At 44.4% G+C, this 144179-nt stretch overlaps 1 long non-coding RNA gene across 1 annotated transcript; it reads right to left on the bottom strand.

Moving 5' to 3' along the window:
* Positions 1 to 109014: 109014 nt before the first annotated feature.
* LOC105480299 (uncharacterized) lies at positions 109015 to 110482 on the bottom strand. Its single transcript, XR_986401.2, has 3 exons — positions 110345 to 110482; positions 109979 to 110238; positions 109015 to 109204 (listed from the first exon to the last, which is right to left on the bottom strand). It is a non-coding gene; the product is annotated as an uncharacterized lncRNA (long non-coding RNA).
* Between the last annotated feature and the right edge of the window lie 33697 nt (positions 110483 to 144179).

Raw genomic sequence — 144179 nt, 5'->3', positions numbered from 1 at the left:
ACTAATCCAGGAGCGCATCACCCCAGGTTAGGTAGGAGAAATAATTCTCCCTGAAGATCCCCATGGCGATACTTATGAAGGGATCATTTGCAGATCTCTGGGACAGGGAAAATGGGGGCCCTAAAGAATGCTGAGGTCCCCAGAGAGTAACCTCAGGGGGATGCCAGGCCACCTTTAGCCTGAAGAGTCAAAGCGGGGAATCAGAGTCCACTGACAGCCACAGCCACAAAAGGGGCACAGCCACGGACACAGTCAGGGCACCAGAGCGAGGAGAAGCAGGGAGAGATTCTCCAGTCTCCCTCCTCCCGCTGCCTCAGCCCTGCTAGCACCTGCCATGGGCCAAACCCAACCGGAGACGAGTGGGCTAGGAGCCCAGTGAAGTCCACAGGGTCCACCTTCCCAAGATTACAGATCTGGGCAGAGACTGGATCTAGGTTGGGGCAGGGTGGGAGCAGACAGTAGCCAGCAGGAGGTGGGCTGTGGGCATGGCAGGAATGGTGGAGATGGTGTGTGAGGCTGGGTCTGGCTTCTTACGATGGTCCAGTGAGGTCGGTATGGTTTAGCTCACTTTTCAGATGATAAGCTCAACCTTAGAAAGGTTGAGAACTTGCTCAAGCTTACATTACTGATGACAGAGCTGGTTCTCAAATCAGGTCTATCTGATCAGAGAGCCTGGGCTCTTAACCATTACACACACACATACACCCGGCTCATACAAAACACAGCAAACTGATATTGGAACTATGTTCGTAATGAATACAAATAGCAAATCGAATTTTAAAAGCGTTCTTGAAGTGCTGATGTTTTATTTCCATTAGCTCTGTGGTCGGGGGTGCACAGGTGAGCCTCTTGTGTACACAGGTTCTGCGCTAGACCGCCGGACTGCATCCTGGTTCACCCGAGGCCTTGTGATTCCAGCCAGAGAAACACCCTATTTGTCCAAGTGCCAGAGTCTGGTTGGCTCTCTTCAGGGTTCACACTCAAGGACAGGGCTCCTGGCCAAATTAAAGTGGGGCCTGCGAGAGTCCAACTGCACTTAAAAATAATAATAATTGCATGTACTTTCTTTAATGAGCTCTCATTCCCACTTGGCAGCAGGAACACTAAATTCAGTCCACTCCAGCAAAGCCCAGTCTAATCCAATAAAAATGTTAGTCTAATCCAGGAATTCAATCACTGTCCAGTTCAAAGGTCTCTCTCCACAAGGTGCTTCCCCTCCTCCACCTAAGGGGAATATCCCAGGGACTTAATGCCAGCCCATGGCCCAGCAAGCAGGGGCAGGGAGAGCCAGCACCCAGCGGGGGTGAGGCTGCACAGCCTCATGGCTGCTGTTCTCACCCTGTTCACTCAGGTCCACCTGCCATCTCTGCGCGTTTGATGATGTGGCCTGCCTCTCTGGATGCCCCACCCGAATGCTGAGGGGCCTACAGAGGTACAGTGGCTGCTATGGCACCCTCTACTCAAGCAGGCTCCACCTCCCAGCCCCTGCCTGCAGGTCACTTTACTCCTCTGGAAGTCCTGTGAAGTGAGAGAGTAGCCCACTGCACTTCTGAAGTTGGCTTTTAAAATTGCTATGGATGAGACTGGGGGCGGGGGGATGGAAACCTTGAATAGAGAGCATGAGGCGCTGTGTAAGGGGAAGGTATGATCCCAGGGCAGCAAGAGTGAGAGTGAAGGCAGGCACACAGGGAAAGGGTGGGGGGAATGCAAGATGCTGCCTTGCCGAGCCGGCCCTGCTTTGGAAGAGGCCCAGCTGGTCATTCTGCCGTGTGGGATGTCTCTGAACAGATTTACAGAAATGCCATGCCTCGAAACAGCCCATCATGGAGGAATGGAGTGGGGATTTATCCCTGGTTCTCTCCTACCTCTTGTCCCCCACTGGACAGGGGTGAGGGAGTCAACTCTCTTGTGTTTCTGGGCTGCATCACCTGTCTTCTGGGAAGCCAGACCCCGTGTCCGGTGGCATGGCTCATCATGTGAGTCTGGGAGCTGGGAAAGCAGCCAGAGCCTTCCACAGGGTCTCTGCTTCTCAGAGCCCATCATGGCACAGGCTGGGCATGGGGGCGACTGTGGAAAGAGCCCGAGGTTCCACACGAAGGGTCACATGCTATGGGGATGTTTTGTTCTTGTTTTAAATTTTCTAGAAGATATTGGGCTGAACCAACATCTAAAATACTTCAGTAAAAAAATACAATGGGTGACTGTGTATCTTCAGAATACCCAGGACCAAAACTGGTGGAGGCCTCAGCAGCACAGAGACCTGGGACTTCCTTCCTTCGTGTGAATTGGAGGTGCAGCGTATCGTGGTGGTTAGACTCGGGGCTGTAAGGCAGGGATGCAGCTTCCTTAGCTGCACTGCTTCCTGGTAGTTAAGAAGGTTACTCCACACCCCAAGCCTTGAAACCCTGATACACAGATGGGAATGACAGCTATATCTAACTCACCAAGTTGTTGTGAAAAGTAAATGGAATAAGCCAGCGTTTCTCACGTTTTGGGTATTTGCATACCACCTTCACACTTTCCTCCTTACCTGTGTACCATGTCTTATTATTTAGTTGATATTTTTCTTTAAGTTGGCCTTATTTTAAACCTTAGCCTCATTCTAAGCAATAATATCTATGAGTTCTCCAGGTAAACATGCAGATTGCATATATGTGTGTGTGTGTGTGTGTGTATGTGTGTGTGTGTATATATATATATATTTTTTTTTTTTTTTTTTGAGATGGAATCTTGCTCTGTTGCCCAGGCTGGAGTGCAATGGTGTGATCTCGGCTCACTGCAACCTCCGCCTCCTAGGTTCAAGTGATTCTCCTGCCTCAGCCTTCTGAGTAGCTGGGATTGCAGGCACCCTCCACAATGGCTGGCTAATTTTTGTATTTTTAGGAGAGATGGGATTTTGCCATGTTAGCCAGCAAGGCTGGTCTCGAACTCCTGACCTTAAGTTATCCACCTGCCTCAGCCTCCCAAAGTGGCATATATTTTTTCTAATACACAGTAGAATAAGATGTTAGTCTTAGATTGTTAGTCTTAAACTGAGAAAATGACCATCTCACTCATGAAAAGCGATGCAATGCTACACTTCGATGAACACTGAACTGATCTTTACATTCAGGCAGAATCTGGTGTTCGGTAAATATTTGCTATGCTGGCACCTTCACTGCTGGCCGATGCTGTGTCACATGCTTCCTGAGTGTGGGCTGCTCATTTATCTCCAGCTCTTCTGTCTTGCTTAGGAGCATCTTGCCAGTGGAACAATGGCCGTCTCCCACCGACTCTGCAGCTGCTCACAGACCTGGCTCTTCCATGCCCCATGCAAAGGCCTCCTTCTTGAAGCTCTTGTCATCCATCTCTACCTCCTTCTCCCCTCCCAATGGCCATCTTTCATAGCCTCCTGGTCATTTCCTCTCTTCCCTGAAGACTTTGGCACCTGCCTCTTGGCTTTGCTCTCCACTCTAGGCTTATCCATAAACCTCGATGACCTCAATGACATCCAACGTCTTGTCTCAAAGGTCCTTGACCTCTTCACCTCCAATAACTATCTTCCCCATGACCTCTTCAGCAAACCACTGGCACGGCCACGTCCTGTGGAGCATGCCACCTGCTAGAACTACACAATCTCAGAAATCTTTCCATCTCAGACTTCACCCTCTTTCCCTCCAACTCCTTGTGCCCTTATACCCATGTTTGGTTCTTAAACCTCATTAGAACTCCAATTTCTTAATGTTCCCTTTTCTCACAGGTCCGCACCCACCTTCCCTGCCCAGTCTAGGCCCCATGAGGCATTGCTTAGCAACTTGGAAGTTCCTGGCCATTTTCAGATTCCACCACACCCACCTGCAAAGCCTCAATCTTGGAGCAATTAACCTACCTGCAGGCCAGTCCTATTCCTGGGACTGCAGTGGGGCGTGCGTGGGCTGAGCACTGTTGAAGAAAATCTACTTATCTTTTTCTCAGAAGTTTGTTTTGTTCTTATTTCCCTATTTGTGGTAATGTTTCTGTTAGATAAGTGTTCTGAAAATGATAAAGTGCTAAAAAAAAATAATAAAGTATTTGTATCTTTATCATAAAGACCTGACCTCTCCCATGGAGAGATTTACAGTCAATTGATTAATTGTGAGAGCAATGCCCCGTCCTCATTTGGATTTTACACTTCTGTTTGAAAGGCCCTTCCCCTTCTAACTCAACTTTCAAGACTATCCCAAATCAGTTCTTACAGGAGACCTTGCCTGGGACTCAGACTTGTTTAGGTGGTTCCTCTCCCACTATGCTTTCAGAGCACTTATCACAGGACACTGAAACGAGCTGCTTATGTATCTGTCTCCCCTATTTGACTGTGATGTGGGTTTTCGAAAGGAAAGACCTTGTCCTACTCATCTTGGTTCCTCCACCTCTCACCCCAGAGCAGATTCACAATAGTTGCTTGTTAAACAAAACTAAAATGACCTAAAGCCAGAAGGAGAACTTCAGCATCTTTTGGAGAAGAAAAAAATATTTCTTGCATTAAAATTATGCTGAACTGCAATAGACAATTAATATTTTGTGTACTTAGCCCTCCAACCATGTGGAATGGAAGTTAATCACAGGATCACTTCCTCTTGGCCACTGTTGATTGGCTTCAGTTGGCTAATCAGAATGCTCCCTGGGATCTTTTGAACTGGAATTAGAGTACGAGACATAGTTACTCTTTGTTGTTGAAGCTGTGAAATGTGAGGCTGGGGGGCTGCTGAGAGCCATGTTCACCTCCATTTAGAAGAAGTCAGTGTGCAGTGAGAGTGATGTACACAGGACCAGAAATGGATTCCTGCTTCCCGCTGTCCCAGGTGCCTAGGCTGCCAGTCTGTGAGAGACACAGACAGTCCTCTCATCAAATTACTCTTGGCCCTAAGCTAGACAGAGTTGAGTTACTGTCTTTTACAGTTAAAAGGAGCCTGACCGATTCATGTGCTCATCCTTTGCTATTGATTTCTACTTCTCTTAGGACAACTAAACCAACTTAAAATAAAAAATGGTCAAACCAACTTAAAATAAAAAATGGTCAAGAGAGACTAATGGTTGATCTGATAATTTCATGACCCTCATTTTTTTCCAATTATTTTCTTAGGGTATAATTTACCCAGAGTAAAATTCTCCCTTTTTAGTATATGGTTCTGCAAGTCTTGAGAAAAGCATAGTCTTGGAATCATTATCACCGTCAAGATAAAGAACAATTCTTTCACCCCAGGATTTCTCTGTTCTCCTTTGGAGTTTAATCTTTGCCCCACTCCCAGCTTCTGGCAACCAGTGATCTGTTTTCTGTCCTTATAGTTCTGCCTTTGCAAGAATGTCATGTATGTGGAATCCTACAGTATGTAGGATTTAGCACAGCACATGTACGATTCATCTGTGTCATTGAGTGTATCAGTAGTTCAGTCCATCATCTTGCTGTTTTGTATTCTGTTGTTCAATAGACCACAGTTTCTTAATCTATTTCCCAGTTGTAGGACATGCAAATTGTTTCCAGAGGGTTTTTCTCTGTGTCTGCTTCAACCTTAGCTTCAGGTATTATTGCACCTGCACTTCCAAGAGGCTGTCTCTCCTAGCAATGCTCCTGTCCCTGTTCTAGCAATAGATGGTGTCCCTTGTTACCCGACACTTGTTGACCCAGTCACAGTGTGTGAGTGAGAGAAGGAGCATTCTTTGTTCTGATTCAACCTGTCAGGCAGGCACCATGCCGGTGTCTCAGGAATGAGGCCTTCTAAATGACTCTGCACTGCCCCCAGCTGTAGGAGACCTTTATTAGTTTGGGCCTAGGATGTATTTCTGCCTCTTTCTCAGGGGTGGAGTTTTTTTTCTGTTCTTTTCCTCCAGCTGCAACGGGTGCTCTAAAGGCAGTGGAGTCCGCTGCCCTTCTCCCAGCAGCTCACCATCATTCCACAGGGAGGAAGGACCTCTTACTGTTCCTGCAGCGGCTGCTGCTGTTCCCCTGCCCAAGGGCTGCACCATGAGAGACACTTTCTCAGGACTCTTCCTCGGCTCCAAATCTTTCTTATGAGTGCTTGGCGAGATCAGGGAAGAAAAGCCTGCTAGGATGTGCAAATTCCCTCGTGTCTCAGTCTCTTTGGGTCACTATAACAAAATACCATAAACTGTGTGACTTATAAACAACAGAAATTTATTTCTCATGGTTCTGAGGGCTGGAAAGTCCAAAATCAAGGTGCTGGCAGATTCACTGTCTGGTGAAGGCTGTCTTTCCTTGGAGACCGCTGCCTTCTCACTATGTATTTATGCTGCAGAAGGGGAAGCCAGGTCTCTCTGGGTTTCTTTTAATAAGGGCACTAGTCACATTTATGGAGGCTCTGCCCTCATGACCTAAGTACCTCCCCAAAATCCCACCTCCAAATATCATCACCTTAGGGATTAGAGTTTCAACACAGCACCTGTGTCTGTGGCACCCAGGGGCTCCATATTTTCACACTAACCCCACTTAGCCTTTAGCAAGTCATTAAACATTTTAGGTGAACTCCTCTCACTGACTAGTATGGCATCTGGTGACATCTGTTCTAGGTAAGCAAGTGCTGACATCCCCTCTTTCCTTGCAGGTACTTGTGTTTCTTTAGATTTTGAGTGAGTTGTTTACCCTGTGGCCTCAGCTCTCCTATAGGTTCAAGAAAAGTTGTGAATTTGCACAATGGTCAGTTTTTTCCCATCATAAGGGGAGTAATGTTCCCCAGCTTTCTACATCCTAAGCAGAAGCCAGAGCCCATCCTCACTTCTAAACAGAAGGTGGGAGGACAGAGCCCCAGTGGTGAAGGGAGAGTCATTGGCTTAAAGTTGGGGGAAGGGGCTCCCAAGGGCCAGCTCCACCCCTGGCTATATTCCAGTTGAGCCACAGGTGTTTGAACAAAAACTTGAGTTGACTTCAAACATTTTAAAATCTGAAATTTTCTCATTTAAAAAGCCTGGATTTTTGCTTTCTCTTGGAAAATCTTCCTGCTGTGATCATCACCAGAATACTTTTTTGGTGTGGGGCACATCCTCCTTTCCCTGTCATCCCTGCCCCCAGTGGAACACTCACCTGCTTCATGCATTTTCCTAACCTGCCTGGTCCCTGTGGGCAGGGATGAGGCTGAAGCAGTGTGTTCTGGTAAAGTTTTACCAGTGGTGGAGATGTCCCGTGCCTGCGAGTAAACAGCCAGCTCCCTGAACCCCGTGAGAACCCATCCATCAGCCAGACTGGCACCTTCCCTAGGACCTTCATTCCCAAAGGGGTAAAGTTAGCAAACCCAGTGACTGTGGTGCAGAACTGTGACCAGCACTCATGCTGACTACTGTCCTGGTGCAGGCTGGCATAGGATGCCTACTGCCAGGATGACACTCAAAACACTGAAGTTTGCAACTCCCGACTGAAAGTACCACACACAAGCTCCTTGCTCTCAGAAGGTGGAATTAGGTAGAGTGATGCTGTTTAAGGTGATATTTTCAAACAAAAAGGCTTTGAAGGGCTTAGGAGTAAAAATCAGTGTAAGCAACGAAAATGTGCTTTGTATATTTCTAGGAGAATAAAGAAGAGACCCAAGACAAATAGGAAGTGAGAAATTAAAAAGTACATCAGAGAGAAGCTTAAAGCTACAGGAAAATCAAGAAACAGGGCTGATACATGTCAGAGATAAACGAAAAATGGCTATGCCTCAGGGTAGCCCATTATCAGGGATTTTTTGGCCTCTTTCTACTTTAAAAAGATACATAATTACAATAAAGTAATTAACTGTTTTGTAATGAAATACCAAAATAATTAAATTTGAAATTAAATGTGATAACATCAAGTTGTTCCGACAGGATTAATTTGTGTCTTAATCTGATAAATCACTTTCATTATTATTAGGATTAAGTTTTAGAGGGAAGAAATTGCAACAGGAACAGTTCTTGCATTCCATAGAGAAAGACTGCCTGGGCTTTTGGCTCCTCACATACACAGCTCTCTCAAAGGTCAAGTGCTGGAGGCTGATTTTTAAGGCACAAGTTGGAAGAACAAGAGAAAATATTCTTGAAAGGACTGTTTTTCTGATATTCGTACCTCAACTATTTTGTACTTGGATTTTGAAAAGTAAGCAAAGTTTTCTCACAAGTTTCTATGAGTTTCTGATCGAATAAACAAATAATTCAGAAGCCAAAAAAAGTAGCCAAATTAATAGTTTCCCATCAAACAACAAACATTTAGTGTCTGTTTTGTGCTAAGTACTATGCTAGAAAACACAAGCGCATGGGAAGACATGTAAAATACAGTCTCTTCTTTCCAAATCCAGGGCTTTCTTCTCTTGCTGTAAAAAAAAAAAATAATGTATGCATATGGAAAATAAGATGGCAATCCGAAATTCAATAATAATAGAAGGTGCCTATTTGGTAAGACCACAGTACCCAGATATTTTGTTAAACTATATTTGTTATCGATATGTTCTGTGAAGGTATTTTTTTTTAGACGAGATTAACATTTAAATCAGTAGACTTTGAGTGAAGCAGGTTATCCTCCATAATGTGAGTGGGCCTCATCCAATCAGTTGAAGACCTTAATAGAAAAAGACTGGCCTCCCATCAGAAGGGGAATTCTGCCAGCACACCAGACCGCCTTTGGACTTGAACTGCAACTCTTCCCTGGGTCTCCAGCCTGCTGGCCTACCCTGCAGATTTTGGACTTGCCAATCCTCCACTATCACACGAGCCAATTCCTTAAAATAAATCTCTCTCTCTATATATATATACACATCCTGTTGGTTCTGTTTCTCTGGAGAACCCTGACTAATTCAGCACCAAAGTAAGAGATGTCTCAGGGAAGCTCACTCTGTCTTTGGCAGACTCTATTGTTATAGCAGCAAAGTGCTGCAGGATGGATGAGCCCACGGTGCCCTGATAAAACTGCATTTATAGAAACAGACAGTCCGCCCATGGGCCACAGTTGGCCAATATGTTTTTTTTTAACTATTGCATGAAAATGTTATTTATCTTGACTACTGAGTTTCTTGGTGTCCACTTCCATTTTTCACTCCAGGTGATGCCTTTCTTGCCCCAACACAGTCCCCACCTGGGTCCTTAAGCTACATGATCTGAATGATGTCCATGGGGATAGAGCTCAACTAGCAGTACCAGAAAGCAGCATGGACATGCTGGAAATATGGCCCTACCATTCTGTACAACCTTGAATAGCTCTTAAACTTCATTGGGCCTTGTTTCTTCTTCTAAAACTAAGTGTTGTCAAAAAAAAAAATACGAATATAGCAAGTCTTCACACAGGTGGCATCCTGGGTGGGGTGATCTCCATGAAAAGGCCCAGTGAATCCCTGAGATGCTGGGTCACTGCGCAGTTTCCCAAGGTTCTAGCCATGCTCCCTGCTCCAGCCAGGCCAAGGAGAAAGCCTGGGTGGCCTAAGAGGAAGTGCCATCCCTGGTGGGGTAGGCTGAGGGGCCCTGGGAGTGCCTACTTCTTGGGCTGGATGAGAGTGGACACCTGCCTTCAGGCATGTGTCTCAGTCCACAAGTTATAGGAGAAAGAAGGAGAGGAGAAAGCAGAGGTAGAAAACAAAAGAATCACTCACTCTACAGACTGCCTGCCAAGTTCCTCTCCTGCTTGGAAAGCCCAAGGAGAACTCAGAGATTCCATTAGTTTGAGCACAGGGCAGGCCTGCTTAGGGCGAGATGCTGGTCTGGCTCTCTGAGTTCCCAGGCTCTCAATTTAGGGTTTGTTTACTACCCTGCTGGCCTCTCTTTGTATTGGCCACTGCAGCCTTTGAATAAAAAGCATGATGGAGTTGCCAGCCGGAAGTCATCATGGCCTTTTCTCACAATCTCAGAGGGCACCCTTTGTCCGACAAGGTGGCTGCATAAGAATGATACTTGAAGGGTGTGGCAAGATTTACAGGGACTACAGGAGACTGGCACTGACTCATTGGTTTAGAAAGGACAGGCTGGCCGGGTGCAGTGGCTCACACCTATAGTTCCAGCACTTCGGAAGTCCAAGGCGGGTGGATCACTAGATCAGGAGATCGAGACCACCTTGCTAACATGGTGAAACCCCGTCTCTACTAAAAATACAAAAAATTAGCCGGGCGTGGTGGCAGGCGCCTGTAGTCCCAGCTACTCAGGAGGCTGAGGCAGGAGAGTAGCGTGAACCTGGGAGGCGGAGCTTGCAGTGAGCCGAGATCGCGCCACTGCACTCCAGCCTGGGCGACAGAGCTAGACTCTGTCTCCAAACAAAACAAACAAAAACAACAACAACAACAACAACAACAAAAAGAAAGGACAGGTTAGGCTGGGCAGGCCAAGGTGGGAGGATCGCTTGAGTCCAGGAGTTCAAGACCAGCCTGGGAAATGTGGTGAACTCCATCTCTACTAAAAATACAAAAAAATTACAGATGTGGTGGTAAGTGCCTATAGTCCCAGCTACTCAGGACACTGAGGTGAGAGGATCACTTGAGCCTGGGAGGTTGAACCGTGATTGCACCACTGCTCTCCAGTCTGGGTGAGACAGAAGGAGACCCTGTCTCAAAACAAACAAACAAACAAACAAAAAACAGGACCTGCTAGCTGCCCTCATTGGTCACCCCACATTGGACTCAGGGATATTGCTCACAGTGTGTGCCCTGGGACAAGTTCCCTGACTACTTCATGACTCAGCTTCCTCATCTGTAAAGGAGTAATCATAATGATAATAATTCCACATGTTTAGCAAATTATTTAGTAGAATGAATGGAGTGCTTAGCACAGAGTAGTTGCTGAACAAATTAGCTGCTGTGTCTATTATTGGTCTTGGGCTGGGCAATGACTTAGGCCAGCCAATTAAAATCCTTCTTTAAGATTTTGTAAACTAGTAGTGGGACAAAAGGCCATTCCCTCCTAGGTGATGAAGCTGTAAGCTGCAAATTGGGGAGCCATTCCCTGCCATGTACAGGAAGCTGGTTCTGGGAGGACAAAGTCAGAGAGAAGCAGAGATGGAAGATAGAGGTGAGCTCCTAGTGGCTTTCAAATCCCTGATTCCAGTTGTTCCATGTGGCCCAACTGCACACCAGTTGTTCCTGCAGTGTATGATCCATCAAACAAATTCCCCTTTGGGCTGTGGCTAGTTTGAGGAGTATATTAGCATGCTAGGCCTGTCATGACAAAGTACCACAGACTGGGGGACTTAAACAACAGAAATTTACTGTCTCACAGTTCTGGAGGCTGGAAGTCCAAGCTCAAGGTGTCAGCAGGGTTGATGTCCTGTGAGGCCTCTCTCTTTGTCTTGTAGACAGCCACCTTTTCCTTCTTTCTTCACATAATCTTCCCTCTTCTAAATCTATGTCCTAGTCTCTTCTTATAAGGACACCAGTCACACGGGATTAGGGCCCGCCCTGATGACTTCATTTTAATTTAATTACCTCTTTACAGACCCCCATCTCCAGACACAGTCACATTCTGAGGCACTGGGAGGTAGGACTTCAACATATGAATTGGAGGGGAGGTGGGAAGGGACAATTCAGCCTGTACTGAGGGATCTGAGTTGAGTTTCCGTCACCTGTAACCAAGAGAGTCTTGACTGATATGCATGCATACTCATGGAAAATAAAATCTGGAAGAATGTTTATTAAAATATTAAAAGATACTATTTCTACATGGTAGATTAAGACTGACATTTGTATTTGCTTACCCACATTTTCAATTTTTCTTCTGCAATAAACATGCATTCTCATTGTAATAAAAATGTTTTAAAATATTTCAAAGAATTCCAGAGCCTTGCAGGTGATGGATGGGGTAAAACCTAAGGGTGACATCTGAAGGCAGCCAGGCAGTGGGAGAGGGCGTAGGTGCTGATTGCTGTGGACAAGGTCTGAGGGCACCCATGTTGTGCCACGGGGTGTGGGCAGAGACTGCCTGAGACAGCCCAGAGATCAGGAAATAAGACATCCCTCTGCCAGTTAAACCATAAAGCATGCAAAAATGGATCCATACAGAGAAATGCCAAGTCACCTTAAAGAGGCAGGAGGGCTGCAGCCCGGACTTGCTGTGATTGGAGGAATTCGAGAGCAAGAGGCAGTGTGTGTTGGGGGCGGGGAACGCAGGGGGAACAAGAGAAGAGGGAACCAGAGGCTTGTGGGGTTGCGAGCAACAATAAGCGTCTGGAAGGGACGCTGTTGTGAAAACCAAGCTGCCGTTTGATCCAGACGTCTTGGAAAAATACAAAGTCCCTCTTAGCCTCTTAGGCTCTGCTGCATATTTGTTTAAAAAAAAAAAAAAAAGAAAGAAAAGAAAAGAAAAAGAAAGAAAAAGAAAAGCAAAACAAAAAATTGGGGAAGCCTTCTGTTTTTCTTTTCTTTTGTTTCTTTATGGTTGAGAAAAATGAGGTTCCTGTGCCTGGACCAGAGGGAAAGGGGGTAAAGACCATGAATAGCTGTGCTGGCCACCTGATGGGGTCACAGGCACTGAGACCTGCCCTTGGGCAGCCAGCATTGGGGGAGGTTTGGGGAGGGTGTGCTGGAGAGAGGGCCATCATGCAAGAGGGGTCCAGCAGCATTGAGGGAGGGGAGGCCTGGGGAGACGAAGGAAGAGTAGATGCTCCCTAGGGGTGGGGAGAGCCCGGCAGCCTTCCAGTACAGTCATCTCCAGGACTGCAGAGAAAGCTGCTTCCTGTTCTGGGCTTTGTCATACCCCCCTTCATTACTCCCCAGCCTCAATCAGATTCCATGACACACAGCAGCATCCTGTTAGCAGTGCTTGGGGGAATGAAGACAGAGGGTAGTGGCTACATGAAGGGAAGGACAAAAACAGGGGGTAGCAGTCCAGGTGGGGAGAAACAGGGGGCAGGATTCAGGGAAGTTTGAGACAAACTCCCTTTTCTCAAAAAGAAAGGGAAAGAGGAGCAGCAAAATACAGGGAGGCTAGCCAAGGGGAAGACATAGGCAATAATAATTGTCATGTACTCTTTTCTGAGCAACAGCTCTCTCAAATAGAGCAGGAATCCTGTGGCTCTTTAAGGAGGAGGTATAAGACACTGATTCTGAATCGACCCTACCAGGGCTGGGGTGACAGGCATTCCAGACAGATCTTAGAGGATGAGACTTAGAGAGGCCCAAGGTTACGCAGCTCAAACATGAAAGAGATGGGGTTGGAACGTGGCTCCCCCTGACTTCCAAGTGCAGCATGTCTTTTATTACACCACATGACTGCCCGTGATGCTGTTGCTTCCAGCTCTGGCAGGGCAACATGGAATCCTGACTCACAAATAGTGCTGTCCTTCTCTTATCACCACTGAAGCTCCAGGACTCAGCCATTATGAAATCCAACCAAGCTTCTGGTGGTGAGTGCCTCATTACCCTGTAATCCCCATTTATAACAGAAGTTTTCTCTCCTGGAGAACATGGGCTGAGGATCCTTGGACATGGGAACCAGAAGTGCTGGCTAGTTCTGTCTCTCCCTGGAAATGTGGCCATCTGTTGGGAGTCTGCTTCCTGCAAGTCAGTCCCGGCACCTATCACCTTTGGTGTTGTACCAGTTGCTGCTATGCTCTGCCCAAGCTCCCTGGATCCCCTTCACCATTTTTGTGCCCATAGACACGTCTTGTGCTTTCTCCTTAACAGCCAGTATCTGAGGACAGCTCTCAGGCTGCTGAAACCCACTTTGAGTGCATAGAGAGCTGGAAATGCCTGGGATGTGCCTCTTCCTGGGGCCACCTGTGACCAATGACTGATCAATCCCCAGCTTCTCCCACCCCCAGACACTCTGAGGTGCCACCTGCCCTATCTCCAGAGCTCACCTTGGGGAAACAGCCAAAGTTACCCTCCAGGTGGGATGCCACACTCCTCCTTCTTGGTCCTGCTTCCCCCCTTGTCTACCAGTTTTTCCAGGGAACACTTGCTAATAAATCATTTTCAAATGAATTGCTTCCAGATGAATCCTCATCTCAGGGTTGGCTTTGGGGAACTCAAACTAAGACAGTTATGTTAACAAATCTAATTGCCGAACCTCCAAAGCTGAGGACCAGCAGACTAGTTCCACGGGCTGAATTTGGCCAGCAGTTGTATTTTGTTCAGCTTGCCTCCCTCAGCCCTGATCTCTTCTCAAAGCAAACACTCTGTTTGTCATGTGGAAATAAAATTCTTGACCTTGGCTAATGGAGTGCTTATCAACTGTGTTGATGATTCACAAAGAAAAGCAATGCATGTGGCCACCACATAGCAAGTGCTTCAAGAGCCACTAGTATCTCCTGCATACTTTGCAATTACTTGTGAGAAAGAAGCTAACATCATCTGATTTTAACTGATGAGGCTTCTGATTCATAAGGGCTTGTTTACCCAGTCACATATCTGGGGGCCAGCAGAGATGGGGTTTGAACTGAGGCAATCTGACTCCAAAAGACATGTTCTAATCACTGTGTCTCACAGAGACCCGGGAAACCCATGCCTGCCCTCCTAGCCCCCGGTCAAGGCCATCTGATAACTGGTGGGATTTTCACCTGGTTTTTGGGACTCTAATCTGGTTTTTGCTTGTCTCTTTCCCTATTATTTACTTTCTCTCTTTCAACAGCTTAGGGCTTGATTTGGGTAGGCACAAGAATAAAAAATGATTGAGGACGATGTATTTTTGGAGGAATTTGTATCTTTCTGTAAAAGAAAAGACTAAGCATCTACATATATTTAAATTCTCAAATTGCAAAGTGGCAGTTCCTGGGACCCAGAAATTCCACAAAATTTCTAAGGCTGCTTCCAGAAACTGGACCTTTGTGTGCATGGGGCTGTGGGTGAACCAGAGCAAGTCGTTGGGAGAGGAAATCTGCCCCCCTCCCCACCTTGTGCCACTCCTCCTCCAACAAGCTGTCAACTCTGCAGTGGAGAACAGTGCCAGCCTGCAGGCTTTCTGTTCCCAGAGCTCAGGGGATGACTCAGTTACTGAGGTATTTCCTTTTTTCATAAGCCTACCATGCAGAGATTTTCAAATTATTTCCCTGAAATGTTTCTCCCCTCACCTTTGCTGCATGCCTTGTCCCCAGAAGGCACAATTTTCAATAGATTCTTCCTAACAACGCACCAGCCAGCGTCTATTAGGCTCTTCCTAGATGCCAGACACCCAACTCAGCATTTCATATCTGTCAGCCCAGCGCTGCCTCACAGCCACACTGGAAGGTCTGCATACTAGGCTTTCCATTTTCTGGATGAGGAAAAGGAGGCCCAGAGAGTTTGCCCGAGGCCATTTTGTCCAGAAGTAGCAGAGCCAGAGCTCAAACCCTTGCCAGTTTGCTCAAACCCTTTAACCACTCTGCTATACTGCCACATTACTGTTAAAAGATTCTTTTTATGCATGGTAGATTGTATTGCTTGTCTGAAATTGTTGCTACCTTCCTATCCCTTGGTATGATTTTCCCGTGGGCAGATCCTCCACCCTTAACTTTGGTTTTGGCTGTATGGCTTGCTTTGGCCAGTAGAAAGAGGATGGAAATTAGAGTGTGTCATTCTGAGCTGAGGTCTTAGGCAGCATAGCACGTTCCTGCCAGTCCTCTTGGCATTTCCACTCTCTGCCACAAGAAAAGCACATTCCTGAAACCATTGGCTCTCAGCTTGAGCCCCAGCGGAAAGCTGGGACAGCTCACTCCACCCGTGGGTCAGCCTTCGTCCCAACCTGATGCCACGGGTCAGCCCCTCTCATCCAAACTCGGATGAGTCCAGCCAAGACCAGCCAAACCACAGCCAACCAGCACATGGTGGGTACAAAATCAGTGGTTGCTGTAAGCTACTGAGCTATCAGGGCTGTTTGTTATGAGTCATTTTTGCAGCAAACCTCTCATCAAAATATGTGTTAGCATTCTAGTCTAGCCAGTGCCATATGAACCGACTCTCAGCATCATGGTGGTGGAGTGCAGGATCACAATCTCAGGGAATGGATAGGTCTGTGAGATCATCTGACCTGGCTCCCCATCCCAGCCTTCATCTCTCCCTGCCTCCTAAGGCAGCCCTCTTCTTCTCTGGACACTCTGAAAGGACGTCTTCCGTAGGTTGAACTTCGAAGGTCTGTGTTCAGCCAACAATTCATGATTCCTGCCTCTTCTTTATACGATTGGTACCTAAGTCCCTCACAACTTTTGTCACTCTCTTACGAGCACACTTCCGCTTGTCGATGTCCCTCCTAAGCTATGGGCAGTTTGCTGTCATATTCCTGCCGTGTCCTTTTTCCTCATTCTTCTCTGCATCACAGAGGGGTGAGCCCGGCGAATGAGTGTCCTGGAAGCTCCTGCTCACTGGCTTGCAGATAGATGTGACTATCAAAAGGCTCTGGGGAGAGATCGGGAGAGGAGAGAGGGAGGAGCCAGGGTACTTCTCCCCACTACCCCTGCTCCAGGTAGTGTTTCTGGCCATGGCTGTATGTTCTCCATGGGTCCAGCTCCTTCCCTCAACAGGCCCTCCCACTGTGTCCTCCCCTTCCAAGTCCTATCTGGTGGCCCCTACAACCCAAGTTTGGGAGTATCCCCTCCTCCTTTGACCCTTCCAGCCCGAGGGGTGGTGGCAGCTTCCAGATAGCAAACTCTCAGTTGCCTCACCTTTTCCTGTTTCCTTTGCAGCTAGCTCCTCTGACCCTTTGCCCTTCCCATATTAATTAAATCCCCTCATCTCAACTACTTGGCCTGGACCATTCTGTTTTCCTCAATGGACATTGACTAATACAGCCTCCTGACTTTTCAGGGACTCATCTCACATTATATACAATATACCCACCCTTTATGCAAATAGAATTTTGAGTTAAATTACAGTTGACTAGCTAACAAAATGTTACATTTTGTAGCTGTTTATCAATATATTAATTTCAAAAAAAGTTTTATTTTAGCATTGTGTTGCCAACATGCTTTTCCCTAGCCCTTGGGACATTTTTGTAGCCCTTAAAAAGCTCATGGGCCTTGTGGAGAAAATCACTCTGATGGTGGTGACTGAAGTAAACAAACAGCAGTTGCAAGAGACTGTCTACACCAGATAGTTGCTCTCTCAGTGAAAAGCCAAGAGGACAAGGAACCCAAATCTTCATTGTTGGGTACCATTTTGCCCAGAAATTCTCTACTTTCCCATCCAATAAGACAGTGTTTTTATCCTTTAAGAGGACCAGAGCTAAGAAAGACTTTGTGTCTATAAGATGGATTTTCTTCATGATCTGAGAGGCAAGAGGATTGTAAATGTGTCAGTGGAATTCAGATTTCCCAAGTTGCCCAACCACTACAATACAGTTAAAAGCAAAACTCCCCTGGAAGGCTGCCGAGACTCTAATGCAGGATGCTGCACAGCCTTGAGAAGACAAACAGCAGCTCTGAGAGCCTCTCCTTTGCAAATGGATTTGGCTCTGTGAGCTGGGCCCCACAGTATGGTGAGACTCAGCCCTGCTGCTGAACCATGTGGCTCACCCTGGTAGGAAGATGGCCACACCTGGGAAAAGGAAATGCTGCTGAGGCCTGAGGCCAGCACCCAGACACTGAGTACTGAGTCTTCTCATCAGGCCAATGGGAAGAGTTCATCTCATCAGCCAGATGAGGAGCTGGGCCATGGCAAACATATGGGGCCATGGCCAACTCAGTGGGCACAGCAGGGCTTGGTATGAAACACCTACCAGTCTGACAAGTCACCCACCCACCCTCCTTTAGTCCCAGCTGGTGGCACTAGGGAATTTGATCCTGTGACACCCTCACTGCCCCCGCCCACCCGCCCATTGTGGACAGCAGTGGGAGTGGAGATGAAAGCCTCTTGGCTGGAGATAGACCCATTGAGAATAGTGCTGAAGAGAGAGCTAAGCTAATACAGCACATGACATAAAGAAGAAGGAATGGAGAGGGCTTGGCTCAAAGGGGACATAAGTCTAGTCTTTAGCCATTTGAAGGACATTGAGCAAGAAGCTTTATTGAGCACCTCTTCAGTGGCTCCCCCTTTCACTGGCATGCCCCTGGGCTGCTGACCTCACTGTATTTTCCAGAACACCCCTGAGTTGAGAAAAGTTGGACCAGTGAATGTGCTGTTGTATCATATGCCCTTGTTTATGTGATGGGGAGCTGTCGTCCAGGGGTTAAGGCAAGAAAAGCGCCAGATCATGGCAGCCAGGCGATAAGAGGTGCTTGAGATGGAATAGAATGGAGCAAATTATATTTACCAGAATTTTTAGGAGCAAAGATTCCAAGCAGCATGTGTTTGAAATGAATCTTCTGATACATTGCCTGTGGGAGGAAAGTTATGTTCCCCAGGGACATGCTCTACTGCCTAGTGGCTGACACAGGTGGTCACTCAGTAAGAATTTGCTGAAGAAATGCTTGGGAAACACCAGAGGTTCTCTAAACTGCCTCTCAGGGTGTAGGTCCCCCCAAGTGAGGGCTTTGGTTTAGCTGAGTAAGAGGTGAACGCCAGTACTGTTAATGATCTTCTTCATTCCTACCACAGAGCTCAGCCTCACCCTTAAATCCACCTTGAACAAATATTTGCAGAATATCCTATGCATGGGGACCTCACTCTTTGCCATTCCAGATCACTTAGGTCAGGCATGGTCAGAAGTCAGAGTTCAGGGATGGGAAGACTAAACTCTGCCTCTAGCCAGCTGGGTGACTTTCAGACTTGATCTCTGTGGGCTTCAATTTCCTTATCTGCAAAATCATGGTCTAAGACTCAGACTTGAAGCCTTTGCTCTGGGCTTTTCTTGAAACCAGGCAGGCAGCACTTGCTGAAGACAATGCATTTGGGATCCCAAGGGGCTAAAAGGTGAGAGTGAATGGAAATGATAATAACTAATGCATGACCAGCATCTACATGAGCATGGAACACTTGTTAAGCTGCTGCATTCTTACAATGGCACCCACTTTGATCAAGTGCCTCCTGTCCTCAGCTCCACTAAGGTGTGGGACTAATGTCATATTTTCACAGATGAGAGGGAAAATTGCAGACATTAACCTAGGGCCAGAGAGAGTAAGCAGGTGTGTGGACGAGGCACTGCCTGGTCTTTTGTAGCACCAGCCTACAAGGCTGGTTCTCCCTAGAAGGCCTGATCATGTACCTGGCTACCTGGCCACAGGACCTCTGGGCCAGCTGCTTCCTTCTTAGGCGTTGACACCCCCTCAGATCTTCACTCTGCCGGGAAAGGCCTTGAGACAAAAAAGAGCCTGTGCTCACGGAGCCGGCCTAAGTCCTGTTTACCACTTAGTCACAGCCAAATGGAATAAGTGCAGTATTGATTAATTGCAATTTTTTTTTGGAATACATATTCACTCTGATGTTTTATCATTAATGCATTAAGAAGCTGAACAAGCAATAAGACCAAATGGACTTCAAAACACAGCAGAATTTCCATCCAGTGCGGTCTGATTTACAGCCATTACCTCCTGGCACAAGACAGCCCCCATTACAGCCCACACCTTGGCTGAAACTTGAGAGGTCTTTGTTCTTAACCTTACTTATTTATTTCCTCCGAGAGCAGGTATACTTCGGCTTTGTGCCACAGGGCAGGCCCTTCTTGGCGATGGGGTACATGTGCTGGAAGGCTGGACAGAGGGGCAGGAGTCAGCTTCCTGCTACATGCAGATGGGGGGACTGCAGACCCTGACCTGGTTATGGGGGAACATGGCGACCTCACTTCCCATCCTCCCCAGCAGCAAGCTTCAGAGGGAGGGGTGGACTCGAGGGCTGAGTGACTCCAGCTCACTCTATCAACGCACCCTGCGCATCTGTCGGCTGCTGCAGTGCCCTGTGCATCATGGCTGGGTTGGGCACTGGCTCTGTCATCAGCTGATGGCAAGAAAAACTGGCTGTTTTTCTCCCATTTTGGGGCCTCAGTTTCTTCATTTGCCAAATGAGGAAACTAGACTGGACAATATCTGAGAGCCTTAAAGATGCAGCAGCTCATGACTCTTGCCTCTCTCCCTCCTTCTCTCCCTTCTCTCTTCCCTCTCTTTCCTCTTCCTCCTCCTCCTCTTCCACCTTTTTCTTTGCAAAACAATTTTATTCTTGCAGAGTCTTGTCAAAAGCTCTCTAGGTGCACTGACTGGGGCAAAAATTACCTAAAATAATAACAGCAGCAGAAAAAAAAAAAAAAGAAGAAGAAGAAAGAAAACACCACAACTATTTAAAAAGCACTTTTGCAAAGCTCAGATGTCAACAACGAAAACTTTGGGAAGGTATCATTAAAGGAGTTGGTGGAGTCTGGGTCAGCGATGTGGCCCCTAGAACTGGCCATCCCAGAATGGAGCATTCTCTCCATTTCAGGGTCGCTTGTGGGGACTTGCTGTGTGTTGGTCACTCCCTGATGGCAGGCCCTGTATGGGTTCCAAGGATGGCACCTAGAGAGGGATAAAGGGCAGCTACAGCTTCAAGAAGCTTTGGGAAAGCTGGACAAGTGGACTGTGACTGGCCAGTGTACTGTGGAGGTGGCAGAGGTGAGCCCAGGATGCTGAGGGAACTCCCCAGAGCCACAGGCTGGGATGGGCTGGATGGTGAAGGCTCAGTGGAACTGAAGCTGAATGTCAACTGGGAGTTAGTTAAGCAAGGATTGGGGCATTCCAAGGGGAAGCAAAAGACTGGAGGTCTGAGAGACCACCTCTGGGTCTAGAGAATAGAGAGTGAGGGCAGGGATGTCAAGAGATCACGCTAGACAGATAGGTAGGAGCCAGCATCCGTGGGTGCTAATTTTATGTAGTCATAGTTGCAGGTTTTGTAGCAAGAGAGTGATCTAAGGTGCCCAGGTGGCATTGGAAGGGGAGAGATAAGAAACCAGGCCCCTATTTCATGCCATGCCCTCTCTGGGTCAAGTCTTCTCATCTGCAGTGTAGTGCATGTGGATTCCATGAGGATTCATGTTAAGGGCTTGGGCCGTGACAAGCACTCAACAAAGGGTCCCTCTGTCCTTTAGACTCAGTCTGTAAATGAGGAAAGCACCGTGTCCAAGGGCACAATCAGCCCTGGAGTCCCAGCCCTTCCAACTCCAAAATCCAAGCTCTTTCCTCTAGGCTGCATCATCTCCCTGATCAGCCTGATACTCTGCCAGAATCTGGTGAGACAGGCTGATATGGGGACTGAGGGAGTAGAGGTGGCAGGGAGTAGGGTGGGAAGATCTTGCTGATTCTTTTGCAGGTGGAGTATGCTGACTTCGGGCCCAAGCATCTGCAATTACAAGGTAACCTTGAGCCAGAGGCCACACAACAGAGGTGCAGGGTAATGCCCTCTGAGGTCCCCATGTGCCCTTTCAGCCTTTATGGAATAGAGCAGCATGAGGGCAGGCAGTCCTCCATCCCACCAGGGCAGGCAGGGGCCCCAAGTCACCCAGAAATACATCTGATGGGCATGTTCTTCCAGCCTGCATCAGACCTCAGTGCTCTCAGGAGGTCAGACACCTCCCCTGACTTCTCTCCTTATGTGGCTGCGCTCACCACTTCCAACTGCCCCAATCTGGGAAGAGGGTTTCTCTGTTCATCTGGAATGCTGATGGGCCTCAGGAGCTCAGCCCCCTGCTGACTGGCAGATCAGGCCAGCATTATTGCCTCCTGAGGGATCCAGAGCAGGAGGTCCACAGGGGGACCCTGGATATGAAGGCAGATGGTGAAGGCTTCCCAAGTTTAGCCCAGATCCCCTTGTTTGCAGGCCCCTGCACCCTAGCTGCAGTGAGTGTGGCTGCTGCCACAGCTGTGTGGAGACATGAACCATCTAACCCAGGAGTCTCGCTCACCCTAGTCCCTGCAGCCACAGGCCCCAAACCCTGACCCCCAGCACACACACAGACCCTTTTTTTTTTTTTAGATAGGGTCTTACTCTGTCTCCCAAGCTGGAGTGCAGTGGCTCGATCATGGCTCACTGCAGCCTCGACCTCTCGGGCTCAATCAATGCTCTTGCCTCAGCCTCCTGAGTAGACAGGACTACAGACATGCACCACCATGCCCAGCTAGTTTTTTCATTTTATTTTTGTAGAGACAGGGTCTCACCATGTTGCCAAGGCTGATCTTGAACTCCTGGACTCAAGTGACCCTCCCTTCTCCTCAGCCTGCCAAAGTGCTGGGATTACAGGTGTGAGCTACCATGCCCAGCCTGCAGCACTTTGTCTTAAGCCCAGATTAATGCCTGCTCCAGAGCTCCTGCAGTGGGGATGGGGCTGTAGATAGACCCTGCCCAAGAGCATATCTTAGTTCTGTTCATTCCCCTGCCCCAGCCTCCTCCCTCGCTGCCTTCTCCAGTGAGCACTCCCTCAACCAGGCATCTGCACAAGAATCCCTGTCTCAGGTTCACTTCTGGGGAACCTGACCTGAGAGACCCTGCAATGGCCACATTGTTTCTCCTGTCTACCCTGACCCCCACCAGACTGTCTGGCGCCAACACTTCAGATGCTCTGAATGGCCTGCCTTCGTCTACTCTACTGTGCTGCTTCATCCCAGCTGGGCTTTGCAAATGCAGTTCTCTCTGCCTGAAATGTCCTCACCAACTTCTCATCCCATGAAAAACCCATCTTGAATGTAACCCCTTTGAAGCACTTCCGCTGAGACACCCAACCATTTTGCATCTGCACTGAGCACTGAGCACATGGATCATGCATCGTGACTCTTATTTGTTTGGGAGGTGGGGTACGGCACTGCTCCCTGTGACTCAACTATGAGCCCTCAGGACCCTTCACCCCTGCAAACATGCCCAGCATCCACCAGGTGCTCCATTGTGCTGGCTGGCTGCTGTGAATAAGTTGCCGGCCTCCAGGTCTGCCCATCAGTTTGTTCCCACCCCTCTGTAGGCCTGCAGTCCTTCTCTTTAGCACCTGGACCTGTCTCCTTCAAGCCCACCAGGTCATATCTCCTGCCTGCTGCATACTTGGGAGAGCCTTGGAAGAAAACAGAGACTCACGGGGGTGGTGGAACTGGCCCCAAGCCACACAGCCCAGCAGGATGGAGAAGCAGAACTCTTGACCCCAGGACACCTTTATCCAAGATTGCCTAGGTTGATCTTGAACTCCTGGACTCAAGTGACCCTCCCTTCTCCTCAGCCTGCCAAAGTGCTGGGATTACAGGTGTGAGCTACCATGCCCAGCCTACAGCACTTTGTCTTAAGACCAGATTAAGCTCTGGATCACTGCAAGTGAGGAAAAAGGGGTGGCTGTACCGGAGCTCAAGAGAGGCCCAGTGTAATCATGGGTCTTGTGGAGAGAAGTGGACCCTCTCGCTCCTTGTGCACCTGTTGCCAGCAGCCCAGGCCCTCACAGACGTTGCCTGCTTCCTCTTCGGAGGACGGAGGCACCTCATATTGTACCAGTCAGGCTGGACATGGATTCACCCTGGATGTTTCAAATAAAGGAACTTTAATGAAGGGGATACTTCCAGAGGGGTGGGCAGGGTTAAGGGAACAGATGGGGATGTTGAAGCACCTGGAGACCAGCACCATCAGGAAGCTAGTTCCACCCCTAGGGCTGAAAGGACAAAGGGGAGGAAAGAGGGTGATCCGAGCCTGATGAGAAGAGGGCCTGCATTGGAGCAGAGCAGGTAGGAGGCAACCAAGGAGACTACCCCAGTCTCCTGCCCGCATCTCCCATGGGTCAAACCCAGCTAGAAGTCCAGCAAGAGAGTCTGGAGTCAGCCTCTAGGACAAAGAACAGGGCCACGAAGGGCAAGGAATGGGTCTGGGGGCAAGTTGAGAATGACCTACTCCAGAAAGAGATGATGCCTCCCTTTAATGATCCAGCAGTTGGTGGCATTGGGGACCATGGAGAAAGGGGTCCCCTGGAGAAATGCAAGGCATGTTCATGGCCCTCTGACCTTCTCAGTTTATTCCCCTTCCTCTTACTGTGTTCCCAGAGGTTACTGAAGGGTAAGCCAGTGGGACCGCCATCACTTCTTTGTCACAGGGCCCAGGAGGCAATGGAGACCGAGACTGGTTGGCCAGCCATTGGGTCAAGGTGCAGACCTCTGCTAGAAGCTGCATTGTTTTCAGAACACTAGGGAAGGGGGATGCTGAGGTTGAATTGAGATAGCCTGGTAATCTTTTCTTCTCCCCAGTCCAATGGACGCCATGAAGCAGTTCCACTGCAACTCTTCCCCCACACCTGAATCTACTTGGTCCAGCCCATTAATGATGGCACAGTGAGGGAACTTATGGAGATGCTCCCTGACTTTGTGGCATTTGGCTAACTTTCTGGGTAGGAATGGAAGACTCTAGAAGGGTTAACACCCTCGTGATTGGTGGAAGCTTGAGGTCATTTGTAAACGAGAGCCAGCTTATAAACAAGGGGCATGTATCTGCTAGACAATTCTCCAGTGAACAGCAGGAAGTAAGATAGACCTACAAGTCAGGTGATGTGTTTATTCTTACCCACCCTTCCTCCAGGTCATTGGGAAATGATATGAAAGGCCACTAGCATGGCATTGAGGGGCATATGCTCTTGTCCTTCCCGATATTAATATCTGCCCTCCCCCATGATATCCTAATGAATGCCTCCACATCAGGAAGAATATTACAACCAATACACCATGACAGTTGAGAGTATCTAAAACTAGATGTGCAAATTCCATTGATTTTTAGTTCCTATTTTGAAAAACTTTTACAAAGGAAGAGAGAAAGCCCACAGTCTGCAAAGGGATCAGAGGATGGTGGACATTGCCCCAAGGAAACCGCACAGCCTCAGAGGGGAAAGATTGTGGGGTACACTTATAACCCCCAAGGTCCAGTCTATAAGGTCCAGAGGCCCTACCACCAGGTCAGGTTCCAGTGGTCTCAGCAGGCTTGTTTGCTAGGCATCACAGAGGGAGCTGATGATGGAAGGCTCCTCAAAGAATGCTGTGTTCTCACCAGACACCAGGACCATGGCATGGCTTCGGGGAGAAGGGAATAGAATTCTCCTTCAACTCCATAAGAGCTCAGAGTCCAGTTTCATTTATTTCTTAGAGAATAAATGAGATGTTGCTTGCGTATCTGTGGTGGCTAATTTAAAACCACCGTGTAGCCTCCATGCCCCAGGCCCTGTGCTCATGCAGGAACACAGCAGTGAGTGATGGGTTCAGAACCCTGGCTGCGGAATCTGACTGCCTGGGCTCCGTTTTCCAAGATTCCACTTAGTAGCTGGGTGCCCTTCGTAGCTTGGTTCACTCATGCTAGGTAACCCAGCAGTTTTGAAACTGGAGAGCAGAAAACTCTTCCAAGGGGTACGCTGGCATGGGTAGTGTGGCAGACTCTAAAAATGGCCCTAAGTTGGCACCACTCCCTGGAGTCTTTGTTCCTATCCCTTGAATCTGGACAGGCCTGTGACTGTCTTGGGCCAGTAGAATGTGGCAGAAGTGAACTAACGCCAGTTCTGAGCTGAGGACCCAGCCAACCGGAGGCACAGGCAGGAGACCAGTGTACAGAAGAGTGGTTGGAGTACTTCCTCCCTTCTCCCTCGCTGCCCTGGGCTGCCCCCTGGACAGTGGCTGCCTTTCCACCAAGCTGCAGCTCCCACTGGACCCTCATGATGCTGTTTCCTCTCTGGTCTATTAGCCCTGAGTGTGGTGTCTTATGCAGGGTTCTCCAGGAGAGAGCGAGAGATGAGGATTTGTGTGAATATGCCTTATTAGCAAGTGTTCCCTGGAAAATCCAGGAGGGGCATGGAAAAGCAGGTCAGGTGAGGGTGTGAGGGCATGGAGGGCTGGTGTGTAGGCCACACCTTAGCATGTTCCCATCAGGGACAAGGGACTCCTTCATCAGTCCTTGATCAAATGTTGCTCAGGGGACACTTCTAGCTATCAGTATGCACTGGCACCATGGGGTTCCAAGGGCAGCCCCCTGGTAAAGAGACCAAGTGCTAGCTGCAGGGCGGAACTCACTGCAGTCCCCACACTTAAGGACATGCCCATCTCCGGCTTTTGTTTCCAAGTTTTAGCATTTGCCAAGGTAGGCAGTAAGGAAGCATGGGTTTCATATCTCCAGAATAGTGCAGCCTTCCACAAAAAGCAGAATAAATGGTGATCTTGGAGCAGTTTCTCCTTTCTGTCTGGAAATCTCTCAGGAGAGGAAATATAAAGTACTCTGTTACCTTCTTGAAGGGAGGAGGGAGGAAAAAATTAATACCACTAAGTTATTCTGCTGCAAATGTGTGTTGAATGGAACTGATCTATTTGAGCATGGGCCCTGGGTTCAAATTCTGGCTCTTCCATGTTCTAGCTGTGTGATCTTGAGCTGGTTGTTTAACCTCTCTGGGGTCTCTAAAACAGAGAACAAAATGTAATCTGTAAAATGGGGACAACAGTAATAATAATAACCACTTCAGATGGTGTATTAAGTGAGTTAATCTATGCAGAGAGCTTAAAACATTGTTCTGCAAGGAATAAGCAGTGAGCACTGTGCAGGTTTTAGCTGTGGCTGTTATTAATCATTAAAATAGCCTTTTATAATTTGAATTTGCATGTTGTAAAGTTTCCTTCTTTAAAATTGCTTTGGATAAGCAGACAATACTTCCTACCTTTAGCAAATCAGAGTTTATACCCTTTGCCTTGACTTGGTGAGGGCAAGATGTTACATGGATGGAATCTGGGGTGGGTCTTTTAAGGTGATGTCTACATCTGGCTGAGGGTTAGAAGGTGAGTTCAAGCACACAGCAGGACTCATGCTTTCTTGCTGCTTACCTCTGTGAAGACTGAAACTTGAAGACAGAGGTGGAGGAGGGGTGCCTCCTAATCGTGGGCACCCAGGCGCGTGTGGCTGCCCCTTCCTTCCCAGCCTGTGGGTTGTGCCCACTAAGCACATTCGCTTTCCTCCTATTAAAGCAAGATGCTGCAGGGCTGAGGGGCTCTCTGCAGAGAAGCAGTGAATCAAGAGGTTAGCAGTGTTTATTGATTTAGTAATTCGCACGCACTTTTCCGGATAGATTATCTTCCCAGAGACTCTGACAGCAGCAGCCAGCCGATAATGCAATGCCCGGCTGTAGAGCGTGGGGCTGCGGAGGCGGCAGGGGGGTGAGTGGGGGAGGAGAGGAGTAGAGAGGCCAGGGGAGGACGACTGAGGCTGGATAAGAAGAAGAAGCATGGGCCGCATCCTCCAGGATTCAATGAACATTTCTTCAAGGTGCCCCCAGAATCCCTGTAGAGATGAAGGCTTATTCCACCCGCTGTCCTGCTGGGAGTGCTGCCTGGAGCTGCCTTGAGACACCAGCCCTCCTGGAGACACCTCAGGTGAAGAACACAGCCTCATCCAAGGCCACACTGCTCCTCAGGAACAGTCGCATCCAATGACTAATCAACACCAGGATATACAAGTCCTGCAGACCCCGCAAGTTAGAACGTTGCGCAAGCCCACCCAGCTTCAGAACCCCCTCGCCAACCCCAGAAACTTCCTCCCTCTACCCAGCCCTGCTTCCTTCTCCTCCTCTCCACAGGTATTGATTCCAAGAGCATGCAGGCCCTAGCAAAAGTTCCGCAGGCTAACTCTGGCCTCTGTCTGTTCCTTGTGACTCATGGCCCCTGTCTGAGTGTAGCTTCAAAGCAAAGCCACCAGACTGTACAGCTTTTTTACTTTTGTTGCTACAGAGTGGTTTCTATACAAAGTGGTGGTGTGAGATTAGGGAGATCTGTCCCAGTGGACTCTCTTTCTCTTCCACCTTACTTCTTCCTCTGGGCCTGTCTCATAGACCCAGGACTTCTGTGGTTCAAGGTTCCTCCCATTAGGAAAGAAAGCTCTGGATCAGCTGCTTGGTCCAGGACCCACTTGGATGTTACAGCTCCTGGTGAAGCTGGGCCAGAAGAGGACTGGCCAAGTGTGCAATGTTGAACCAAGGGAAACATCTGCAGGGTAAATTTCTGATACCAGGAGCAGGCAGCAGGAGGCGGGAAAGTTCATTGGCTCCAGATCATTTATACGTTCTAGCTTTTCCTTCCTCTACACCTTTGCTCATTGTCCCACTCCAGACATGAACTCATCCAAGGATAGACATGTCAGACAGTATGCTGGTATCAAGAACTCGAGGACGACTTAGTGACAGATGACTGTGCCCCAGACTACCTGCCTCTCCATCTTAGGGGAGATATGTGTCTGTCTATCCATCCATTCATCCATCCATTCATTACTATGCATCTATTCGTTCATCCATTATTTACTTAATAATTACCTATCGAACACCTACTAGGTACCATTAGTTTAGATAGATAGATAGATAGGTGATAGATAGATAGAAAGTCACTGCTGGGTTTTTATCTTTCTTTCCTACTGACACCCCACTGAGGGTAGGAAAAGTGTCTATCCCTCTGGGAACAGTTCCTCTGGCCCAGTGAGTGGTACTGATAGTCACTACTATCAATGCGGTGCGAGGAGAGATGGTTGTGGGGAGAGGGTTATCCTACATGCAGCAGCATCTAAACTTGACCTTGAAGGAGGCATGGGCTTGGGGCTGGTCACAGGGGATCGCCTAGACTGTCTGTCCTGCCAAACCTTAGGACAGGCGGCAGGCAGGAGAGTGTCTGGGTTGTGGGGAAGACAAGTCCAGCCAGGACCCCCTTAGAGAAAGCATCTCTTCCTCTCTCCATTTACCATCTGGAGTGATGGGCACACCCATCCAGTTGCCCCCTCACTTGCTCAGACACAGGCTGCAGTGTGAAGGGCTTCCTGGCTACTAAGCCTCTTTAGCCAAGTATCCCCAGCCCTCTGAGCTCAGAGCTCCCAAACTCATGCTGTGCTTTCAAGAGCCTGATTCACCATCCCTGCAGGTGCTTCTGGCAGTCCCTGGAAGGTGTCTCAGTTGTGGCTCACACACAGCCCAGGTGGCCATCGAAACCCATAGGTCTACAGTACGCTCCTCTTCTCACACTCAATCCTGCGTCCTCTGTGTCCCCAGGCTCTGCCAGCTGCCATCACTTCCTGCTGTCTTCCATCCCTGCCTCTGCTCCAAGCTCTTATTTCCCAATCAGTTAGGAACCTGGGAGGAGTCAGAAACTACTAGTCATTTGAACAGAGAGAAATTAATGCAAAGAATTGTTAGCTGTGAAATTGAAAAGATTTAAAAGAGTACTTGAAGTTAGAACAAAGGCAGCAGCTGTAGGCAGCAGCCAGCATCTCTGGGGCTGGAGACACCAAGGGAAGAGGTTAGAATTGTTAAAAGATTTGGAAGTTTTGAGGAGGGACCCGGAAGATAACTGGGGGTGAGGTTGGAGAGGCAGTCAGCTGGTGTTCGTGTTTCCCAGCTCATGAGACCCAGAGCTCTGAGGAGGGGATGCTGGGCGGCTTGTGCGATGTCTCTGGCCAGGGAGTGGGTGATGCATCTCATTCTGCAAAATGAAAAATGGAAAAACTGCAATGTGGATTCACCAGCTGCTTTTGGAATGAGCTACTGCTGCCAGAGAGAAGAAGCCTTGCTGGGTGCTGCTCACAGAAGCAAAAAGCAAACAGGGTGGAGCTGGTCCCTGCTTCCTCCTCCAGCTTCCATTCTCTCCAGCACCCCCTAACGGCAGAGCCTGTCTGGGAGCCACTGGCAAAGGAGAGCCCTGGTTTGCAGAGTCCTGCCCAGCATGGCAGAACCCAGAGAAGAAGGACTGAGTTATGGCCCAGAGATATAGCTTAATACCAGCACTCCAGATGCCGAGGTGGCACCCCAGAGCCCCAAAGCAACAAAGCCAGAGAGACCTATGATAGTAGGGAGGATGCTCTCTCTTATTTTACCCAAAGAGCTGCTGTGGAGCTCTTTCATCTTTCAGTGCTCCAAGCAGGACACAGACATGGGTCCTTGAGGATGCGTTTGAGGACAGACGTAGATGAGCGACACCAGGAGGAATACAGAAATCGATCCTCCCTTCTAGAGACGGAAGTTGTGTAACAGGGACAAGCTTGTAACAAAACTGAAACACCCTCTAGAGAGAAATCATCCTTAGAGGCAAATCGGTTTCTAGAGGCACATTTGACCAATTTGCTTAGATTTTTGGAACTCCAGCAGTGGACAGAGCTGAGAGTCAAGGTGGGCCTATACAGCCACAATGGTGCTGTGAGGCAGGCAGTCAAGGGCTGTCCTTCCCTTTCTAGAGCTAAGGAAACTGAGGCCCAGTGGAATCAGCTTGTCAGCTAAGAGGGTGGTATTAGCTAAAGTCCTGAGCTGTTAGCGTGATGGTTACTCGATTAGCTGATCCTGGCAAAGGAAGATGAGGATCCTGCTGGGCTCCCCATCAATTAATGGGGCTAGGAGCTCAGGCCAGCCTACACACATCAGACTCCATGGTAGGGCTGGCTCTCCATCAGCACAGCCCCAGGTCGGGAACCTGAGGGCATGGACAGGCGCATCCCGTAATGGGCTGCTAATTGCTCTGATTGCAACTCCAGGGCAGAGTGTTTCTGGAACAGCAGAACTCTGACAGAGGAGGAAATACCAGCAGAATGTTTTTGATGAATAATTCAGTGAGCTGAAATGGGAAATGAGAAAGTTTTCTTTCCACTAAAGTTGAATATGAAAAAAAGAAAAAGAAAAGGGAAAATAATAATAGCAGCAAAGCTGAGCATTCTGGTCTCCCCACAGGAAAACTTCTTTGCATAACCATGAAGGACTGCTCTCTATGATCCACTCAGCCCATCCACAGGACAGAAGCGGTGGGAGGAGCATACTCGGGTCACCTGAGACTGATGGTAAATTTGATTTCATCCCTGCCACCTTCCCTTTCAAGCATTTCTTCTATAAATATTAATTGGGCAACAACCCAAAGCCAAGCACTGTGCTGGGTGTTAGAGATTCTGTCGTGAAGAAAATAGATATTGTTCTTGTTCTCATGGAATGTGTGTGTGGGCAGGGGCGGTTATTCAGACATTAGATTGAAAGGAACAGTGGCCGATGATCTACAATTTGATACTGTGTCAGTCAGGATTCAACCAGAAAGGGAGAAACTGAGTAAGTAGAGCAGAGGGAATTGAATGCAGGGAATTTGTTACTTATCTGGGTGATGAAAATGCCAAGAAGTCTGGGATAGTGGAGGAACCCAGAGGTTCACAGCAGGAAGTCCTTCAACAAAGGGACAAAGAGAAGAGGTGATGTTATCAGAGTGCAGGCCCCCGTACCATCTGAGGGGATCCGGAACCAAGACAGGAGCTGCCCAAGGGAGACTGGGATCATGGAAAAGGGGGTGCCTGGTGTGAGTGGAAGACACAAGGGGATCTTCAGCCTTTGGGCAAGTAAAATCAAAACTACAAGAGAAGGGAGAAAAACTTCACTTTTTCTCCTCTTTCTGCCTTTTTTCTGTCCATCAGTACTTCCCAAAGGTTTAGCCGCTGCAGAAGTCAGAAAGCAAGGTAGTCTGGGAAAGCAAGTCTGATCACAGCGGTCACTCCCCAGAGGTATAGAGCTGGCCAGGGAAAAGGTGAGGCCATAGATCTGAGGGCAAACAGGCCAGGAAGAACCAGCATTCATTATCTGAAGGAAAATAATAGTCTTTTGGGGGAGAATTAAAGGAACAATATTATTAAATCGGGTGATCCTGGGAGGCCTCTTTGAGGCAGTTAAGTTGAAACATAAAAAATTACAAGGAGCTATCAGGGTAAGAAAGGGAGGGGAGGATGGGAGAGGAAGAGCTTCCCAAGCATGTGCAAAAGCCCTGAGGCAAGTAAGGGGTGAGAGGGAGAGTGAGGAGAGTTGAGGGTGAAGATACGGTTAGGCCCAGGTGACATTAAGGAGTTGTTTAGAGTTTCAGAGAAAGAAAAATTTACAACTGATTGCCTTCAATAGAAAAGAGTTTTTGGAAAAGGTTTTCTTTTGTCTTTTAGAGACAGGGTCTCACTCTGTCCCCAAGACTGGAGTGCAGTGGCATGATCATAGCTCACTGCATCCTCAAACTCCTGGGCTCCAGTAGTCCTCCACCTCACCCTCCTGAGTATCTGGGACTGCAGGCATGTGCCACCACACCCAGCTAGGTTTTGAAAAGGTTTTTTAAAAATTCACATAGTGTCTGTTTACTCTTACAAAGCAAAAAGTAAAAAACTTCCAAATGTTCCAAGAATATGTAAGCAAATTTCCTTTTGAATGGTGTGATGCTGTATTTACATTAGTTCCCTCAGAACAGACAAAGCTATTCCCTCACAGAATCTGTGAAGAAATACTTAATACTTGATTCTTCTGGAGCAGTTTTTTGTTGTTGTTTGTTTTGTTTTGTTTTGTTTTTTCCAGATCCAATAAGTGACCATCTATGGAAATGAGTAACAATTCTTGACTCCATTTCACGTCTGCCAGTGACATGGCTGGCTTATATTCCCTACCCTCACCTCCTATGAGACCCCATCAGGCTGATTTAAATGGCTGTGAAAGTGTGACTTGTCTTAAGTGCATTTAAAACCACACTTGTATGCACAGTTAATCTTATTTTATGCTACTTGTGAATACATTTTAATCTATCTTACATTTTAATCAGATGAAATTTTTAGGAAGAGATTGTTCCATAAAATGCAAACTTCCACGGTGCTTAGTACAATGTCCTGAAAACACAAATGCATGAATATTTTGTGAGTAATAATTCAGCAAAGAAATGTTTAATATTTTATTCAAAAATATTTTAACTGTATGACTAGAATTATGCTAGTGATATGGATATTAAAAGATTATTTGGTGATTTTATTTCTAGCCATGATGGAGTAACTGGGACTAGACTTATTTTCTCACTGTTAACTAAAAAAACAAACCAAATATGTGAGGTAAGAGTTGTCAGACATTGGGCAACACCGAAAAAGATAGAACAAAATGAGCTTGTTACCACCCTGTCTTTCTGTCTGGAGGCACTTTCTGCAGGAAAGGTGATCTCAAGTAGGGCATAGCTCTTTCTGAGTTGATGAAATGAAATTGCAGTTCAGAAATGCTGAAGGGGCTAGAATTTGCAAGGCAGAGTACTGGAGAGGAAGAAGCTGCTTAAAGAAATAGCTCCAGAAAATTGCACGAGATCCTCTGAATCTGTTACTGAACACTAAATCATATAAGCATAGAGTGAAGATCCACAGAGCTGAGAAAAGAGCGACCAGGGAGCTATAAGCTGGACAGTTTGCAGAGCATGCACGTGACTGAGAGATGACCAAATTCTGACCAGCTAGAGTAAAAGAGCTCTCAGACTCTCAGGCCTTCAGTGGAGACCTCAGGTGAATCACATATTAGCAATGGGCTAAACTAACTTAGAATTAAAGCTATTCATGACCCACCCTAAGAAAGTTTAAAAGATTAAAAACAAACCTCAGAAGGATCAAGCTGATCTGCAAATAACTGCATGCCATAAAAAGTTCAACACCCCTTAAAGGTGCACAAGAAAATCCAGCACTCAAGAATGTAAAATTCACAATATACATCATCCAGTCAAAACTTACTAGATATATGAAAAAACATAGCAATTTAGCCCAAAACCTGGAGAAAATTCAGACAGTGGAAACAGGCAGGAGGAGATAGAGACTGTGGGATTAGCAGACAAGATCTTTAATAGGATTTTCAAAGATTCAAAAGAAGGCAGAAACACAATAAGGATTGAAATGGAAGATACAAAAAATCAAATAAAATTTCTAGAGATAAACAATAAAATATCTGAAATAAAAAATTTACTGGCGAGATTAGTGGCAGATTAGACTGAAGAAAAAAATGTTTACTGACCTTGAAGACATAGTGATATAAGATATTCAAAATGAAGCACAGAAGGAGAAAGAGCCAAAATAAATAAAGAGTAAAATAGCAACTCATGGAACAATATCAAGCAATCTAACATATGTATACAGTAATCCCAGAAGGAGATTGCATAGACAGAAGAAAATTGAAGAAATAGCCAAATTTTTCCATATTTAATGAAAATTGTAAACCCATAGGTCCAAGAAATTGAATGAATGCAAAGCAGAATAAACACAAATCAAAACCACACCAAGACACATTACAATCAAGCTTTTGAAAACCCATGATTGAAAGAAAACCTTAAAACAACCAGAATAGAAAAATACATTATGTCAAGAGGAACAAAGCTATGAACTTCACAGACTTCTGTTTCGAAGCTATGCAAACCAAAAGAAAATAGAGTAATATGGTTAAAATACCGAAAGGGAAAAAAACTCCATCAACCTTGAATTCTATACCTCATGCCCCAATCTTTCAATAATGAAAGCAAAATAAAGCATTTTTTCTTAGAGAACAAAGAAGTTAAACTGTCACCCGCAAACTTGCATTACAAAAGTATGTTGGGGTAGCTCTTTAGGCAGAAATACAAGATACGAGATGGAAACTCATATCATCCCTCTACCCAAAGGAATAAAGAATGTTAGAAATAGTAAATACATGGATAAATATGAGTAGTTTTTTTTCTCATTTTTATTGACCATATAGAGTAAAACGCTAATAATATATTGTGTGGTTTATAGCATATGTGTAAACAAGATGTATGACAATAATATCACAAAAGATATATGGGGAAAATGGAGGTATGCTGTGGTAAGCTTCTTGCACACTATGCATAGAGTGATTTATAGGATTTCAATATACACTGGAATAAATTAAAAGTATATTTTGTGAACTCAAACAAATTTTTTAAAAACACAAAAACCAATAGGTATAACTAATAAGCCAATAGTGACTGCATAATAGAACATTAAAAAAATACTTAGTCCATAAGAAGTCAGAAAAAGAGAAAAAAATAGAAGGAAGAACAGATGGGACAAATAGAAAACCAACAGCAGGATGGTAGCTTAAATCTAACTATATGGATAATTACATTGAATGTAAATTGGCTAAGTGCTCCAGTTAAAAGGTAGAAATTGTTAGACCAGAATTTAAAAAGCAAAGCTTATCTATGTACTACCTATAAGAATTTAAAAACACATGCACAAATGGGTTAAAAGTCAAAGGATGGAAAATGTGATATCATACAAACTCTAATAATGATAAGAAAGCTAGATAGCCATGTTAATATCAGACGGAGTAGGATTCAGTACTAGCAATTAAAGTAATACCAGAGATAAACTCGGAAAATTTGAAATTAGAAAAGGTTCAAATCAAGAAATCATGATGAATCATCAAGAAATCATGAAAGTCCCACATATATATCCATCTAATAACAGAGTTTCAAAATATGTAAATCAAGATAAGACAGAAATGAGAAAAGAAATAGACAAGTCCACAATTGGGAGACTGCACTTCAGAATCCCACAATTATGCTGGGAAACACTTTTCTCTCAGAATCCATGAGGCCAGGGAAGACTTGAAATATACTACCAAACAACATGACTTAATTGATATTGGTAGATCACACCATCCTACAACAGTAGAATATGCCTTTCAAGTGCACATAGAACATTCTCCAAGATAGGCCATATTTTGGACTATTAAAAAATCTCAATGGATATAAAAGGATTTACTTAATACAGAGAAATTTTTCTGACCAGTTTGAATTAAACTGAAAATTAACAATAGAAAGATATCTGGGAAATCCCCAAGTATGTGGAAATTAAACAACACAATTCTAAATTGTCCACTGGTCAAAGAAAAAAATGACAAGATACATTAGAAATGAAAATTTCACTACAAAGGGTCAATAACAGGTTTGAGATAGCAGAAGAAAGGACCAGTGAACTTGAAGCAAGATCAGCAGTCACACAGGAAGAGATTGTCTTTCTTCTCCATCGAAATGCCATAATGGAATGATGGCTAGGATGACTGCAGCCATCTTTCTTTTTCTTTACTTCTTCTTAAAAAAAATGGATACAGGTGTAGAACATGCAGGTTTGTTATATAGGTATATGTGTGCCATGGTGGTTTGCTGCACCTATAAACCCATCCTCTAAGTCCCTCTCCTTACCCCCAACCCCACAACAGGTCCTTGTGTATGTTGTTCCCCTGTGTCCATGTGTTCACAATGTTCAACTTCCGCTTATGAGTGAGAACATGTGGTGTTTGGTTTTCTGTTTCTGTGTTAGTTTGCTGAGGATAATGGCTTCCAGTTTCATCCATGTCCCTGCAAAGGACATGATCTCATTCCTTTTTATGGCTGCATAGATTTCCATGGTGTGTATGTACCACATTTTCTTTATCCAGTCTATCATTGATGGGCATTTGGGTTGGTTCCATGTCTTTGCTATTGTAAATAGTCCTGGAATAAATATACCTGTGCATGTGTCTTTATAATAGAATGATTTATATCCCTTTTGGTATATACTCAGCAATGGGAATACTGGGGAACATGGTATTTCGGGTTTAGGATCCTTGAGGAATTGCCATACTGTTTTCCACAATGGTTGAACTAATTTACATTCCCACCAATGGTGTAAAAGCGTTCCTATTTCTTCACAACTTCACCAGTATCTATCATTTCCCGACTTTTTAATAATCACTGTTCTGACTGGTGTGAGATGGTATCTCATTGTGGTTTTGATTTGCATTTCCCTGATGATCGATGATGTTGAGTTTTTTTCATGTTTATTGGCCATGTAAATGTCTTCTTTTGAGAAGTGTCTGTTCATATCCTTTGCCCACTTTTGGATGGAGTTGTTTGGTTTTTTTTCTTGCAAATATGTTTAAATTCCTTGTAAATTCTTGATATTAGACCTTTGTCAGATGGGCAGATTGCAAAAATTTTTCTCCCATTCTGTAAGTTGCCTGTTCACTCTGATGATAGTTTCTTTGGCTGTGCAGAAGCTTTTTAGTTTAATTAGATCCCATTTGTCAATTTTGGCTTTTGTTGCAATTGCTTTTGGCACTTTTGTCGTGAAGTCTTTGCCCATGTGTATGTCCTGAATGGTATTGCCCAGGTTTTCTTCTAGAGTTTTTATGGTTTTGGGTTTTACATGTAAGTCTTCAATGCATCTGAGTTAATTTTTGTGTAAGGTGTAAAGAAGAGGTCTAGTTTCAGGTTTTTGCATATGGCTAGCCAGTTTTCCCAACACCATTTACTGAATAGGAGATCCTTTCCCCATTGCTTGTTTTTGTCGGGTTTGTCAAATATCAGATGGCTGTAGATGTGTGGTGTTATTTCTGAGGTCTCTCTTCTGCTCCATTGGTCTATATGACTTTTGGTACCAGTACCATGCTGTTTTGGTTACTGTAGCCTTGTAGTATAGTTTCAAGTCAGGTAGCATGATGCCACCAGCTTTGTTCTCTTTGCTTAGGATTGTGCTGTCTATATGGGGTCTTTTTTGATTCCATATGAAATTTAAAACAGTTTTCTCTAATTCTGTGAAGAATGTTAATTGGAGTTTGATGGGAATAGCATTGAATCTATAAATTACTTTGGGCAGCATGGCCATTTTCACGATATTAAGCCTTCCTATCCATGAGGATGGAATGTTTTTCCATTTGTTTGTGTCCTCTCTTATTTCCTTGAGCAGTGGTTTGTAGTGCTCCTTGAAGAGGCCCTTCACATCCCTTGTTAGCAGTATTCCTAGATATTTTATTCTCTTTGTAGCAGTTGTGAATGAGAGTTCATTCATGATCTGGCTCTGCTTGCCTATTGTCAGTGTAAAGGAATTCTTGTGATTTTCGCATGTTGATTTTGCATCCTGAGACTTTGCTGAAGTTACTTACCAGTTCAAGAAGTTTTGCGGCTGACATGATGGGGTTTTCTAAATATAAAATCATGTCATCTGCAAACAGAGACAACTTGACTTCCTCGCTTCCCATTTGAATACTTTATTTCTTTCTCTTGCCTGATTGCCGTGGCCAGAAATTCCAATACTACATTGAATAGGAGTGGTAAGAGAGGGCATCCTTGTCTTGTACTGCTTTTCAGAGGGAATTCTTCTAGCTTTTGCCCATTCAATATGATATTGACTGTGCATTTGTCATAAATAGCTCTTATTATTTTGAGATATGTTCCATCAATACCTAGTTTATTGAGAGCTTTTAACATGAAGGGATGTTGAATTTTATCAAAGGCCCTCTCTGCATCTACTAAGATAATCATGTGGTTTTTGTCTTTGGTTCTGTTTATGTGATGGGTTACATTTACTGATTTGTATATGTTGAACCAGCTTTGCATCCTAGGGATGAAGCCAGCTTATTTGTGATGGATAAGTTTTTTGATGTCCTCCTGGATTCGGTTTGCCAGTATTTTATTGAGGATTTTCACATCAATGTTCATCAGGGATATTGGCCTGAAGTTTTCTTTTTTTCTTGTATCTCTTCCTGGTTTTAGTATCAGGATGATGCTGGCTTCATAAAATGGGTTAGGGAGGAGTTCCTCCTTTTCAATTGTTTGGAATCGTTTCAGAAGGAATGGTACCAGCTCCTCTTTGTATTTCTGGTAGAATTCAGCTGTGAATCTGTCTGGTCCTGGGCTTTTTTTTTGTTTGGTAGGCTACTACTTACTGTCTCAATTTTAGAGCTTGTTATTGGTCTATTCAGGAATTCAACTTATTGCTGGTTTAGTCTTGGTAGGGTGTATGTGTCCAGGAATTTATCCATTTATTCTAGATTTTCTAGTGTATTTGCATAGAGGTGCTTATAGTATTCTCTGATGGTAGTTTGTATTTCTGTGAGGTCCATGCTGATATCCCTTTTTTATTGTGTCTATTTGATTTGATTCTACTCTCTTTTCTTCATTAGTCTAGCTAGCAGTCTGTCTATTTTGCTAATTTTTTTTTCAAAAAAAAAATAGCTCCTGGATTCATTGATTTTTTTGGAAGGTTTTTTGTGTCTCTATCTCCTTCAATTTTTCTCTGATCTTAGTTATTGTCTTCTGCTAGCTTTTGGATTAGTTTGCTTTTGCCTCTCTGGCTCTTTTAATTGTGATGTTAGGGTATCAATATGAGATCTTTCTAGCTTTCTGATGTGAGAAATTAGTGCTATAAATTTCCCTCTTAACACTGAGTTAGCTGTGTCCTGGAGATTCTGGGACATTCTCTTTGTTCTTATTGGTTTCAAAGAACTTCTTGATTTCCATCTTAATTTTATTATTTACCCAGTAGTCATTCAGGAGCAGGTTGTTCAATTTCCATGAAATTGTGTGGTTTTGAGTGAGTTTCTTAATCTCGAGTTTTAATTTGGTTGCACTGTAGTCTGAGAGGCTGTTTGTTATGGTTTCAGTTCTTTTGCATTTGCTGAGGAGTGTTTTACTTCGAATTACGTGGCTGACTTTAGAATAAGTGCCATGTGGCACTGAGAAGAATGTATATTCTGTTGATCTGGAGTAGAGAGTTCTGTGTATGTCTACTAAGTATGCTTGATCCAGAGCTGCGTTCAAGTCCTGAATATCCTTGTTAATTTTCTGTCTCGTTGATCTGTCTAATACTGGGTGGGGTGTTAAAGTCTCCCTCTATTATTGTGTGAGAGTCTAAGTCTCTTTGTAGGTCTCTAAGAACTTGTTTTATGAATCTGGGTGCTCCTGTATAGGGTGCATATATATTTAGAATAGTTAGCTCTTCTTGTTGAATTCTTCCCTTTATCATTTTGTAATGCCCTTCTTTTCCTTTTTTGGTCTTTGTTGGTTTAAAGTCTGTTTTGTCCGAAACTGGGATTGCAACCCCTGTTTTTTTGTTTTTTATTTTTTTATTTTTTTCCTGCTTTCCACTTAAGGTGGGTCTCCTGAATACAGCACACGGATGGGTCTTGACTGCTTATCCAATTTGCCAGTCTATGTCTTTTAATTTAGGAATTTAGCCCATTTACATTTAAGGTTAGTATTGTTAAGTGTGAACTTGATCCTGTCATCATGCTTATGGTGCTGGTACAAAAACAGACACATATACCAGTGGAACAGAATAGAGAACCCAGAAATAAAGCCACAGACCTACAGCTATCTGATCTTTGACAACGCTGACAAAAATAAGCAACGGAGAAAAGACTCAATTAATGGTGCTGGGGTAACTGACTGGCCATATGCAGAAGAATGAAACTGGAACCCTACCATTCACCATATATAAAATTTAACTCAATTGATATGAAACCAGCTGAACTATAAAAAATAAAAGTAAGAATTTAAAAAAACAAAATTTAACTCAAAATGGATTAAAGATTTAAGTGTAAAACCTCAAACTATAAAAATCCTAGAAGAAAACCTAAAAAGCACCATTCTGGACATTGGCCTTGGGAAAGAATTTATGACTAAGTCCTCAAATGCAATTGCAACAAAAACAGTAATTGACAAGTGGGACCTAATTAAACTAAATAGCTTCTGCACAGCAAAATAAACTATCAACAGAGTAAACAGACGACCCACAGAAAGGGAGAAAATATTCGCAAGCTATGCATCTGACAAAGGTCTAATATTCAGAATCTATAAGGAACTTAATTCAACAAGCAAAGAACAAATAACTCCATTAAAAAGTGGGCGAAGGATGTGAATTTATGAAAAGAAGATGTAGAAGTGGCCAAAAACATATGAAAAAATGCCCTACATCACTAATCATCAGAGAAATGCAAATCAAAACCACAATGAGATACTACCCCACACCAGTCAGCATGGCTATTATTTGAAAGTCAAAAAACAACAGATGTTGGTGACGCTGTGGAGAAAAGAGAATGCTTATACACTGTTGGTAGAAATGTAATCAGTTCAGCCATGGTAGAAAGCAGTTTGGAGATGTTTCAAAGAACTCAGAACTACCGTTTGAATCAGCAATCCCATTACTGGGTATATCTCCAAAAGAAAATAAATAGTTCTACCAAAAAGACACATGCACTAATACATTCATCACAGCACTATTCACAATGGCAAAGACATGGAATCAACTAGGTGACCATCAACGGTGGATTAGATAAAGAAAATATGGTGCATATGCAACGTGGAACGCTATGTAGCCATAAAAAAGAATGCAATCATGTCCTTTGCAGCAACTGAATGCAGTTGGAGGCCGTTATCCTTAAGTGAATTAATGCAGGAATGAAAAACCAAATACCACAAGTTTTCATTTATAAGGGAGCTAAACATTGGGTACTCATGGACATAAAGAGGGCAACAATAGACACTGGGGAATACTAGATCGGGGAGGGAAAACGGGGCCAAGGATTCAAAAACTAACTGTTGGGTACTATGCTTGCTTCCTGGGTGACAGGTTCAATTGTACCCCAAACTTTAGCATCACACCATATAACCATGTAACAAACCTGCACATATACCCCCAGAATCTAAAATAAACGTTGAAATTATGTTTTTTAAAAAAGAACATCATACTATAGAAATAAAAGATGCCTGGGTCCCTGGTGGCTGTGGAGTCACATACCAGCTCTGATCTGCAGGTCTCCGGACTTGCTGTATGTGACAAAAATAAATAAATCACTACCTTGTTTAAGACACTCTTCCTTGGGGTTTCTGTTCTATTGAGCCAAATCTAATATTTATTGATAACCTTTGTTCTCTTCATAGGTGTATCTCCAGGATCTTAGAATAGCAACTGGCTCATGATGGGTATTCAGGTAATACTTGTTGAGTAAAAGAATGGGGCCCATGCTCCCCAGCTAACAGATGAGAGCACTGGACCCAGAGAAAGGAAAAAAATATTGCCCCTTGTCATATAGCTCATAAGGGGCAGAGGCAGAATCATGTTCATTGCCTGCATTACCCTGAATCCCTGGGGATGTGGCAGAAGGAAGCCACCTGCCCATCACCTCCACCCCAGTTCACATGGCTTTACCCTCTATCCACACATGCCACACCAACCTGGTTGAGGAGCATGGTCTTCTATGGATACAGCAGCAGCCCAGTCTGTCCTGCCTAGCTACTGGCCAGGACCCACCTAACTCTACCATACTAGGAAGGGAGCTCATCCCTGGTCTTTGTTCCTTACCTTCTTCTGGATGACACATTTCCAGCAGGATTTGCCACAGGCACAGGGTGTCCCCACCACTTGAAAACATGGGTGAAGCCCAGCCAGGGGCTCAGAAATGTCATCCTGCCCACCCACACCTGGCGCACGATGAGGACCATCACCCTGTCTTCACATCTACTCCAGAGATGGATAGTCTCTAACCAAGCTGCCCCAAGAGACCCATGCTGTTGCCCCCTGCAGGTTAGTACCAGGAGTTGGGGCAGAGGGTGTGCCCATGATGTCCTTAGACACCTCTTCCCTGGCTGCCCACCCCTCCATACCCAGAAATGGGACAGAGAGAATCTAGGCCCTTGCACATCATCCATTATTACACATATTCTTCTTCCCTTCCCACAATTCCTAGGTCCAGATTGTTAAAGAGCCAATTAAGACTCTTGTCAAACCTGAGTTAGGTTGGAACTGTTAATGCCCAGACCAGCAGCTCCTCCATTTAATTGACAGTATCTGAGTTTATTTTTTCCCTTCACTGGCAGAACACAAGATAGTAGCAGCAATAATAATAATAGCTAATATTTACAAGTGCTTATGAAATTCCAGACATGGAGCTAAGTGTTTTACATAGAGGTCTCATTTAATTTTCACAATAACCTGATAAAACAAGTATTATTCCCATGAAGCTCAAATAGCTTGGCAAAGCCATAGTCACTAGAGGAGGAATGGGAATCCACTCTTTATACTAAGCTCTTATTTTCATTTAATACCATCTCTCTGTGAGAGGATTCTGTGAGCTACCACATCCTTATTACCTGTGGCAAAAAGAACACAACTCTTGCTTGTCTTCATTCATTCATTCACTAATTCATTCATTATTTACTAAATACCTACCACGTGGCAGGCTTCATGTGAAATACTAGGGCTTCCAAAATACACACTCCATGGCCCCTGTGAGGGGTTGGATTTTGTTCAGCTCATCCTCATTCCCCTCCCCTCTATCTTGGGTATAAGGTACTTCACTAACTCCCTGATTTGGGGCATGGACATGAGACCTGCTTGGTCAAAAGGATGTGAGTGGATGTGACGTGAGCAGAGGCTTCAGGAGTGCCTGCATGGGTGGGCTCCTCTTTAGCTCCTGCCATTCACTATGAGAAGAACATGCTCCAGGTAGCCACTGGTCTGAGGAGGATGGGAGACATGTGGAGCAGACCTGCATTTGACCTACAGTTTGAAGCCAAGCCTAGCTGACCTGCAAAACTGAGACCAAAAAAAAAAAAAAAAGAATGATTGTTTTAAGCACTGAACTTCAAGGGGGTGATTTGTTATGCAGCATTATTGCAGTGCAGTTTCTGCTTTCAAAGGGACTTGGATGAGTGGGGAGCATGGACAGGCAGTTATAGAGTGACAAAAAGCTGGAATGGAAGGACATGCAATGTGCCCTGGGTGCACAAGGAGAGCACTTGCCCTGGCCTGGGACAGACTGAGAAATGAGAAGAGGGGATTAGAAGACTTAGGAAGAAGCAGCCCCCATTTGCAGTGACATGAGAAATGCACACCTTTCCTCCTAACTGGAACCCATGTGATAAGCGCAGGTGTCATGTGTGCATCACAGATTCTCATTCTCACAGGTGAAAACAGGTGCTCATCTGAGACTGCCAAAGAGAGACTCACACCTCCAGGATACAAGAAGAGGAGTTTGATATACAAAGTACAAATTTTTTTGGAAGCCTTGTCTTTCCCTTTCCCCACTCCCTCTGCTCCTCCTGAATATTTCCACTGGCTCCCTCCTTCTTGCTACCTTCTGGCTGGGCTGCTTAGGAACCCATCTGGCCAGCATGTTGTGGGCCATCTCTCATCCCCAACACTTCAGCAAGGGACTCTCTGGGTACCAGAAGGAGCCTCTGATGGAGTGGGGCAGGAGGCTGATCCCACCAAAGATAAATGAAGTAAATTTTGTGGTGTGTATTTGTGTTCTCCTCCCTCCACAATAGGATGCCCTAAGAAGCCTGTGCCACTGACTTTTCACTTCAGAATGCCGAAGGCCTCAAGAATCTACAATGACTTCTGGCCTGGCAGAGTTTTTGCCATGAGTAAGTTGCTGGCATCAGTCTAGACTGTGGGATCATGAACGCTTAGAGACAAGGATTTATACCCTGAGCCCCAGTGCAGGGCTTATGGCATGGAATAAATGCCAGATGGACTAATTTTCTCTGAACAGGAAAGGAAGGCAGAGAGAGAGGGATTCTGGGGCCTTCCCAGCAACACCTCACATGTATTTCTTGGTTTGGAACTGGAACCCACTCTGTTGTTGTCTTATTGTACTTCCTCATGAAATAAATACTTGGAGTTTACTTTTCATGGTTTTCTTGAGACAAAGAGGACAGTCAACAGGAGACCATCTGTTGGGACAAATCCAAACCATTCTATACAAGCAGGTCTTTCCGCCCCTCCTATAAACACCATCAGGCAAATTGTTTCCAAATGTACATTCATTGTCTTAATTTGGGTTCCCCCAAAGCAGACTGAAGACAAGCATTTGGATGCAAGCTGTTCATTTGAGAGATGATTCCAGGAAGTGAGTAAAGAAGTGGGGAAGGGAGATGGGGAAGGGAGAGAAGCCAATAGGAGTGGTAAAGAGTAGGTAACAACTGTAGGCAATGAGGTCTCCATTCTGTTGGGGACCCCAGAGAGACACTGAGATGTGCCTCAAAATGGTCCCTCCAATGGGGTGAGGAAGCTGGGGTGTTTATCACCAAACCCCATCACTCGCTAGTTGAGAATCATGTGTGGGTATTAGCTCTCTGGCACATCTGTGGGCCAGCACACTCCTGCAACCAGAAAACTTTGAAGTCCAGTAGGACAAGGAGATATGGACAAGGCACCAGCAGCGTCTGCTCTTCATCTTTTCCTCACTAAGGAACCTGCTATTGCTTGTTGTGTAGCCCTTGCAGAGGGCTTGCACTCTGCTGCCTGGTTTTCAGACCTCTGCATAAGCCAGCCCCATGCTTGCCATCTAATCCTGTCTCTCTCTTAGCCCTTCTCCTCAGCCAGAGAGGTCTGTTCATGGCCCCGAGCAGCCATTCCTGCTTCCACACGTTTGCACACAATGTTTCTGCTGCCTGGAATACCCCCTCTTCTTTTTCCTACTCCTTGAAATTCTGCTAGTGTATCCGGATCTAGTAAAAGTCTCACCCCATTACTTTCTGAACCCCTATTTTACTTATCATCAGTGCATCTGGATTCAGAACTTAAATTTTCTCAGTCATAGTTGGAGGAAAAGGTAAATCCATGTGGTTTGATTCATAGAGACTGATTGCTGTAAATATTGGCTAAAATGGTACGAAGTCCGATTTTGGGAATCCTAATAATGAATCATACAAAGTACTGAGCATTTTACACACTAACTCTTTTAACCCTTACAACAACACTAATGTTTGCTTTCAAAGTCAGGAGGAACTGACAGTTAGAGAAGTTAAATATCTTACTCATAGCTGTACACCTCACAGGGAAGGGGCCAGGATTTCTGACTTCAAAGCCTGAACTCTGAATGGGTTCAGGAGCATTTACTCCCCATGCTGCCATCCTCTGCTCCCCCCCTCTAGGATGCTGGATCTGACACACAAATGGGAAGTAGCATCACTTTAATAAGGGCCGGAATCTGCTACTGGCTTCATTAGCACAGGGCTCCCTGGTAAACTTGAGTTCAGCCACAGGGCTTAAAGAAACCTCCTGCCTCCTCCTCATCAAATCTGTAATGGCTGGCTCCAAGGAGCAAATCCAACCCAACCTACTGACATCAATGCCCAACAGAGAAAAGGAAAAATAGAAAGAAAATGATGGCCATGCTAGCTTATCACAGAGACAAGAAGTGGAACAAAATATCTGGCCTGCTTGGAGGGACCAAGCTCCTTTACTCCCTCCAAGAACAGAGAGCCCACCTGGAAGTAAAATGTGTCCCCCTGGGGAGTGTGGCAATGGGAATGTTGAACAAAGGCAACTGTGGCTTGAAGAATGACCATCTATCCCTCAAGGAGTCTCACACTGGGTAGCAGCCAAGAGACTCCTTCCAGCAGCAATCAGGACAGTGGATGTGCACAGAGGGAGCAGATCATGAGAAGGAGAATGTAGTGACAGCAGCACCATGGCCAGGAAAATGGCCTTTGAGTCCAGGAGAGGCCCCTTTGGTGGGAAGAGGAACAGGAATAGGGCCCAGCAATCAAGCCAGTGAGTGTTTGAAAGTGAGTATGAGCTCACTGGCTACTTCACAAACCAGGTGCTATTGGTTATACAAACATAGGAAAGGAAGTGGCCCATTCTCTGGAACCTCCTTGATATACTCTTTCTAACCATGCAAAGTTCATTCCTGACCTGCCTTGAAGTTTGACATGCATAGTTTCCTGTAGGGTATAAGAATTCTATCCTCACAGTTACCAAGCAAAGAGAACCAACAGCTTTCTGTTCTCAGGAATGGTATTTTGAGCAGACTCTGAGGAGAAACTATCAAGGCATGAGGTCATGAAACTAAGTCAGTAGCATCTGTTGCTGAGGAGACCAGGTGAGGAGTGAGGGCAGCCTGGGAAATGGAGGAGTTGGGCTTCTGTGCCACCTAGAGACAGTAGCAGGTGCAGCTGAGAACCTGAAATATCAGGTTTGAGATGCCTCATCTTTCAAGCAATTTAAAAATGATTTAACTATCATCCATAGATGACCTCTTCTTCCCATCTCAATTCTGCTACTGTCCAATATTTTAGTTATATCTTGTTTTATTTTTTAACTCAATAAATTAGATATTATTATTATTGCATACACCAATGATTACTTACATTTACCTACACATTTATTAATTTATTTACTCATCATTCTGTCTCATACCTCAGACCTACCTTCTGGAATCAATTCTAATCTTCCATAAGAATATCTCTTCAAACTTCTTTCAATAAGAGATAGAATATATTCTCTTAGTTTATGCTTGTCTAGAAATGTCTGCTTATCTCTCATTATTGAAAGGCAGTTTTTTTTCTGAGTATATAGTTCTAGGTTGACAGTTATTTTCTTTCTGAATACATGGAGCTTTCCACTTTCTTCTGGTTTCCATTGTTGCTGCTGAGAAGTTAGTGGTCAGTCTAATTGTTGTTCCTTTATTTTGTAGAACACCTAAAAAAGGAAAAAGAAAAAAAAATCTTAAAAGAGAGAAAGCAGATTATCTACGCTTTCATGTGTTTTGATGATGAATTCTTCTGATTTATGGTTGGGATTCATTGGATTTCCTGAAATTAAGGGTTAGTCTGAAGTGTTCTCTCAAGGAGTGTTACCTCTCTCCAGTTCACTCCATTATCTCCTTCTGGAACCCCTGTTAGATATTCATTACAACTTTTTACTTGACCCTCATGTGATGTATACAATTTTTTACTTCTTTAACCAGGATTTACAGATATAATTTCTTCAAATATGTTTTCAAATTAACTTACTCTAGCTTCAACTATGTTTAATATTTCATATAACACATCCATGGATTTTTAAAAATTTTTAAGTTTAGTAATTTTATTTTTTATTTTCAGAATAAGTGAGGGTTAAGTTGGTGTGGTAGGCAAAATAATAGTCACCCAAAAATGTCCACGTACTGATCCCTGAAACCTATGGATATGTTATGTTATATGGCAAAGGGGAATTGGAGTTGCAAATGGAATTCAGATTGCCAATTAATTTACCTTAAAATAAGGAAATTATCTTTGGTTATCTGGCTGGTCCCAGTGTAATCACAAGTTTCCTTTAAATGTGGAAGAGGGAGGCAGAAAAGCCAGTGTCATCGTGATGTAGCATGAGAAAGATTTGATTGACCATTGCTGGCTTTGAAAATAGAAGAGCACCATGAGTCAAAGAGTGTGAGCAGCATCCAGAAACTGCAAAAGGCAAGAAAACAGATTCTCTCCTAGAGCCTCTGGAAGGAGCACAGCCTTTCTGATATCTTGATTTTGGCTCAGTGAAACTGATTTTGAACTTTTTGGTTTTTAGAGCTACAAGATAATAAATATCTGTTGCTTTGAGCCATCAGGTTTGTGGTAAATTGTTACAGCAGCAGTAGGAAATTAATACAACTGGGGAATTAATGAGGAAAGACTATGAGTATGATTGAGGAAGAGAATGAAGACAGAAACACCGACTGGGAGGCTACAGTACATACATCTTTTCCTGTGTTTCTGGAATTTGCAGGATGGCTAAGAAAGTCTGGAAAACACTAAATTCCAGCCTCAGGAGTATTTTTCATCTGTATGCTCCCTGTTGTGGCTAATAAAAACCGTGTGTTTTCATGGTTCCTTTTTGCATCATTGTGACTTCATTTAACCATCATTCCTAGGAAGTTTTAGGCAGAATTTTAAAGCATAATGAGTGAGCTGGTTGATGGGTGTATTGCTGATATGGTCTATCAGTCTGATATTTAATTAGATTCAATTAATACCAATTGGTGATTTAAGTAGTTAAAACCACCCCTCCATGCTTGTCTTACAGGTATATGAAAGCAGTGCACGTGTGTTCCTAAAACTGCAACTCCTGGATGAGACAGGAGGATTGCTTGAGCCCAGGAGTTCAAGACCAACCTGAGCAACATAGTGAGACCCTCATATCTCATATCAAAACCCGGCTTTGGGGGATAATCCCAAAAGGGTTCTTTCAGTTGTTTACTGAACATGTATTCATTGAGCAGGTGTTATGAACCAGGCACTGTATTTAGGTCTTCAGGACACCTCAGGGGTCAACACAGTCCCTACCCTCATGGCACTTATGTCTTTATGGAGTAATCAGACTATGCATGAGGCAAATAATTGATTAATTACAATTGTGATAAATGCCATGAAAGAGAATGCAGAGTGATAAGAGAATGTATACCAAAGAAGCATCCAGTAGTCTGGGGGGCAGAGGGAGTTTTAATTAGAAAGGTTATTTGGCTGGGATCCAATAAGTGAGTGAGACTTGATTAAGAGAAAATGTAGGAGGTGGATAATAATCCAAGGAGAAGTCCATTGGCCTCAGTGTTGGATGTTAGTCAGGTGGGGGCAGCCACACCTCTGTGGCAATCTATTGAGGACACCTAACACCCAGCAGTCACAGTGAGGGTAGAAGTTTGTCCCCCAAAACCCAGCAAGGCAGCACCTTACACAGAGGACAGTGGCAGGGACAAGTGCCCTGGACAAGGGAAGTGAAGATGATCAAGGTGGAGACCAATATTGGATACTTCAGACTCAATACCAGCCCAACTTCCTCCACGATGGTGCAATCCCTTTCTCCACCTTTTTACTGCTCTCCTCAGGAAAAGTTTCCTGCTTGAAAGTGAGGCCAAACATGGTGACTCATGCCTGTAATCCTAGCACTTTGGGAAGCTGAGACAGGAGGATTGCTTGAGCCCAGGAGTTCAAGACCAGCCTGGGCAACATAGTGAGACCCTTATCTCTGCAAAAAATTAACCAAATTAGCCAGGTGTAGTGGTGCACACCTGTAATCTCAGCTACTCAGTAGGCTGAGGTGGGAGGATTGCTTGGAGCTGGGAGGTCGAGGCTGCAGTAAGAAATGATCACAACAGAGCAAGACCCTGTCAAAAAGGAAGGAAGGAAGGAAGAAAGGAAGGAAGGAAGGAAGGAAGGAAGGAAGGAAGGAAGGAAGGAAGGAAGGAAAGAAGGAAGGAAGGAAGGAAGGAAAAAAGAAAACAGAGAGAGAGAAAGAAAGAAAAAGAAGAAAGAAAGAAAAAGAAAAAAGAAGGAAAGAAAGAAAGAGAAAAAGAAAGAAGGAAAGAAAGAAAGAAAGAAAGAAAGAAAGAAAGAAAGAAAGAAAGAAAGAAAGAAAGAAAGAAAGAAAGAAAGAAAGAAAGAAAGAAAGAAAATTACACAAGTGACTACCGCATTGCCATTTGAGATGTTGAGGAGATATCTGCAACAGACTGAGACCAATACCCTCAATCTGCTCCTGCTGGGGAGATGGAATGAATGAAGTCTATGATGTTTCCAGTTTATAACTGGTCACAAAACCAAAGTCCAAGTACAAATTGCCTCCACCCCACTCCCCATTATTGTTGTCCTTTTGTTCTCTGTCCACCAGCCTTGGGGAGAGTCTCTGTTGGAGATTTGATAGAGTTGTTCACAACCATCCGTTCACTGCTTCCAGTCCCACTCCTCAAAGGTGTGCACACACATGCATGCACACACACAGCTCTCAGACTGCAAAGGCAGGTGTGTAGAGCAGGTAGGGGAGACAGCAGTGAAAACAAAGACTTCATTTTCCTTACAAATCATAGAAACAGGTGGGCAATGTTGAAGTTTTTGGCAACATATGGGTCTGAGTGTGCATCTCTCTGATTCTCCAACATTTCCTAACATCTCAAGCCTCATTTCTCTACAAAAGCCTCCATTGGCCTCTATCCTGCCTCAACAAGGTGCCTTGAAATGCCGCCTTAGCCCCCGTGTTGAGTTGCAAATAATCAGTTTTTCTCTCTCTCGCTCTCTCTCTCTCTCTCTCTCTCTCATACACACACACACACACACACACACACACAATTACTCTGCACTCAGATAATCACGATGATTGATAACAATAATAAAAACAACTAAAATTTATGGAACACTTACTATATGCCAGTCATTGTGCTTTATGCATAGATTCTCATTTAACTTACAACTATCCTATGAGATGGTATTATTAATGTTATTCTCACCTTACTGAAAAGGAAACAGACATGGGAGGAAGTAATTTACACACTGCACAGGAAGTAAGTGGTGGAGCCAAGATTCTAACCCAGGCAGTCCAACCCAGACTCCCACCCCTAATCACCATGCCCACCAGCCCCAAAGATGTTGAGTGTGCATTTCACCACCATAGAGGCAGTGACACCCAAATACATATCCCTGACCCTTGTAGAGAATCTCAGGTGTGCTGGAGAACTAAGGAATATATTCCCACACAGGGCAAAATCTAAGTATTGATACAGGCCTCAATCTACATGCAGGAAGGGGCTACAGGGCTGCAGAAAAGGTTCCAGCTGTAGCTTCTTATCCACCCTGCTTTCCATGAGGTGCAGAAGAGGCAAGGACAGGCACAAAGTTGATGAGATGTAGGTGGAGAATCATCTCTTCTAAGAGTTTTCTGTGCACTGTGTGACAAGAGCAACCACTGCTCATGACGACAGGCCTCCTTAGTCTTCCCCACTTTTTGAAGCATAAAACAAAAGACCCAAACAGTTGTCTCTTTGTATCCTGGGATCTCTAAACTGAGATCTGGGTTCACTGGTTTCCAAGCTGGGTGGCTGAAGAGCTCATGATCACGCCTCGCCTAAGAAGTCCCAAACTAAGCCATTTCCTACTCACTGAGGCAAAGATTTTTCCCTTCACCCCATGGTAGTGGATGTTCACAGAGTCCCAACCCTTGCTTTCTACCCTTAGAGGGGCTGAAACCTAGGCCAGGAGTTGGTTCACAAATGCTATGGTGAGGGTAGGTACCAGAGTTAGGTGCAACTGGCCAGAAAATATGCTTCCCAGAGACAGGTCCTTTTGACAGGTCCCAGAGTATGACTAGGGCCAAGTCTGCTCTGGACCATAGAAAAGCCATTTATGCCTCCCAATGCAAATGCCTACATGAAAATAATTCAAGTGTTTTGAAAGGTCAAAACCTGATTTAATTAAAAAAAAAAAAAAAACCTTCAAGACAGCTATGTCTTTGACCTTGAGCGATACTCAAGGGGAGGCTACAAACGAAAATGGGTGACTGCGTTTCCATTTGCTGTTAGTGTGCTAATGTGCACTCTATTTTCATTTGTGTATGAGAAAGACAGATACAGAGAAAGGAATACATGACTCCTAAATGTGGTGATTTAGCAATGACCTGAATTGCTTAGGAATGTTGCCTTTGTATGCTCAGGGACTTCATAAAGACACCACAGAAGAGGAAGAAAACATTGCAGGCTGGTTTAAGGCATGTCAATCTAAAAAGCGCAGGACTTGATTTGCTTCCTTACAGATAGAGAATTCAGAGAGGTTCAAGTTGGCCAAGATTTTTAAAGCAATAATAATTAAAACATGGAGGCATCAGCATGTCTGCTTCTCCCTCTTACACCAAATACAAACAACAGAGAAAATGAGGACAGAAAAGAAAATGACACTTTTGATGAAAGAAAACAAAAACCAGCCAAAACCTCAAACCACACTCTTAAAGAAGAGCTGCTGTCTGGAAAAAGAAAAAAAAAAAAAGGAAATCTAAGAGAAAAGTTTGTATTCAGGTGGCTTAATTTGGGAAGTTACTCCAGGGGACAGGCATAGGACACAGGGGAGGAAGAAATGGATAGGAAGGGAAACTAGTACAAAGATATATTCCTGAATTGGTCATTGTTGTGGGCAACTGGGGCCTGTTCAGACTTTCTCAGGAGTCACATAGAATGTGCTTTGGAATCGGTGTGCCTGAGGAATGGAAGAGGGTAGCTTTTATCCATCAGTTTCTGTTTCTATTAGTCAGATATTGCTCCATGAGGTGTTAACTCACACACACGCTACTTCTGCAAAAAGCAGGCTCTTAGTGGGATAGGGTAGAGGATGAAAAGTAAAAAGCAGCCCTGAATTTGATTATGCCAGTCAAGCAAAGATAAGAACTGTTGATCATTGCAAGAAATGTGTGGACCTTCAACCTGAGATAGGAGGACTTCTGGCTAACCTGAAGCAAATCCATTCCCTCTGGGCAGAGTGTTGGTGAGGAAGTATTTAGAAACCATCCATCCAAATCCAAGATGGCTTCTGACCCAGCTTATTTCTCTGATCCCTCTCCACACACTATCTAACACCTACAACAATGGGCCGATGGGTAAATGAAAGCCTAAGAGAAAATTTTGCATTCAGGTGGCTTCATTTGGGAAGTCAGTCCAGGGGACAGGCATAAGGAACAGAGGAGGAGGAAATAGGTAGTAAGGGAAACTAGTACAAAGATGTATTCCTGAATTGGTCATTGTTGTGGGCAACTGGGGCCTGTTGAGACATCATTAAGCAGCTAGCCTTCATTAACAAAAGAGTAATAATATAAAAAGAAATAGCACAGGACCCATTTAAAGGTGCCACAAGAATAAAATATGAAACAAACATGACAAACAAAAAAGCAGATAAATAATTCATGCCTGAAAACATGCAACAAAGCATTAAAAAATTATGAATCAATACTTCTCTATGCAAAGCAAAATAAACATATATAAAGCTATAGTTTTTTAAAAAGCTGAAAGAAGAAAAATAAGCATAGAAAGAAGGAGTGATTTGGCAACATTAAAAGATGAAAAGTCATCTAGCATATCTCAGAAAAAACAAGTGTTACAAAAATAAAATTAGAAATGAAAAAGATGGACTATTGTGAAACATAGGGATAAGTGAGTGTAGCAAAGGTTTTTAATCTCCACATGCAAATGTTCCTTCAATGCAGTCAAGTTTTCTCCTATTATAACTTTGAATATTTTGTTATATTTTTCTAGTCTCTTTTTAAAAGCACATTACTGGCTGGGCACAGTGGCTCACACCTGTAATCCCAGCACTTTGGGAGGCCAAGATGGGCAGATCATGAGGTCAGGAGTTTGAGATCAGCCTGACCAACATGGTGAAACCCTGTCTCTACTAAAGATACAAAAATTAACCTGGCGTGGTGGAGTATGCCTGTAATTCCAGCTACTTGGGAGACTGAGACAGGAGAATCACTTGAACCCAGGAGGTGGAGGTTGCAGTGAGCCAAGATTGTGCCACTGCACTCCAGCCTAGGCAACAGAGTGAGAATCCATTTCAAAATAAATAAATAAATAAATGCACATTAATTATGTATGTGTTGGTCCTTCTTTGTTGTCTATATCTTTCATTTATTTTGAGTCTTTTCACAACTCTATTCTATTTCATTTTGCTGATTTAATTTCACTTTTTTGATTGTATCTAAATGGAAAATGGTAAAGTGTGATCAGTCCTAATACATATTCTAATAATCTTACTAGACTTAAAAGGTAAAGAAAGGTCCTATTAGTTCGTAGAATGCACACACACACACACACACACACACACACACACACACACACATAAAATATTATAGGAGATATTTATGTGTGTGTGTATACTTATATATTCATGGAGTCAGCGGGTAGAAGGAGAATCAGGTTTGCCTTACACTTGTCCACATGATATTCAATATTAGAAGAGAGTGGACAAATGTTCACAAAGTCATTAAGGAAAGAACATATAATCACGAATTTATTCCAGCAAAGATGTCACTGAAGAGTAAATGTCACATAAAAGTATGGTCAAACATACAAGAATAATACCTTGCTTAATAAATCAGCCTTTTAAGAGACAAATGAAAAAGTCATGGTAAAAGGATGACTTGTAAGCATTGAATCCATTTACATATAGAACTAAGGCTAAACTAGGGAAATGATCATTATGTAACAGAATATAAATATTAGAAACCATGATACTATGAAATAATATTACTGAGAAAATTGAGAGGTGGAGGTTAAGATTCAGTAGTGCGCAATAGTGTAAGCACCTCAATTTCTTCAAATTTCACAGAGCACAGTCCATCAACACATTATATGTAACAAGCTAACTAATAAAGGTGTCTGTGTGATATTTAAATTGTACAAAATAAACAAGTAAGACCACCAAAAATAATAATATAATTAATGCAACTCTAGTGGTGGACAGACTCCACATAAGGAAGGTAGAGAAAAGTATAAGTGTGACAATTACTCATATGTCATATTGGGAAATAAGTAAACCCTACCTAGAAGGGATCTCTTAAAAATAAACTTATCATATAAAACTACAAGGTAGTTTTCATAGCACCATTGGAAAATTTTAAAAAGTAGATTAAATCCAAACTTCCCAAATTATTAGAAGGAAAACACACATGCACATGAGCAAAATGAAGAGACTATGGACCACTTAGTGAATGACAAAAACAGAGAGTGTGACACACAGTGATATGTCCAAACTCCTCTGTCATATAAAGAAAATGTAATAAGATATAATTACGTATCAAAAGATAAAAGACCTCCAATGAGATTTAAAAAAAAAAAAACAAGATATATATGTGTTCTATATAAGAGATAAAACAATAGAGAAAAGTCAGTAAAACTAATAGGTGGTTCTTTGAAAAAACATCTAGCAAGATTGGCAAAATAAAAAGAAGACACAGATTACTAACACCAGGAAAAAAGCAAGAGTTATCACTACAGATCCTGCAGAAATGAAAAATAAGTGATATGTTTTGGCTCTGTGTACCCACCCAAATCTCATCTCAAATTGTAATTCCCATGTGTTGAGGGAGGAACATGGTGGGAGGTGATTTGGTCATAGGGATGGTTTCCCCCATGCTGTTCTCATGATAGAGAGGGAGTTCTCACAAAATCTGATGATTTAAAAGTGTGTGGTATTTCCCCACTTCCTCCTTTCACCATGTAAGTCACGTTTTGCTTCCCCTTTGCCTTCCACCATGATTGTAAGTTTCCTGAGGCCTCCCCAGCCGTTTGAAACTATGAGTCAATTAAACTACTTTTCTTTATAAATTATCCAGTCTCAAGTAGTTTTTTATAGCAGTGTGAAAACAGATGAATACAATAAGGGAATATTACAAATATTACATTGTAATATTTGTATTTGTAATACAAATATTATAAATAGACTTATGCTAATAAATGTGACAACTTGGAAGAAACTGACTTTTTTGAAAACCACAATAACCTGTGTGAAATCATTAGAATTTTGAATTCATAATTTTTTTTGAGACAGGGTCTCACTCTGTCACCCAAGATTGGAGTGCAATGGCATTCTCACAGCTCACTGCAGCCTTGACCTCCAAGGCTCGAACAAATTTCTCACCTCAGCCTCCCTAGTGGCTGAGACTACAGGTATGTGCCACCATGCTCGGCTAATTTTTTTGTATTTTTTTATAGAGACGGGGTTTCATCATGTTGCCCAGGTTGGTCTGAAACTCCTGGGCTCAAGTGATCCTCCTGCCTTGGCCTCCCAAAGTGGTGGGATTACAGGCATGAGCCATTGTAACTGGCCTTGAATGCACAACTTAAATGCTCTCCCAAAATAATCATCATGCCCATTATCTCCAGTGGTTTTAGCGGAGAATTTTACCAAACTTTTAAAGAAGAATTAACACCAACTCAACACAATCTCTTTTGGAAAATAAAGGAAGAGGATATTGAGCATGAGAGAAAAACAGGAGTCAGGGATGATTCCAAGGTCTTTGGCCTAAAAAAATGTGGCAAGATGGAGCTGCCATCAAACAAGATGAGTAAGACTGGGGAGGCAGTAAATGAAGGGTGAGTCTCATGATACTGCAATATCTAGAGGATTGACTTTACTAATATTTTGCTTAGGATTTTTACATTGGAGTTTATAAGTGAATTTGATATATAATTTTATTTCTTTGTATTATCTTTGACTATTTTTCATACCAGGGTTATACTGCTAGTAAAATAAATGTTATACTCTTTGAATCAATGTCATTTACAATCTCGAAACCCGCCCCCCGCTGACTTCCAAAGGTATCATATGCATTTTCGAAATCTTCAAGGAATCTTAGGCAATCCATTTCAATTTTTTTCATTGGTCTATTAAATATTTTAATTCCTGTTTGAGTCTATTTATACTTTTTAATTGCTGATAATTTACAAAATTATTAGAATAAATACATTTATTCATTCTCAAAATATTTTTAAAATTCTACATCTAAGGTTTTATCCCTTTTAGCCTAATATTATTTGGTTTTGCTTCCCTCTTTCTTTCTCAATTACCCTCTTATAGTGTTTAGGGTTTTCTATCTTTGATGCTCTTCCATTCCATTATGATGTGTGTGTGTAGTCGTCAATATATTATTATCTGCATGGATTGGCATGTGATGAGCTTTTCCAATCTGAAGACTCATCTCCACCTTAACTTACTATGAAATATTTCAAGTAGACAAAAAAGCATAGAGAATAATCCAATGACTATACCTGCACCCATCACTCTGTATTAAGTGATAAATGTCGCAAATACAATTGAAGGTCTGTGTTGACTTCTTCTCAATCACTTTTCCTCCCATATTTCTAGCAATAATCACTATCCTAAATTTTGTTAATCAATTCCATGTATGTCCTTATAATTTTCCACATGTAGATATATCCATAAGCAATATATAGCAATGTTTTCCATATTTTTAAATGTCAAATAAATTACATATGTATGCAAACTTCTGTAACTTTGGTGCTAAACAGTCTGGTTTTTAGAACATTTCATTTTTTGTGAGTAGTTCTGGTTCACACAGAACCTCCTAAATGGCATGCTGCAGTTCACCTGGGATGGGCTGCAGTTACTGAGCCGTTGGCCCTCTGGGCAGCCAGTTGGGTCCTAAGGTTACCAGAGCCCCTGGACAGCTGCCCCCCAGAGCCACTGGAGGAGACTCTGTTCCAGGAGCTAAAGAAGCTCAATGGGGCTGATTCAAAGCAGCGACAGGGAGGCCTTGGGGGAGGGTGGGGAGCCCTGGCAGATGCAGCTCCAGGTGGAGAGCTCATCTCTGTCTCCCTGCCTTCTCAGGAGTTGGATGCAGACCTCTATGCCTCATCCTGTGTCCTTTAAGTGGTAAGTAAGCAGGTGCAGGTGTCTGCCCTAACAGTGCATGTGCAATCTGCACACTAGGGCTTCTGCCCTATTCTAAAATGCTTCATATAAAAACGTTTGCTATTTTTTAAACAGACAACCTTTACAAATCTCTCTACTCCAGAACAACAGAAGGACCTTAGAATGTTTTTAATCTAACAACCTGTCCCTCCTTAAGTTATTTTTATCCAGCATTTTTCCTCCTTGTCTCTCTTTTATACTATAAATTATTACCTCTATTGCTGGTGTACTATACAGTCAATATTTGTTTAGCTTTACCCACATGTTTCTGCTGAGTTGCTGCTAACCCATATAGCATTTTTGTGCAAATTAGGAAAAGGTGTTTCTCTCTCAAAACACTTTATTTCCATCTGTGGAAAGTAACATTCATTCAATACTATACATACACTGCACAGTAACAGAATACATATTAAACATAGAAGCTACACTCTGTACGGAGCAACTGGCACCCCCCAGATGGGGCACACTTGTACAACCACACCTGGAAGTCCTGGGTTTTCTAGCTATTTAAGCACTATTCTGCATTGTAGCTTAGTTCTCCCTTCTGTTCAATTTTCTTACAAAAATGACATTCTTTAGATGTTTCTTAAGTTCAGTTCTCTAGGAAATAAATTCCTCTGCTTCTGTTAGTTTATAAATGTTTTTATTCCACCCTTGTGTTTTGTGATAGGTTAAGGTAGTTTAAAAGACCATGTTAATAATTTCTTTCTCAACGTTTTGAAGACAGTATTTCATTATCTTTTGTTCTTACTGCTAGTAGTGAGGAATCTATGATCAATCTAATAGTAATTCTTTGTAGGTAATCCCTTCTTTCCCTTTGCTTGATTTTAAATTTTTTGTTTTATCTTTGGAATTGACTATTTTTAAGAGTTTCCTATGTAATTTAATTGCACTTCCTAAATCTTAGGGTCTATTTCTTTCACCAACTTTGGAAAATTCCCTGTTTTATGTTTTTGAGTGTTTTCTCTGCTCTGGTAGCTTTCTTTTCTCTGGTATTAAAAGCATGTGTATATTAGACTTTCTCATGAGGTGTATATTAGACTTTTCTGTGTCTCTTAACTGTATATTAGACTGTTTTGTGTCTCTTAACTTCTTTCATATTGTCTATCTGTTTGTCTCTCAGTATTGTGTTCTTGCCTTATCTGTCTTCCAATTTATCAGTTCTCTCTTTAGCTGTGTTTAATCTCTGATTTACCCTATCTACCAAGAAATTAATTTCAATGGTAACATCTTGAATTTCTAGAAATTCTATTTGTTTTGTTTCTCAAATATGAGAGGAATTTTTCACAGCATAGTATTCCTCTCTCATGTTTTCTATTCCATCTTTAATTTTTAAAATATTTTTAAAATACTTTGTGTTCTATATCTAATTATTCCATCATCTGAAAGTAATTGGGGGATTCAATTCTGCTATTTGTTTTTTCAACTAACTCACCCTTGATATCTTGATTCCTTATGAATTTTGTAATTTTGAATTTTGAGCTCATTTTCAGTGGGCATTTGTGAAAACTTTATGAGGATTGACTTACTCACATGCTCTTCTAGAATGTATTTATATCCCTACCGGTCACCCTAGAGATGTTACCAAAATGAGATTGATGTTATAATTTTTTTAATGGAAACTTTCAATTATACTGAAAAGTAGAGAGAATAGTAAAAATAACTCTCCCTTGTGCCCCCTGACTGCTTAAACAAGAAAATATTGTGGGAGGGACACTACCCTAATTTCCAGGCTGAAGTCTTAAGAGACTGGCAGTATCCAATACCTCAAATACTCTTTGGAATCCAGACAGCATACAGTTAGGAGCCCACTGATCAGTGGAGAGGGCCAGCTAGGGAGGCAGGAGGCTCCCAGCTGACAGCTCCCCTGAGTTCTCAGTCAGTCACCAGCACCAACCCGCCAGCCAGTGAGAGAGTCATCTGGAAGTGGGTCTGTCAGCCACAGTCAAGCTGCCTGAGTTGCTACCACAAGGAGCAGAGAGAAGCCATTGACACCCAAGTCCTGCCTAAATTGAAGCAAATAATGTTTGTTGTTTTAAGGCACTATATCTCAGATTGTCTTATTATCCAGCAATACATAACTAGAAGAACATTATTATTAAAACTTGTCCTGTGGAGCAGTGAAGTAATATTTGTAATATTTGTTACCAGATTTCTGCTTCTTGTGTATTAATTCTTCTTACAAGAAGGTCAATAAACCGGGAGTTCTTAGCTGTGTTTGTTTGTCTGTTTGTTTGTTTTGGTGTCATAGAACCCCTGGAGGAAGAGGAAGCTAAATTGTTCTACCAAAAAGACACATGCGCATGTATGTTCATTGCAGCACTATTCACAATAGCAAAGACATGGAATCAGCGTAGGTGCCCATCAACAGTGGACTGGATAAAGAGAAAATGTAGTACATATACAGCATGGAATACTATGCAGCCATAAAAAAGAATGAAATCATGCCCTTTGCAACATGGATGCAGCTGGAGATCAATAGCCTAAACAAACTAAAGCAGGAACAGAAAACCAAAGACTGCATGACTGCATGTTCTCACTTACAAGTGGGAGCTAAACACTGGGTACTCATGGACGTAAAGATGGCAACAATAGACACTGGGGACTTCAAAAGTGGGGAGAAGGGAAAGGGCTGAGAAACTACCTATTGGGTACCATGTTCACTACCTGGGTACCGGGTGCCCCAAACCTCAGCATCATGTAATATACTAATGTAACAAACATGCACATGTGCCCTCTGAATCTAAAATACAAGTTGAAATTGTGTTTTGAAAAAGAACTCCTGGATGAATTATATCAATACATTATCAGAATAATGTTTCTAAATACATAAAACAAAAAATACCAATTAAGTAGAAATAGTTACCAAAATACTGACATTTTTGATAGAGAAATGTGTATGAAATAACAGAATCTGGTAGTGGGTTTAGTAGCTAGTATAAATTTACAGTATGGTGAACACAAATAACTTTTGAAGACATCCATAATACTTTAATTAATATGGAAGTATCTGTAATTTCTATAAGTGGGTCTTGCTTATACAACTGTGGTTTTCTACCTACATGAAATATTGAGGGAAACGCTAATTTTCAGTGAGAGATTAGTGAAAATAAGGAGGCCATGTTTCCCCATGCATGTTCACAGACTCTGTGAATTCTATTCTTATACCTCAGGTTAAGAACTCTGAACTACCCAGTTGTGTGGCCATTGAATAGTCTTGCATTACTCAGTAAAGGCTCTGAAAATAGTCTTTGTGTGAAAGCATGAAGAGATGATAGAAGCTATCTGGAAAACCAGTCTTTATCTATCCACTCATTAGTCTGAATTTCATAAGCAACAGGGAGCAATGTGACTCCTTTGAAAGTTCTAGGACAGTTACATTTTCCTGCCACCAAAGGCTTTATCATGTGGAGTCAGGTAGCATCAGCCTAAGCACCCCTGTGCATACACACACACACACATACACACATTCACACACACACACTAATGTGTTCTACTTGATCCTGGGATAATTGATTCACCATCACTATCAAATGTAAAGTCACCTGTCACCCGCTTGGGATGGGAAATTTCTTTACTTCCTGATGATGTGTAATGCTGAGCCTACTAAGAGAGAAGTCTCTAGTATTGGTTAGAAACTCAGACTTGCTTAAACAAACAAACAACAGAAAGTGGGTTAGGAGAGTGGTGGAGTGGACATTGGAAGATGCACAGAAGCTTGGAAGCATAGAGTAGCCAAACCGTGGGAAAGGTAGAGATATGGGTGGGCCTCAGGAAAAACTGCAACCCAGGGCTGGGATGCAGAACTCTACTCTTTCTTCTCTCATGCTGGCTTTTCTGCTCATCTTCTTCATACCCATCTTTTGGTGTAGACTGGCCTCCCTCGCTTCTCAGTCAATATGACAAAAAACATGGAGAATAAAGGCTCTAAAGCTTTATGTGCTGTAGTTTTAGCTAAAAGTGGAATGAAACTAATTTGACTCTCTGGATCCTACAGCCAAAATTCACAGACATGCTCTGGCCAATCAACTGTGGCAAAGTGCAGGGTCATGTGTTAAAAATTGGCTGCTCCCGGCCGGGAGTGGTGGCTCACACCTGTAATCCCAGCACTTTGGGAGGCCGAGGCCAGTGGATCACGAGGTCAGGAGATCGAGACCATCCTGGCTAACACGGTGAAACCCCGTATCCACTAAAGATACAAAAAAAAAAAAAAAAATTAACCGGGCACGGTGGCGGGCGCCTGTAGTCCCAGCTACTCAGGAGGCTGAGACAAGAGAATGGCGTGAACCCGGGAGGCAGAGCTTGTAGTGAGCCAAGATCGTGCCACTGCACTCCAGCCTGGGCAACAGAGCGAGAATCCGTCTCAAAAAAAAAAAAAAAAAAAAAAAAAAAAAAAAAAAAAAAAAAAAAAAAATTTGGCTGCTCCCATAAGTAACCATGCACATAAGGAAAGAGGTGAGGAGAGGCTCCCAGAAAAGCAGAGTGGAGGAAGGGCAGGCCAAGCAATTTATCCAGCATGGGCATAATGAAGATATAGGGAGGAAGAGCCACACTCACATTCATATTCTTTTTGAAGATAAGCCCTGAGCCCATGATGGTGGCTTGGAAACTCACGTGCTACAAAATGGAATGACTCCTATGCCTGTAGGTGGACCACAGCAGATCTCATGATCTGCTGAGAACAATTTTTAAATAAATCTAAGGAATATATCTTCATGACTATATTTTCTGGCACATATAAGAAATATGTCTTTAAGACCACATGCTTTTGTAAGAAAGGTTTGGTGGATTTTTTGAACCCTCAAATCTTAGGGGAAATTCTTCTCAGCCTTGCTCTAGCGAAGGAAAGCTGGGGCTCTGAGACAGTGTCTCTGAGAGTAGGAGCTGTCGGCTGTCTCCCATTAGAAACCCATTTGGGGAACTGGAGAAGAAACAGTGATTTTTTAAATAATCTGAAATTTATACTGTGTCCCATGGCAGTGGTTCTCAGACTTTCAGTGTCAGAAACATTACATTTAACATTTCTTAAGATCTTTAAAGAGCATTTTTAATATCAGCTATATCCACAGATATTTACCATGTTAGAAATTGAAGCTGAGAAATTTTAAAAATATATTTAATTTACTGGTTTATTTTAAAATAGCAATAATAAAACCATTCCATGTTAATGTAAAATAATATTTTTATAAAAAGGCTACATTTGGGGGCTGGGCACAGTGGCTCATACCTGTAATCCTGGCACTTTGGGAAGCCAAGGTGGGAGGATTGCTTGAGCCCAGGAGTTCAAGACCAGCCTGGGCAAAATGATGAGATCCCTGCCTTATAAAAAATAAATAAATAAAAGACTATATTTTTGAAAACAAAAGAATATAATGAGAAGAGTGACATTATTTTACATTTTTGCAAAGCTCTTTAATGTTTGATTTGAAGTAGAAATGTAATTGGAAAAGGCAGAAGTATTAAAAATAACCTTTTCAGAAAACAGTAGCTATTCTTTGATATTATACTAAAACTCAACACATCATAGTTTGTTTATTGTTTATAACAAATCAATGTGGAATCTAAAATTATATCAATAAACTTTTAAACATTCTGTCATAAAAATTGAATTAATCTAACATTAAAATCATATACTGTTACATTAAAATCTTCCATCTTAAATGGCTCTTTTATCCAGGGTTAATTTTGTAGCATCATGCATTGGTCATTTGGAAAATACTGGTTCAATTTGTTATGCAGATTTTCCAAATGTTGAAACATTTCATTGGTATGCGTTGATTGATATGCAGTATCAAAAAAACCACATGTGTTAATATCATTGCCAGTTTCATGAGAAAAGTATTTAAGCATCGGGACACTGTCAAGCTCAGAAAGGCAAATACAAATTTTCCAAAGTTCTAATTTTTGCTTGAAAGCTTAAATGTTATCAGTGGTAACAAATACTGTCAGTTACTTTCCTTAAAATGACATACTTGCTGAATTAGAGAGAAAATGTCTGCCAAATACCTAACTCTGTAATTGGTTCATTTAATTAAATATTGTGTTCTATGAAAAAAAGTGGCTAGTTCATCTCACAACTAAAATAATCACACAATTGCTTTTCCTCAGGATGAGCACTGCATTTCAGCATGCAGCATAAGTGTTTTATGTGTACTTCCCGTTTCATCACATAGAGTACTTAAAAGACACATACTCAGGAATTGTGATTCAATAAAATCAATAATTTTTACTGGCTCATCAAAGATATCCTTAATTTCCACTGGCATCCTTTTCCTGCAAGTTCAAGGAGGGGAAGAATACAATGACCACGTGCACAGTTTGGTACCACTGCCTCACTTCATGTTAAGGCACCAGGAGTTTCACCTACTCTTACTTTTGTATCATCAGTGCAAACATCATCCCAGTGAAAAAAAATGAAGTCTTATGGTTATTACAATAACTGCTTTTGGCCAGGCACAGTGGCTCACACCTGTAATCGGCACTTTGGAAGGCTGAGGTGGGAGGATTGCTTGAACCCAGAAGGTTGAGACAAGCCTGGGCAATATAAGGACACCCCATCTTTACAAAACAAAAAAAGCTAGCCCGGTATGGTAGCATGTGCCTGTAGTCCCAGTTCTTGTGAAGGTGAGGTGGGACGATCGCTTGAGCCCAGAAGATCAAGGCTGCAGTGAGCGGTGATTGCACCACTGCACTCTAGCCTGGGCCACAGAGTGAGACCCTGTCTCCAAACAAACAAACAAACATCTCTCAGACACTTCAAAAGGTTTCAGGAACCCCTAGGGGCCACAGACCATACTTTGAGGTTCACTAATCTATGGTTTATATTTTCCTATAAATGTCTTTTTTGGTCCTCACAGATGCCCTTTAAGATGGATGCTCCTGGGACACCCCTTGTAAGGATAGGAAAAATGAGTGTCTGGGAAATTAAGTGCCTTGTCCCTGGCCTCAGAATCAAGAACCAGGAGGGACTAGAAGGGAATATTTGTCAGTACTCTCGTGAGCATCAAGAAGGAAAGCACCTCGTCTCCATCCCGATCCCACCTGCAAATCCCCTGGGCTGCACATGGCCAGGCTTAGAAGGTGAGGAGGATGCCCAACCATGGGTGTATGTGGAGCAGCCCGGCATGCCAAGGCGACAAGCCATCCTTGCAGGGGGACCTGAGGAGCAAGTCATAGGTGGAATAAACAATCCTCCACATCAGGGCCCCGATCTCTAGTGGACAACTCTTGAAAGATTCTTGGAGGTTGGCATGACTGCCTCCTCCATCCATCCATCTCAGAGAATGAAGGATCTGTGAGAGCAAGAGTGAGGAAGAATAAGTCAGTAAGTGTCAGTCTTTGAAATAATAGCTATTATTTTAGTCTTCAAATGGCCTAAGATTTCTCTAACCAACTAGTGTCAAAAAGCACAACCCAAGCCAGGAGATAGGCCCGCTTCCCCTGGCTTTCCTACAGCTACACTCAGGGGTGGGGGTGCTTGGAAGATATCTAACTCCATGACCTTTGTGATGCTGCTCTGCCGGCACATTCCCAGATGGCCTGGGAAACCAAAGGAAGGAAAGAAACACAGGCCACCAAGTATCCCTGGGGCTTCCTACACGGGCCACACCATGGATCAGCAATGGGAAATTGGGCCAGGCCTGTGGAATCTGTGGAACTAGAATAGTGGACACTATCTTTGGGAAGAAGGGGAGAAATGAGAGAGATCCTGGGTAAATGACACCTACAAATTTCCACAGGGCTGAGCACTTTCCGTTTTCTCTTTTTATGTGGCCTGTCCAATATCTGCATCTTTAAATCCTTGTAGATATGAGCTCCAGGTCTTGTAACCTAAAGGATCCCCTGGTGGAGAGAACTGATTGTCTAGACAGACAGCAAATGAAATGGCAGTAACTGAAATAAGACATGACTAAAAAATGTTGGCGATTTCCTAAAGCCTGGACAAGGTAAGTGTTCACTTCCAACTCTTCTTCAGACCTCATTTTCCAACCCAGGCGGAGATGGCAAAGAGGCCACAGAAAGCTGGATCCAAAGCTTTGATGTTCCCTAAACTTTTACCCTTGTCACTTGCCGTAAGTAAGTTTCAGATTTTGATAAACAAGCTCAGCAAGTCTCAGAATACAAAATCAACGTAAAAAAATTGCTAGCATTCCTATACACCAACAGTCAAGCCTTGAATGCAATTCCACTCACAATTGCCACAAAAAGAATAAAATACCTAAGAATATAGCTAACCAAGGAGACAAACGATCTCTACAATGAGAATTACAAAACACTGCTCACAGGAATCAGAGATGACACCAACAAATGGAAAAACATTCCATGCTCATGGATAGGAAGAAGCAATATCATTAAAATGGCCTCACTGCCTAAAGCAATTTATAGATTCAACGCTATTCCTATCAAACCATCAATGACATTTTTCACAGAACTAAAATAAGCTATTTTAAAATTCATATAGAACCAAAAAAGAGACCAAATAGCCAAGCCAACCCTAAGCAAAAAGAACAAAGCTGGCAACATCATGCTACCCGACTTTAAACTATGCTAAAGGGCTATACGGAAACTGCATAGTACTGGTACGAAAACAGACACATAGACTAATGGAACAGAATAAACAGCCCACGAATAAGGCCTCACACCTACAACCATCTGATCTCTGGCAAAACTGACAAAAAGAAGTAATGAGGAAAGGACTCCCCATTCAATAAATTGTGCTGGGATGACTGGCTAGCCATATGCAGAAGATTAAAACTAGATCCCTTCCTTACACCATATACAAAAATCAACTCAACGTGGATTAAAGACTTAAATGTAAAACTCAAAACAATAGAAATGCTGGAAGACAACCTAGGCAATACCATTCTCGACCTAGGAATGGGCAAAGATATCATGACAAAGATGCCAAAAGCAATTGCAACAAAAGCAAAAATTGACAAAGGGGATCTAATTAAACTAAACAGCTTCTTCACAGTAAAAGAAACTATCAACAGAGTAAACAGACAACCTACAGAATGGAAGAAAATTTTTGCAAACTTTGCATCTGACAAAGTTCTAATATTCAGCATCTATAAAGAACTTAAATTTACAGGAAAAAAACCACCCCGTTAAAAAGTGGCCAAAGGACATGAACAGACACTTTTCAAAAGAAGACATACATACAACCAACAAGCATATGAAAAAAAGCTCAATATCATGGATCATTAGAGAAATGCAAATCAAAACCACAATGAAATGCCATCTCACACCAGTCAGAATGGCTATTACAAAAAGTCAAAAAAATAAAAAACATTGGCAAGGTTGCGGAGAAAGGGAATGCTTATTCACTGTTGGTGGGAGTGTAAATTATTTCAACCATTGTGGAAAGCAGTGTGGCAATTCCTCAAAGAACTAAAATAGAACTACCATTCAACCCTGCTAACCCATTACTGGGTATATACCCAAAAGAATGTAAATCATTCTACCGTAAAGATATATGCAGATGTATGTTCATTGCAGCACTATTCAGAATAGCAAAAACATAGAACCAACCTAAATGTCCATCAATGGCAGATTGGATAAAGAAAATATGGTACATATACGCCATGGAATACTACACAGTCATAAAAAAAAAAGAACAAGATCATGTCCTTTGCAGAAACATGGACGGCACTAGAGTCCATTGTTGTTAGCAAACTAACGCAAGAATAGAAAACCAAATACCTCATGTATCTCACTTATAGGTGGGAGCTAAATGATAAGAACACATTAATACATAGAGAAGAACAACAGACACTGGGGCCTAACCTAACAGAGGATTGAGGGTGGGAGTAGGGAGAGGATGAGGAAAAATAACTAATGAGTACTAGGCTTAATACCTGGCTGATGAAATAATCTGTACAACAAAACCCCATGACATAAGTTTACCTATATAACAAACTTGCACTTGTACCCCTGAACTTAAAAGTTAAAAAGTATGTTTCAACTTGTATAAAAGGGAAGGAGAGGGGCACGGCCAGTAGTTGTGGTATTATTCATCTATCCCTTCAACAAATATGATTCTGACTATACAGTGGGGGATTTATGGGCTGGTAGATATAAGTGGAGGCTGAAAGGACGGATAGGGAGTGGAAGGAACCAAATTCACAAAGTCATAGACAAAGAGATGTGTCTGTGTTCAGGGGACTTTGAGTAGCTCGGTGTGGCCAACTTTCAGAGTGGAAATGCACAGAAACTCTTGTGTAGCATTAATGTCATTAAGCAGCACTAACCTGGTGTTCCAGATATTCATCTTTCCATTTTCGGGACTTGAGAGCCATTTGAGGACACTCTGCAGTCTTGGAGGAGGGAAGAAGAGAAAAGTAACAGCACAAGGCACAAGACAGAGTGACAAGGCAAAAACTGGCCCCAAGGGGACAACACCGGGGCTCAGTAATTGTTTCTACCTCCTCAGTTCCTGGAAGCACAAGATGGAGATTGACTCATAAGAGTGAGTTAGTTGGTGCATGAAGTCAGAGTATGACACACAGAGAAGCTGACTTAATGATGGGTCCTCAGAGCCACTGGGTCATATCTCCTGAAATATCCCCTTACCAGGGACCCAGTGAGCCAAAGTCCAAGAGTGGAGGTAACAATGCACTGGCAAGAGTATGGACAGACATACAGGTGGGGCAGAGTCATGCCAGCATTGAAGGACAGGTCCCAGGTCAGCTTTGGCACACAGGTGCAGAGTGGCAGAACCACCTCGTTTAGGGGTCTCAATGCCCACGCCAGGCTCTCTCTGCTCCATATTGCCAGAGGAGACCTCTTGCTTAGAAAATGGAATTTTAATGCATTGTGGGGTGGAGGGGGGTGAAGAAAGAGATCCTTTCAGCATACAGGGCGGCTGCTTGGGTGGTCTGGTGTTGGCAGAGCACTGGAGAGAGGAGCTCTGAGCACTCAAGGTAAGAAGGATGTACTAACTGGAATGGAAAGAGAAAAGACAGGGAGGGGCACATAAGTAAAAGTGAAAGAAACATACACTTTTTAGAAACACTTTTTCTACTTTCCAATGGTCTTTAGATTTGATTTGGAAAAAGGACAAGCACCACTAAGCATCATTCTGACGCTATTCAATTCTCAAAAGGGGCAAGTAAGCCATGGAATGGTAGGTATAATGCATATCTTCCATTGCTGTGAAATTGTGCTCCAAGACATGCTGCATGGGATGAGGGGGCACCGCCATGAGAGCATCTGCACTGACCACGTGCCTGTTTGCTCTCACAGCCTTCCCCACCCTGGCCCTGCTCTGCCTTGCATCACCACTTCTCATTTTCACCTCCTCTCTGCCTCAGTGGCATCTCCAGGAGAGGCTGCATCTACTTTGTGGCTCCAGCTCACTGTGGTTCCAGCTTCCCCTGGGTGACCCACTGATGGCAGCAGCTTCTTGTTTGGTTAATCTCTGGGTTGACACTTTCCCCTGATGCTTGTGTTAAACTCCCTTTGTTTAAAATTCCTGGAGTGGTTCCTATTTTCTAGACTAGCCCTTGACTGATACAGCAGTCCTACTTTTATCTATTTTATACTTTGGGGTTTCACATAACATTTAATCAGGAATAAAAATTTATATTGGAAAAAAGAGACTAAGAAACATTTGAATATGACCATTCTTGTTTGGCCCAAATGTAGATGAGACACCTGAAGACCAAAGATATTAATAAGTAGAACAAACACACAGTAAGAGGTTTGCTAGTTGTCCCTTTATTGGCTTTTTAAACTTACTAAATAAAGCAAGTAGTGCAGAAGTATATAAAGTAAAAATTGAAAGCAGGTCCTACATCCAGGACCCATGACCTTGAGGTAACCACAGTTTGGTATGTTTTATTGACTTCTTGAATTTCTAAGTAGACACACATACACACACACACACACCACATACACATATGCATATACACATATGCACATACACATATGCATTTTAAAAATAGGGTCACTCTGCACATCTTGATCTTCAACTTTCTTTTTTTCACAGAACAGTGTATTACAGATGTCTTTCCATGTTAGCATCTGTAGATCTACTTCATTTACGTTAGCAGCTGCAGAGCATGCTGCTGTATTGAGGTTTTATAACATTATCTGACGAGTTTGAGTTCCCTATTAGCTAATAGTCATTTTTTGCCATTACTAGAAAATAGGTAGATCACTATTACAATCTGTTGCAATTACAAAGAAAATTGCAGTGGTTTTCCTTGTACCGTGCAGACAGCTCTGTGCTCATGTGTGTCTGTGTAAGGTGGGTACCAGGAGGTGGAACTTCGGGGGCAGAGGTTAGGAGCCAAAATGCCTCCAAAAGGCTGTTCATATTACATTCCCACCACCAGTGAGACAGCTTATTTTCTCACATCTTCACCAACAACAGACATTTTACTTTTTCACCAATTGAGAAAAGCTCTCTGAGGATCACTTAAGAAGCATTCACATGCCTGCCTTAAAATATCCACCAGCAAAGGACAGCGCCTTTGGCAATGACAGAGAAGCAAGAAATTGCCCCTTTATGCACTCCACTGAGGATTTCTTAACAGATGTAAGAAGAAGGCTTCCTAATATTCAGTGTTGACTTTGTATGTGTATGTTGAGGGTGTCTTCTAGCAATCCGATTGTTCATGATAGGAAGTCCAATTATAAAAATGAAACTAGATGTAGATCTAATTCCTGTTGTTTTGAAGGTTGTCTTGTCTCTTGGATAGCTTTTTGTTTTGTTGCTTTTTCTGCAGTTTCACTCTAATGTATTTAGGCAGAATTTTTTTTTTTTTTTAATCCTGTATCTAACTCAGTGTGACTTTTGATCCTGGGGATTCATGCCTTTCTTCAGGTCTTGAAAATTCTCTCTCATGATCACTGTGAGACGCATCTTGGAAGAGTCCTCCCCAATGATGAGAACATAATTATCTTTCCTCAAATAGAAGCCCATGTCCCCCATGACTAAAGTAAAAAAAAGAAGTCTGTGAGAGGTGCCTGGAAAATTCGGGTAGACCTCCACAAGGCAGACGAGCCCCAACAGGAGGAAGGCCAGGAGTGATCCCTGTAGACTGCACAAGGTGGTGGACAAGAACATGAGGACCTTGGGAAGCAACTTGAAGGAGCTTGGTCCCAGCTGGAGCTTGCTATATGTGTGATTCTGAGCAAGTCCACATAGAGATGATTATGGTGCCCACATGGCACTCTGCCATCTTAACATGATACTCATCTATGTTCACAAGATACTATGATACCCCGACCCTGTCAGTAAGGTTGTTTTTATTACTGTTCCTACTTATTGATGAAGAAATAAGCCCATTGAGGGTAAGTGGTATAGCTTATCAGTAGTATATCTTAATCTTTCATAAAAACCATGTTGAAGATATTTTTCTTTATGCTTTCCCATGTCCCTTATGTAAGTACCCTTCAAAACAAATTCCACTGATAATTTTACGGCAGATAAAAACCCAGATAATCGGAATTATATAACCTGGATTTATTTTCCTACTTTTATTGTGGCAATCAGAAAACGATGGAATATATTTAGTTCTCAATCTTAGTAGTTATGGATTTTGGCATTTTGCACTACGGACTAGGAAAGAGTATAAAATGTAGAGGGCATCGTCCGTGCCCTTCAGCAATTACAATTTTGTGGGGCAACAAAAAGGTGGCCCAAGGCACATACAGTGGATATTGGGTCAGGACATCTCTAGACAGGGCAGCCAGGTTCATTTCAAGGTGCTTGGACTGGTGTGTCTGATAACCTCTCACCCTCATGCCCACAATTTCCATGAAGGAAAGGTGGTGTGCCAAGTGTAGCCAGGACAGAAGTGCTCAGAACTCTGGCCTTTTGTAAACACATGTCAGACAGGAAGCAAAAGAGAAGAAAGGAAGGCTTTCAGGCAACTCTGTGTGGTGCAGAGTCAGGAGTTCCATAGCTGGGAGCCTTCCCAGATAACAAAGTATTCCCTCTACCAATCTCCCAGCCAACTCCTGGGGCTGAAATCTATAGGCGAACAAGTTCCAGCTTGCCAAGAAAGGCCAAACTCGAAAGAAGGAAATTAGGGCATGCGAATGGGCTGGGGTGACCCCAGAGGCCAGAATCTCCCAATTTTGTCTGCAGCAGTTTCTGCTTGGCTGGGCTTGGGAGATTCAGGAGGTTTGTATCCAGGCCTACCAACGAGACTCTGCTCCTTGTGGTGCAATGGGGAATCCTCTCTCCAGATCATCCGCTTTCCCAGGCGGGAAGATGACCATGGGGAAGGCCTGGACCCTCTGGTTCCAAGGCACCATCATTCTCATAGGAAAGCCGTTTGCTCTGGCAAGTGAAGCCTGAAGTTGATTTATGGCTCATTTTCAGTACACAATACTGTAATTTTGTGAAATGATAGCAGTATCGATTCCAGATTTTCTCTTTGCTGAAAACCAGTACTGTGGTGCTAAATGAAGCCTCAGAGCAAGTAACGGCACTTCACACTGATCGATTTATAATGGGTCTGATCCTCCACTTTGATGCAACTGCCAAGGGCCTCCTTAAGAGACTGGGGTCTTGTTGTCTGGTTTCAGGACCACAATTCTCCAGGTGGGCCCTGACTGTGAAACAGGGCTGACTCCCCAATAAGGCAGAGGGTCTGAACGGGATGGCAAGGGACCTATGCACTGCAGCTGTTGGGAGGGTCAAAGCCATTGTGAAGAATAAATTTAGGGTCTTCCTTACAAGTAAATTTCCTGTCTTGTTCTAGTCCAGATCTCAAGACAGGAAATGAAGGATGACATTCAGGGTTGAGAACAAAACAAAACGATTGAATGAGTGAATGAAGGAAGGAATGAATGAGGTGGATGAATGAGAGGGAGAGGAAGAGAGGAAAGGAGAGAAGGGAAGAAAAGATAGAGAAGCCAGGAAGAAAGAGAGAGTGGCAGGGAGAGGGGAGTAAGAAGAAATCTTATTAGTCCAGAATGAGTGCTGTCAAGGCAAAGTGAGTCATGATTTTGAATAGAGTTGATTCATCTTCCAGTTCCAACATTAGTTTGAAATTAGGATTCTTTATGGTGGGGTTTGGCAGGGGAGTGCCATGATTTGATTTGCCTTTCAAAAAGCCCTCTCAGGCCTCAGAGTGCATATTGGGTTGGTGAGGAGATAGAGAAGAGGTAGGGAGACAAATTACAGTGTGGCTCTGGCCCTCCAGGCAAGAAGTGATAGTGGTTTTGCCCAAGGTGGAAAAGGAAAGGATGGATGGACTGGTATTTAGTTTGAGGCAGAGCAGATGCGGCTTGGTGACAGATAGGTTCTGGGGAAGGAAGGACAAAGGAGATGACTCCAAGATCATAAATAGAGGGGCCATGTCCTGAGGAAGACAGAAAAGCTTCCTTCCTGACTGAGGTAGCTGGGATGCACTCTTCTTAAGAAGGGATTGCCCCATTTATTCCATGTTGTTGTGTAGACTGTCCACCAGCTCCCATGCCAGCTGCTGGATTATGTGGACTGAGTGACATTGAAGGGGGTTGCCCTGCCAGTGCCAGGGCTCCACGTCCTGCCAATGAGGAAGCCCACAGATCATTAACATGGAGGGAGAAGTGGAATGGGACTGAACCTTGGAGAAATATATTAACATCCACTGTGGTGGCCTCAGAACACTTGGGAAAGAAATCCTGAGTCACTGCAGGGCTTGAAACATGATTTTGATAATTTATTTACATAACCTACTTTTTAAAAGTTTGGCAGTCACATTCTTTTGACCAGGCTGTTATAAATCTTGTTGGATCCTAAAATCAGGATTCCAAAGTTGGAAGGAGCCTCAGAGGTCACCTATTCCAAATGCGTCCTGTCCACCTGAATCCCCTTGAAGCATCTCACCAGGGATGGTCATCCTAATCAGGCTTTTCCAGGCATCATACAAGCAGTTCAAGGCAACAGGGCCCATTCCTGGCACCGTAAGATGACTGTTCAGTGCGGTGATTCACAAACTTTCAAACCACAACCCACAATGAGAAGTGCATTTACATACCACCTCACTACACACACACACACACACACACACACACACACAACTTCCCTGAAACAATACTACCCTCACTGTGTGTCTTATACCCTGATATTTTCTATTCTGCTTTATTCTAAAAACTGATGTTCTCAATCTACTAAATGGATTTTATAGCTTGCTAGTGGGTTGTGACCTAAAATTTGAAAAGCACTAGTCCAGGGCACAGACTCCAAATCCACAGGTGTCAAGCAGACAGCAAACAAAACTCTAGCTCCCTTGGTTTCTCTGTTTAATGCTAGGTGGGTTGTCAGAGCCCCAGCATTGGAAAGTGGCCAACTCATGGGTTGGTAAGAACCTTTACTGATGACAGTGTAGGTTTGAACAAGGAGTTTTATTAGAAAGAATGAACATCCCTGAAGAGTGCAGTGGACGCCTCCGCGAGACAGGACTGAATGAACCGTGGTGGATTTTTTCTTAGGAGTATTTTTGGACCTTAAAGAGGAAGCTGAAGAGTAGTTTGCATGATAAATGATTACATTTGTAGATATTTTGGTGCCTTAATGTCAGCGAGGGTTGCGCAATGAGTTTCGGCATGCACGCATTCTGGAGATGTATAGAAACTCTAGTTACTTACAAATTTTAAGTTGAAAAGAGGACTGGAACCACATGCCAATATGTGTTTTAAACAAACATAAATAGTTTGGGGGGGCTTATTCTTTTGGGGGCTGTTTCTGATACATAGAATAGTTGTTGATGCCATTACCACCATATCTCAGATGCAACTGTGTTTGATACAGAATGTAAAGAAACACTATAGCTGTCAGAGGTGCTCAAACCAGAGTGACTCCATCTTGAACAAGGGCTAGGTAAAATGAGGCTGAGACCCACTGGGCTGCTTTCCCAGGAAGTTAGGCGGCTGAAACCCAACAAAACCAAGATGGTGATGAAAGTGACCTCTGGTCATCCTCACAGCTCGTTATATGCTAACTATAATGCATTATTATATCATGCTATTATAAAAGGCACTTCCACCAATTTTCCATCAATGCCATGACAGTTTACAAATGCCATGGCAACATCAGGAAGTTACTCTATATGGTCTCAAAAGGGGAGGAACACTCAATTCCTGGAGTTGCCCACCCCTTTCCCAGAAAACTCATAAATAATCCATCCCTTGTTTAGCAGATGATCGAGAAATAACTGTAAGTATAATCAGTCAAGCAGCCCATGCTGCTGCCCTGTCTATGGAGTAGCCATTCTCTATTCCTTTACTTTCCTAATAAACTTGCTTTCACTTTATTGTATGGACTCACCCTGAATTCTTTCTTGCACAAGGTCCAAGAACCCTCTCTTGGGCTCTGGATCAAGACCCAGATCCAGCAACATGTGGTTCCTTTACATGGCCCATTGACACTATTGAGGGGAAAACTTCTTTCAAAAAATATAATGAAGTCATGTCAGTAATTGATCAGGGTAATCTCTTACTCTTGGTTTCCTAATTATTTTCATTCTCAATGAGAAGAAATGATCTGAAGAAAAGCGTTTTGTGACCATCCAAGGAGGGAAAAATGATAAGAATAAGCGCTGGGTCTGTGAACTATTTTAATAAACAGGCATTTTAAAACGGATCTGTTTAACTAGTTCCCCTGAGCTGATGCCACCAAAGTGGATCTAGCCAAGCATTGGGGAATGGGGGAAAAGTAGAGATAAATGGGGGCCCATGGCAGGGTCAGCTTGTCTTTGCCATCAACTTGTCCTGACCTTCAACCCCAAATACAATGTGCCCTAGATTCTCAGTTATTTTATGTTAAAAGCAGGACCTTCTTACTTCAAAAGGAATTAAAGGCACATTGTAAAAAAAAAAAATCTATCAAATACTAACAAAGCATAAGAGAAAAGAAAGAGGAAGGAAAAAAATGAAGGAAGTGGTACTATGGGTGGGGATGAATGGGTTAATGAATTAATGTGATCATTACTCTGTATTCATATATGAAATCATTACATTGTACACCTTGAAGGTATGCAGCTTTTGTTGTCAATTTTACGTCACTAAAGCTGGAAAATTTTTTAAATAAGGGAAATTTTTTAATGAAAGAGAAAGAAAGGAAGGAGGGGAGGAAGGGAGAGAGAGAGGAAGTAAGGAAAGAACTAAGAAAGGAAGGATAGAAAAGAGGAAAAAAAGAAAAAGAAAATTAAACTCAACCAAAATCCCATCCCATGGAGAAAACCACTAACAACATTGTGGTGTATACCTGTCAGTTAATTTCTCAAATTGCTTCTGATCTCAGGCACATGAGGTTTTCAAGATTATTTCTTGTTCTTTCAGTTCAATAAAATTCTCCTCACCTTCTCCCTGGCCTAAGGGGCTTCCCTTGAATTCTGGTTGTACAGCTTTGCACAGGCCCACAAGATTGTATCTCATTAACCTTTCTTTAGCATATGGAGATGTCAGTCCCCTGACTCACTTCCAACTTAGCCTTGATGAAATAATTCCTACACAGCCTTCAGAGCACCATTAACTGACTACTAAATTTTGTTTTGTTTTACTGGACTTCTATGAGGTTGGTGCAGAAGTAATTGCTGTTTTTGGCATAACTTTATATGGCCTAATAAATCACCAACCTAATAAAACAGAACTTCCTAGGGCTAGCATCTAAGTTTCATTAACGTTGTACTCCCCCAAGAGCTAATATTGCTAGACACGTAGTAGGCACTCAATAAATGTTTGTGGAATTGAACTGAAAAAATGCTAAGTTCATTAATTGGATCAATCCTAAGGGCAGACTGAGAACATTTTTTGTTGACTTAGTCCAGGTATCTGGGCTTTCAGAATACCTGAGTCAGACTACAGTGATTAACCATCCCCGCCAACAAGAACAACAACAACAAAAACATAAAATAAGGGAGAGTTTAATTTTGTCTATTTGTTTGACTATCAAGAAAGCAATTATATTCCCTGATGAAAAATCCAAAATTCTCTGGTCTCAACATGACAGAACAGCTTCCCAGGCACTGTGCAGAAATACAGTTGAGATGTTCTCCCTTGAGAGTCCGGGGGTCATTTATGCCCCAACCTTCCTGGAGGGTAGGATGAAAGCTAGGAATCGAAGGAAGATTCTCACACCACTCTCCCTCTGTTTCCTAAAAACATCTCTCAGGAGCTTAGCCTCCTTCTTGTAACAGAAGACAGACTTAGGACATTTCTCATAGTATACGTCTTATCTTTAATCCTTTTTGTCCACAGTGTACTTTATGCCTTGTGGCTTGGATTTCCAGGCAGTATCATTTGTTCTGGACTTCAGGAGTATATTCGCTGTTGGATCAATTGGCAGGAAGTCATTAGTATTTCTCAAGGTGGACGTTGCCTCTAATTGTGAAGATTGGCTGTGGGGAAACTAGTCACTAGTTACTAGTGTATCCTGTCCCATGACATCTTTCTACAATTGATTTAGGCAAATGCAATCCCTAGAGCTTCATTCGTCCAAGATCAGTTTCTTCCAATGACTCCTACCATCATGCATCCAGACATTTTCACAGTGTAGAAGATGCTGTTGGTGCTCCTCCCATCTCTTGTTAGGTGACTTCCCTATTGTCCTGCACACAGGCTATCCCATGCTAGCACCTGCTAGTTTTTCTAGGGGGCTTCAGGAGCCAGCCCTCTTTGTTGGAGTGCATGGGGAGCAAGAAATACCTGGATATTTGCATTTACCCAGAGATAGCCCTTAGTCAATGACTGATGAACATGGGAGTAAAACCACAGCAGCTCCCTTGTCCCCAGTCAGGATAATTGAAGGGGAGACCTGTCCTATGTCAGAGCCCTGGCAGGGTTGGAGTAGTGACCCTCTGTAGGACTCTACTTGTTATAGCAGCCTTGCTACAGCTGGACCTTCTTCCCCTCCCTGTCCCACTTTCTCACTCTCCTATCAGTATTCCTGGGAATGCTTTCTAATAAAGCCCTTTCTTTCCCATGAATCCCAATCTCAAGGTGTGCCTCTGAAAATCCCAGCCCAAGGTGACTGGCAGGGAGGAATCCCAGAAGCTTCAATGGCAGCCTCCAGGCTGAACTCAGGCATGTGTATTTTTATTGACCACGGTGGGTGAGTGGCCTACAGGGTGATTTTTAATTTTATTCAAATTATTTGTTGATGTTATTTGTTGAGAGAAAGGATTCAGAACATAGAGGAAGGATTTGAGAGGTACATGAGGAAAACCAGCAAGTTTCCCTACACCTGAAATATTAAAAGTGTCCTCAGACAAGGAGAGCATGAGAGGCAGAGGAAAAGCAGCAAGGGAGGGCGGCCATAGGGTCTCAGATGAGGGAGCCAGACCCACATGATTTCACAGACAGCGCAACACCAGGAGCGGGCAGTGCCCCCACTTAGGTGAGCGCCCAGGACTCCTGTGGGAGTAGAGGCCATGCCCACCATCCCACCAGGGTCTACTGAGAGAGCTTCCTGTCTGAGCTGTACTGAGGACCAGTGCTGGCTGTTCCTCCACAAGCGTCCAGCATGTCCCAGTGACGGTCAGCAGACAGGTGCCTGTGAGAGCCCATGACTTTGCTGATTCTCTGACTTGCCCCGTCAGCACCCTGTGTATTCCCCAAATCACAGGACACTCGCAGGCCCTGTTTGGCAGCATGGTGTTCACCTGGAGAAGTAATGGGTAGGGGGCCACCTACCAGGGGAGGGCTGGATGAGCTGAGTTCAAGCATCCATCCCTCTCCCAGCCAACGCAAGCCTGGACAGTGGCAACACACTCCTCCCATGACCACCCTTCCTACCTGTTGTGTAGCCACTGGTGTCAGTCCACCTGATGGCTGCTGCTAACCTGATCCACAGTCAAACTCTGCTTGGGGACTAAGTTTGATTATAAATACCTCAGCACATGACCTCTTCTACCCAGAAAATCTGACTTTATCTTTTGCTTCTTATTCAGGCTATTTTGAGGCTGGCTCCAAAGACCTTGACAGGTGTCTGGGTGGAGTGTGGATTGAAACCCTCAGCCTGAGGGCATGGTGGTGTACAAAGCTGCAAACCTGGTCTCTATGCAGGTCCGTCTCCACTCACGGCCTCATGGGTCCCCCGGCCTCTCGGTGGTACCTGCACAGTGAGGGATTCCCCTCTTAGTTACCACCCCAGGTCTCCGTGACATAAGGTGGGCCAGGAGAGCAGCTGAGAACCACGGAGCATAAACTTACCATGTTTTTGATTGCAGCCTTGTGAGGCCCTAAGCAGAGGTCCCAGTTAAGCTGTGCTTGAACTCCTGACCCACCATGAGATAATAACTGTGTGTTGTTTTAAGTTATTAAGTTTGCGGCAATACCGTTACACAGCAATAGAAAACTAGAATAGGGAATCTACAAGTGAAATTGAGCGTTTTGGGGAATGACAGATAATTAAGGCTTTTCCTTCCCACCCTCATAGCTCCACCCAGAAGGTCCCAAGGCCCTAGAAAGTCATGACTATGTAGTGCTGCCCTCGATGAAACCACAAGCAGCCTCCCAAACAACTCTAAGATACTATCATTGCTCAGAAGCAGCCGCAGAGAGGTCCACACCTTCAGGGTCCTGGAGAACAGGGCCAAGAGTTCAGAAAACCTGTATGCAGTAATGATAAAGGTCCGGGTGCCCTCACTGTATGAACCATCATCATGGCCCAACTATGGCAAAGTGGAATGGAACAGTAGGAGAGGTTTTCCTCCAGTCTAGTGAAATATAGGCTTGGAATCAGAAGTTAAATTTAACATACAAAATAAAACGTTTTTTTCCTTACAAGCTGAGTTTAAGGGCTGAGGTTGGTGCCTGTTAGAAATGGAAAACAAGGTTAGCTGTGGGGCATGTTCCCTGAGGGGAGGCAGAATGGGAGGCTTAGGGCAGGGTGAAGCCTTGTCAATGTCCTGCAGTCAAAGGCCTCCAGGACTACCTGTAGCTGAACATGCTGGACTTATTACTCCTGGCAGGGAGGGAGAACACACAACTTGGAGAGTCACACGGGGCATCTCACGAAGAAGGTGTTAGGAAGGACTTACAATAGGATTTGGCTTATGTTAGGTGACCCGAAGGAGGGTTTAGGGAAACTGGGATTTGCACTGGCTCCCATGCTGTCAGAAAGTGGGGACAAGTCTATGAACAGGTATCTTTATAGATCATACCTATGGGAATGGAGACTAGAGCGAGGCTCAAGACACAATTGGAAAAGACACAGCCATCACTTATATCAGCCAGGATAGGCAAATGTTTGGTCATTTTTGTGGTTTGAACGATGCTCATGTTTGTCTGTCTTCAGACATGATTAGGGAGTGGCCTTGTTTTTATTTTGACTCATCGCAGTCACAGTATAGTCTTGTCTGCGCTTGCTGGTCTATGAGAATTTTTGTATTCGAAGGAGAACATTAAGGCCTAGCTGTGAGTAACACCAGGCCAGCTCCAGGAGGACAGGAACTGCTTTTCTCTCTCTCGAGCTCTTGTTTACTGGGAGGCTAGCGAGGAGGGACGCCCTTTTCCATGCCCCACTTCACTGCAGCAGTAAGATCCCCCTTTGCAAAAATACTTGACTGATTATGGAGGATTTCTCCCAGAAAACTGCCTGGAAGTTACATCTGGTGACCACAGACATGGTGAAACCTTTTTGAAAAGTAGTTTTGCAATATGAGCCAAGATGCTTTGACCCACTAAATCCACCTCTTGGGAATTTCTTCTAAGGAAATCTTCTGAAATACTTCAAAAGGTCATATGCACAAAGATGTTCACTACTGAGTTGTTTAAAACAACAAAATAAATGGTAGTAACCTAAGTGTCCAATCACAGGGATTGAGACAAATACATTTTTATATATCCAACAAGATTATTAGGAAGCTGATAGTCGAGTTCACGCAAGAGTACCCATTATCTTATATGGACATTTGGTCTATTTTAACAATGTCGTTACTTCAGCAAAATTAATTTAATTCATGTTTTTGTAAATTCCCAGAACCCTAAGGGATTGTGTTGTGAAGTGTTGTTGTGTTATTTAATCAAATGCATAATGGCAGATGGTAATGAGAGTCAACACAATTTCTGTAAGGCTGCTGGTAGAAAAGAGGCCAGTGAAAGGCACTTTGATCATTCCTGCAGGTTCTAGGATGAACAGCATGAACATGCAACCTCTCACTCCTCTACAGAGTCCTCTGGTCCTCTAAGTCTGAAGATTACACATAGTCCAATGTCGAGTGAGACTCAATCTTCTCATCTGAGAACTGGGGTAATACTGACTTCGTTGGATTGTGGTAAGGGATAAACAAACTGTGGGCACTTAATACCATGCTCAGTAAAAACAAAAGTCCCACCGCAGCCTCAAGCAGAGGACAAAGGCCTTCTGCAGTGATTTCCAGGAGAAGGAGACCTGGTAGCCATGCACTGAAGAGAGGAAGGTCTACAACAGTTGATCTTTAAATTCTCTTCTGTTGAAAAGCATTTGTTTCTTACAAAAATATTTGGCTACTCATTTAATCATCTTGACCAATCCCAAGCCCAAAGCTGGAGGTGAGCAGTGGCTTCACCTTCACCAGGGGCCCAAGCTCTCAGCACTGTAGGGGATGCACTAGACTAAATCTCATTCCAGGATGAAATCCAGCATGCCTAGTCCAGCCCACCAGCTCAGACCCCCAAGTTCAGCCTGCCTGTCTTCCCATGCCCTCCTATCCTGACCCCTCACTGCTGTCTTGCAGCAGTTCTCAGCCTAGGGTGAGAGCCACCCATTGACCAGTTCTCACTGCTAAATTCTGCCACCTCCCAGCTACTGGTTGATGGGATTATTGACCTCCCTCCTCTCATCCTAGACATGAGGGGCTCCTGACCACCCCTGTCCCAGACAACAGGGGAGACATGCTAAATACTTTTCAAATTCCCACTCTGGGCAAAGCCCCCTGTGAAAAACTTGAGAAGAGGATACAGGTTTGTATTTATTTCTCTCCAAATGCATGTCAGTCTGGCAGGGGCAAGAAGCCATGTGCTGTCATAAAAGGCAGAAAGTGAGTCCTGTGATCAATTAGGTCCTATTTGGACAGGTAGAAATGGGAAGGGATGGGCAGGCATTCCAGGTGGAGGAAATAGCTCGAGTAAAAGCATGGGTGCCAAACACTGGGCCAATGGCCTGGTTCCCTTGGCTGAAGCATGGAGGTGGAAACAAGAGATGTGAGAAGGCTGGAAAAGTGAGCCAAGGCTGGGCTGCAGAGGGTCCTTAATGTATGAAGAGGCACCTAGACAGTTTCGGCTCCAATAACAGCAGAGCCTCTGGCATGAAGGACTGATGGTTATTTGATTGGAGCAATGGACCAATGCCCTTTCAAGACCTCTCTCTGCCTGATCTGTGGTTCTGTCCCCTGAAACAACATGAGTTAAAAACCACAGGCAAACAACCCTGCGGCCAAATAAGCCCAGGATACAAATTACCATCTTGTCGTAAAAGTAACCAGAGGAGCCAGTCCACCCAGGTGAAGGCATGCAGCATCCCCCAGAGTCAGGAGAGGCAGTCTAGCATCATTAGTCATTGAAAGACCAGAAAGGATGACCCACAAACTCCATGTCTTTATATTCATCTTGTAAAACAGTGGCCCTATAAAAGCACTTGGGCATCATAATTGGTTTTACAAAAATGTTTTCACATGTACACATTTTTACATTTTGCTTTATTACCTAACAACACAGCATGGAAATTTCTCAAATAAATATATGTCATTCACTGGAAGATTATCACTATTCTATAATACAGCTGTATTATTCAAATAATACAAAATTAGGAAATACCATTTCCCTGTTATTGGGCATTGATTTATTTCCCCTTTTTTGTTGTATGTAAATTTTTTTTTTTTTTTTTTTTTTTAGACAGAGTCTCACTCTGTTGCCAGGCTGGAGTGCAGTGGCGAGATCTCAGCTCACTGCAACTTCTGCCTCCTGGGTTCAAGCAATTCTCTTGCATCAGCCTCCCGAGTAGCTGGGGTTATATGCACTCACCACCGTGCCTGACTAATTTTTGTATTTTTAGTAGAGACGGGGTTTCACCCACTATGGTGGCCAAACTGGTTTTGAACTCCTGACCTCAAGTGATCCATCCACCTCAGCCCCCCAAAGTGCTGGGATTACAGGTATGAGTCACTGCACCCAGCTGTTGTATGTAAATTTTGAAATATATAAATGTCCTTATATAAACTAGTGCTTGTATTTTTATGGGATAGAGTCCTCAGAAAGACAGTGTGCATCAAAGAGTATGCACATTTTAAACTTTAATAAATGTTTCCAGAATTGCTTTTCAAAACAACTGTCACAATTTTTTTAACTTTTTTGTGGTTTTATTTTTTAATTTTAATTTTAATTTTTGTTTTTCCATAAGTTATTGGGGTAGTATTTGGTTACATGAGTAGGTTCTTTAGTGGTGATTTGTGAGATTTTGGTGCACCCATCACCCGAGCAGTATACACTGCACTATATTTGTAGTCTTCTGTCCCTTGCTCCCCTCTCACCCTTCCCCCCAAGTCCCCAAAGTCCACTACATCATTCTTGTGCCTTTGTATCCTCATAGCTTAGCTCCCACATATCAGTGAGAACATACGATGTTTGGTTTTCCATTCCTGAGTTAGTTCCTTTAGAATAAAAGTCTCCAATCTCATCCAGGTGGTTGCAAATCCTGTGAATTCATTCCTTTTTATGGCTGCATAGTATTCCATCATATATATATACCACAGGTTCTTTATCCACCTGTTGACTGATGGGCATTTGGGTTCTTTCCACGATTTTGCAATTGTGAATTGTGCTGCTATAAACCTGCATATGTAAATATCTTTTTTGAATAATGACTTCTTTTCCTCTGGGTAGATACCCAGTAGTGGGATTGCTGGATCAAATGGTAGTTCTACTTTTAGTTCTTTACAGAATCTCTACACTGTTTTCCATAGTGGCTGTGCTAGTTTACCTTCCCACCAGCAGTGTCCAAGTGTTCCCTGTTCACCACATACACACCAGCATCTACCGGTTTTTGATTTTTTGATTATGGTCATTCTTGCAGGAGTGAGGTGGTATTGCATTTGGTTTTGATTTGCATTTCCCTGATCATTCATTAGTGATGTTGAGCATTTTTTTTCACATGTTTGTGGCCATTTGTGTATCTTCTTTTGAGAATTGACTATTCATGTCCTTAGCCCACTTTTTGATGGGATTGTTAGTTTTTTTCTTACTGATTTGTTTGAGTTCGTTGTAGATTCTGGTTATTAGTCCTTTGTTGGATGTATAAAATGTGAAGATTTTCTCCCACTCTGTGGGTTGTCTGTTTACTCTACGGACTGTTCCTTTTGCTGTGCAAAAGCTCTTTAGTTTGATTAGGTCCCAGCTATTCATTTTTGTTTTTATTGCATTTGCTTTTGGGTTCATGGTCATGAAATCCTTGCCTAAGCCAATGTCTAGAAGGATTTTTCCAATGTTTTCTTCTAGAATTTTTATAGTTTCAGGTCTTAGGTTTAAGTCCTTAATCCATCTTGAGTTGATTTTTGTATAAGGTGAGAGATGAAGATCCAGTTTAATTCTCCTACATGTGGCTAGCCAATTATCCCAATACCATTTGTTGAAAAGGGTGTCCTTTCCCTACTTTATGGTTTTCTTTGCTTTGTCAAAGATCAGTTGGCTGTAAGTATTTGGGTTCATTTCTGGGTTCTCTATTCTGTTCCACTGGCCTATGTGCCTATTTTTGTACCAGTACCACTATGGCCTTATAGTATAGTTTGAAATTAGGTAGTGTGATGCCTCCAAATTTGTTCTTTTTGCTTAGTCTTACTTTGGGTATGTGGGCTCTTTTTTGGTTCCAGATGAATTTTAGAATTTTTTTTAACTCTGTGAAGACTGATGGTGGTATTTTGATGAGGATTGCATTGAATTTGTAGATCGCTTTTGGCAGTATGGACATTTTCACAATATTGATTCTACCCATCCATGAGCATAGGATATGTTTTCATTTGTTTGTGTCGTCTATGATTTCTTTCAGCAGTGTTTTGCAGCTTTCCTTGTAGAGGTATTTTGACTCCTTGGTTAGGTGTATTCCCTTTTTTTTTTTTTTTTTTTTCCAGCTCTTGTAAAAGGGGTTGAGTTCTTGATTTGGTTCTCCTCTTGGTTGCTGTTGGTGTATAGAAGAGCTACTGATTTGTGTACATTAATCTTGTATACGGAAACTTTGCTGAATTATTTTATCATATCTAGGAGCTTTCTGGAGGAGTCCGTAGGGTTTTCAAGGTAAACAATCATAACATCAGCAAACAGTGACAGTTTGACTTCCTCTTTACTGATTTGGATGCCCTTTATTTTTTTTCTCTTTTCTGATTGCTCTGGCTAGGACTTCCAGTACTATGTTGAAGAGGAGTGGTGAGAGTGGGCTTCCTTGTCTTGTTCCAGCTCTCAGAGGAATGCTTTCAACTTTTCTCCTTTCAGTATTATGTTGGCTGTGGGTTTGTCATAGATGGCTTTTGTTACATTAAGGTATGTCCTTATAAGCCGATTTTCCTGAGAGTTTTAATCATAAAGGATGCTGGATTTTGTCGAATGCTTTTTCTGCATCTATTGAAGTGATCATGTGATTTTTGTTTTTAATTCTGTTTATGTGGTGTATCACGTTTATTTACTTGCATATGTTAAACCTTCCCTGTATCCCTGGTATGAAACCCACTTGATCATGGTGGATTATCTTTTTGATATGTTGTTGGATTCGGTTACCAAGTATTTTGTTGAGGATTTTAGCATCTATGTTCAAGGATATCGGCCTATAGTTTTCTTTTTTGGTTATGTCCTTTCTTGTTTTGGTAGTAGGGTGATGCTGGCTTCATAGAATAATTTAGGGAGGGTACCTTCTTTCTCTATCTTGCATAATACCGTCAAAAGGATTGGTACCAATTCTTTGTCTGGTAGAATTCTGCTGTGAATCCATCTGGTCCTGGACTTTTTTTGTTGTTGGTAATTTTTAAATTACCACTTCAATCTGGCTGTTTGTTATTGGTCTGTTCAGGATATCCAGTTCTTCCTGTTTTAAGCTAAGAGGACTGTATTTTTCCAAGAATTTATCCGTGTCTTCTAGGCTTTCTAGTTTATGTGTGCAAAGGTGTTCACAGTAGCCTTGAATGATCTTTTGTATTTTAGTGGTGTCAGTTGTAATGTCTTCCATTTCATTTCTTAGTGAAGTTATTTGGATTTTCTCTCTTCTTTTCTTGGTTAATCTTGCCAATGGACTATCAATTTTATTTATCTTTTTGAAGAACTAGCGTTTTGTTTTATTTATCTTTTGTATTTTTTTTGTTTCAATCTCATTTAGTTCTGCTCTGATCTTGGTTATTTCCTTTCTTCTGCTGAGTTCGAGTTTGGTTTGCTCTTATTTCTCTAGTTCCTTAAGGTGTGACCTTAGATGTCAGTTTGTGCTTTTTCAGTCTTTTTGATGTAGGCGTTTAGGGCTATGAACTTTCCTCTTAGCACTGCCTTTGCTGTCTCACAGAGATCTTGATAAGTTGTGTCATTATTGTCGTTCAGTTCTAAGAATTTTTTAATTTCCATCTTGATTTCGTTTTTGACCCAATGCTCATTCGGGAGCAGGTTATTTAATTTCCATGTATTTCCATGGTTTTGAAGATCCCTTTTGGAGTTGATTTTCAGTTTTATTCAACTGTGGTCTGAGAGAGTGCTTGATATAATTTCAATGTTCTTAAATTTAATAAGGCTCATTTTATGGCCTATCATATGGTCTCTCTTGGAGTAAGTTCCATCTGTTGTTGAATAAAATGTATATTCTGTGGTTGTTGGATGCAATGTTCTGTATATATCTTTTAAGTCTATTTGTTCCAAGGTATAGTTTGAATCCACTGTTTCTTTGTTGATTTTCTGTCTTGGTGAGTTTTTATCCATTCTGCAGTTCTGTATCTTTTAAGTGGAGCATTTAGGCCATTTTACATTCAATGTTAGTATTGAAATGTGAGGTAGCATTGCATTCATCATGCTCTTTGTTACCTGTGTACTTTGGGTTTTTTGTTTTTTGTTTTTGCTTTTTAACTTGTATTTTCGTTGTATAGGTCCTACGTGATTTATGCCTTAAAGAAGTTCTGTTTTGATGTGTTTCCCGGGTTTGTTTCAAGATTTAGAGCTCCTTTTAGCAGTTCTTGTAATGGTGGCTTGCTAATGGCAAATTCTCTCAGTATTTGTTTGTCTGAAAAACATTGTATCTTTCCTTCATATATGATGCTTAGTTTCGCTGGATACAAAATTCTTGGCTGATGATTGTTTTGTTTGAGGAGGCTGAAGATAGGGCCCCAATCCCTTCTAACTTGTAGAGTTTCTGCTGAGAAATCTGCTGTTAATCTGATAGGTTTTCCTTTATAGGTTACCCGGTACTTCTGTCTCACAGCTTTTAAGATTCTTTCCTTCATCTTAACTTTGGATAACCTGATGACAATGTGCCTAGGCAAACAACTTTTTGTGATGAATTCTCCGGTGTTCTTTGTGCTTCTTGTATTTGGATGTTTAGGTCTCTAGCAAGGCCGGGGAAGTTTTCCTCAATTATTCCCCCAAATATGTTTTCCAACAAGCTTTTAGAATTCTCTTCTTCCTCAGGAACCCGGATTATTCTTAGGTTTGGTCGATTAACATAAACCCAGACTTCTTAAAGGCTTTGTTCACATTTTCTTATTCTTTTCTTCGTCTTTGTTGGATTGGGTTAATACAAAGAACTTGTCTTCGAGCTCTGAATATATTTCTTCTACTTGTTCAATTCTATTGTTGAGACTTTCCAGAGCATTTTGTACTTCTAAAAGTGTGTCCAAATTTCATGAATTTATCGTTTTTTCTTTAAGCTATCTATTTCCTTGAATAATTCTCCCTTCACTTCTTGCATAATATTTTGGATTTCCTTGCATTGGGCTTCACCTTTCTCTGGTCCCTCCCTGATTAGCTTAATAAATAACCTCCTGAATTCTTTTTCAGGTAAATTACGGATTTCTTCTTGGTTTGGATCCATTGCTGGTGAACTAGTGTGATTTTTCTGGCGCGGTGTTGAAGAGCCTTGTTTTGTCATATTATCAGGGTTGGTTTTCTGGTTCCTTCTTATTTGGGTAGGCTCTGGCAGAGGGAAGGTCTAGGGTAAAAAGCTGTTGTTCAGATTCTTTTGTCTCACAGGGTGTTCTCTTAATGTAGTACTCCCCTCCTTTTCCTATGGATGTGGCTTCCTGTGAGCCAAACTGCAGTGATTGTTGTCTCTCTTCTGGGGCTCCAAAAACTGTCCTAGCATGCCTCCCAGCTGGGAAATAAAAGGGCTTGGTTTTTCCCTGACCTGTGGAGTCTGCACACCAGATTTGCGCCCTCCCCTGAGTTCTGACCAGGAGGCTTCTCGCTCCATTCAAATTGTTACAGAGTTCAGCTAAAGATTTGCTTCTCCCTGTGTAGTTTTACCCCTGCTCCTCTCTCATTGGATCCCTGTGGTGCCAGGCAGGAACGGCCTGCTAGGGGGCCCAGAGAGCTCCCAGGGCCTTTCTGCTGCTCCCTCTACCCCTGTATTTCACTCACCTTTTCAAGCTGACTGAGCTCCAGGTAAAGTCAGAAACTTCTCCCACAAACAGACCTTCGGCTTCTTCAGTGGGGGTGTGTATTCAGAGAGGAGGGTCTCCCTCTCCCATTTCCACAGGTGGGGCACTCACAGTTTTGGGGGGTCTCCTGGGTCCTGTAGGAGTAGTCCACTTCCTTCAGAGGGTTTGTGGGTCCTCTCGGGATTGCTGGTTTGTTCTTGCAGTAATCTGGAGCTAAAATTCACAATTTAAGCAGCCTCCTGCTGCTCTGTCTGAAGCTGCAATCTAGTCCTGACTCCCATCCGCCATGATTTCCCTTCAGTCACAAGTCCTGTTTAGTCAGTGAGGTATGAGAGTATCCTTGACTTCAAGTACCTAACAGAGAGAGAAAAGAGTTCATTGGTATTTGTTTCCCTGGTAATCACTGAGGTTGGCATCTTTTCCTACATTCATTAATGATTTGAATTTGCTTTTTGTGTGTTGTTTATTCATCTCTGGTACTGATTGATTTGTCTTTTTGTTGCTTATCTTTTTCTTGCAATTTTGTTAGAGTTCTTTGTATATTATAGACATTAGTCTTTCCTCAATTATATGCATCATTTGTAATTATTTCTAGAAAAATCTATTGTTTTTCTGGCCTTATTTGTGGGGACTTTTAATACACAAACTGTTTTACAACTGCTTTATGAGACATAACTCACATTTTAAAGGTTATAATTGAGTGGATTTTAGTATATTAGTTGTGCAATCATCACTATCTAATTTCAGAACATTTCCATCACCCCAAAAAGAACACTGTATCCATTAGTAGTCACTCCTTACTCCCCCATTGTCCCTGCCCCTTACAATCACTAATATAATTTCTGTCTCTATGAACTTGCCTATTCTGGATATTTCATACAAATGGAATCACATGACATATGGCCTTTTATGACTGGTTTCTGTCACTTAACCTAACATTTTCAAGATTCATCAATGTTCTAGTATATATCAGTACCTTGTTCCTTTTTATGGCTGAATAATAATCCATTGTATGAATAGAATGCATTTTGTTGATCATCTGTTGATAACTTCTTGGCTTGTGGGAGGCTCCAACATGGCCGAATAGGAACAGCTCCAGTCTACAGCTCCCAGCGTGAATGATGCAGAAGATGGGTGATTTCTGCATTTCCAACTGAGGTACCAGGTTCATCTCACTGGGGCTTGTCGGATGGTGGGTGCAACACACGGAACATAAGCCAAGCAGGGCAGGGCATCACCTCACCCAGGAAGCATAAGGGGTGAAGGAATTCCCTTTCCTAGCCAAGGGAAGCTGTGACAGATGGTACCTGGAAAATAGCAACACTCCCACCCTAATACTGCACTTTTCCAATGGTCTTAGCAAACAGCACACCAGGAGATTATATCCCACAACTGGCTCGGAGGGTCCCACACCCACCGAGCCTCACTCACTGCTAGCACAGCAGTCTGAGATTGAACTGCAAGGCAGCAGCAAGACTGGGGAAGGAGCATCTGCCATTGCTGAGGCTTGAGTAAGTAAACAAAGCTCAAACTGGGTGGAGCCCACCACAGCTCAAGGAGGCCTGCCTGCCTCTGTAGACGCCACCTCTGGGGGCAGGGCATAGCTGAACAAAAGGCAGCAGAAACTTCTGCAGACTTAAACATCCCTGTCTGACAGCTTTGAAGAGAGTAGTGGTTCTCCCAGCATGGAGTTTGAGATCTGAGAATGGACAGACTGCCTCCTCAAGTGGGTCCCTGACCCCTGAGTAGCCTAACTGGGAGGCACCTCCCAGTAGGGGCCGATTGACACCTCATACGGCCAGGTGCCCCTTTGAGATAACGCTTCCAGAGGAAGGATCAGGCAGCAACATCTGCCGTTCTGCAGCCTCCACTGGTGATACCCAGGCAAACAGGGTGTGGAGTGGACCTCCAGCAAACTCCAACAGACCTGCAACTGAGGGTCCTGACTGTTAGAAGGAAAACTAACAAATTGAAAGGACATACACACCAAAACCCCAGCTGTAAGTAACCATCATCAAAGACCAAAGGTAGATAAAACCACAAAGATGGGGAGAAACCAGAGCAGAAAAGCTGAAAATTCTAAAAATCAAAGCGCTCAGTTAGGAAAAGAGGAAGTCAAATTGTCCCTTTTGCAGATGACATGATTGTATATTTAGAAAACCCCATCATCTCAGCCCCAAATCTCCTTAAGCTGATAAGCAACTTCAGCAAAGTCTCAGGATACAAAATCAATGTGCAAAAATCACAAGCATTCCTATACACCAATAACAGACAAACAGAGAGCCAAATCATGAGTGACCTCCCATTCACAATTACTTCAAAGAGAATCAAATACCTAGGAATCCAACTTACAAGGAATGTGAAGGACCTCTTCAAGAAGAACTACAAACCGCTGCTCAACGAAATAAAAGAGGACACAAACAAATGGAAGAACATTCCATGCTCATGGATAGAAAGAATCAATACCGTGAAAATGGCCATACTGCCTAAGGTCATTTATAGATTCAATGTCATCCCCATCAAGCTACCAATGACTTTCTTCATAGAATTGGAAAAAACTACTTTAAAGTTCATATGGAACCAAAAACGAGCCCACATTGCCAAGACAATCCTAAGCCAAAAGAGCAAATCTGGAGGCATCACACTACCTGACTTCAAACTATACTACAAGGCTACAGTAACAAAAACAGCATAGTGCTGGTACCAAAACAGAGATATAGACCAATGGAACAGAACAGAGCCCTCAGAAATAATACCATGCATCTACAACCATCTGATCTTTGACAAACATGACAAAAACAAGAAATGGGGAAAGGATTCCCTATTTAATAAATGGTGCTGGGAAAACTGGCTAGCCATAGTTAGAAAGCTGAAACTGGATCCCTTCCTTACACCTTATACAAAAATGAATTCAAGATGGATTAAATACTTAAATGTTAGACCTAAAGCCATAAAAACCCTAGAAGAAAACCTAAGCAATACCGTTCAGGACATAGGCATGGACAAAGACTTCATGACTAAAACACTAAAAGCAATGGCAACAAAAGCCAAAACTGACAAATGGGATCTAATTAGACTTAAGAGTTTCTGCACAGAAAAAGAAACTACCGTCAGAATGAACAGGCAACCTACAGCATGGGGGAAAATTTTTACAATCTACCCATCTGACAAAGGGCTAAAATCCAGAATCTACACAGAACTTAAAACAAATTTACAACAAAAAATCAAACAACCCCATCAAAAAGTAGGTGAAGGATATGAACAGACACTTATCAAAAGAAGACATTTATGCAGCCAACAGACACATGAAAAAATGCTCATCATCACTGACCATCAGAGAAATGCAAATCAAAACCACAATGAGATACCATCTCACACCAGTTAGAATGGCAATCATTAAAAAGTCAGGAAACAACAGGTGCTGGAGAGGATGTGGAGAAATAGGAACACTTTTACACTGTTGGTGGAACTGTAAACTAGTTCAACCATTGTGGAAGACAGTGTTGCAATTCCTCAAGGATCTAGAACTAGAAATACCATTTGACCCAGCCATCCCATTACTGGGTATATACCCAAAGGATTGTAAATCATGCTGCTATAAAGACACATGCACACATATGTTTATTGCAGCACTAGTCACAATAGCAAAGACTTGGAACCAACCCAAATGTCCATCAATGATAGACTGGATTAAGAAAATGTGGCACATATACATCATGGAATACTATGCAGCCATAGAAAAGGATGAATTCATGTCCTTTGTAGGGACATGGATGAAGCTGGAAACCATCATTCTGAGCTAACTATTGCAAGGACAGAAAACCAAACACTGCATGTTCTCACTTATAGGTGGGAAGTGAACAATGAGAACACTTGGACACAGGATGGGGAACATCACACATCAGAGGTGAGGGGAGGGGGAGGGATAGCATTAGGAGATATACTTAATGTAAATGACAAGTTAATGGGTGCAGCACACCAGCATACATGCACATGTATACATATGTAACAAAGCTGCACGTTGTGCACATGTACCCCAGAACTTAAATTATAATAAAAAAAATTTTTTTTTTAATTCCTGGCTTGTTTCCACCTTTGGGCTGTTACAAGTAATTCTGCTAAGAATATTCATGCACAACTTCAGTTACTTCTACTTTTTGGCTGTTATGAATAACATTGCCATGAACATTCATGTACAACTTCTGTGATTATGTTTTTATTTTTCTGGGCATATACCCAGGAGTGAGATTGTTAGGCCTTAGGGTAACTCCGTGTTTAACGTTTGAGAAACTGACAGACTCTTTTCCAAAGCAGTGGCACTGTTTCACATTCCTAATGTATGAGGGTTTCAATTTCTCCATATCCTCACCAATACTTGTTATTATCTGCCTTTTTTATTATACTCATCCTAGCAGGTATGAAGTGTTACCTCATTGTGATTTTTATCAGCATTTCCCTAATGACTAATGATATTGAGTATCTTTTCACATGGTTATTGGCCATTTATAAATCTTCTTTGGAGAAATGTCTATTCAGAGATCCTTTGCCCATTTAAAAATTGACCTATTTGTCTTTTTATTGTTGAGTTGCAAGAGTTCTTTATATAGTCTGGATACAGGTCGCTTATCAGGTATATAATTTGCAAAAAAAAATTTCCCATTCTGTGGGTTGTGTTTTAATCTTCTTGATGGTTTCCTCTGAAGCACAAGCATTTTTGTTTTGATGTAGTCCAATTCATTTTCCTTTTGTTGCTTGTGCTTTTAGTGTCATATCTAACAAACCACTGCTGAATCTAAGGTCATGAAGATTTAATCTATGTTTTGTCTTAAGAGTTTTATAGTTTTACCTCTTATATATAGGTATAGGATCCATTTTGAGTTAAATTTTCTATGTGAGTTCATTCTTTTGCATATGGATATCCAGTTGTCCCAGCACCATTTGTTGAAAAGACATTCTTTTCCCATTTAATTGTCTTGCATTTCTGCTTCACTGATGCCAGGTACGAGTGGAGGTTCAGTTCCTTACTCAACAGGGGAGTGGGATGAGGGGAAAAGGGAGAGGATTAAAGCGAGTAGTGGAAAATCAATTGACCATAATGTAAGAACTTTTATTTATTGGACCTCAATTCAATTCCATGGATCTATATGTCTCTCTTATGACAGTACTACACTGTCTTAATTACTATAACACTGTAGTATGTTTTGAAATTAGAAACTTTGTTCTTTTTCAAGATTGTTTTGGCTATTTTGGGTCCCTTGTATTTCTATGTGAATTTTAAAATAAGCTTGTCAATTTCTGCACATAGCGCAACCTGAATTTTGATAAGGATTATATTTAATCTGTACATCAATTCAGGAAGTATTATTATCTTAACAATACATTATATGTCTTCTGATCCATGAACATGGGAAGTCTTTATATTTATTTAGGTTTTCTTTAATTTCTTTCAACAATCATTTGTAGTTTTTAGAATTCAAGACTTGCACTTTTTCGTTAAATTTATTCCCAAGTACAGACGGTCCCCAGCTTATGATGGTTCAACTCACAATTTTTTGACTTTACGATGGTGTGAAAGCAATATGCATTTACTAGAAACTGTATTTCTCTCACAATGCTGGGCACCTCCCCATCAGCCACATGTTTTTGACTTACAATATTTTCAACTTGTAATGGGTTTAGCAGGATGTAACCCCATTGTAAGTGGAGGATCATCTGTTTTTATTCTTTTTAATGCTTGTGTACATCAGATTTTTTTTTCCCAATGCCATTCTCAGATTGTTCATTGCTGGTGCATAGAAACTCAATTGATTTTTGTATATTGGTCTTGAATCTTGCAACCTTTTTAAACTCATTTATTAGTTCTAACTTTTTTACTCTTTAGGATTTTCTATATATAAGATCATATCATCTGCAAAAAAAATGTATTTTAACCTCTTTCTTTTAATCTGGATTTCTTTTAATTTTTTTCCTTACCAAATTGTACTAACTAGCACCTCCAGTATAATGTTAAATAGAGGTGGTGACAGCAGACATCCTTGTTTAATTCCTGATCTTAGGGAGAATGCTTTCAGTATTTCACCATTAACTATAACATTATCTGTGGGTACCATACGAATTTAACAAAACAGCTTTAAGTTTCTGGGCTTTCTGTCTAGTTAAAACAGACTTTTCAAAGTTAAACATATGTTCACCTAAAATTTCCTCTAGAATTTTTATAATTTTATTTTTAATTTTATTTGTTGTATTTTTCAGTTCTATAATTCCTTTTTGGTTCTTTTTTTATAATGTCTATTCCTTTGCTGAGAATGTCTATTTTTAAAGTTGTCTTATAAGAATTTGTTAAAACTTGATGTATTTTCATGATGGCTGCTTTAAAATTCTTACCAGATAATCCCAGCATCTAATTCATCTCAGTATTGGTGTCTGCTGATTTTTTTTTTTTTCATTCAAGTTGAGATTTTCCTGATTCTTGGTGTTATGAGTGATTTTTCTATTGTATTCTGGGCCTTTGGGATATTCTGAGACTCTGGATCCTATTTAATTCTGTTTTTAGCAGGCAGTCCCCATGTTTAGGTGTAGCATACAGAGCCCTTCTTTGGGCTCCACTGACATTACCTCAGCAAAAGTAGAGCACTGATTCTCACTCATTACAGAAAGGTGGGGTAGATGTTCAGCTTGCCCCTTGGCCCCACTGAGAGCTTCTTGGTGAAAGTGGGGTACCCACTTACACCACCTCATTGCAGTTAAGTAACTGTGTAAGTTCAGTACCCCACTGGGCCTGACAGGCACCAGGAGAGGAGATGTGGGGAACAGAGTCCTACCTCCCACCACTCACTCCACTTCATGAGGCCAGATGGGTGTGGAGGTTCACTGCTGACACCAGGGAGGGAGGATAAAGGATAGTGGGGACAAGCCTTGCCTGGCACCACCTCTTTAAGTCAAGCATTGCTGGATGAGGACAGAGGATCATCTCACCACTGGACCCTTTTGACATTGCCCAGGGGAATTAGAGCACTGCCTACCTCTACTGGGTGAGGGATGGAAAATCAGCTCCTCTTTCAGTCTCAGAGGGGAATTGGAGTTACCAGCTTCCTCTAAGCGGGGAATAGATCAGCACCGCCTCCACTTCCACTCAGAGTTTCACCACAAGGGAATCAAATGCAGAGATTATTAGGCAGCCTGTGTTTTTCCTACCTTTCAGAGTCTTCCTATGCTCATTTGTTGTGTTATGTCCAGGGCTTTTTAGTTGAAAGAAGGAGGACCTAGGAGAAATTAATCTACTTCATCTTGGCTGGGAATGGAAGTTTTATTATTTTGTGTTTTATGTTTCAGTCTTCAATACATCTGAAATTTATTTTTGTGTAAGGTGTAATGTAGGGTCCAACTTTATTTTCTTTCTGATGGATAGCCAGTTGTATCAGTCTAATTTATCAAAGAAAGCATCATTTTCTTATCCAATCTAAATAATACCTGTTCTGTATCTTAAATTCCAATATATACTGGGATATATTTCTAACTTCCTTATTCTGCTATCACCATACTGTTTTGACAACAGGAGTTTTGTAGCATATTTTACTGTTAAGCTAGGCAAGTACAACCTTACTGCTTTTATTTTTAGATTATTCTTGGATATATACCCTTCTTTTTAAACTTCAAGGTCATTGTGCTGTGAAGGTTAACTTCAGCAGGACTGGAATTGGCTTGAATTGTTTTCCTAAAATAAGAGATGAATCTTCATGGCATTCACCTCTAGTCAAGGTATGAAATGTCCCAACTAATGTTGCCTTGTAACCATGGTCTACACATATCCCTTCTGTTCATGTTGCATCAACTAAGTCAAATTATATGGTCATGTCTGACTTCAAAAGGGTGGGAATGTAATCCCCCTATGGGAGGGCTTCGGGGTGTTGGTGAATATTAATCCACCTGTTGTATTAGTCTGCTTGGGCTGCCACAACAAAATACCACAGACTAGGTGGATTAAACATTTATTTTCTCACCATTCTAGAGGGTCTAAGATCAAGGTGTCAGGGTTGGTTTCTGATGAGACCTCTCTTCCTGGTTTGCAGACAGCCACCCTTTTAGTGTCCTCACATGGCCTTTCCTTGGGGCTCGCTCAGAGAAAGAACTCTCTGGCATCTCTTCCTCTTCTTATAAGCATCCTAATTCTATCGGATTAGGTTCCACTTTTATCTCATTTAACCTTAATTATCTCCCTAAAAGCCTTATCTCCCAATATAGTCACATTGTGGGTTAGGGCTTTAACCTATAAGGATTTTTTTTTTTCAGCAGGGAGCAGTGGGGAGGAGACACGATTCAGCCCCTAACACCTGTAATATGTTATGGGATGCTATGATGCATTGTTCAGATCTCCCTTCCGTACTGGGCACAGTACTGTGCAGATATTGCCACAGCTGCTGACTCACAGCTGAGTCCCTCTCCAGGAACTGCCCTTGGCCAAAGGGAAAGGCCTCACCCACTGTCATACCCTATTCTTGGGGGATCTTGCTTCAACTGAGACAACTCCAGGGCTCAGTTGTAGGACCAGCTGAGGTCTCCATGGCAGCTGCATCACACACAGCCCGACTTCTTCTCTGCCAACTGCTGCTTTTCTCCCTCGTCCTCCCACAGAGGTTGATCCTAATTAACTCCCAATAAATTCACTGTGTGCCAGTCTCCATCTCACAGTCTGGCTCCTGGGAACCTGACCTAAAATGAGCCAAGTCCACTCAACTCTGAAACACAGGCTTTTAGCCACTAACCGTTTTCACTCTCTGGACACCTCTCCTGCTCCAGCTGTCTCTCACCTTTCTGAGACCAGACCTGGTCAGTCTGGGGTGGGATTATCATAATCCCTTACCTCTCTGTCCTGGAATACGCACACACATCAGCATCTAAAGAAAACTTTGTAATTACTAATCTATTGAGACTACGGGATTGCAAGCCCGTGACTTCACCTTTATTCTTTGTGAGGAACAATTTGAACATATAGGGGCACTAATTTCCTCCTCCTGTTCTCAAACAGGAACTTGAGACATGTATAGAGTTCCCTTTGCTCTATCTTTCAGAACAAGAAGGTGGCTCTGTCCCTGGGACAAACTGGAAACCCTGGGCCAGCCCATTATCACACTTGGGGCTGGTTGATCATTGTACAGAAAGGAGCATGTTGCAACCCAAGTCATAAACTCATGGCAAGTACTAAGCAGTTAAGTACAAAGCAGAAATCTTAAAATTCCAAGGTAATTATCTTTTCTGTCTTTGAGCAGGAGCCTGGCTTCTCCTTTCCTCAGGCCCCTCAAAAAGAAAACTGTACATTACATTGTAATTCATCTTTGAAATACTTGGAAACTTCAAGCATAATTGCTAATTAATGGGCTGGAATGTACAATTAAGGTGCCAGATTTACCATCACCATGGCCCTGCAGTTGCCCTCTTGGGGACTTTCTGAAACCAATGACTTGATAGTTGGTGGGGACAGGGATGCTGTACGGGGAGCAGAATGGAGAGGAGAAAAGCAAGGAACAACAAGATTACTTTCCAAAGACTGTTATCCATCATCATATGTGTACAGAGAGGTATCTACATGTGCGCACCAATGAGATTGAACATTGGGCCTCCTGCCACACCTGAGTCCATCTGGTCAGATTTATTTAGCAATTTCTTGCTGAATCTCAGATCTGAACACTGAATAGACTTTGATAACATCACCTGAGAGGTGGGCTGGACTGAGGGCCTGTCAGTCCCTCTTTAGCTGCCTAGGTGACAGGGAAACAGGAAGAAGCTGGTCCCCTCCCCACCATGTCTGTGAAGGTGGCATCTCCAAGGCCTGCTTGCTGTTGCTACTGAGATACCGTGAAATCAGAGGCCCAGAAGCATTGCTCAGGTTTGAATCATTCTCACTGCCCAGAAGCCCTCAAGGTTGGAACAGATCTCCCCTGAAATGTTGCCTATTGGGTTGTTTTATCATCAAGTCTGTCATGATGCAGCCTCAAGTCAAAGAGAAGATCTACTCCTTCTGGTCTCTTGGAAGACTAGAAAGTAAAGAAGTAATAATGGCTGATTCTTATTGAGCTTTGCCTGTGTCCCAGGTGCAACTGTGAGCCCTTTAGCTGATTAACTTATTTAATCTTCACCTCAATCCTATGAGGTGTCCTATTATCTCATCCTGCAATGAGAAAACTGAGGCATAGAGAAGTTAAGTAATTTGATGGAGTTCACACTAATATTAAGTATTATGTGTGGTTTGTGGGGAGGGGGTGCCTCTAAGCTTTGGCCTCCAGGAGCCTTGTTTCAGAGCTCATCGTCTCCCCTGCTATGGTGTGCTGCAGGGAAGCATACAAATTTTTTAAAGAACTTTTTGTTTTTTTAATTTGTTTGTGTTTACGTATTTAACTGTAACACTTGTTTGCAAGCTTGCCTCGCTCCTTTGGGTGCACAGGTTTCCCTTTTAAACTACAAATATCTCCCACAAGAGCTTTGAGGTCACCAGCTTTGCACAATTCAGTATGAATTAATGACCTAGCTCACCTTCTGCAGCCAGTGGCCTTTCTCTGGATGACAGGTCTGGGGAAGGGGAGTGAATTTTGAGAGCTGGGAAACATCTATTCGGAAAGAGAGATCAACTGTGGAATTGGACACTGCTCTGTGAATCAAGTCTCTGGACAACCAGGGGCCATGCAGAGGGCACTGGGAGGCTGGGGAGGGGCTGCTACCGCCCAAGAGGACTTCTGAGAAGGAGGGGAGGTCACCAGAGAAAGACTGCCTGCTTTACGAATGTGTAGGGAGGCATGGGCCCCTGAAAGCTGTCTCATCTTGTGTGTTCAGTCTGTGCATTCACCCTGGTTGCTGCTGGCTGCACTGCACTTCAGCTTCATGTTCCACGTCCTGGACGTTTTAGTTTGTACTGGGGCTGGTGATCCAGGTTCAGCTATACCGCACCTGTCCCTGCAGAGGATACAGTTCCTTACACACAGGTGGCCACAGTCTACATTGTATTTCCACTCCACTTCCCATGCCCTGCCCCCACCTCTCTAGCCACACTGATTAAACCAGGGGAGGGCACCTGAAGTACTTCCTATATTCGGATAGACACCTGAATTCTCAGCAGCTGCTTGAGATGGTTTCCCTCATTCTGATACCTTCCCACCTCTGGAATTGTGTCTCTCTCCTCTGCTTCAGGACTTTTTCTGGCACAAGGAGCTTGGTCAGATCAATGGGGTTATGGAGGAGGCAGACATAATGCCCTGGGGTCATGCCTCGACCAGTTAGGGATAGGAGTTGATAGATAAAGGCTCAGCCTCCTCCTTCTGCAGGGGGAGAATTCTGTGGCAGGTTTCCTTCAGTATGGCACAGGGTCCCCAGCAGGATGCAGCCTTCCATGCTTTGGAGATAAATTGCCCCTTAGCACACTTTTATTAGCTTTCCTCCCTTCCTGATCTCACTTCCCCATCATCCCAGCAAAAGTTGAGATAAGAACTTGGGTGCAAGCAGTTTATTGGTGGGAAATCAAGGGAAGGAAGAAGGAAAGCCAAAAAAGGGTTCCTTAGTGAGCAAGTTGCTTCCAGGCAACTTGGAGATTTTTGAGAGAGTGCAGAACCCTGCTCAGTGCTGTCCTGTAGAATAGGGAAGCTGTGGGATTCACCTACCCAGTCGCTCGCCTTGGTGGTGGAGAGCTGCCACTGGGAGGGAGCATTACATTCCTGGTACTTTTGTGCCAAGGCTGCTCTGAAGCTCGAGAAAGCCTTCAGGCAGGAGGAGCCAGAAAGCAGGCGCTGCCCACAGGGACCTTCCGAGTGAGCCTTAGGAATGTGGGTGGGGTGCCAACAGGAGCTGATACATCTGTGAGTTCATGAGGCCTTGAAGCTAAAGCAAAGCAGAGGCTTAAACAGCAGAGGTTTATATTTTATCAGAAACATTGACCCCATGCCCTATTTTTGCCTCTAATTGTTCCACTTTATTTCTGAATATTGGCACCAAGAATTTGTTCTGCATTTCTGAGGACTCTAGAGGCAGAATCAGACCCTCCTGAGCTGATAAATACATTCTCTAAGACCTGCCTCTCTTTCGTTTTACAGAGGATTTGGGTCTTTGTTATGGTGACGGAAGTGAAAAAACAACTCAAATAAATGGAATACTTATTCCGGCATTAAAGATTATTATTGCAGGACATTGCACCATATCTTTTTTTCTGGTGAATTATTAATAAAGCCTGTTCTTGTTTAATGCTCGCTAATAATTTCTAAAAACAGATCTACAACTTCAGCTGTAAATGCATGTCCATGAATCACTCCACTAAAATTCAATTGTATGGTTAGCAAAAACCTCTGATGATAGAACAACCTCATCTTTTCAACCTTCTTCTCTGGAAGCCCTGCAGAATGGCAGACAGACAACAGTAGGACCCAGGAAGCACAAGACGGAGAAGTTGAAATAAAGCTTTCCAGGTCTTCAACATCCTTGTTCAGGGAATAATGAAGAGAATGAAAATCTGGAAAAAGGACATTGAAAGAAGTGACTTTCTAACGGCTAAATTTGAGTCCAGGAGAGGAGCAACCCCACACAAAGTCCATCAGGCAGCATCAGATGCCTGGCATTTTCCTCAGAGCAACCCTAAGGGATAGGTGCCCTGATCCCTGATTAACTCAGTGGAAACCTGAGGTTCAAGGAGGCCTGATAAAAGGCAAAGCTAGGGCTCAAACCCAGGACAGTGTGATGCCAAAGTCTTGGTCTTCCAAGGACTCTACTGCCGATCAAATGGCTTTAAACTTCACATAGTTTCTTTCCCCCATGAGGGAAAGGAATAAAAATTCACGCATCACCTTCCCTCAAGAAGGAATCTTGGGGATAGAGATGAAGCAATTGGCAAGGGCTATTTTGAAGATCCTGTCAAGGAGATTCTGACATCTGCCCCAATCCTTTCATTAGGAACCACTGACTTTCTGCTCAATAAACTGATCCTATCCCAAATGCCACTGAATTGGATCGGTGTCTTACGGAGCCACTCATTCAGTGGATATTGACTTAGTACCCACAGCTGCCAAATACTGTGCTGGATACTTAGGGTCCAACAGGGACCCAAACTGGACATGCCCCTTGCCCACAGTCCACTGCAGGGATAAGCATGAATTGAATATAAAATCACCTCTGTGATGCCATGAGGGTCCACCTCAGGGAATGTGACCTCGGGAAGTGATGACTGAGTTCTGATCAGAAAGTGAAGAACTAACAAGGGACAAGAAGAAGGAACATTCCTGACAGAGGACCCAGCATTGACAAAGATCTGGTGGTGGGTGCTGAATGCAGACCACTGCATTCAGAGGGAAGGGGTGAATGTGTGGGAGATGACACATGGTGGCCAGGCTCTACAGGGTCTCAAAGTCTGTGTTGAGGAGAACAGTCGGAAGACAACCTGGGCTGTAAGCCGAGGTGGACATAATTCATTTCCCATTGTGAAAAGATCCCCCTGATAGCAATGTGAGGACCATGGCAAAGAGGACCAGAAGGGAGTCAGACAGGACACAAGTTCACCAGTCCAGAGATGGTAGCAAACACCCAGGGCAAGGGAAGAGCAGCTGGGACTCATGTGCCTGTGATGAAGAGTCAGAGCCAACACAAGAAACATTTAGGAGGTAAAGTCATCCAATCCCAGGGACGGACTGGACAACACCAGCATTTGGAGGAGGCAGAAGAAAACATCAAAGATGCCTCTGACATTTGCAACTGGATGGATAAATTACAGTGCACTAAGATGGGGAAAGGTCCTGCTATAGTTTGGGTGGGTGCTGGGGGAATCATGTGTCCAGTTTGACCTCTGAAATGCCTTGGAGATTTCCAACAGAAAATGTCAAATAGGTAGTTGGAAAGATCTAAGCCACACAAAACAGTGTGTGAGTCTTCCCCTTTTTTGTGGTGGAGCTTCAAGCTATGGTCCTGGATGGGTGCTAGAAGGAGAGGAAGCCTAGAAGGACACTGTCTCCTTTGCAGGCCTACGTGCCCACCCAAAAGACCCTACACTGTCAGAAAAGGCATCACCAAAGGCAAGCCTAGAAATAGGTGACAGCGTGGGCTCCAAGGGAGTGTGTCTGGAAGGCGGAGGTGGTCAAAGCGTTGCATGGTATTGAAGTATCAGGCGCATTGAGAGTTGAGAAATGTCCCTTGGACCTTGGACTGGGCAATGTGAAACTCAGGAGACCACCTATGTCTCAATGAAGGGAGAAGCCAGGCTGAAGTGGGCTGAGGTAGCAGCAGGAGAGAGGAAATGGGGTCGGTGAGCACAGCTCTCATTTCTAATTAGTTCGGTTGTGAAGGGAGGAGACAGAGGGAAGAGAGGGGAAGAAGAGTGTGGTGGGAGAGAACCGTATTTAAATGGAAGAACAGTGGCAGTGTTTACAAACGAGGGAAAGGCTCCAGGGGCATGCACAGAGAGGTGGGTGCCCACAGCCCTCATGAGGGCCCTGCAGTGGCAGCCAGTTTCTGGCAAAACCAAGGTGTATCTGTCTGTCTTCACGCCTCTCCCAGTGCCTCCTCTGGCCCCTGGGGACCTTGCTTGCCTGTGATGTGCAGCCTGGAAATGCAGGGGTTGGTGTCTCTGGAGCAACCCTCAAGCATGTGGGGTGGAATTAGGTGGGTCAGTGCCTCAGCCTCCCTGTCCTCAAGCAGGATGCTTCAAAGCTGTGCTCCCTGTAGTCTCCCAGAGGGTCCCCAAAGGGCACTGAGCCCCACTTGCCCCTAGTTTGGGGTCATGTATTAACTTTTCTTTACTGGCTACTCTTTCTCTCCCTTCCTTGCTTCACTTCCTCTACTTTCTCCCTGGACTTCCAGGGATTACCCAAGTCCACATCTCAGGGCCTTCTTTCGGGGCACCTAAGCTAGGATGGGGTAAATGTCCTAGGAAGGCAGGCGGCATTGGGATGCCAACTGGAAGCAGAGGAACTCTTCAGTTTTTTCACGTGGAAAGCGAGAGAGCAGAGGGGTGAGTACAGGCAAGCTTCTGGGTTTGCTATCAAGAAGAGAGGTGAGGCTGGGCATGGTGGCTCATGCCTGTAATCCCAGCACTTTGGGAGGCCAAGGCAGGCAGACCATGAGGTCGGGAGTTCGAGACCAGCCTGGCCAACATGGTGAAACCCTGTCTGTATCAAAAATATAAAAATTAGCCGGGCTTGGCGGCGCGCGTCTGTAATCCCGGCTAATCGGGAGGTTGAGGCAGAAGAATTGCTTGAACCCAGGAGGCAGAGGCTGCAGTGAGCTGAGATCGCACCACCGCACTCTAGCCTGAGCGACAAGAGCAAGACTCTGAAAAAAAAAAAAAAGAAGAGGGTTGAGTCCTCGCTGATGTCTTCCACATGTCTGTAATGGGGTCAGCCAGGTCACCTGCTGGAAAAGAAGCAGGGAGAGGTAGATCAGAAATGTAAACTTTCTAGAGAAGGTTGAAATAATTGGTGTGAGAGTGAGATGCCCCAAGAAAATAGGAGGGTTTCTAGGAATGCTGAGGGTCCTGTTGAGGCTGGTAATCAAGAGTTTGTGATGGAATCAACCTGCTCTGTCGTGTGCATTTCTCCAGCAGCCCCCAGCTGCTCTCAGGCAGGGAAAGAGAAAGTGAGCAGGTGGGCTCCCCAAGAGGGGCCACATGGGCAGTAATGCCAGAAAGAGATGTTGAAATCATGAACCTGTGTTGGATAAGGAGAAAAGAGAGAAAGAAAGGAGAGAGGTGATGGAGTAAGACAGGGGCTGGAGACTCTCCCTGTAGAGGGCCAGGCAGTGAATGTTTCAGGCTTTGGGGTCACATCGTCCCTGTCACAACTACTAGAATCTGCAGTTGTAGAAAGAGAGCAGCCGTAGACAGTACCTGCATGGGCAGGCTGTGTGTCAATAAAACTTTACTCACAAAACAATCAGCCTGTAGGACCCAGATCACTGAGCCATGGAGTAAGATACAGAGGAGGGGCCGGGTGTGGTGGCTCACGCCTGTAATCCCAGCACTTTGGGAGGCCGAGGTGGGTGGATTACTTGACGTCAGGAGTTCAAGACCAGCCTGGCCAACATGATGAAATCCCATCTCTACTAAAAATACAAAAATTAGCTAGGCATGGTGGCATGCACCTATAATCCTAGCTATTCGTAAGCCAAGGCAGGAGAATCACTTGAACCTGGGAGGCAAAGGTTGCAGGGAGCCAGGATCATGCCACTGCACTCCAGCCTGGGCGACAAAACGAGACTCCATCTCAAAAAAAAAAAAAAAATACAGAGGAGGGTTGGATTTAGTGTCTTTAGAAGTGTGAGGCTTTAGTGAGGATGAGTTCCAGGGTGTGGCTAGGAGGTGGTTGGAAGGAACCAAGGAGATTGTTGCTGGCAAGGTGGAGATACTGACAGGCCTGGGAGTCGAACGGTCATCCATGAGAATACAGACATCTCCCAGGACAAAGATAGAACTTCGGGCAGGAGAAGGAGTGGAACCTAGGTTGCCAGTCATGGATGAATGGAGGAAGGGCCTGGAAGTTCAGCAGATGGCAGCAGAGAGGGGTGGCTGAATAGCGTGCACTCCTCAAAGAAGCAGGGCTGGTTGGCTGGGAAGGTAGTCATCATCTGGAAGATCCCAGAGGGATAAAGGCATAAAGGGGTGAAAGATGTATTTGAAGCAGGTGAGCACTAGGCCTGGTGGCCAGGGGTCTTGTCCCACTGATACATTTTCTATAGAAATTAAGATCAGTTTTCCCCTCAGGAGCCCAAAGGAGCTGCTGACTTCTGCTGCTGAAAATATCTACATTCTCTCCCCATGTCCAACCAGAGTAATCTTTCAGAAGCCTATTTCTGACTGTCTCTCCCACGGCCCAAGAACCTTCTATGGTGAACCACTGCCTACCGAGTAGATCCCAAAACTTTTTAGCAAGACATTGAAATCCTCACCATTTGTCTCCCACCTGCTCTTCTAACTCACTCACTCACTCACCCATCATGCTTCGGTAAACCAAATATCTAGTATTACCCATACCCGCTCCACAAATTTTCACTTTTTCCTTTATGTCTTTATCAGAAAGACTTTCCACTTCCAACTCTCAACCCCTGACCCATTCTTCCAGACCTAGCTGCAGCGATATGTCCACAATGAACCACTCCCTGGGACCTCAGCAGATGATCTTGCTCCCATCTCTGTACTGCCAGAATGGAATTTGGATAAGATTACAGCCGACACAGGCTAAAAATGTGGGGTCCCTTAAAACCTGACATTTCCAAACTGTTCAACACTGGGGGGTGATGTGGAGGGGGCTGAGGATGCAGGTTGCCGGCAGCCTATGCTGGCAGCCCCAGTGCATCAGCACCAGCTCCCAACTCAACACAGCACTTGGCAAAGCAGGCGCCCTTCAGCGATCCTCTGTTGTTACCTGCACTGGCCCTTGAGTATTCTCCAACCCACACACTCACCATCTCAGACTATTCCTTCCAACTGTGCAAACCTCTCTTTGAAAGAAATTCTGCTAAATATCCTTTTCTCCTTCCCATGATGTTCCCTGTGAGTTGTGGCAGCTCTAATGGGCCAGCAGTTCTTGGCCCCTGCCGGAGCCACTGCCCCATCTCTACCCCCAGCACATCTCCCCTACTCCTGTGCAGTCATTTGGGGCTGCCTGTGGCTCCTACTCAATTGTGACATCACTACGCCACCTTTTCACCTCCACACCACCTTGCATAGTACCTGGTACTCAGCAGAGGTTTACAAACTATTTGCAGAAAACATCTGAGCTGGCCCTGTGGTTGTCTCATCCTCTTGCTCCCACAGGCACAGCTCACTCTGCTGGTTTGGATGGACCCTCAGAGCTGACCCTGCATAGCTGAGGGATGTTTAAGTCATGGGAGCCTGGGAAATATGGCATTGGCCCCAGCAGCATGTTCAAGGAGAGCAGTTGCTATAGGATGACACCACCAGGACTTCTGGGGAAAAGGACTCTAGTCCAAGATGGAACCCACCAGTGTCACAGCACTTGGCCCCTCTACCCCTTTAGGGAGCAGGAGCCCCACACTCACCAGGCTTGGTCCAGTCAGCCTCCAAGCCTGCAGCCCCAGCTCCCTCCCAGAGAGCTCACCCAGGCCAAGGGTGCTCAACCTTCAAAAGCACAGGACCAAGGAAGTGGCAGCAGCTCCACTGAAGGCAGCTCCTTCTACCAACCCTCTCAGGGCCCCTTGGGGCAGATTTTGCCTTGGAGACTCAAAACTTCAGTGGTGTGGACTCAGCTCCAGGCAAGTCCAGCTCCCTTCCCTGGACTGGAGTAATCTGGAGGCACCCACAGGGGCCAGCTCCCCTCATCAATTCTACATCTTCCTGAAAATGTACTTTTAAGCCCCTTAATTGCATTTCAGAGATAACCCTGCAAGCAAAGTGGCAGGAAGAGAAACCATAGAGAGAGGTTGGTGGTCAGGCTCTTTGTTTTAAATCAATCAAACATCTGCGACTAATGCAGCTTTGGGCTGCTCCTCAGGAAGCATTAGCCCTATTAGTAGGGGCTGGCAGGAACACAAAATAAGATATTTATGGGCTGGGCACGTGTGCATTACTGTGGGGACCACAGGGCTGGGGATGGGGCTGGGGAGGAGAACGGCATGGGTCAGCATGTTTGTGCAGCTCACCTTGGGGGTCCATGCCCAGCAGGGTGACAGAGAGCCCCAGGTTACTCCCATGGTGCCCCACACATCTGGGCACTTTCACATGTCTCTGTCTGCTCAGTGGAGAGGACTCTGCCTTCCTGCCCTAGCTCTGACAACAGCTAGAAAACTACAGCAAGTCATCCTGTGACTCTGGGCTCTGGGCTTCAGTCATAAAGTATACGGAGACATTTGTTCTCTGAAGTCCCTTCTCTGAGCTGAGCACATAAATGTGTATGATGGGTTGGGGAGATATTTTGCTACTTAAAACCACAACTATCTTCTCAGAAGGGAATCCTCTGGTTTAACACAAAGCCCTTGGGTGATCTGGGTGTCAATGGGCTTGGAGCTGTGTTTGGGAATAAGGAGGGAGTGACAGGGAGAGAGAGGACTTCGGTGCGGGCAGGAGGAGGGGCGGAGAGTGGGACTGGAAGGGAGATGACACACTCATAGTGTGAAGTGGGATGAAGCAGCTGTGAGAAATCGCTGGTTAGAGACAGGATGCCTGATGCTGACGTGGAGCTATTGAGAGCAGTGTTTAACAAGGCTCTTCCCAGTCCACAAATCGTTAGTAAAGGTTCTGTTATAAGCAACTGCCTTGTGCTTGTGGTTGCTTTGGGAATAGAGTCAAGAAGGAGTTGCACTTTGTGATGGATAAAAATAAGGGTGAAAGTAACAAAAGAGTCACTGAGACAGAGCAGGGAGCACAGAGGACAAGAATTTCTCAAAATCTTGAACCAGGCTTCAAGGGTAGCCCCCAGGATGGGGGCAAAGCTGGGCAGCCTCAGCTGACATTGGAGTGTGCACAAGCAATGCAAGATAAAGGCAGACCTGCTTCCCCCACATTTGCTGAAAATTAGTGACTGACTGTCACTTCATCTTTGGAGTGATGGAAAGATCCAGTGTGGAAACTGTAGAGACGGACCCAGCTGGGTTGCCACTAACTCACCACATGACCTTGGTTAGTTATTTCCTCAGTATCAGGATCCACATAAAAGGCAGAAAAATGCTTTCCTCCCAGGACTGCTGTGCCCACTAAATGGGAACATGAATGTTTCTTAGGTACTGCATCAATTAACTGCTGTTGTTTAACAAACCACCTGAAAATTTGGTTGCTTAAAACAATCGTCTTTTACTCCAATTCTGTAGTTTGGGCTGGTCTCAGCTGGGTGGCTCTTCTGTTGCTCTTGCCTGTGAAGCTCATGAAGCTTCATTCACCTGAGGCTCGACTGGGCCTGGGTGGTACAAAATGTCCTCACTTAGAGGTCTGGCATCTGACAAGCTGTTGGCAGAGGTGCCTTGGTCAGAATCCTGTACACGGCTGCTAGGCTCCAGGAGGGAAAGCCTCAATGCACAAGAGCCTACCAAGCCTTTGCTTGCATCACATTGGCTGATGACCCATTAGTCAAAGTAAGTAACGTGGCCAAGTCCAGAGCCCATGTGGGCAGGGATTGCTCATGGGCCTGGATAACAGGGGGTGTGCTTTGTTGGGGGCCATGGTGGTAATAATCCACTACAAGCACTTGGCAGAATGCTTGGGATACAGAAAATCTCAAGGAACGTAAATGCTATATTCATCTGTTTCTGTATTCCAGCATCATCTCCACCCTGGACAGGTCAGGGGAGCACTGGGAGGTATGTCAGTGCACGGCCTCACCCAGCTCAGCATGGGCTGGCCCAGAAAGCTCCACGGTTATTCTTATTTATTCCCTCTCAGTATAGGTGGTGTGCTGGACAAGCTGGGTGGGGCTAAATCCACACCAGCAAGCCCAGTCTCATTACCATGCTCCTTCCTTGGCCTTCCCAAGGCACCATCACTGGGTATGACAATAGAACCACAAAACAGTGTGTACGTAGCAATGGCCTGCAGTTCCTGGCACTCAGAGCTCCCTGCCTCCCAATTCCCTCAGAGAAGAACACAGCACTCAAGGTGGAGTCAGGCTAGCTGTGTTCTGCCCTGGAGGGCAGTGCAACAGGCACAGGGACCTCTCACCCAGTGCACCTGGTGCCAGCTTGCAGCTGTGCCCACTGGGTGTGAACCTGGCTGGAGTAAGGAACATGGGTGTGGAGCCAGACTTGAATACTCTCATGCCTCCTTCCCCACCTGCCATCTCACTGATCCAATTGGTCCCACCTCCAGCCACACCTGCCTGTTGGGGTTCCTCACACCACCCCAAGTTTCCTTCATCTTGGGGCCTCCACACCCAATGTACCCTCTCCCCTAAGAGCTTCCACCTTCCCTTGATCAGCTCCTCCTCTTCCTCTAGGTCTTAGCACAAATTTTTCATCCTCCGAGAGCTCTGCCATGTCACTCATCCCTCCAAGCTGAAACTGACCATCTGGCATCCTCTCTTGAAGCACCCTCTAGTTTTCCTTTGTGGCGTTTTATCTCAATTTGTCACTGTGTACTTACTTGTGTGAATATCTGCTAAGCATCTATTTCCACATCTCATACTCAGCTCCCTCCATAAGAGCAGGCTCTACCTCTGCTTTTGCATCAGTCTATCCAAGCATTTGTGGGGTGCTGGGAATACAGCAGGCACTTTAACAGACATTTATGAGTTAATTAACAGATATGCATAGAGCTTGACTTATGATTATTGATGAATTGTCATGAATACTCTTGCAGACAGCCTGGGAAAGTATAACAAGAGTCAGGAGTAAGGGTGGCTGTAGGAAGTGCCGGGACACATCCCAGTCGCTCTTGTGTGTGACTCAGGATGTCCAGCTCAGGAGGGCCCCAGCTCCCAGCCACCAGTTTCTAGCTGCAACCCTGAGTGGGGATGAAAGAAGGGATGTGAGATGCTGCATTAGGAGCCCAAAGCAGAGAAGGCACTTCTGTGGGGAGCTCGCTACAAAGGGGCCCCAGTGGAGATGGCACAAGTTAGGGAGAGAAAAGAGAGGTGTGAGGGCCAGACAGTGCAGCATGTGGCTCCTCTGTGCCCCTCACTTCCACCCCTCCCACTCCTCAACTCAGCTCTTTTCTTTTATTCAACCAATGATGAGTCTTGACAAAGTAGGCTCCTATAGCTAAGATGGACCCAAGAGAAAGAAGAGAGCCACTCCCTTTCCTCTGCAGATGCCTTCCTTCTTCTCTCCTGCCCATTTTCATCTTCCCCCATTTACTGTAGTTGGAACCTCTCTGACCTCACCAGCCTGTGGATAATGGTGGGTTCTGGTCACAGATGGAGGCTGGGCCTGGACAAAGACTGCTGTGTGCCTCCAGGCTGAGGGTCTATGCTTCACTCCTCTCCCCACTCAACCCCAGCGATCTTCCTTCCTGGCCTCTCAGACTGAGTGCCATGGAAGCTCCTCCCTTACACCCAGACAGCCCCAGATGGGGGTCCTGTCACACGGTTCCCCCACTAGGCTGTTGCCACCAGACTGTGAGGAGGTAACTCTTTCCTTATCCCTGGGGGTGTCCAGGCCCTCCCTCCTCTCACTGAAATATCTCCCTCCTGTCACTAGCCCTAAGTCAGGATCGTCCCCAAGAGTTTGGCAAGGGCTGCCACACCCTCCCAGGCCCAGTCAGGAACCAAGGCCCTACCTCAGAGGAGCTAGCCTTCCAGGGACAGCCTTCCACTGTCCAGGTGTCCCAAGGCAGAGTCACTGCTTTGCCTCCAAGAGCAGAAAAACCAAGTCCAACCCCAGACTGTCCCATCATAAAGCCCATGGAGGTTCTGTGAAGCCCAAGGACTTAGCAGAAGAGGAGAGAGGGGAACCCAGGCCTTAGGTCCTCGTCCAGGGTCTTGGCAGATTTGCACTGCTGGAAGTGATGTCTTGGCTACCCTGCAACTCCCAACCCTCCTGTAAGTAAGTTTAGAGAAACCTCAACAGTGACTGAAAACAGGAGGGTCTTGGAGGGCAGGGAGACAAGGACACAAGTTTTGGAGCAGGGTGGGGAGAGCCTCACCAGGGAGATGTTTCTTGATCTCATCAGAATCCTGACATCCAGGCAGGCTGTCAGCAAAATTGTTTTGTGAACAGTCTCCTTTCCCTCAGTTTTAGGTGTCTCCAGCTTCATGCAGCCCTTCACTCAAGATTCATTTCTTCACTCATTCATTGCTTCAGTGCTGGAGCAGGCACCAAGCCATGCCTCAAGTTTCACAATGCAAAAGCCACACACAGTCTGTTGGGGGACAATGGGCAAGTAAACAGATCCTCACACAGTGAGTGGGAGGCTATGGGACTCCCTAGAGGGGTATCTACCCTGATGGAGGGGGCTGGGCAGAGGAAAGATTTGGGGAGGTGCTATGTCTTAGAGAATAAGTTAAAGATTATTCCAGCAAAGAAGCATGGGAAATTCTGGAGAGGTAGGCAGATCCACAGAACCTTGTAAGCTGTGTCAGGGAATTTGAACATGTCCTGAGAGCCATGGGAAGCCACTGAAGGGCTTTGAGCAGACTAATGTGGCCAGATCTGAGATTTTTCATGGTCACTCTGGCAGCAGGGTCAATAATGCAATACAGAGTATGAAGCCTGGAGCAGGTGTCTCCTCAAGATTTCAGCCCTTCGGCCGGGCGCGGTGGCTCAAGCCTGTAATCCCAGCACTTTGGGAGGCCGAGACGGGCGGATCACAAGGTCAGGAGATCGAGACCATCCTGGCTAACATGGTGAAACCCCGTCTCTACTAAAAAAATACAAAAAACTAGCCGGGCGAGGTGGTGGACGCCTGTAGTCCCAGCTACTCGGGAGGCTGAGGCAGGAGAATGGCGTGAACCCGGGAGGTGGAGCTTGCAGTGAGCTGAGATCCGGCCACTGCACTCCAGCTTGGGTGACAGAGTGAGACTCCGTCTCAAAAAAAAAAAAAAAAAAAAAAAAAAAAAAAAAAAGATTTCAGCCCTTCTAGCAAAGCTCTCAATGCTAAATCCTTACCTGCCCCCTACCCCAGGTTACCAGTTTCTAGTGGTTTCTAGGCCAGTCTCTCCCTAACACTCCCCTCCATTGCCCTATCAATATTTAATCACCCTGAGTCTCTGACTTTGGCATGTGCCCACAGCACCTGTCTCCATGAGTGGTATCACATACCCAGCAAACTATCTAAATACCATCAACTTCTCTCTCTTCCTTACAGCCACATGATCCATTCCCAAGTCCTCGTGATTCCATCTTCTAAATTATCTCTTCACTTCATTCCAACTTTTTTTTTTTTTTTTTTTTTTTTGCTTCCTTGATTCTGGCCATCATCTTTTGCCTGAATTTCTGTATTTGTGCAAATACAAAATACAAAAATTTCTGTATTTGCACAAATACAGAGATTCATGTAAAAGATGAATGTAAAGGCCTTTGTATTAGTATCTGCACCACGTAAATGTCTCTGTATTAGTCAGGGTAGACTAAATGATGCTGCAACAACAAATTCCAGTGACTTAAAGAATGAAGGATTTTCCCTCATTCATACTGCATGTCCATTGTGAGTCAGAATTTTCCTTTTTTTAATTTTTTTTTTCTGAGATGGAGTCTCACTCTGTCGCGCAGGCTGGAGTGCAGTGGCACGATCTCGGCTCACTGCAACCTCCACCTCCCGGTTTCACACCATTCTCCTGCCTCAGTCTCCCGAGTAGCTAGGACTACAGGCTCCTCCCACCACGTCCGGCTAATTTTTTGTATTTTTAGTAGAGACGGGGTTTCACCATGTTAGCCAGGATGGTCTCAATCTCCTGACATCATGATCCACCCACCTCGGCCTCCCAAAGTGCTGGGATTACAGGCATGAGCCACTGCACCTGGCCACCCAGATTTTTCTTAAACACATATATGATCATGCCTGATTGTCATATATCCTTTCCACTCCAATACTATAGTCCTTATTTCTGAAGGACTGTGTCTGTTCTAAATTCTGTCTCCCACAACTGACTCATTGCCTGGCATAAGGAAGTCAGGAAAAAAATAATTGTTAAGTGAATGAGAAAGGATACAGCTGACACTGAGATATTCATCTTCGACAACGACTTATTACATTACTTTTGTTTTGGCCAGGATATAGGTGAAGATTCATATAACAGAGATACAAAAATGATAGGCGCTTCACTGAACTAGAGTTACATATCTTGCTCATATAAAAGTCCCAGCTGTATGAGGGCTCTGCTCCGCAAAGTCACTAAAGCCCAGGCTTCTTCTGTCCTTCTGTCTTGCTGCTCTGCCATTCCTAGGTATTCCCCTTGTCCTCATGATCAAGCATGACTCCCCCGTATAGCCAGCAGGAAGGGTAAGAAGGGAAAGAAGACAATCCCCTTCCCATCAAATGGGATGACCCAAAGGGTGTGCAAATCAAATCCCTTCCTTCCCTATTGGCTAGACCTTAGTCACATGGTCATATCTAGATGCTAGGAAACAGGATATATGGCTAAGATGGTCAGCCGTGGCAGACAATTGAAGGAGAGATTTGGGACAGGAAGTTTCATGTTGCATCCTCCAAAAATTATTACTTTCCTATGGCTTGCCCCATCAGGGAGCTGTGGGCCAGCCAGGAGGCAGCACATGCCCAATCCCAGGCCCCTCCCTTTGTAAGTTCCAGTTCTACCAAACAGGGACCTGCTGACAAAAGATAGGGCTGTAGAGCCAGCCTGAAGGCCCTGGGACCTTTCTATCCACATAGCAGGAGAAAACTCAGCTATGCCAAGAAAAAGCTGGCTGGGTCTCCCAGACCACACGCCAAGTTGTCTCAAGCCCTGTCAGTCTCACCTCCTGTATCCTGTGTTTGATCTTGCCTCCACCGTACTATTGGCTGATGTCTTATTCCATTTGTGTTACTAAAGGAACACCTGTGACTGGGTAATTTATAAAGACAAGAGGTTTATTTGTCTAACAGTTCTGCAGGCTGTACAAGAAGCATGATGCCAGTATCTTTCACTCACAGCAAAAGGAGAAAGGGAGCCAGCATGTCACATGGCAAGAGAGGAGGAAAGAGAAGGGGAGGGGAGGGAAGCACCAGGCTCTTTTAAACAACTAACTCTCATGTGAACTAATAGAGTGAGAATCCACTCATTACCATGAAGAGGGCACCAAGCCATTCATAAGGGATGTGCTCCCATGACCCAAACATCTCCCATTAGGCCCTGCCTCAAACACTGGGGATCAAATTTTGATGTGAGGTTTGGAGGGGACAAATATCCAACCTACATCATCAAGACAGCATCATTTCCAACCTGGACGCATCCACAGGCTTCTGGCTAGTCTTCCACCTCCCTCTCAATCCCATTATCCCCTCTCCAATCCATTCTCCACCTCTATTAATCTGATAATGTTACCTCCCAATAACACAATCTCCAATGCCTTCCCCTGCCAAATCTAGTAAATCCCAAAGACTTCACTTCAGCCCTTTGTGGCATAGCCCTTCTGCAACTTCCAATATCACCTCCTATATTCATTTTCAATCTTGCATAACAAATTAACAGAAAATGTACAGCTTAAAACAAGAAAATGTATTATCTCACATGATCTGTAGATCAGGAATCTGGTCACAGCTTAGATGGGTCCTCTGTTTAGGATCTCACAGGGCTTCAATCAAAGTGTCATACAAGTTAGGTTCTCATCTGAAGGCTCAATTGTGGAAGAATCTGCTTCCAAACTCACCCAGGTTGTTGTCAGAATTTATTTCATTGGAATTGCAGGAACAAGGGCCTCAGGTTCTTTCTGGCTGTTGGTTTGAGCTGGCCCCCAACTACCTATGACATGGGCCTTCCTACATGGCCCCTTACTTCTTCAAAGCCTTTCTAAAGCAACTCAGCTAGTAAGGCAGCCTTGCTAACATGATTACAGGAGTGACATCCCAGTGCCTTTGCCATTTTCCATTAGTTAGAATGCGTCAGCTGGGTATGGTGGCTCACACCTGTAATCCCAGCACTTTAGGAGGCAGAGGTAGGCAGATAACTTGAGGTCAGGAGTTTGAGACCAGCCTGCCCAACATGGTGAAACCCTGTCTCTACTAAAAATACAAAAATTAGCCAAGTGTGGTGGAGTACCTGTAATCCCAGCTACTCAGGAGGCTGAGGCAAGAGAATCCCTTGAATATGGAAGGCAGAGGTTGCAGTCAATCAATATGTACCATTGCACTCCAACCTGGGTGACAAGAGTGAGACTCTGTCTCAGAAAAAGTAAAATAAAAAATAAGTGAGTCATAGGTCCTGCCCACTCAAGGGGAGGGGATTATTCAAAGGCATGAGCACCAAGAGGAGGGGATCATGGGGCCACCTGCTCACCATATCTCCCAAGCACCACAGGGTCTAACTGGGTGACTTGCAATTCCCTGACCCTTGGAGCTTCTTTATTTCTTGGGGCCTGAAAACATCTTATTTTCCTTGCTTTTCTGACTCCCTCCTCCCACCACCACATCTTACCCATCTAACTAATGCGTTCTCTCCCTCCAAGACTGAGCCACTTACTCCTGATAGGGCCTCCTGATTTTCCCACCTCCTGATCTCAATCTCAGACTAAGAAGTGACCTCCTCTGGGTCCCTGTGGTGCCCCATTACCACCTTGGTCACTCTCTGTTGGATTGCCTGTTTGCCTGACTCATCAGCTGCCCACCCTCACCATACACACTCCATTGTAAAATCCCACAAGATAGAAGCTGTTTCTGTCATTTCTGAATCTCTAGAGCTGGCATTGAGTACAGCATATAGTAAGTGCCTAATAAATGTCTGTAGGATGGCTGGAGATAATTTTTACTGAAGAGGTATAAAAGGGAGTGGCTGGAAACAGTGATATTCAGGTTAGGCCATTCCAGAGCATAACATCTTCCCTTTAGGAAAACACACACAGGATGGTGTTGTCCAACCTGTACTGCACAAACTGGTCTGTGGAGCACTGGCATTACCTGGAAGCTTGTGCAAAAGATGGAATCCTTGACCACATCCCACCCCACTGAATCTGCATCTGCATTTTATCAAGATCACCATGTGATTTGCATATATGTTGAAGTTTAAGAAGGCTGGTCAAAACATCAAGCACTTCCATCTTGGGCTGCAAAAGCAATGGGGAGAAACCCAAATCACACCCCTCTGCCCCCACGACCTCCAGGCTGTCCTTGCTGTTAATTTGTTAACTTATCTGGGAATATTCCCCTGGGAGTCTTTAACAATTGCTCTAGTTAGGAAGCCCTCGCTCTTCTCTGCTAGGGCTCCTGCTGGCTGCAGATTCTACCTTGAACTCTGTTCTGAGTGGAAAGACCAGACAAGTGTTCAGGTGTGGGGCAGACAGAATTCTTCAGCAAGACCTGAAATCTAATTGAAGTCTTGCTGATCTAGAGGATCTGAGAGGTCAAATCACTCCAAAAGCAGTGAGGACAGGGCTTATTGCCTTTCGTGTCTGTTTAGCTCTTGGAATCTGTGGGCTGAGGGATCCTCTGGTGAGTTCATGCATGAAGAGAAACATGATGTCTTATGGTAATATTTTGGGACATACATGGTGCCCATCTTTCTGGAGAAAGTGCCAGGACCTATCTGCCCCAGTGATCTGTGACTCTTGTTATTCAATACCTGCTCTGATTCACAGGGCTACACAAGGCAAGGACCGTGACCCCTCTGGGCCATAGTTCCTCATCTGAGTAGCCTGAAGAAAAAAAGATTATTGTGAAATATTGACTACAGTTTGAGCTAAGAAAATATTTATTTATTTATTTATTATTTTTTATTTTTTATTTATTTATTGAAATGGCATCTTGCTGTGTTGCCCAGGCTGGAGTGCTGTGGTGCAATCTCGGCTCACTGCAACCTCTGCCTCCTGGGTACAACTTCTGCCTCAGTCTCCCAAGTAGCTGGGATTACAGGCCCGCACCACCATGCCCAGCTAATTTTTGTATTTTTAGTAGAGATGGAGTTTCAACATGTTGGCCAGGTTGGTCTCGATCTCCTGACCTCATGATCCACCTGCCTCGGCCTCCCAAAGTGCTGGGATTACAGGCATGAGCCGCTGTGCCTGGCCCCAAGAATATTTCTTTCAGGGGGATCTTGTTTTTTCTGGGAGGAGAAACACCTTGAAAGACTATCTTTTCTGAACAACTATACAGGCAAAAACAAAACAAAACAAAACTAGAAATTGTCACCAACATGAAATTAATCATCCTAAAGCAACCTTTTGACCAAATCACTTCACTTCTCAGATGATTTCCAGGACTCCAAAGACCTGATGTATTCATCCTAATTCCCCATCAGGGGTCCCAGCCACATCTTCCACATCCCCTCTCTCCATACCCTGGGCCCGGGTCTGATTCTCCTGCTAGTCACCAAGCACGACTTGCACTTCTGAATATGTGTGCGTGCGCTCCTGAAATCTCTCCTCCTCCTCCAGGAAGTCTCCTTTGATCACCTCCATCCCTCCAGCCAGTCATGAGCTCTCCTTCCTCTGGTACCTTTATCTGTGCTCACGTATAGCCTGGTAAGGAAGCTGCGCTTTGCGGAGTTCCCTCAGGGCCAGGCCCCTCTCCTCAACATTGCTTCTCCTCCTGCAGAGGCCAGCACAGTGCCTCCTCACCACGAGAGCGTTTCTCACACGTTTCACTAATACACCTTTAATGGCAGAAGACAATGTTGAAGCCCCCGAGTCCTCTCAGGAAGCAGCCTCCGTCTCTCATCCCTCCACAAGCACATTTCTTTGCTCCTGCTGTAACATTAAAATTCATGAACCTTTGCATTGCACATAATCATAGAAGAGTGTTTATTTTAATATAAAAGTCATGATTTTCCCCAAGTCTTCCAGCACATGCAATACTCTGGGAAGATGTGCGGCTTCCTGTTGCCTCCAATGAGAGCTCTAAGGCTGACATTCCCACTGTTGAGGACATGAAAATAGGGCTGGACAGATAGTTCCAAGAGAAAGCCACCTCCCCACCAGGCCAGCTGAGCTTCCGAGGATGGAGATCGAGGGGTTGGGTTTTCAGCTTGTACCTTATTCCCTGGCAAGGCTCTTGACAACTTGCAAGACATCTTCACACCATGAATACCCTCTCACTTGAGGTCACAATGAAATGGAAGGGCAGGGAGGGCAAGAGTTATTATCCCCATTTTACAGAGGTTCTGGGCTCTCTGATGCTCCACAGTTAGAAAATAATGAGGCAGAGCTAAAAACTCCTTTCTAAATTTTCCCAATACATGGAATGTCCTGTTATTGGGACAGCTGGTCGAACAGTGCTACTGAGGCAGGAATTCTACCCTACCCAGAGCACATGTGGAGCTCACTGGGAGACAGCTCAAGCCTCCGTCTTCCTGAGGACAAGACCTATCCCCCTACCCAAAACGTAACCCCCACCCCCACCCCAGCACACACATCAGCCCCTGGGCTTGCAAACTCTTGCTTCCAAGCTAAAGTCCTCAGGAGCCCTTCTCTGACCCCTTCCACAGGCCAACAATTCTTGCTATAAACCTGTGCCAGCCAAGAGGACCCCAACACATACCCAGAGCTAGGAACCTGCCTTCTAGCCACAGGGCACTGAAGGCAGCTTTCTGAATACGCTGAAGAGGAAGCTGGAGAAAGATTTTTCAAACAGTTCTTCACCTCCTCCACTGCCTGTGCTTTCCTGGCCCACTTGGCATTCCCCTGCCTGCAGAGGGAACAGCTCCTAGTTACGGCACTCAACTGGAAATGACAGTGACTGCAGCGGACCTGGCTCTTCCACAGAGCCCCCTTTCAGGGGAGAGCATGGATGGCAGAGCAGGGCGTGGGCTCACCTGCTGGATTGCTGCCTTCAGGCTGCCAGGCAGCATCCTTCACACGGGCCCTCTGAGAAGAACGCTTTAGGGGTGATGTGCCTTTCTATAGGAAGTGGCAACCCAGGGACTCTCCCACTGTGGCTCCCCAACCAGAGCCCCTGCCTGAAGGATGCTGTTGCCCACCCTGGGGTAGACAGTGCCCCAGAGGGAGGCCACACACTGGAGGCTCTTCCTTAGCAGATGTCAGCTGTGCCACACACCACTCTGAGACTCAGTTTCTTCATCTTCAAAATGAAATAAAATCATTGGATCCACTTAGCCTTCCTTGGGTCATTGAGGTAGAGAATCAGTTCCCCAAATTCATCTCCAAAGGTGATTAGATGCTCTGACCCTAGACAAGAGGAAGGAGATTTAAACCAATGCCCATAAATGTCCATAATCCTCCTGGAATAAGTGGATCATTTCAATACAAGTGGGAAGGGCCATGATGGTGATCAGGCTCAGATGCTATGGAGGCAGAGGAGGGCCCACAGTCCCCTGGGAGGTGGTCCAGGGGCAGAACACCACCCACTCTGCTCTCCACCTCTGTAGGTACCAGGATGAGCTTGCACTAACGCTGTGGCCAAGAGGGCGAGGCATAGAAACGGGGCACAAGCAATGGAAGAGGTGAGAACTGTTGCCGCTGGAGATAGCACACTCCCTCCATGACCACATGGGGACTCGGGCCTGGTGTCACCAGAGTGGCTTTCAAGAGAAGCAGGAAGTCTGGGCTTATATGTGAAATTTCCCAGTTTTTAAAGGTGGGCAACTAGTTCCATTAAATAACAAAATCGCCCAGCCAACTTTTCATGGACCAAAAGAAACTCATTCTCTCCATGTGCCTGTGATTGAGGGAAAGTGGGCTTCCTGGGTTCTCGGGGATCCAGGGAGGGAGGGAGGGACAATTCCACAGCCTCGGTGCCACGAGGAGACAATGCCTGGGCTGGGGAAGCCAGCGTGTGATGACGGATGGGCCCTTGGGAAGTGTAATGCAGGGGAGAGTAAGTCAGCAGGTGAGTCAGACAGCTCTGAAACTTTGCTAGAAAGTTCTAGCCTGAAACAAAAAGCTGCCAGAGGCTCCCCTCCTCCTCACACCTCCTCCTTGACACCAGGGCCGGTCTCTGCAGGCCAGCAGCTGCAGCAGGATGACTTGCAGGTTTTGCTGGCAGAGCAAGCTCCTGCCTGGCTGGAGCAGAGAGCAGTTCCTCTGGCCACTGCCCGTCATGCCATAGCTGCTGGACCTCTCAAGTGACTGCCTGAGGTCTGGAGTCTAGGGTCTAACTATGCATAGGACTGGGGGGTCAGGCCCAATTCAGTTGGACTGGTCCAGTTCTCCCAGTCCTTAGCGTTCATCTTCCCTCCCCTGCCAGATGAATCTCCTTTCCAGGCTCTGCTTCCCCAGCAATTCCCAGACAGAGACACAGTCCATCTCAGTTGCTGGATATTGGCTAATTGATTGGGTTTTGCTGCTCCTGCTCCAAAGTCAATTGAGAAAGTCCTCAGACACCACTTTGAAGGGGAAAGATGACTCAGGTGGGATAATTTCTAATTGCCCTAAATTCTGCTCTCATGGAATTGGAAGGGACATTGTAACACACCCCCAGCCCCTATTTTCACACAGGGACCCCATTAAAGCATCCAGAGAGACAGGAATCTACCAGGTTTCCCAAACCTTGGAAGAAAGGTCCCCTCCTCGTCACCTCCCCCTAGGGAGAAAAGTAGAGCAGGCTAAGGGGAGAGGTCTCTGCCCCTGACCACGACCACAACTGGGGGACCTTCATTTCTCCCTTCACTTAACTGACAGAAATGTTTTCCTCTTTTTGAAATGTGGAAACAAGAAAGCCATTTCACTGCTAAAAAACAGACTTGGAAGGCGAGGATCAGGCCACCCTCAAGAAGGCTTTGTTGATTCTCCAAAATATTCCACAAAGTGTTGCAAACAATGCACTACTAATTAAATGAAAAAAAAATGATTCGAGTACACTGTTCCTTCCTCAAGACTTTCTCAATCTGCAAACTTTAGACTTTTACCATGAAGTTTATCCTGCAAATTTTAGACAAATTTTACTTAAGACACTTCAGTAGAACTCTCATCCCCCAAATAAAGAGTTTAATACAGAAGAGTGGATGGCTTAAAGCACCTGATTTCCCTCTCATATAACCACTTGTGGTAATGAAGTTAATAAGATGAAGGCATTGCCGTTTTCCATTAAATTGCATTGCTCTCAAAAGAAATTAGAATCAAAACTTTAAACATTTAAAAAATCCATTTCAAATCATGGACATTAAGAGATGTAGTCTGGAATACTGTCCCCATTGCTTGACACATAAACAGACTTCAGAATATCACATCATTAAACCTCTCTAAGTTTTCTTTTAGTAAAATGAAGTTAAATAATAGTCTTTATGAATACCCAGAGAACTGTGCACTTATAATATGCACACCTTTCTATTTGTATATTAGACTTTAATATTAATCTATCTCTCTCTCTCTCTCACTCTCTCTCTCTCTCACTCTCACTCTCTCTCTCTCTCTTTCATAATCCTTGTTCATACTCATCTCCCGGGAATATTGTGAGCATCAGAGAGGCTGATGTACTTGGCAATGATCTGTAGACCACCAAGCATTAGAAGAGGAAGAGGACACCCATCATCACAGAGCAGGTGGCCTCACACGCCCACACCTGTCAGAACTGGGATTGGCAAGACGCAGTGGGATGGCATTTAGAGAAGAGGCTGGAAGAAGGCAGATTCCACCCCGCACCAGCTGTGCTGCTTAGGCAATTATTTGACTCCTCTGTCCCAAGTTTATCTGCCTGTAAAGTGGGCACAATAACCATTGCTTCACAGGATAAATGCCAACAGGGTGTGGTAACTATGCAAATACATGACGGCCGCCTCCTACAGCTGCCCACACCTCTCTTTTCCCCACCTACCTGCTGGCTTTAGTCCTTCCTTGCGCTCTCAGTGGCTGCTGCTGTCTGCCCAGCCCCCTGCTGCCCCCCTGCCTGCTCCTCCTGTATGAGGGCACTTTGGGGCCAGATGCCATGCAAGATGACACGGAGGAGGCACGGCAAAGCTGGCCTCAAGAGTCCACCCTGGGGTCCTGATTCTAGGCCTTCTCAGATTCCATTCTCCCCTTCTCTGTTCACAGACCACTCTCCTGCTCTCTTCATTAAGGTGTATAACCTTCCAAAGCCTCAATATACTTGTGTGTAATAAAAACAAAAGAAATAACAGGTTCAAGAAACCAGACAGCAGGATGACGATAGAGGTGAGAGCCTTCACTGTTGGAAGCATCTTTTCTTGGCTCTGAGTGGTGAAGCAATGCACCCAGGGTCACAAAGGCAGAGGTGGCAGCCAGGATTTTAGCCCAAGTGGCCTGACACCAAAGTCTTGCCTCCCTCTCAATGCAGCTGTGTAGGGGGGCTAGACCCCAATCTTCTCCATCTTCTTCCCTGATGTCCATTCTAAGCACAAGCAAGGGGCTTGCTATGGAACCACAGCTTCAGACAAGCCCCAGCCACACCCACCTCCACTGAACAGCCACCCCTTCCTGCCACTTTGATGCAGAGATAGGAGCTGTGCCAACCCAGAGCTGCCCCCAGTGGAGAGGGCGTGGAGGGTGGAGCTGATGCTCATCTCTCAGCACTGCTTTCCCAGTCCCAATATCTAGGTCACCCTCCTAATCCCCAGTGTGATGACTCACTGCTCGCCTCTGTCACAGCCTGATAAAGAACTCGAGCCATTAAGAAATGGAACAAATTACTAAATGGGAGGTATGAGAGAAACCCAGGATTAAATTAGTTCATTATTCATAAATCATAAATGACTCTCCCTCTCACTGATGCTTGTCTCTGTCTACCTACTGGTCTTGCAAGAGTGACAGGCTTCTACAGGCAGGAGGTCAGAGACTCAGGAGGCCCATTCTGAGCGCCCCGGGGTGGCAGCCACCTTTCCGCACAAGAGCTAGGCTGGCCTCGGCCCCTGTTGCCTCTGGGCTGCTTTCTGGACTGCAGGGTCTTGGAACTGAGTCGCCAGGTTTGTAGGGCGAACACTGCAGCACCTGCTGTGTCATGGAAGGGTTCTAATTCCTGAGGTGTCTAGTAGGGTTGAGACACAGTTGTTGTGTGGGCTGGGTTGCCTCTGTGAAGTATGTCACTTCTGTGCACTGGATCACCTCTGTGGAGTGTGTCACCTCTGAGGGCCATATCACCTTTGTGAAGCATACCACTTCTGTGGAGCATGTCACCTCTGTGGGCCAGGTCACCTCTGTGGAGTGTGTCACCTCTGTGGAGCATGTCACCTCTGTGGGCCAGGTCACCTCTGTGGAGTGTGTCACCTCTGTGGAGCATGTCACCTCTGTGGGCCAGGTCACCTCTGTGGAGTGTGTCACCTCTGTGGAGCATGTCACCTCTGTGGAGTGTGTCATCTCTGTGGACTGTGTCACCTCCGTGGAGTGTGTCACCTCTGTGGAGCATGTCACCTCTGTGGGCCAGGTCACCTCTGTGGAGTGTGTCACCTCTGTGGAGCATGTCACCTCTGCGGGCCAGGTCACCTCTGTGGAGTGTGTCACCTCTGTGGAGCATGTCACCTCTGCGGGCCAGGTCACCTCTGTGGAGTGTGTCACCTCTGTGGAGCATGTCACCTCTGTGGGCCAGGTCACCTCTGTGGAGTGTGTCACCTCTGTGGAGCATGTCACCTCTGTGGAGTGTGTCATCTCTGTGGCCTGTGTCACCTCTGTGGAGTGTGTCACCTCTGTGGAGCATGTCACCTCTGTGGGCCAGGTCACCTCTGTGGAGTGTGTCACCTCTGTGGAGCGTGTCACCTCTGTGGGCCAGGTCACCTCTGTGGAGTGTGTCACCTCTGTGACCTGTGTCACCTCTGTGGAGTGTGTCACCACTGTGGGCCATGTCACCTCTGTGGGCCAGGTCACCTCTTTGTGGGCCATGTCCCCTTTGTGGGCTGTGTCACCCATGGGGGGGTGTCACCTCCTCAGAGCATATGACATTTCAGGGCATATGTCATTCCTGGAATGTGCCTCCTCTCTGACGGGCGTGTCTCTTGACTGAGAGTTCCTTGATGCTTTTCTGTCCTGGCCGGAAACAGGAGCAGCCTGGGCCCCTCCCAGGGCCTGTCGTGCTTGGAATGAAGCCAGGACGGAGAGGGACCAACCAACCCAGTGCCAAGGACGCCAGGGCATCTGTTCCCCAGTCCGGAAGGATATCCCGCCCCGCTCTCAGTCAGGCCCCGCCCTGCAGGTCTGCAAGCCTCCACCAAGAAAGGCGGAAGGAGCCGGGGCGGTGTCTCAGGGAGCCGGAGAGGCGGAGCCCGGGAGGAGGCCTGAGTGGGTTACGGAGGGAATGAACCCAACCAGGATACTGGAAAGGGACACGAGAGAGAGGAGCCGCCCCCTGCTGGTCACAGCTGGGAAAGGCGCTGCAATCACACCCAGTCCAGGGCAGGGCGCCAAGGGAGGAGGAGGAGCTGCAGCGGTTCCGGATGGACATCTTGTTGCTCTTAGTGTCACCCCAGTTGCATGCATGATTCCTAAGCTATGGGTCAGGGAGTCCCAAACAAACAGCAGTATTATTCTGGAACTACTTGGATGAGGGCATTTTCCTAACTAGAGCTTACTGGGATTGTGCAAGTGGCAGGGACTACTCTCTAGGTCACCCGACATAAGGGGTCAGTTGTATTTGAAGGGTGAGCCAAGGCTAGAACAGAGGTGAAGGGAGGTGAAAAGGTGACCAAACAGCTGGGTGGTGCAGAGTGCCTGACAGCAGGAGATGGGCACAGGTTCTTACGTAACAGCAGTAAGTGACATATGTTAACAGCCTGCCATGTGCCAGCTATACCCAGGGTCTCTGAACCTAGCAGTGTCCCTGTGCACATCTCACAGGTGAGGAAATTGAGGCCTAGTAAGTGACAAGCGTCTAAGCCAGGATTTTAATCCAGGTCTGAAGAACTTCAAAATCCATGTTTTATTCATGTCACTTCTGAATTTGGGCCCATTAGCAGGGCCAATGTGCTGGCATCTTAGCAGCAGCTAAAGCAGGCGTCTGCAGCCCCCTCTTGGTCTTGCCACACAGTCCTGGCTACACTGACATTCTAATTGGGAGGAAGGTCAGATTTTTCCATTCTCCATATCCAAATTCATCTTGTCCACTTTGATTCTTGGATTTGATCACTTCCCACCCTACCTCTTACTTAACTGTTGCCTGGGCAAAATTCCAGCCTTAGCCAGAAGGGCACTGTTCCTACTGAAGTCAGAAGTCAGAACCTCTTCCCTTCAGCCTCTCCAAGCTCCTTCACAGGCGGCTCCTAGACTCAGCCTGCTGCTGACATGCACAGACAGTGCCCTGGCCCGTCACTGAAGCTCCCTGGGATCCCACAGCCCATCTGACTCGACACTGATTTTTACAGCTTTGCAAATAGTTGCCTTAGTTCCCTTCCCCTGAATGCATTATAAAGTTAAAGGGAGAAAAAGAAGTCTTTAAAAAATCCCCCAGCTATCTTAATTAACATGCAGAATGCTTTTCTGGCAGTGCACAGGCTGTGATAAAACGGGAAGCTTCTTAACACAACATATATTTAATCTGTGGCATTCGCTTCCACATGAAATTCAATCAGATATTTTAAGGGAGTTAACAAGGGCTCTCAGATCGAACTGTGAATAAATGCAGGTGTGATAAATACACTGAAGCTACTGAGATGTTTTATCAAATGATAAAGGTGTTGAGTGGGGTGGGGTTGAAGGACAAACCTTAATTCTAATTCTGTACGTTGTCAAAGAGGATAGGAGAATTTATTAGACAATGCCAGGGCGATCTAATGACCCATTGCCTCTGAAAAATCAATTCAACTTGCTCATTTGTTCTGTTTTTCCAGGAATCTTTAATTCAAGTCTGCTGTATGCCAGGCACGGGGGAGGCAGTGACTGACCAATAATGCAGTTCCAGTCTCTGCCCTCACCCCAGCTCTCCCTGACGAAACTCACAATCTAATAGGGAAAGGTGGATAATAAACAGGTAAACAAATGCAAATGATAATTTCCAATTGGGTTAAGCAACAGAGTAAATGAGAGGGTGTTCAGGTAAGACATCTGCGAGGAGTTGATACTTGGAGTGAGACCTGAAGGATGAGGAAAGGCCTGCCATGCACCAGGGAAGAGCCTGTTGATGCTTCTGAGACCACAAAGCCCCGGCCATGTTGGGGGACCAGAAAAGAGCTGGGGATTGGTAAGCAGGCAAGCACTATAGAGCAGCATTTTGTCGCATAGGTAAGCCTAACCACTTATCCTTTCTTTTTTCAAATTTAAGGTTTCATCTGCTACAAATCTGTGGAGAAGGGATGGTTTGTTTGGCTGCTGGTGTGAGGAGAATAGTTCACTACAGGGAGAAAAATAAAGCCACATCTTCCATCACATAAAAATGCGAACACCTAACAGATCCAAGACCTCGCTATGTGAAAGCCAACAGAAATAAAGGGTTAATAGGAAGGAAAGGAGAGGAATATCTTTGTGTTGTTGGGATGAGAAGGGTGTCTTAACATAATTCAAACACATAACCCTCGGATGAAAACTGGGTGAATCTGACTCTACCAAAATTGAGAATTTTTTTAAAAGAATGCTTTAGACAAAGAAAACAGCTAGGTGAAGACTTGGAGCAGATTTTGCATTGTCTAAAGCCAAAAGATAATATCTAGAATAAGAGTTGGCAAACTACAGCCCACAGGGCCAAATCCAATTGGTTGCCTATATTTGTAACTAAAAATAAATAAATAAATAGTTTTTTTGGAATACATCCATGCCCATTCATTTATGCATGTATGTCTATAGCTGCTTTTGTGCTACATCAGCAGAGACGATATGACCTTCATAGCTTAGAATATTTAATATCTAGCCCTTTACAAAATACAAAACCAACCAAAAAAAAAAAAAAAAAAAACCTGTGTGAACTCCTGATCTAGACTACAAGGGAAATGGGTAGGAAACTCACTAGAAAAATTGGCAAAGGCTATGTGTAGCCAATTTGCTGGACAGGAAATGAGCTGGCTAACTAATACCTGATGAAATGACTAATCTTGCCAGAATTCAGAAAAGTGCAAATTGAAGCAATATTGAGATTCTTTTAGTGCCTATCATATCTTGAAACATTAGGAAAGTAAGTGTGAGGAATACCTAGAGAACTAGTAAAGCATTTCTTGTAAAGATTATTTCTGGTTGTGTATGGGAGGGTGCCTATGGAGGAGACTGGTATGTGAGTCAATGGACTGAATGAGGAAGATCTGCCCTCATGTGGTCAGGCACCATCCAATCTGCTGGGGGCTGGAATAGAACAAAAAAAGATGGTATAGGATTTCTCCTTTCTCTCCTAGAGCTGGGGACACTCTGCTCCTTCTGCCCTTAGATAGAATTCCAGACTCTCTGGCCTTGGGACTTCAGGACTTACACTAACGGTCCCTCAGGTTCTTGGGCCTTTGACCTTGGGACTCCAGGATTTACACCGGCGGACCCTCAGGTTCTTGGGCCTTTGGCTTTGGACTGAGAATCACACCTTGGTTTTGAGGCCTTTATACTTGGACTGAGCCACACTACTGGCTTCCCTGGTTCTCCAGCTTACAGATGGTCCATCATGGGACATCAGCCTCCGTGATCACATGAGCCAGTTCCCCTAATAAATCCTCTCCCCTATATCTGTATGTATATCCTATTGGCTCTGTCTCTCTGGAGACCCTAATACAGTAAGTTATACCAAGTGCTGGTGAATATGAGAAAAAATAGGGATCCTGAAGCTATCAATTAGAGTGGAAATGCGTCTAACCATTCTAAAGAGCATCTTGGCAGCATTTGGTTGAGCAATAGGAAATTGCCAATGTTGGCCCTGAGAAAGATTCCCTGGGAAGGCCTCCTGTGCCCCACTCCCCACCCCAGTCCACTGGAAAACAAAGTCAGGCATGAGCATTGTTGACTGTGCACCCTGCATGGAGCTCACCTCCTCCTTCATTTCCAGGAGGATGCTATTGTTCCTTTTCCCTTTCACAAAGAGCCCATGTATTGGGAAGGGAAGCAGATCCCACCCCAGCTCCAGGGCTGGGCCGGATTGGGTCAGAAATGGGCACGTGGCCAAATTTAGGCCCCAGAGATTGAAGGCAAAATTTGTCAGCAGCTTTTTGGGAAGTTTGCTGTACTCTGCCAGAAGAGCTTCCAGAATCAGTTCTGTCTGTCTTCTCTTGAACATGAGCTGTAAGATTCAATGACTTTGGCATTCTGGGCCTCACATCTGCTTGGACAGAAGACGATGCCAATACCTGGAAGAGGGTAAAGCAAAAAGAACTGTCGAGGGGGGAAGCAGAGCTCAGATATAGACTAGGTTAACCCTGACTCTTACTCAATCCCTAGGTTCTAGCTGGGTGGTTCAGAAATGATTTAAGCTGGCTCGTGTTACATTTTCTCACTTGCAGGGAAGGCACTCTGACTGATAGAAATCCTTTGAGAGCTGCAGGGATTCGAGCGTTGAAGGAATCTGTGCCTCACCTCCAAGTGAAGGTTGGAAGGTGGAAACTTCTCAGAGAAGAACCTCCCTCCCACCCCTCCACCCCTCCCCCCCCCCACACATACATGCTGACCTGGTGAGAGTGTGCAGGGGAGAAAAGACTGAGGGCGCATCTGTGCAGTGAGGACTCACAGCCTAGAGTTCTCTGCATCCCCTGCCCCATGGGGTGGGACAGTGCCTAAGCTCCCTAAAGTGAAGATTAAGATGGAGATGCTTGTGGAACTCATTTATTCAGGAGGTGCTCTAGGAGAACCACACCAAAAGTGAGGGAAGCAAGGAAGGTCAGCAGAAGGAGCCAGGCCAGGATGCGGTCCCAGCTGGAGTCTGACTGCAGCCTGATCCCACGAGGAGCTCAGGAGCATGAATTGCACCACTGAATGGCTCCCACCTGAAGGCAAGGGGTCTGGCCTTTTGTAGGTTCTCATCAATCCATCATTGGCTTTATACTGAACTAAGGGAAAGACCTAAATGCCCGCTTCCCAGATGCAGCGCCACCCATTGGCCAAGGACAATTCTTGAGGCAAGCAGGTGTGACCCCTTAGCTTTCAATATTCAAGCTGCTGGGGCAAAAATGCACAGGCCGGAAGAAGGGGTTTGGGCCACCAACTGTATCCAGTACAGTCAGTATGGCCAAGTAGCCCTCATTCCCCCTGAGAAAGCACTGAAGAAAGCGACAAGAGGAACTGGTGGCCAAGACAAGAGGAACGCAGCAGTGGTTGCAAGGAAGACCAGAGGCTCTGGAGGGACAGGATGTCACAGCAGATGTTAGTGTGGCAAAAAGCCAGCGTGCGTTGTCACATTAAGAGGATGTCATCCCAGTTGATACCAGGGTGGACAGATGACAATCAAGAACCAGATGCCCCCTAACCACCATGCTACATACCCTCCCCTCTGGCATTTTAGCCTAGGGACAAGGGGGAAGAGAAAAAGCCTCGAATTGACTAAAATTCAGTTTTTCACCACCAGGCAGAATGGGACTCCAGGACAGAAACCAAATTCAGCTAAAGGAAAAGTTACATTGGGTTGCATACTCACTGATTTGCAATCACCACATGTGCTCCTACTAAAACATAAAAGAATGTCATTAACAGGAAAAGACTATTAGCAAGTTCATTAATCATGGTCCTTTTCACACTTCCATGGTCAACTACAATTCTGATGGTTTAAACTGAGGCCTCCCCACTTAATTACAGTGTTTAGCAATTACCAGTTCATCCCCTACCATAGGCCTCCCCGGCTTTCAGAAAAAGATAAAGTGCTCAAATTTCACAAGTGTTCTTTCAGGGGTTCCCCTTGCTTGGGCAAAGGGCCATGATTGGTGTTACCAGGACAATCATTTGTGGCTGAGAGAACAGGTCCATTTTCAATGAAGTTACTAATGACTTGGCCTTATCTATGAACCCCAAGGTGATTGAGAGCATTGGTGACATATGGGTCCCTTATAGGGCATCCAGGTGGCCCTAGAATACAACCTCTCTTAAACACAGTTTTCTCATCTGTAAATGGGAATAATACTAGAAACTTGATCAAAAATATAAATGACACATTCCATGTAAAATGCCTGGGAAAAGGCCTGGCACGTAGCACTCAAAATTGGGTATTAAAATTGAGCACCCGTACAGAAAAGTGCATATATAATCATGCACTTGGTAAATTTCCCAAACATGACACACCTATATAACCAGCACCCAGATGAAGAAAGGGAACATCACCAGGGCCCAGAAGCTCTTTCTCATGCCCACTTCTGGTTAGTACTACCCCAGTGGAAATGATTCCATTAATTTCCAAGAGCATAGACTACTTCTGCCTGGTTTTGTATTTATATAAATAGACTGTGCATACTCTTTTGTGTCTGGCTTCTTTCACTCAACATCATGTTTGTGAGATTTATTCATGGTGCATATAGTTGTGCTTCATTCATGTTCATTGTTGTAAACGATTCCATTGTGCAAATATACCTCAATTTATTTAAGCATTCTTCAGTTGTATGGGCTTGGGGGTGGTTTTAACAAGGTGATTATGAATGAAGCTGCTCTGAACATTCTTGCCTAAATCTTTTCTTCTAATGTGAACTTTTTTTTTGAGATAATTATAGATCCACATGCAATTGTAAGATGTAATACAGAGGGACCTGGTGTACTCTTTACCTGGGTTCCCTCAACGGTAACATCTTGCAAAACTGTAGGAAAATATCACAACCAAGAGATTGGCATTGATACAAACCATGGATCTTGTTCAGATTTCCCCAGTTGTACATGTCCTGGGCGTTTTCTCTCTCTCTCTCTCTCTCTCTCTCTCTCTCTCTCTCTCTGTGTGTGTGTGTGTGTGTGTGTGTGTGTGTGTGTGTGTGTGTGTTGAGTTCTATTTATTTATTTAATTTTCTGAACCAGAGTTTTGCTCTGTCACCCAGGCTGGAGTGCAGTGGTGCAGTCAAGGCTCACTGCAGCCTCAACCTCCTAGTCTCAAGTGATCCTCCCACCTCAGCCTCCCTTGTAGCTGAGACCACAACTGGCTAATTTTTGTGGTTTTTTTGTTTTGCTTTGTTTTGAAGAGATGGGGTTTCACCATGTTGCCCAGGCTGGTCTTGAACTCCTGGACTCAAGCAATCCTCCCTGTCTCAGCCTCCAAGGTGCTGGGATTACAGTCTTGAACCACCACGCCTGGCTGAGTTCTACATTGTTTTCAGCTTTGGAGGTTTATATATCCACCACTACAGTCGAGATAGTGAATGGTTCCATCACCAACAGCAGGGAGGAACATACTTGAAAATGTATTAACCAATAACTTGATTCCAACGCTATGAGAGACCTAGAGCCAGAACCACCCAGGGAAGCCACGCTGGATTCCTGACCCTCAGAAACTGTGTGAGATAATCATTTTTGGTTTTAAGCTGCCAAGTATTGATGTACTTTGTCACACAGAAATAGATAACTAACGTAGATACCTATATCAGACACTTGATTAAAATGTAGACTGAGCTCAAATGTAGTCTGAGCTCATCCCAGACCTAGACTCTGCCTTCTATAAACTCTCCCAGGCAGCTCTGATGCACATTCTTTGTTTGAATCACTGCTCTGCCACTAACTTCGTGCAATTTACCTCACCTCTCCAACCCTCAATTCCACACCTGAAAAATGGGTATAATCACACCTCATAAGCTATGAGAGCTTTGTGTTTTGTTTTGTATTTTATTTTTTGTTTGACCTCTGGGTTCAAGATCATGCACATAAAGCCCGGGCACTAGCCTTCTTGGTGCCCTGCCCATGGCCCCTCACCCTCATCATCTCAGTGTCTGCCTGGTGGGGTGGTTGGGGACTGCAGGCACCCACATTGCTTTGCCCGAGACCTTTGTCTTGCTGCTAGAGCCCAGTTTGCTGCCTCAGCAGTAAGCCTGAAGTGCTGGGTATTTAACACCCTCCCAGCCCCCCACAGTAATGACTGACAGAGCTGGGGTGTAAACATTTGACTCTGAGTGGGAAGTTCTACACTGGCTCCCAGAATTCTCCAGCAGAATTAAGGTTGTCACCTACAGTGGTAACTTGCTTCATAATACACCATTTATTGACTCACCTTCCTTCTGTAGGTCCCTTCCCCACTTCCCTAAGGTGTTACTTTCACTGCCCAGATAAACCACTTACACCAATATCTTTGCCTCAGGGTTAGCTTCACAAGGACCTGAACTAAGACAAGCACCTAGTGGTGTCAGCACATAGTATGTGCTCAGCTAACACTTTTGACTATGTATGTGTGTGTGTGTATAAAATGTTTGTTTAGTGAAGGACACAGAAAGAAATTCTTAGCTAATATGAAACAGTGAGGAGGTATCTGCAGCATCAAAAATCCAAGGATGACTAGCTAGATTGCCAAGTATATGTCTACTACAAATCAACAGTGACAAAAAATTCAACAGGAAATAAATAGAGAGTGGTCATCAGGCAAAGCACAGGAGAAGTGACCAAATGGCCAACAAGTATGGGAAGAGAAGCTCCAGATCAGCAGTGATCTGAGGAATTGAAATTCAAATGAGATGTGTTCTTATGTCCACAGGAAGGGCAAAAGTTAGAAATGTGGGTAAGTGAGGACCTATACTGCTAGGAGGCGTAAGGTGGAATCACCTTGCTGGAGATCTTTCTGCCAACATTTAACAAAATTCAGAATCCATTGACTGGCTTCAACACCTAGCAAATCCACCCTGGGCACATCAGTCCCATGGAAGTTCTCACAAAGTACCAGGTGGTATATTGCACTGTTTTTATGTTGGGGAGTTGGAGGCAGTCTGGTATCTTTCAGTGGGGAAATAGATGAGTAAACTGTGACAATGCACTTAGAAGCAAACACAGAATCTATACAGCAACATGTGGAGCGGGAAAAGTAGGAACCAGAATGAGATCTGTAGTAAAATTCCATTATGTAAATTAAAAACAGACACAAGGCAGATGTATGTATTTTACAAGATGATATACATATGTAAGGACATATTCTAAACACATTTGAAAGGGTGGCTGGGGGTGGGGTGGGGAGAGGAGTAAGCATCAACCTTTTAAAAACAGACTTAAATGAGAAAAGTAACATTTTAAAACATCAGATGATAACATAGAAGAGTATCTTTATGACCATGGGATAAAAAATTTCTTAATTAAGACATGCAAAACACAAACCTTAAAGAAAAACCAGACAAATCTGGTAATATTAGAATTTAAAGCCTTTTGTGCGATAAACACTATGTAAAAAATGATAAGCCACATACTGGGAGAAGATATTTGAAATGGATGTAACTGAAAATGGATTGGTATAAAGAATACATAGAGAACTCCTCCAAATAATGGCTAATATTTGTTGAATACTTACAAAGGGCCAGGCATTGTTGACAGCATTTCACACGGATGGAATAATACAAAGCAAAGAGGAAAATAAAAATTGGCAAAGGATATGCACAGGCAATTTGTGAGTTACTTTGTGTCACACTGTGTCTTCACGTAACATACAGAAGTGGGTTCCCTCTTTGGTTGGCCCCTTTGTAGCTATACCATAGACCTCGAGAGGCCACATGACTTAGGATGTAAGAGCACCACTAGCCTTCCAGAGCCAAGATCTCAGTCCAAGATCCTGACCCACTCTGACCTTCTGTTTCCTCTTCAGTAGGCAGACAATACCTCCATGTGTGGTATGAAGTGCTTAGCACAGTATTTAACACACAGTAAACACCTACTAAATGGAAACTATTTTGATAATAGTAGCGCACATGTAGTAAGGACCTAGTTCTAAGCTATTTAAATATGTATATCCTCATTTAATCCCCACAGCAGTTTTCTGGGGTAGTTCCTGCTTTTGTTTTCATTTTACAGATAAGGAAACTGAATGTAAGGGAAGTTAGGAGGCCACCCAGGTCATGCAGTGGGCTCTGAAGCCAGACTCACACTCTGAACCACCACATGGCACCCCCTTCTGTCATGAGCATGAGCATGGGGTTGCTACTGTTTCTTCTCAACATGAAAAGTGTCTAGAACTTTAGAAATGTTGTTTATAAAGCTGAATGTGTTTCTGAATGAGCACTCTCAGACTTTAACATGCAAGTAAATAATGGGGATGAAGTGAGAGCAGATCTCGTTAAAATGCATATTCTGATCCAGCAGGTCTCAGGGGAAGCCCAAGAATGTGCATTTCTACCAATCTCTCCAGGAGATTCTGAGGCTACTGGTCCTCACACCCACTGGGGAGTTCTGGTTCTAGGATCCCTCAACCAGTTATGACACCCACTCCTGGGTTCATTTTGTTTTACAGGGTGATCAGAATGCTTCGTGTTTGTACCTGTGGACAATAGGGGGCTCTACAAACTTTAACAGATGGCATGTGTCATCAGCACACATTCAACAGAGGCCAGAATTCAGCACACACAACAGTGGGTGAACTGCCTCTGCACCTCTGTGGCTCATTGTTTTCCACACAAGAGTGCTCAGGATGACATGAGCCTGGACTATTCTGGGTCTTGGTCAGGTGGCAGCTGATTTACAGGAAGAATGATGTGGCTCCAGAGAGTCACGGTTTGTTCACCAGCCATGGGACTCCTGCTATGAGCCAGACCCAGGACAGTCTGGGAAGTGAGGATGAGGGAGAAGCGCCAGAGTCCCCGCGCTCAGGAATTTGAAGCATTTATGGACATGCCTTTGGTGGAGAGGGTGGAGAAAGCCTGGAAGGTCAAGCTGGCTGGCATTTGCCCTAGTCAGGGGTTACAAAAATCAGAAGCCCTCTTACTGGTCAGGAAGGGGAGTTTATGGGAAGGAAGGAGCTGCCCAGGAAAAACAGTAGGAGGAGAGGCAGCTCCACCACTACAGGGAAAAAAGGCGCTCAGAAAGCCAACTGGCACTCTCCTCTCCTCCCTCCTCCCCCTGGCCTTCCTACCCTGCTGGGTCACCTCACCCCGGGCCTCTGTAACAAGGCTCTTGACTTCACACCAGTCACCAGCGACAAAATCTGCATCCTTGGTTTCAGTTGTTGAAGGTAAAGGCTGATTGATCTATTTTTGTTCTGTGGGCAAGGCAACTTCTTTGGAAGTGGCCGAGGCAGACCAGGCCAGGAAACCTGTGCACTCATTCTACTTCTGTGCCTGCCAGGCACACACGTCCTTCTTCTCATAGCACATTTTTAAAGGATCCTGCATTTACCAAGATGTAAAAGCACAAACACACACTTACCCGTGAGAGACACCCACAGTCACAGCTGTGTGACTACACCCAGAGATGACCTTGTTAACCATTTTTCTCAGAGTCCACAATCTCCAGTGGAATCTGTTTCTTCCTGGATCTGTAACAGTCAAGCCTTGTGTTTCCTCCTCATAATTTTGCAACCTAAGGATTGTAACCACAGTCCTCACTAACACACCCTAAATACAATAATGTAATACAAGCAAGGTAAGTTCAAAAACTTTCCATTTGGAAAGGGGTGAGGTCGATAAATCTTCAGAACAGCACCTTAATCCAGAGCAAACTTCATCCAATGTTACATGGCAGCATGGGCCCCCTTCCACAGCTGCTGCTGAAGGGGAGAATTCTTGTAGATAATCAGGAAGATGGTGAGAATTCCACGAGCATCACTGTTGATTTGCCTCCCTGCCACAGGGGGAGTTCTTTGGTCAGCAAACCTGGCTTCCAGATAGGTAGGGCCCATGTCTTAGTTCTTTTATTATTATTATTTTGTCTTGGTTCTTTATACACTGTTTCTTACAGTGTTTACTAAGACACAGTCTCTGCCCACAATGAACTTCGGTACATTGTGAAAATATCATCTGCAGAAGATGGAGAAAGTGCAGAGTCTCTGCACTTGGTGTTCAGAATGCAGAGAAGAAAGGAGAATGGCTGAGGTATGAGCTGGTTGCTGCTGGTTGGTGAACAGATGCCGTTAATTGTCAAGGAGGAGGCTGGTGTGGACCGCAGAGCTGGCGACGTCTTAAGTTTTTTTGCACTTCCAGGGGGCCAAGTGAGGCAGAAGCAGACATTGTTCTTTTCCTTGTACCTGTCTCCATCAGGAAAGGCACATTTGGCTGACCACAAATAGGAATCATTTGCAGAAGAGCTCTAAGAGAGGAAGGAGTCCAAAAACCTTTGACCTAGGATTATGACTCTCATGTAAGTTGTAAGAACTAACCTTTGACCTAGGATTATGACTCTCAAGTAAGATGTAAGAACTTAGAGTCATTGCAAAAAGACTGCAAGATCTCAGATCTGTAGGACTGTGGGCTGTTGCCTCTAAATGCAAAGAATTGGGGCCTAGGTCTCATGAGATAAACGTCAGTGATGAGGGCAGTGGGCTGGTGGTGAAAGAGGCAGAGAAAACACAGCACTCTGGTAACTGCTGTTTTAAACACTTTTATTAAAGAAACAAAAGAAGAAGAAGAGGAGCAGGAAGAAGAAGAAGAAGAAAAAGAAGAGGAAGAAGAAGAAGAAGGAGAAGAAAAAGGAGAAGGAGAAGGAGAAGAAAGAAGAAGAAGAAGAAGAAGAAGAAGAAGAAGAAGAAGAAGAAGAAGAAGAAGAAGAAGAAGAAGAAGAAGAAGCAGCAGCAGCAGCTCACACAGAAAGCTTAACCTCTATTAAATCTTAGAGGCAGATAAGAAATAATTATAAAATTCAATATGCACAAATGGGAATGCATAGGTTTATTTTAAGGAGTGAGTGGATTAATTGCACATGACTCCAAACGTGGGCTAAGGAGGTAGAAAGACGCCTCTTCCTGACTGTGTGACTTTAAGGAAGCTTCTTAAGACCTCCAAATTCAGTATTCCTGAGGGGAAATCTTTAAATGGAGATAGTGGCACCTACTTCCCAGGGTACTGTGAACATTAAGTAACTATTGCGTAGCAAGCCTTTGGTAGAATGTGTGGTACATAGTACCTGCTCAGTAAAAAGTGATTGACTTTGCTGTTCCATGAACTAGACAGGCTTCAAAGTCAAGTTCCAATAATATCTGAGTGGTATCCACATCTTCAAAATGAGCAGCCAGCCTCCCAGCACGGAACCCTTTGAAGGAGCCACACTGGCAGGTAGGAACTGAAGGGCTCAGAGAACAGGAACGGGGTCACCTGCACAGGGAGGGCTTCCTTCCATTTCAGAGCAGGTAAATGGTTTCATCTCCCATCCAGCTCAGGTAGATTGATGATGGCTACCAGGATTTCAGCCCCAACAAGGATGACAAGGCAAGGGTCCTTCGGGATGGAGTAGTCATGCCTTTCATGGGGACAGGAGAAAGGTGGCTTAATAGGCTACGGATCCAGAAGTTAAATTTGTGCCATTGTTCAGCATAATCATAGTATTATTTAGTAAGAGTTCACCATGTCTGAGCAGTAATTGTCAGGGTGCTTTACATTTATGTATCATCTTACTGGATCTTATGCCAATCCTGTGAAGAGGGTACATTATAATCCCCATTTTTCACATGGGTCTCATGGACTAAGTCAACTGCTTGAGGTCACTTGTAGCAGATTCAGCCACTGCCCAAGTGTTATGAACAACAACTCCCAAGTGGCTGGCTTCTGTCACTTTTGAGAACAGCTGCCTCTGACTACCAGGGTCTACTTTGCTTACCCACAAGAGTCTGGGGTGCCTGGGAATTTAGGTGTACCAGGGAAACCCTGAACCTCAGACTGTTAGTTGCAGGGGTATAAATGTTTCTAGCTCCCTTGTCTTTGATAGGCACACTCAAGTGTGGTCTCCACTGACCCTAGAGCTCCAGTGGAATTGAGCCAAGTGGGAGCCTTTCCTCCTCCTTCCATGGGACTGTGTTCGATGCTGCCCCTTTGCACCCCTGCCTGGCCTCCTTCCCTTCCTGGCCCCACTCTCCTGTCCCCCTACTGTATTTTCCTAGGAGTATTTTGCAGTGAAACACTTTTATGCAAAGGTTTATCTGGTGGTCTGCTTTTGGGAAAACAGACCTGCGAGGTCACTTGGTTGTAAGTGCCAGAGTCTGAGTTAAACTCAGGTTCACAGTGTAAACTGCCTCAAAGAGAACTACCCCACCAGAACCAGTAATAATAAACCTGCAAAGACGGAAGACCTAAATAGAATTCTCACCAAGCTCGGGAGCTGGGTCCCAAGCAAGGCCTGGCTGTGAAGGCTGTGCCTGCTGACCACCTGAGACTTGAATATCCTGCGTGGAAGCCCTACAGACTCTGGTGTGCCCTCGGCCACATGCCAGCATAATCCTGGTAGAGAAAGTCATTGGAATTTTGGAAGCTAGGAAGGCTTTCCTTAGCCTGGTAATTATTTTTTCTTCCAAACCTCTATGCAAAGAATGTAAGTTAATTGATTAGTCTAAGGCTCTGTGCATCCTGTTGTTCTCTTTTCTGCAGTCATTTGGGTCTTTGTTCATCTCGATGTGTGTGAATTAACATATTCTGCAGCTTCTCCCACTCACCTAGAGAAGGGGAAAAGATACCAGCCACAGCCCTTCCCGCTGAAACAAAAAGCCTGAGCCTGGGTGGAGGCCAGAGGGAGGAGGAGGGCTTTTCTCCCTATCTCACCATTTGGGAGAAATTTTCCTAGAATAGGAAAAATAAAATAGTGTTCTTGTTCATGAATATTGCAGGTAGAAAAGAACACACTCTAGGGTATACCTGAAAGTCCACTCACCTTGTCTCCCTGGAAATGCTGAAGTCCGTGAGTCCCAGGAAGGACCTTCACTCAACACTTCCCTAGCCTCCAACTGTCTTCCAACCCAGCCTCACCCCTGCACAGGGAGGTTTTCCTTCTACTTCAAACCATCTCTATATCAAGAGACGGTTTCATCTCTCATCCAGCTCACGTAGATTGACTTTTTATCAATCCAGAGAATTTTTATGAAGAGGATGTGAAGGTTGCACCTGGGTGAGATGAGCTAGAGATCAGGGGAGGGAAGAAGACATTCTAGATTGTCTTCAGTAAGAGAAGAATGTAGATTACTTCTTATTTTACTTGGAGGAAATTTTCCCTTGCAGAGCTAAAGCCAGGTTCTAAGTTCCTCTTTGCTCATGCCAACTCAGAAGAAAGCACCCCTCAGAGGGGACAATGACTTCCTCCCACAGCACGTACCTCTACAGATTTACTTCACTGGTGGAGGTCTGCACCAAGAGCAATGCAAGCAAACTTCAACCAGACAGATCCCTGATCTTGCCTTGCTTACACACACTGAGTACAGTCCTCCCTCGATATCTGCAGGAGATTGGTTCCAGAACTTCCTTGAAAACTAAAATCTGCAGATTTCTCCTCAAGTCCCTGATATAAAATAGCACAGTATTTGCAGATACCCTACACACATCCTCCCCTGTACATTAAATCATCTCTAAATAACTTACAGTCATACCTAATACAATGTAAATACTATTTGAAGAGTTCTTATACTCTATTGGTTTTTTATTTGCATTATTTTGCCCCTATTTCTTAATAGATACAACATCTACAAGAAGGGATGGTGTTGGCTTAAGGGAGAAAATGCCAAAGTACTTAGTATGTTATCTGTTGTTTCAAAGAAACCACAGAGCAGCCCCCAAGAAATATTAGCTCCTTTCCCCTCCTCTGCAGATTTGAGATATCAATCTTCTTGTGATTGAATAACTCAGGGATGCGATGGCTCACAGGTGACTTAAATACTACAGCTGTCCCTTCCAGACGTGACACCCCCAGATTAGTGACTAAGCTCAGCCTCTGACTGCTGACTTAAAGGAGGGTGCCCCTGCAGGGTCCCCGTCACAGACTTTAGAGTTGGATGCTGAACAATCCAGTTCAGTGAATATGGGCCTACCATAATCAAAGGGTCAATTTGCTGGTCTCCCTCTCACCCTGGGACACTTCCCTGTGTCCTTGTCCATCAAGCCCCCTTAGGCTTCCTGAATAATATTCTTCTCCACAGAAACCTGACAGCCACAAAGACTTATTTGCACTGGGAGCCTCTTCTACGGCAGGTAAGGCCAGCAGGCTGAACCCCTCACACCTGGGTGCCTTGGCCAGTGCTATTCTCTGCAGGAATGCCCTTCCTGTCCTTCTGAGAAAAACAAAACAAAATGAAAAACTGCTGACTTGTGCAGGGCACGGTGGCTCACGCCTGTAACCCAGAACTTTGGGAGGCTGAGGTGCGTGGATTGCTTGAGGCCAGTTCAAGATCAGCCTGGCCAACATGGTGAAACCCCATCTCTACTAAAAATACAAAAAATTAGCTGAGTATGGTGGTGCACACCTGTAATCTCAACTACTCGGGAGGCTGAGGCATGAGAATCACTTGAACCTGGGAGGCAGAGATTGCAGTGAGCCGTGATCGCACCACTGCACTCCAGCCTGGGTGACAAAGCGAGACTCTGTCTCAACAAAAAAGAAAAAAAGAAAAAAACTGCTGACTTGTTAATGCCAACTCCTACAAAGCTCTGCCTTCACATCTTGGGCAGAAAGACTTACTTGCTCCCCCTTCAGAGTCTCATTGCCAACTGAGCTCCAGTCACATGACATAGCAGTGAGTCTAGTAGGAAAGACAGTACTTCAATATCCCCAGCAACCATTCAGTGTAGGGAGCTTAGAAGGTGTTTACTGAAGAAGATGGAAGTCTGCTCGCTGACTGGCTGGTGGACGGGTGGGCTACTTCTACCTGTCGGCAGCCAGCCAGCAGGGAAGGATTTCCAGGCCAGCCTTACCCTCTACCCTTGCCTTTGTGCCTTCTGAGACCTTCTTACCTTGAGGCTGGTGGGGCAGAAAGCAGCTGGATAGCTGCCCGCGGGGGAAGTGGGAGCACAGCATGGGCAGCAGGCCCCTCCCGGTCCAGGGGCTTTCTGCCTTTGCTGCCTCTCTCTTCCCTCAGAGCCTCCTAGCCTCCCTCTGGTGACGAGCTTCCCATTACACGGAGTAGGCATTGCACAGGCGCCCACCCCCTTTCCCCCATCCTCTGAGCTGTGTGTCTCAGCTCTCCCCTCGCTCCTGTTCCTGGAGACGGACCTTGCCGGCTACGGGAAACTCCTTTGCCCTAGGCCCCATATTTCCTCTGGCTCAACAGCTCCAGCAATTCTCCCCAAGCCCTCTGTTGCCCGCACGTCCTTCTCCAGGTGTTGCCTCCTCTGTCATTCCTTTGCATCAGAGTCCTAGGAAGGCCTGTGTGCCCTCTCTCTAGCTCTCCTCCTCCCCATCTTTTGTAAATGTACAGAATGGCTGAGAGTATCAGTAAGTTAATGCCAGTCAGCCTGTACCCTGGCCCCTCGCAGGTGCCCAGAAACCTCCCCTTTGCTGGTGCCAAGATGACTCTCAGGCCTTAACTTACACTCCTAACCATTCTGTGAATTTCTCCTTCCTCCTGTCTGATCCTTTCTTCACTCGGCTTCCAGCACCCCACATTCTTGGCCTTCCCCCTCCCACTAGCCAATTACCCCTTCTCACTCTTTCTCTGGTTCCTCCTCATCCCTCTAACATTTACACATAGATGAACCCCCGGAGCTCTGTCTTTGGACCGCTTTTCTTTTCCATTTATAGAGCTCAACTAATCCCATGGATTTAAATGCCGTTTACATGCAGTCTAGTACACTCTTTTTATATATGCAGCTACCTACCAGACATCTCCACTTGGGGGATGTATCTGTTAGGATAAACTAGATTATGATGCAGAACAAACAACTTCAACACCTCACTGGCTTAAAATAACAAAGGCGCATTTCTTGTTTGTGCTACCCGTCCACCACAGGGCAGCTGGGGCTTCTATGAATTCTTATCATTCAGGGGTCCCCAGGCTGATGGAGGTTCCACTTATCAGCAGCCATCTCAACACGAAGCACTCTCCTAGCCCCCAACACACGGCAAACATGTCTAGCTAGTGTCCTCTCTGCCATGACCTTAGGCAATTTTCAGAAAGGATATATACATACATGCAGAAATAAATGTCTGCTTCACAAACCTCACACACAACAATGATCACTCACAAACAACATAATTAACAAAATTTTCACAGCCTCCTCCACCTAAGATAGAATTATAACAAAGTATTGTGGGCCTCCAGCAAAAGAGAGTTTTTCTCCAGGGAGGTGCTCATAATGTTTAACAACCAGCTCTCTCAGAAACCAGAAAAGCCCCGATCTATCCTGTTTGCCAATTACCATAGTGTAAATACCCCCACCATGGCCAGTTGCAAGTCAACATGAGCTTAACACCCAGCTCACAAATTTACTGAAAGTGTAACCATTGGCTTTTGTGAGCTGGTCTGAGCCAGTCACTGGTTTCATCCCAAACTTTTCTTTACCACACCCCTTGATTTACTCTCCAGTAAAAAAAAAAAAAAAAAAAAAAATAGCAAAGAGAGGAAATAAATGCCAGGCACTGCAATGACACTGTGTGCATTATTTAAGACTGGTGTTAGTATATTGGTTCCACTGCTTTAACAAAAAGACTCAAAATCACCTGTACACCAATGCTCATAGCAGCATTATTCACAGTAGTCAAAGATGTGGAAACAACCCAAGTGTCCATTGACCAATGAATGGATAAGCAAATTGATATATTCATACAATGGAATATTATTCAGTCTTAAAAAGGAAGGCGATTCTGATGCATGCTACAACAGGGTGAACCATGAAGGCATCATGCTAAATGAAAGAAGCCAGTCACAAAGGACAAAAATTGTATGATTCCACTTGTATGAGGTATCTAAAATAGTCAAATGCATAGAGACAGAAAGTAAGACAGGGATTATCTGGGGCTGGAAGAGGGGGAAATGAGGAGTTGTTGTTTAATGGATACAGAGTTTCTGTTTGAGATGGGAAAAACCTATTCTGGAAACAGATCATGATGATGGTCATACAACATTGTAAATGTACTTAGTTCTACTGAATTGCACACTTAAAAAATGCTTAAAATTGTAAATTTTGTGTTATGCATATTTCACTACAATAAAAAAATGAAAAAAGACTCAAAATTATGAAGGCTTAATACCATTTCTGTCACTCATAAAAAGCTGAGTAGGTGCACCAGGCCTGGTAAGGTAACCCCATGATTATCAGACCAAGGCTCCTAGTACCTGGTTCCTCTGCCACTCAACATGAGGCTTCTCCCTCATGGTCCAGATGGCAACTTCTTTCTTTTTTTTTCTTTTTTTCTTTTTTTTTTTTTGGAGATGGAGTCTCCCTCTGTCACCCAGGTTGGAGTGCAGTGGCACGATCTCGGCTCGCTGCAGCCTCTGCCTCCTGGGTTCAAGCAACTCTCCTGCCTCAGCCTCCTGAGTAACTGGGACTAGAGGCGCTCGCCACCATGCCCGGCTAATTTTTGTATTTTTAGTAGAGACAGGGTTTGACCATGTCGGCCAGGCTGGTCTTGAACTCCTGACTTCAAGTGATCCTCCTGCCCTGGCCCCCAAAAGTGCTGGGATTACAGGCATGAGCCACCGTGCCCAGCCCAGATAGCAACTTCTACTCTCAGCATTCCAGCCAGCAGGAAGAGAGAACATCAGAAAGGGAGACATGTTCTTACCTTTCAAGGGTACAGCCTGGGTATTACACATATCACTTCCACTTTTATACCAATAAGCAGAATTTATTTATTTATCTAATTAGCCAGGCATGGTGGTGCATGCCTGTGGTCCCAGCTACTTGGGAGGCTGAGGTGGGAGAATCTCTTGAGCCCAGGAGGTGGAAGGTGCTTTGAGCCAAGATCGCACTATTGCACTCCAGCCTAAGTGAAAGAGTGACATTCCATCTCAAAAAAAAAAAAAAAAAGAATTTATTTCTCTAGCTGCCATAGAGGCTGGGAAGTACAGTCTTCAATTCAGACAGTATTTGTTCAGCTAAAAATTCTACTGCTCTGTAAATGGTGGGGCGGGGGGAGGCATAGATATTGGGATATAGTTAATAATCTCTATCAAAAGCATAGTAACCCTATGAAGTAACTCCTATTACCCCATTTTAGAGATTGAGAGACCGAGGCTCAGAGTAGTCAAGTAACTCACCCAACATCATTCTAAGTGAATGGAAGACTTGAAAAACCCTTTCCACTACATTATGCTCACTCCCTCCAGGAAGTAAAGTTCATCTGCAGTTCCCTCGGAGACACTGCGAAAGAGAAGGCAGGCTGGGAGCAGAGGGTGGAGGTAAGGGAAGCCGCACTGTATGTGAGCCCACAAACTCACCCCTCATGACATTTAGGATGATAGATATGAGGGGACTTGGAGTTGCTGAGTGGCTGGAGTGTAGTGCTGTAGGCTCATCACTGGCCCATGAAAGCTACTTATTAAATGATCAGAAATGTTGTGAACCAGGGGTTAAACACAGCCATTGTAAAATTAAATTTCATAAACTTACAATTAAATCAATTATATTAAAAACAAAGATAATAAATACCCCAAATCATCACTTCTTAATTATTTTACTGCATCTTACTGTCTTCTATGCTCTTAAGGGTCTCGTATCTATTGTGTCTTGATGGTGGAATCCTCCCTGATGGGGGTCTACTGCCCAGCTCCTCCTAACTCTGTGGTCAGTGACATCTCCTGGACAGCCTGATATCAGTTGCGGGGGAAGTGTTTACAACACAGAAATCAGCAGAGACTACAGAACAGAGGCTCCAGCCACTTCCTAGCACACAACTGCATACGCATATACAGTATAACCAGGCAGTATAACCAGGATCACCGAGGAGCCTGCAGGTTGGGCTGGGTAGAGAAGGCCTGCGCTCCTTTCCCTGACTGGCTCCCCATCCCTCTTCTCTCCTGCATTCTGACCTCTGTTAATAAAAAGAAAAGCAGAAGAATGTTCCTCGCTTTATATTTAAGAGAATTTCTGATACACAAAGTGTTCAGGGACTGAAGTAGACAAATAATTTGGGTTAATGTGCATATCCCTGTTGTCACGTGGTCCTTGGTTGAGGGCTTGTGGGGGTCCAGTCCACTGTGGCTACCAAGCCCCCTCCACCCTACCACAAGCTGCTGTGCAGATGGAGCGTCCCCACTTTCCCTAGAAGGTGAAGCCAGGACGGAGGCGGAAAGGGTGGGGAGGAAAGGCTCCTGTAAGCAATGGCTCCCTCTG

The sequence above is a fragment of the Macaca nemestrina genome, chromosome 2 (assembly GCF_043159975.1).
Source record: "Macaca nemestrina isolate mMacNem1 chromosome 2, mMacNem.hap1, whole genome shotgun sequence".
NCBI lineage: Eukaryota > Metazoa > Chordata > Mammalia > Primates > Cercopithecidae > Macaca > Macaca nemestrina.
Note: the sequence above shows the minus strand (reverse complement) of the source record. Positions and strands in the feature narration are given on the sequence as shown.